At 44.0% G+C, this 144,179-nt stretch overlaps 3 protein-coding genes across 8 annotated transcripts; all 3 read left to right on the top strand.

Moving 5' to 3' along the window:
• Window positions 1-15,091: 15,091 nt before the first annotated feature.
• POLI (DNA polymerase iota) lies at window positions 15,092-31,424 on the top strand. Of its 2 annotated transcripts, XM_075841403.1 has the most exons (10): window positions 15,092-15,224; window positions 15,742-15,855; window positions 17,820-17,984; window positions 19,340-19,492; window positions 21,857-22,093; window positions 23,079-23,257; window positions 23,674-23,765; window positions 25,128-25,261; window positions 26,355-26,563; window positions 30,646-31,424. In XM_075841403.1, the coding sequence occupies exons 1-10, from the start codon at window positions 15,155-15,157 to the stop codon at window positions 31,318-31,320; spliced, it is 2,028 nt and encodes a 675-aa protein (XP_075697518.1). In that variant the 5' UTR covers window positions 15,092-15,154; the 3' UTR covers window positions 31,321-31,424. The 2 variants fall into 2 exon arrangements, with proteins under 2 accessions (XP_075697518.1, XP_075697522.1); XM_075841407.1 differs by lacking the exon at window positions 15,092-15,224 and having other exon boundaries at window positions 15,781-15,869.
• A 10,627-nt stretch (window positions 31,425-42,051) lies between these two features.
• STARD6 (StAR related lipid transfer domain containing 6) lies at window positions 42,052-58,836 on the top strand. Its single transcript, XM_075847592.1, is given in 8 exon segments — window positions 42,052-42,089; window positions 42,489-42,579; window positions 43,532-43,581; window positions 50,056-50,182; window positions 52,296-52,413; window positions 53,443-53,533; window positions 58,493-58,538; window positions 58,540-58,836. Coding segments are annotated over 8 exon segments (681 nt in total). The 3' UTR covers window positions 58,660-58,836.
• An 8,625-nt stretch (window positions 58,837-67,461) lies between these two features.
• On the top strand, window positions 67,462-103,965 carry C1H18orf54 (chromosome 1 C18orf54 homolog). 5 transcript variants are annotated; one of them, XM_075854983.1, is made up of 8 exons: window positions 67,464-67,668; window positions 70,641-70,896; window positions 72,086-72,796; window positions 72,902-73,040; window positions 73,661-73,772; window positions 85,593-85,724; window positions 88,506-88,579; window positions 93,988-94,214. In XM_075854983.1, the coding sequence occupies exons 2-8, from the start codon at window positions 70,665-70,667 to the stop codon at window positions 94,076-94,078; spliced, it is 1,491 nt and encodes a 496-aa protein (XP_075711098.1). In that variant the 5' UTR covers window positions 67,464-67,668; window positions 70,641-70,664; the 3' UTR covers window positions 94,079-94,214. The 5 variants fall into 5 exon arrangements, with proteins under 5 accessions (XP_075711102.1, XP_075711101.1, XP_075711100.1 ...); XM_075854984.1 differs by lacking the exon at window positions 67,464-67,668 and adding an exon at window positions 67,926-67,985; XM_075854987.1 differs by lacking the exons at window positions 88,506-88,579; window positions 93,988-94,214 and adding an exon at window positions 103,332-103,965 and having other exon boundaries at window positions 67,462-67,668.
• The last annotated feature ends 40,214 nt before the right edge of the window (window positions 103,966-144,179 follow it).

Below are 144,179 nucleotides of genomic sequence, written 5' to 3'. Positions count from 1 at the left end.
AGTCTGGTCTGGGGTCTATTTGTTTAGTAGGTCTGGTCTGGGTTTGTATTTGTTTAGAGGATCTGTATTTGTGTAGAGTCTGGTCTAGGGTCTGTATTTGTGTAGACGGACTGGCGGGGTCTGTATTTGTGTAGCGGGTCTGGTCTAGGGTCTGTATTTGTGTAGAGGGTCTCATCTAGGGTCTGTATTTGTGTAGAGGGTCTGGTCTGGGGTCTGTATTTGTTTAGTAGGTCTGGTCTGGGTTTGTATTTGTTAAGAGGGTCTGGTGGGGGTCTGTATTTGTGTAGAAGGTCTGTATTTGTATAGAGGGTTTGGTCTAGGGTCTGTATTTGTGTAGAGGGTCTAGTCTAGGGTCTGTATTTGTGTAGAGGGTCTGATCTTGGGTTTGTATTTGTGTAGAGGGTCTGGTCTGGGGTCTGTATTTGTGTAGAGGGTCTGGTCTGGGGTCTGTATTTGTGTAGAGGGTCTGGTCTAGGGTCTGTATTTGTGTAGAGAGTCTGGTCTGGGGTCTATTTGTTTAGTAGGTCTGGTCTGGGTTTGCATTTGTTTAGTGGATCTGTATTTGAGTAGAGGGTCTGGTCTAGGGTCTGTATTTAAGTAGACTGTCTGGCGGGGTCTGTATTTGTGTAGCGGGTCTGGTCTAGGGTCTGTATTTGTGTAGAGGGTCTTGTCTAGGGTCTGTATTTGTGTAGAGGGTCTGGTCTGGGGTCTGTATTTGTTTAGTAGGTCTGGTCTGGGTTTGTATTTGTGTAGAGGGTCTGGTGGGGTCTGTATTTGTGTAGAGAGTCTGGTCTAGGGTCTGTATTTGTGTAGAGGGACTCGTCTAGGGTCTGTATTTGTGTAGAGTGTCTGGTCTGGGGTCTGTATTTGTTTAGTAGGTCTGGGTTTGTATTTGTTAAGAGGGTCTGGTGGGGGTCTGTATTTGTGTAGCGGGTCTGGTCTAGGGTCTGTATTTGTTAGTGGCTCTATGGTCTGTATTTGTGTAGAGGGTCTGATCCGGGTTTGTATTTGTGTAGAGGGTCTGGTCTGGGGTCTGTATTTGTGTAGAGGCTCTGGTCTGGGGTCTGTATTTGTGTAGAGGGTCTGGTCTGGGGTCGGTATTTGTGTAGAGAGTCTGGTCTAGGGTCTGTATTTGTGTAGAGGGTCTGGTCTGGGGTCTGTATTTGTGTAGAGGGTCTGGTGGGGGTCTGTATTTGTATAGAGAGTCTGGTCTAGGGTCTCTATTTGTGTAGAGGGTCTGGCGGGGTCTGCATGTGTGGAGCGGGTCTGGTCTAGGGTATGTATTTGTTAGTGGCTCTACGGCCTGTATTTGTGCAGAGGGTCTGATCCGGGTTTGTATTTGTGTAGACGGTCTGGCGGGGTCTGTATTTGTGTAGCGGGTCTGGTCTGGGGTCTGTATTTGTGTAGAGAGTCTCGTCTAGGGTCTGTATTTGTGTAGAGGGTCTGGTCTGGGGTCTGTATTTATGTAGAGGGCCTGGTCTGGGGTCTGTATTTGTGTAGAGGGTCTGGTCTGGGGTCTGTATTTGGGTAGAGGGTCTGGTCTAGGGTGTAATGTCGGGGTAGGGAGGCAGACAGGTGAAGCTAAGGGAAATGGGGCAGTTGCACACGGCAACACCGTGAGCAACAAGAGTAGTGAATGAGCCGAGTCAAACAGGAGTGTACGAGGTACGAAACGCAGAGCAGGAGAGTAGTCAGTAAAGCCAGGGTCAATTTGAAGCAGAGGTCAATAGTACTAGCAAAAACAGCAGAGCCAGGAAACCAGAGAGAATCACAGGCAAAGGAAGAGCAGGAAATGAAGGTATAAATAGACCGAGGGCGGGAGCTAGCTCCCTCTGGCCAGACTGTGATAGGTTCTCCCACTCCTCAGCCTACCAGCTTGAGTGGTAGCAGATCGAGTCACTCTATCAGACCTAGGAGCAGATGCAGACTGATTAGCCACGGGCGTCGACACAGAAGCTGTGTCTGGCAGATCTTTTACAGTACCCCCCCTTTTATGAGGGGCCACTGGACCCTTCCTAGGTGGACCTGGCTTATTGGGGAACCGAAGATGGAACCTCCTGAGCAATACCCCATCGTGAACATCCCGGGCGGGTACCCAAGTCCTCTCCTCAGGCCCATATCCTCTCCAATGGACCAGGTACTGGAGGGAGCCTTGGACCATCCTGCTATCCACAATCTTGGCCACCTCTAATTCTACCCCTTCATGGGTGAGAACAGGGACCGGAGGTTTCCTCGAGGTAACCAAGGACGGGGAGCAGCGTTTCAGGAGGGAGGCATGAAACATGTCGTATATTTGAAAAGGCGGGGGTAACTCCAGCCGTAAGGAGACAGGGTTAAGGACCTCAATGACCTTGTACGGCCCTATATACTGGGGAGCAAATTTTTTGAACGGAACTTTAACACGCAAATTTTTTGAAGATAGCCACACCAGATCCCCGACCACAAACAAGGGGTTAGCAGAACGTCTTCTATCTGCCTGAGTTTTTTGTATGCTCTGGGACGCCTCTAGGTTCTTCTGAACCTGAACCTGGGCCCAGACTGTGCACAGTTCCCGATGAACTACATCTACCTCGGGATTGTTGGAACCACCAGGTAAAACGGAGGAGAACCGTGGATTAAACCCAAAATTACAGAAAAAGGGGGAGACCCCTGACGAGTTACTGAACCGGTTATTAAGGGAAAATTCGGCGAGGGGAAGGAAGGAGACCCAATCATATTGTCAGTCAGAGATAAAACACCTTAAATATTGTTCTAGAGACTGATTAGTCCTCTCAGTTTGGCCATTAGTTTCAGGATGGAAGGCCGAGGAGAAGGACAGATCAATCCCCAACTTTTTACAGAAAGCGCTCCAAAACAAAGAAACAAATTGTACCCCTCTGTCAGAAACAATATAAACAGGAACCCCATGGAGACGCAGGATGTGTTTGACAAACAAGGTAGCTAACGTCTTGGCATTGGGTAGTTTCTTGAGGGGCACAAAGTGGCACATTTTACTGAATCGGTCTACTATAACCCACACGACAGACTTGCCTTGAGATGGAGGCAGATCGGTAATAAAATCCATGGAGATATGGGTCCAAGGTCTCTGGGGAATGAGCAAAGAACATAGTAAGCCCGCTGGTCGGGACCTGGGAGTCTTGGACCTAGCACAAATTTCACAAGCGGCGACGTAGGCCTTAACGTCTTTAGGCAACCCAGGCCACCAATAGTTTCTAGCAATGAGGTGCTTAGATGCCTGGGTGGCCAGATAGTGCAGAGTCATGATTTTCCCTGAGTACCCTTAGTCGGAATTGCAGGGGAACAAACAGCTTGTGCTCAGGAAGGTTCCCAGGAGCTGAACCTTGATCAGCCGCAATTTCGGAGACTAAGTCAGAATCAACAGAGGATATGATTATACCTTGGGGCAAAATACAAGTAGGATCTTCCTCCGTAGGAGGGCTGGCCATGAAGCTACGCGACAGTGCATCAGCTTTAATATTTTTAGACCCAGCCCTATAGGTGAACACAAAGATAAATCTAGTAAAAAACAATGCCCATCGAGCTTGTCTCGGGTTTAGCCTCCGGGCAGATTATAGGAAAACCAGATTCTTGTGGTCAGTAAGGACAGTTACCTGGTGCCTAGCCCCCTCCAAGAAGTGGCCCCATTCTTCAAATGCCCATTTAATGGCTTAGAGTTCGCGGTTACCTACATCATAGTTACTCTCAGTGGGCGAGAACTTTCTGGAGAAGTAGGCACAGGGACGGAGATGGGTGAGGAACCTGGTACCCTGGGACAAAACAGCACCCACTCCCACCTCGGAGGCGTCAACCTCCACGATGAATGGCTCCATTTGGTTAGGTTGAATCAGCACTGGGGCAGAGATAAAGCACTTCTTAAGGATCTCAAAAGCCTGGACCGCCTCCGGAGGCCAGTGGAGATCAGCACCTTTGCAAGTAAAATCCGTAAGAGGCTTAGCGATGACTGAGACGTTAGCAATAAATCTCCTGTAAAAATTAGCATACCCCAGGAAGCACTGTAACGCCTTCAGGGAGGCGGGTTGGACCCATTTAGCCACAGCCTGTACCTTGGCAGGGTCCATGCGGAATTCATCAGGAATGAGGATTTTACCCAAAAATGGTACCTCCTGCACCCCAAACACACATTTTTTGGATTTAGCAAAGAGTTTGTTTTCCCGAAGGGCCTGGAGCACCTTCCTGACATGCTCAATGTGGGAGGACCAGTCCTTGGAAAACACAAGTATGTCATCAAGGTAATCTACAAGAAATACCCCCAGGTAGTCTCTTAAAATCTAATTTATGAAATTCTGGAAGACCGCGGGAGCATTACCCAACCCAAAGGGTATGACAAGGTATTCGAAATGACCTTCGGCCGTGTTAAACGCAGTCTTCCACTCATCCCTTTCTCTGATTCGGATAAGGTTATAAGCCCCCCGAAGATAAAACTTACAGAACCATTGGGCCCCCTGAACCTGATTGAAGAGATCAGAAATCAAAGGAAGAGGATACTGGTTCCTTACAGTGACCTTATTCAAGTTTCGGTAATCGATGCATGGCCTAAGACCACCATCATTCTTCCCTACGAAGAAGAAGCCAGCACCTACCGGAGAAGTAGAGGGGCGAATGTAACCCTTGGCCAGGCTTTCCTGGATATATTCTCTCATGGCCTCACGTTCGGGACAAGAGAGATTAAAAATCCTACCCTTAGGGAGCTTAGCTCCTTGTACCAAATCGATTGCGCAATCGTATTTTCTATGAGGAGGTAACACTTCGGAGGCCTTTTTAGAAAAAAACATCAGCGAAGTCCTGAATAAACTCAGGTACAGTGTTTACCTCCTCAGGGAGAGAAATAAAATTAACAGAAAAACAGGACGTCATACATTCATTACCCCATTTGGTAAGATACCCAGTATTCCAGTTAAACGTGGGATTATGTATCTGCAACCAGGGAAGGCCTAAAACCAAATTGGACGATAATCCCTGCATCACCAGTACAGAGCACTGCTCCAAATGAATGCAGCCAACAATTAGTTCAAAAACAGGGGTATGCTGCGTAAAACAACCATTAGTGGTTCCGGTTCCGGCGCTGGGATGTGAGGACGGAGCTGCATGAGCTCCTGAAGCCCTGATCCCCTAACCCATCTACGCCACACACCCGCAGGATATAAACACCCAGGCATTAGGAGGAGAGGTGGGGGACAAGAACCGGGAGGTTTATGGAGAGATATCTCCTCCGGAGCGGCAGCAGAGAGATCTCCTGTCCGGCCGAGCACAGCACACGAGGTGAGGGGCCATCCAAGATGGCGGCGCCGCTGCAGCCACCACTTTCACAGAGCCGGTCTCAGAGCCCAGAAAGTCAGAGGGAAATGCTATCGCCGTCGGTAATGACTGACTCACAGATTGATTATCGGAAGCTGGCAATTGAGGTAGCTACCCAACTGGCCCCCGACATCAGAGAATCCTTAATAGCCACAGTCACAACAACGCTCCAAAAACTCCAAAATGAGGTGACATCTCATGGCAATCGACTAGATGAATTGGAGCAGCGGGTTGGCCTCATGGAGGATGAATCAGCAGGGGCACATACCTGCATTAGAGACCTAATGCGAGATAACACAAAACTCAGAGACCGCTTAGAAGATCTTGAGAATCGGTCCAGAAGAAACAATTTAAGGATAGTGGGACTGCCTGAGCATATTAGACCGCAGCTCCTCCAGGGCATCTGCGAGACGGAGTTACCAGAAGCGCTAGGTCTGACCAGATCTTGCAGAGTGGAAAGGGCACACAGAGTGGGCCCCCCTGGTCCGAGCGCCAACGCCAAAGGAGAGCCGCAAAGCAGACCGCGCCAGGTGATCATGCGGTACTTGGATTACAATGACAAAGAGGAACTTTTGCGCACTTTCAGGAACCGCAATACCCCTTTGCATATAAGGGGGGCAAAAGTCATCCTGTTTGCAGATTATTCGGCAGAAGTCACAAGGCGGCGGAGAGCATTTGGAGGGGTTTGCACCTCCCTCTACAAACGCAAAATTAAATTTCAGCTACAGTATCCGGCCACTTTGAGGATCATGCAGACGGATGGCGCCACCAAGGTATTCCACAATCCTGAGGAGGCGGCATTATATGTAGACAAGATCCCTGGACTTCGGGGCCCTAGACAATCGGGAGAGGAGACGGCGAGTCAAGATACAGGAGGTGAAGGTCCCCGTACACCAGTTTCTTCATCGAGGGACTGTACATGGTCAGATATCGCCCGCAATTCCACTTCCTCACCCAAGCAACAACGGGCAGAATCGTCGAAGATGCCACATCGACAACGCTCAGAAAACCGGCTTGCAACCATCCCGGACTGATAAGTATCGCATAGAGGCTCCATGAGCGCATTTGATTGTGCCTTATATATTAATGTGGCAATTGGTTCTGGTGGGATATTATGCCGACAAAATTCCTGCTATAATAGGCATAAGCACTTGTACCCGTGTTGTATAGGAAGCACAACTTATTTTTTGATACTTTAAAAATTAAAATGTTAAGTTCCAATATATCACGAAAAGATGGCGGGAAGGGGAGGGGGGGAGGGGTCACAGACCAGAAAAAAGTGAAGTTATGTATGCCAATTTAAAGTTTGTCTCACAGGAAATGCTGGTGACATTCCTGGATGGGCATTTTGTTGTTAAAGGTTGTGCCAATTTTCTGGCACCGAATGTAAATGTTGTTATTGTAATGTTGGGAGCAATCTGGAGCAGACGCCGCCGGGCGGCTACCAAGGCAGTAAAGCACGCTTGCCTAGAATTAGATATTTATGACCAGTCAATTGTGAACCTTTTCGGAACGCCCACTTTATGCAGCTGACCTCGTGGAATGTAAAGGGGCTTAGGTCCCCTAACAAGAGAATGATGGTACTCCGTCACTTAAAAAAACTCCATACGGACATCGCTCTTCTTCAGGAGACACATTTGGAGGAGAGCGACTTCCACCGCATGAAAAAGTTGTGGGTGGGCCAAGTATACGGCTCTTCAGCTTGTGGCCGTAAAGCGGGGGTACTTATTTTAATAAATAGAAACCTGGTACACGAGGTAATTCATACTGATGCAGATAAGGAAGGGCGACTGCTCCATATTACTCTAAGCACACCATGTGGGGTATTAAGCATTTATAATGTGTATGGACCTAATAGTGATAATATTGAGTTTTTCAATGGTTTGGAAAGGGCCCTTATGTCAGATAATGTCCAGCACAAAATAGTGGGAGGTGACTTTAATTCAGTTTCTGATCACAAGGAGGATAGACGCACACACAGTTCACAAAGCACGGGATCCATTCCAACAGGGGCTCCCAGAAAACAGGACCGAGTGTTGGGACCTCTGATGGAAAGAATACACTTAATAGATCCCTGGAGAAGGGGTAACCCGGATGCCCGGGAATTTACACATTACTCCCACGCTCAACAGTCCTGGTCCAGGATTGACTACCTCTTAATATCCCCAACACTACAACCGAGGCTGAGAGCCGCTGAGATAGGGGACCTAGTGATCTCAGATCACGCCCCGGTACGAGTAGATTTTCAGGAAATATATCCCAGAGGATCAGACTTCATATGGAGATTCCCGGCTCATTTAGCAACTGATGACACCTTTGTGAGACAGCTAAGAGGGTGGTGGTTAGAATACACGTCGACGAATTCAGAACACAGAGATGACCCCTCACTGTACTGGGATACGGCCAAGGCAGTGCTGAGGGGAAGGATAATGGCGTATACTGCCAGCAAAAAACGGGAAATAACACAAAAATTTAATGCTTCTAGTGCTGCACTGAGGGCAACCTATACAGCATATTTGGCACACCCTACATTAGATGCCAGACAGGCCTGGATTCAGGCAAAACACTCTTTTGACGAGTGGGCAGCTCAGAAAGAAACAATATATACTCGAGACTTTGAAGCTACTTTACATAAGTTCGGAAGTAAGGCGGGTAAACTTTTGGCCAATATGGCTCGAGGAAAGCGCTCAGTGCAGCACATAGCGAAATTGAGGGATCATAATGGGCGAGAAACATGCGATCCAATTAGTATTAATTCCATCTTGGCTAAATTTTATGAGGAGCTGTACTCTGATACATCTTCCCTTCCGCTGACAGACACACTGTTAGACAAGGTCACTTTACCGGTCATCTCCGCGGAACAGTTGCAACTTCTAAATGCCAGGGTCACAAGGGGGGAGGTGGATGAGGCAATAAGAAACCTTAAAAATAGTAAGGCGCCTGGTCCAGATGGACTGACCGGCGAATTTTTTAAAGTAATGCGGGAACAGATTACGGAGACTTTGGTCTCCTTGTTTAACAATGCTCTGGGAGAGGAGGGGTTACCACCATCAGCAGACACATCTTATGTGAAATTATTGCTTAAACCTGGAAAGGACCCCCTACTACCAGGATCATACAGACCCATATCGCTCATAAACGTGGACGCTAAACTCCTTTCCAAAATCATAGCTGATAGGTTAGCGAATATAATGCCGTTCCTCATAGCCCCAGAACAAGTAGGTTTTATTAAAGGTAGGTCGGCGGTCACCAACATCAGGACGGTTCTGGCAGTGCTAGATAGAGTACAGCATAACCCATTTCCGGGGGAACATTCGGCTTTACTTTTACTTGACGCGGAGAAAGCTTTTGACAATGTCCGTTGGAATTGGTTGGATGCTGTCCTGGATAAGATGGAAATAACGGGGGCATTCAGGATATTATTACACCACATATACAAAGACCCTAAGGCTAGAATCTCCACACCAGGCTTTCTGTCTAAACCATTCCGTCTATGTAAAGGTACAAGACAGGGGTGCCCGCTATCGCCACTGCTGTTCAATCTGGCTTTGGAGCCGCTGGCACGTTATCTGGCGTCATCCAATTTATATACGGGCATAAGGGTGGGGGAGATGGAGGTCAAGGAAACGTTGTTTGCAGATGACATCTTGTTATTTCTCGCAGACCCCCTTAAAGATGTTCCGCGTATCTTCCAGGCATTGAACGACTTTGGGAGCTACTCAGGGTACAAAGTTAACACGTTAAAATGCCAGTTACTAGATTTGGGAACGCAGGACCCAACATATAGGCGGTCCCTAGCCTCCCTGGATGTTGAGATGGCTAAGTCAAACATTACTTATCTGGGTATTAAAGTGGGTCGGGCACCCAACTCGCTGTATGATCTAAATTATCCCCCCCTTATACAAGATATCCAAGCAGATCTTCTGAGATGGCACAGTCTACCTCTATCACTGATGGGAAGGAGCTGTTTGGTCAAAATGTCAGGATTTGCGAAATTACTCTACCCGCTCCAGACTATCCCACTTCTGGTCAAGCACTCAGATATCAATACACTCAACTCATCATTTACCAAATTCATATGGGGGGGGAAGAAACCAAGAATAGCGCTCACGAAACTCATGATGAGGAAGGCGGAAGGAGGGGTCAATTTCCCTAACATTCGGGGTTATAACCTGGCCTGCTTGAGTAGACATCTGCTAGATTGGAAACACAACACAGAGTTCCACTCCAATACTAGACTGGAGAGACAGCTAGCAAAACCTTGGGATCTCATGGCTCTGGTACACACAACGTTCACTTGTCTCCCAAAGATCGTCAAGAAATCATCTCTGTTACGAGATACCATCATTGCCTGGAAGGTATTGCGCAAACACTATAACCTCTCTTATCGCATTTCAAAACATATGCCCTTATGGCAGCACCCAGAGTTTGCAGCAGGAAGATCTAACAAACTAATGTCAGAATGGAGGGAGAAAGGGGTAGCGACTCTGGGGGATATGTTCCACGCGCAGGATAAGAGGTGGTTAACCTTGCAGGAGCTCCAGAATAAATATGTTTTTGTTCGGCATCAGCACTTACAGTACTTACAAATAGTTAATCACTGTAAAACTAAACTAGCGGATGTAGCGGATGAGGTCCCCCCCAACCTGTTTGATTCATGGTTCACGGACAATCACAGACACTCCATTTCCCAATTATATAGTACACTCAGACCAACACTAGTGAAGATGTCCCCGGGGCAGGCCTTTGGGAGATGGGAAAAACTGTTTAATTTACCAGGCATTGAAAAGCATATTGAAAAAGGGCTGGTGGATTTCAGGGCACACGTGCACAACGAAAACTGGAGGGAAACTCATCTGAAGATCATTCACCAAGCAATATATGCATTTACCCTGGCCCCCTCCGCCTCACAACCAGATAGGAAAACGTCATGCCCTAGATGTAATATCTCAAAGACAGACATGTATCATGGCCTTTGGGCGTGTGCACATATTCAGCCATTCTGGGGGGAGATAACATCCTTATTGCAGCAGGTGGGCAGGTTCCATGGGAATTTAGGGCCAATGGAGGTCTTATTCCATATACAACATGATGGAGAATTAGAAGAGACAGAAACGACACATTTAGCTCCCATGGCCCATGCCACACTGATAGTGGCAAAGAGGTGCATACTCCAAAACTGGCTGGTAGCTGAAGTACCGACTCAGAACATGGTGGTCCAGGGGTTGAGGAAACTGTTTTATCTAGACCGCATTGGTATATTACAGAATAAAGACACGCAGAGCAAAAAATTCTTTGAGAAATGGAAGCTTTTCCTCACAAAATATTTCACCAGTGAAGAACGAAGGGACATCATAGATCCGTTTACGGGAACGTCATGGTACTTGATTGAAGATCTTAAGGGCACTTTAGGGGCACTGAAAATATCACGGGAGTAAAGCATATATATCCACTGGGATTTCTTTATTCTTGCGGACTAGCTGCCTGAGTTGGTGAACTGCTTCACGAAGCTCCAATTGTTATGTATGCTCCAATTTCTTATTTGTTCTGTGTATTGTTTAGTTATGTAAGTTAGGCAGATATGCAAAGTTATGTAACAATGTTTACAGGAATACCCGACAGGTGGGGTTAAAGGAAGGGAAGGATAGAGGAGATAGAGGAGATGAAGGAGGGCTGATAGCCCATGGGGAATAACTTCCAAGATCAAACCTAGTTTGCTGGGAAGCATTCACTATCACATGTTCATTTATACATTTTTTGTAATGTTTATTATTATGGCAATGCATTACTGTATGATTTGTGTTTTTTTTTTGTGTGGTGAAAAAATTCAATAAAAATATGTTTAAAAAAAAAAAACAACCATTAGTGGAGTCGATACCCACTACCGGGACATTTTTAGGCAAATCAAACAATGGCATAGCTAGAGACATAGCAAATTCCACTGACATAATATTAGCAGAAGACCCTGAATCCACGAAGGCACTGCCGGTGGCAAACCTACCCTCAAAAGAGACCTGAAAGGGAAGAAAGATCTTATTAGGTTTCATATTTACGGGAAATACCTGTGCGCCCAAGCGACCTCCCCGATGATCACTTAGGCGCGGAAGTCTCTCCGGCTGTTTATTCTTACGCCTTGGACAGTTGTTCACTTGATGCTTGTCATCCCCACAGTAGAAGCAGAGACCATTCTTCCTGCGGAGCTCTCTACGTTGTTGGGGAGACACGGAGGCCCCGAGTTGCATTAGTTCATCCGAGACTCCTGTGGAAGAATGAAGCAACGGAACCTCGGGAGGCATCATGGGGGAACCAGAGGAGAAGGCACAAAAACGTTCAAGTCGTCGTTCCCTGAGACGCCGGTCAAGATGTACAGCTAAAACCATAACCTGCTCTAGAGTGTAAGAAGAGGGATAGCTAACTAATAGGTCTCTCAGGGCGTTCGACAGACCCAATCTAAACTGGCACCTCAAGGCAGGGTCATTCCACCGAGAAGCTACGCACCACTTCCTAAAGTCAGAACAGTACTCCTCAACGGGTCTCTTACCCTGAAGGTCACCAGCTGACTCTCGGCAAAGGCAGTCCTGTCAGTCTCGTCATAAATAAGTCCGAGAGCAGAAAAGAAACAATCAACGGAGGAAAGTTCAGGGGCGTCAGGAGCCAAGGAGAAGGCCCACTCTTGGGGCCCTTCCTGGAGCCGGGACATAATTATACCCACCCGCTGGCTCTCAGAACCTGAGGAATGAGGCTTTAAACGAAAGTAAAGCCTACAACTCTCCCGAAAGGAGAAAAAAAGTCTTCCGGTCCCCTAAGAACCGATCAGGCAACATGAGGTGGGGTTCAAGAAGTGAGGTGGAGGGCACTACCTGGTTACCATCACACTGGTTGCACCTCTGAGCTTGGGCTTGGACCTGTAGGGAGAGACCCTGCATTTGCTGAGCAAGGGTCTCAAGGGGATCCATAGTTGTGTAGGAACCAGGGTAGAAAAGGTATATGGGCCTGTGATTATGTAATGACGGGGTAAGGAGTTGGACAGGTGAGCCCTAATCTACCCGCCACTCAGTCCCTGCCTATTTGCACGACCCGTTCTATGCGACGGCGTACAACTGGGCGACGGTCCCTACGCTCAATACGTGCACGAGAGACAAACAGACAAGGGTACACAGAAGCTACGGGAAATGGGGCAGTTGCCCATGGCAACACCGCAAGCAACAAGAGTAGTGAACGAGCCGAGTCAGACCAGGAGTGTACGAGGTACCAAACGCAGAGCAGTAGAATAGTCAGTAAAGCCAGGGTCAATTTGAAGCAGAGGTCAGTAGTACTAGCAGGAACAGCAGAGCCAGGAAACCAGACAGAATCACAGGCAAGGAAGAGCAGGAAATGAGGGTATAAATAGACAGAGGGCGGGAGCTAGCTCCGTCTGGCCAGGCTGTGATAGGTTCTCCTACTCCTCAGCCTACCAGCCTGAGTGGTAGCAGATTGAGTCACTCTATCAGAACTAGGAGCAGATGCAGACTGATTAACCACGGGCGTCGACACAGAAGCTGTGTCTTGCAGATCATTTACATAGGGTCTGTATTTGTGTAGAGGGTCTGGTCTGGGGTCTGTATTTGTTTAGTAGGGCTGGTCTGGGGTTTGTATTTGTTTAGAGGGTCTGTTGGGGGTCTGTATTTGTGTAGAAAGTCTGGTCTAGGGTCTCTATTTGTGTAGAGGGTCTGGCGGGTCTGTATTTGTGTAGCGGGTCTGGTTTAGGATCTGTATTTGTTAGTGGCTCTATGGTCTGTATTTGTGCAGAGGGTCTGATCCGGGTTTGTATTTGTGTAGAGGGTCTGGGGTCTGTATTTGTGTAGAGGGTCTGGACTGGGGTCTGTACTTGTGTAGAGGGTCTGGTCTAGGGTCTGTATTTGTGTAGAGGGTCTGCTCTGGGGACCGTATTTGTTTAGTAGGTCTGGTCTAGGGTCTGTATTTGTGTAGAGGGTCTGGTCTGGAGTTTGTATTTGTTTAGTAGGTCTGGTCTGGGTTTGTATTAGTTAAGAGGGTCTGGTGGGGGTCTGTATTTGTGTAGAGGGTCTGGTCTGGGGTCTGTATTTGTGTACAGGGTCTGGTCTGGGGTCTGTATTTGTATAGAGGGTCTGGTCTAGGGTCTGTATTTGTGTAGAGGGTCTGGTCTGGGGGTCTGTACTTGTGTAGAGGGTCTGGTCTAGTGTCTGTATTTGTGTAGAGGGTCTGGTCTAGTGTCTGTATTTGTGTAGAGGGTCTGGTCTGGGGTTTGTATTTGTTTAGAGGGTCTTGTGGGGTCTGTATTTTAGGCTCTGGTTTTATCAGGTGCTACGAGTCTCACATGATACTTTGTGCTCAGATCTCCTAAGTGAAGTCACATGGCCTGTTTTATCAAAACCATCTAACATAGCAACTAATCAAAGTGCAGCTTTTATTTTTCCAGACAGTTTCTGAAATGAAAGCTGAGCTTTGATTGATTGTTATGGGCAACAGAGGCTGTTTTTCTGTCTATAAACGTGGCCGATTGTCTAGTCGAAGCCCCACACAAAATGCTGACATCAAGTAACTGATCAAGAAACTTCCAGTGTTATGGTCAGTTCACGTTTTTTTGTGTCGCTGATTTGGACGCTTCAGAATCAGCGCCAAAAATCGGCCTTCATTGATTTCAATGGGAGGCAGGTTTTTTTTTCCGGCCGTTCACTGGAAAAAAAGCAGCATGTTATCTCTGGCCGTGGTTTCTGCCTCTGACCTTCAATTGAAATCAATGGGAGGTAGAAAAACCCATAGCGCTAGTTTGTAAGCGTTTTTTGCCCACGATCCTTGCCGCGAAAAATGTGGAAAAAAGTGCAGGCAGTTCAAAATCTGCCTCAAAATTCCTGAAGCAGATTTTTTTCTGCCTGCAAAAAACCTCTGTGTGAACAGGGCCTTAAGATAAATATCTGTCCTAGAGGTCATGTCAAGGTCATCACTGTATAATGTACTGCTGTCCCTGAGACCACAGAACAACCCTATTATAGCTGTCACTTGTGTGATATCAGTACCTAATTCTACACAACCTACAGTAGATATATAATATCTACCACCCCGGACTACAAGGGCAAAGGTTATGGATTCTGACAACCGTGATAGGTATAAAGAGAAGGAAGCTTACCCAGATAGATTTATTTTTTAACGATAAATACACACACGCACACGCACACACACACACTTTTAAAGCAAACTAAAAAAAACTGACAAATGTATAGACAGATAGATATTAGATATAATGATAGATAGATAGATAGATAGATAGATAGATAGATAGATAGATAGATAGATAGATAGATAGATAGATAGATAGATAGATAGATAGATGAGATAGATAGATAGATAGATAGATAGATAGATAGATAGATAGATAGATAGATAGATAGATAGATAGATAGATAGATAGATAGATAGATAGATATGAGTTAGATAGATAGATATGAGATAGATAGATAGATAGATAGATAGATATTAGATAGATAGATAGATAGATAGATAGATAGATAGATAGATAGATAGATAGATATGAGTTAGATAGATAGATAGATAGATAGATATGAGATAGATAGATAGATAGATAGATAGATAGATAGATAGATAGATAGATAGATAGATAGATAGATAGATAGATAGATAGATAGATAGATAGATAGATAGATAGATAGATAGATGGATGCAGCGCCACCTGGCGGTTATATAGTAATAGTAACGCTTGTTGGTTAGAGCACGGTGCTGGAGGAGATGACGTGTGTAATGACGTCAGCACGTCCTGGTCCCGCAGTTCCCTGCACTGTCAGACCGGGAGTGGTATAACCGGATGGATTTCCCGCGGGAAGAAGAGGAGGACGAGGCGGAGTGGCTGAGCCGGGAGGAGGGCGCCGCTGCCTGTAATAGTTACAGTACATATGGGGTGGGGGGAAATCACTGGCTGGAGGTTCAATACTTTCCTTCTCGTAGTGGAAAAAAACTTACCATATGGGTAACTGAATAATGACTCCCCCCCCCCCCTGACACGTGACAGGGCGCCCACCCCTCCAACTCGTAATGGGGGGAGGGCAGTGACGCCCACCCTCCACCACCCCGGTATGTGACAGGCGGGGGTAATGACAACCCCCCTGACAAGTGACAGGGTGATAATGATGCTCACCCCCAACACGTAACAGAGGGGCGGGGGGGTAATGACACCCCCTTCCACTTCCCCCTTGACACAGGGCATAATGACACCCACCTTCCCTTCCCTGACAAGAGACGAGGATAATGATGCCCACCCCACCAACACGTAACAGGGGGGTAATGACACCTCTCCTCCCCCCCTGACTAGTGACAGGGGGATAATGACGCCCACCCTATAATGATGGGTGAATTATATGTATTTTATCAGTAAACTTGGGATTCTCTTTCCAGTTTCCCGCTGTTCGGCGTCGTCTTCCCGGCAGGTGATTGTACATCTGGACATGGACTGCTTCTACGCTCAGGTAGAAATGATCCGGAACCCAGAGCTGAAGGAGAAACCTCTCGGTAATTGTGTCCAGGTGATCATACAGTTGGGTAGTTGTGTGGCAACCTATAGCCCCCCTGCAGGTACCCATGCCTCCTCCTGTCATTGATGAGCTACATGGGCATGACTGGGGGCATCAACTTCTGCTGGACGTCTCCGGCACCACAAGAAAAAAACAAGAGGATTAGCTGAAAAAAATGACTGAGAATGATTGGTTGGTTGGGTGTGAGAGTACGCTGGAGACAACGGCGTGCACCTACCAACCTCTGACTTCTATGGGCAACTTTAGTCTTGGAGATTTTTTTTCCCTAAAAAAGGATTATACACGGATGCCATGCATGTCCGCCCAGCAGAAGTGATCTGTTACAGATGGCTCCGGTCTGGAAGCTCCGTGTGAGCATTCAGTTACGCATTTCTAACTGTCTAGCACTGTATGAGGGGGTAAACACTATGACTGGCGCTGTATGGAGAGGCACACTGTAGTTGGCGCTGTATGGAGAGGCACTTTGTAGTTGCCACTGTATGGAGAGGCACACTGGCTGGCACTATGGAGAGGCCTTTTGTAGTTGGCGCTGTATAGAGAGGCACACTGACTGGCACTGTATGGAGAAGCACTTTGTAGTTGGCACTGTATGGAGAGGCACACTGGCTGGCACTGTATGGAGAGGCCTTTTGTAGTTGGCGCTGTATGGAGAGGCCTTTTGTAGTTGGCACTGTATGGAGAGGCACTTTGTAGTTGGCACTGTATGGAGAGGCACTTTGTAGTTGGCACTGTATGGAGAGGCACACTGGCTGGCACTGTATGGAGAGCCACTTTGTAGTTGACACTGTATAGAGGCACACTGGCTGCACTGTATGGAGAAGACTTTGCAGTTGGCGCTGTATAGAGAGGCACACTAGTTGGCACTGTATGGAGAGGTACTTTGTAGTTGGAACTGTATAGAGAGGCACTTTGTAGTTGGCACTGTATGGAGAGGTACTTTGTAGTTGGCACTGTATAGAGAGGCACACTGTAGTTGGCGCTGTATAGAGAGGCACACTGTAGTTGGCGCTGTATAGAGAGGCACACTGGCTGGCACTGTATAGAGAGGCACTTTGTAGTTGGCACTGTATAGAGAGGCACTTTGTAGTTGGCGCTGTATAGAGAGGCACTTTGTAGTTGGCACTGTATAGAGAGGCACTTTGTAGTTGGCACTGTATAGAGAGGCACTTTGTAGTTGGCACTGTATAGAGAGGCACTTTGTAGTTGGCACTGTATAGAGAGGCACTTTGTAGTGTGCACTGTATAGAGAGGCACACTGTAGTTGGCGCTGTATAGAGAGGCACACTGTAGTTGGCGCTGTATAGAGAGGCACACTGGCTGGCACTGTATAGAGAGGCACTTTGTAGTTGGCACTGTATAGAGAGGCACACTAGTTGGCGCTGTATAGAGAGGCACTTTGTAGTTGGCACTGTATAGAGAGGCACTTTGTAGTTGGCACTGTATAGAGAGGCACTTTGTAGTTGGCACTGTATAGAGAGGCACTTTGTAGTGTGCACTGTATAGAGAGGCACTTTGTAGTTGGCGCTGTATAGAGAGGCACTTTGTAGTTGGCACTGTATAGAGAGGCACTTTGTAGTGTGCACTGTATAGAGAGGCACTTTGTAGTTGGCACTGTATAGAGATGCACTATGTAGTTGGCACTGTATAGAGAGGCACTTTGTAGTTGGCGCTGTATAGAGAGTCACACTGGCTGGCACTGTATGGAGAAGACTTTGTAGTTGGCGCTGTATAGAGAGGGACGTAGTATTCCAGCCACCCACTGAAATCGGAGGGAAAATGTAATACTTAGCGGAGGCAGCCGTTATTTGCAGAGACTCCCCACTTTGGCTAATATAGGGGGAGGGGCAGGGGGCCCCCTTTATTAAGCCTTTTAATATTGATGTACTGTAATATTTGTTATATTATTATTAATAAAGCCTCTGACATGTTGCTTGTTTTCAGGCGTCCAGCAGAAATCTTTTGTGATTACGTGTAATTATGTAGCCAGAGGACTGGGTGTCAACAAATGTATGTCCATCCGAGAAGCCAAGGAGAGGTGCCCGCAGCTCGTCCTGGTCAGCGGGGAGGATCTAACGCACTACAGGGAGATGTCCTACAAGATCACAGGTGGCTGCTGGGAAAGGGTGGATGTGTATCTAATGAAGTTATTACAGCGCTTTCCCAGACAGTTGGAGTAAAAGATCAATTGCTGCAAAGCTAGACGGATTTCACTTCAGGGGTCTGTAAAAGCTGTGCGGGTACCCCTGTTGGTGTTGTAATGGTAACCATATTGACTGTCACCAGGCTTTCCACAAACCAATATAACTGTTCAGGACCCCCTACTCTATTAGGGTTTATTTAGACGTACGTAAATATCGTCCATGCCGCGGCTGTCACATAGACGCATGTATTTCTATGGGGCTGTTCACATGTTGTTTTAATGGACCGTGTTAAGGGCCCGTGAAAAAATAGGACATGTCCGTTTTCACAGATCCCCCAATAGACTCAAGTCTACGAGTGATCCATGAAAACGGGTCCTGCACGGGTGCGACTCGGACATTTCAGTTTAAACTAGTTCATCTGAATAAAGCCTAAGTCATAGTGTGGCGAGTGTCTCCTGTTCTGCTCACCTGCTGATTTCATTGGACGATTTGCAATACCGCATTTCCTGATCTCCGAAGGTAACTACGCTGGCGCCGGCTGCTTCCCTCTGCCTGTTAATTGTGAGGAGGGGGGCTGCATTTAGTCCGATCAGGATGACCCTTTTAACCCTTTCACTGTCAGGAATTTTGGGATAATTTTCACACTTCTGATATACACAAATGAAACCTGAACTATAAAGTAAAAAATTAGGTTATACATTGATAAACATAAATTTCATAAAATTAGACACCTGGTACAATTTAAAAATGCCACCCAGTACTTTACACTCATGGGCGCCTTCGTGCAATTTTGCATCAAAGTTCAAGGTTTTGTAAAAAAAAAATGCATAAGAATTCATGTTGTTTGGTAAAAGTCTGATCTGAGCAGAGATGCAAACACCTAAAAATACATGTTCAGAGTTCATACATGTCACTTATGCCTATGTGTGTGTATATATATATATATATATATCTCTTCACATAATCCGTACGGAAGAGACCAATATTGGTGATCTAGATGCTGCTAAATATCAGTCGACAAATAATCTGATTAGGCGCAGGAGGTGATTACATGTACAACTGCTCATCTTCTCACCCCTTTATATATACTGTCTTATTGGGGAGAGATGACAGTAACAGGCTGTGCCCCCTTGCACACACAATCCGTTGCGGCAATGGTTTAAAGTCATGAGGTATTATGTTCATGGTGAAAGGGTTAAAAGTATGCTGGATATACACAAAAGGGTTAATCACGATTAAAAAAAAAATTATAATACAGGAAAATTCCTTTAGTCCAATAGTCCTTTGTTTTCTGTTGCTGGATCTTTTATTTTGTTACAGATCTGTTGGAAGAGTTCGGTGTGAAGGTGGAGCGGCTCGGCTTCGATGAGAACTTCATAGACATCACAGAGCTGGTGGATAAGAGGCTGCAAGAGCGAGACCCTCAGACTGATAAATCCATGGAGGTGTCCGGTCACGTGTACAATGGTCAAAGTAAGAATGTGATGAGGTCAGAGATCTGTGGGGGTCGTTTACTATAGTGGGGGTCACTCAGGCCTGGTGACACATGGATTTATTACAAGTGCTTTCTATATAATTCACAGCAGTCTCCACTGGCTGCAACTCTGTGTGTCCTGACTCTATGGAGTGACCATTAGCCTGGGAGGAGCTATGTCCTGTGCTCAGTATCGCCCCCTACTGTCTATTGTACTTTGTATGGGGGAAGGGGCCACTGCTCTGTGCACGTTATTGGCTTACAAGAGCTTTTCCCTATCCATAGCCTAGAGTCCCCTGCTCAGAACCCCCCTCTTTTAGTGAGAGCAGACAGCCACTACAAAGAGCAGGTTTATGAGCCCAAGCATTACAGGGGTACCCTAAGAATAGATAAAAAGGGTCTGCCACCCGACCTGCACTGTATATACGGCGGATGTCGGGACGGGGTTAAAGGGATTGTTTAAGAATAATAGGTCTGCTTTTTTTCCCCCAGAAACGGCGCCTACAGTGGGGTCTGTTATTGCTGCTCCTCCCTTTTCACTTACATAGGACTGAGCTGCAATACCAAACACCTCCCAAGAGTGGCGCTGTTTCTGGGAAAAAAGCAGACCTATTATTCTTAGATAATGCCTTTAACCCCTTCGCAACATCTTCCATATATATACGGTGGAGGTCAGGTGGGGGGGGGGAGGAGTATGGAGCCCGCTCCATAGAACAAGTGTGTCAGCTGCATGTTACAGCCGACACGTCAGTGTAACGTGCCGGATCTCCCTCGTTTAACCCCTTCGATGCTGTGGTCAATAGTGACCGCTATATCTAAGCCATAAGATAGACGGGAGGTGGCCCCCTCTGATGTTCCATCAGCCCCCCAGATCTGCCATCTTTGTACTCCAGCAGGGCTTAACAGGAGCTGGTCAGAAACACAATATATTGCAGTACATTAGTATTGCAGTATATCGTGCAAGTGATCCAATGATTGCTGGTTCAAGTCCCCTAGGGGCCTAATAAAAAAAAATCAAGTACAGTTACATAATTTACAAGTTTTTTTTTAATATATATCAAAATGAAAAAATATTAAAAGTAAAAAAAAAAAAACCTTTTCCCATTCTCCCCAAAAGCAATTATAAAAAAAAATAACATAACTGGTATCGCAACGTCCGTAAAAGTCAGAACAATTACAATATAACATTATTTAATCCGCACGGTGTACGCTGTAAAAAAAAAAAAGTAACTTAATGCCGGAAACGCTGTTTTTAGGTCAGCTCACCCCAGGCCCGGAGAATACACCACTAGGGGCACCATTTATTACTGACCGTAGTTTGTCGTGTTTTGTCCCCTACAAGCAATTACATTATACGGCCGGGTGCACACGTAGTGTAAAAACCATGGATTTACCGCTCCCGCAGCATCATACAGTAAATTACCAAAAAGAGAAGATGTGCAAAGACATGCCATGAAAAGGTATAAGTTTATTCACAAGAATAGTACATGTAAGAAAATGGATGATATAAAATGAGTCCCGACTACAGAACAAAGGAACAGCGTCAATAGGTGATGCAGAAAGTGTCCAGGAGAAAGAAATGGTGGTCGGTAACAACAAAAATAAACGGCACGTACAACCTGCATGGAAAGGGAGGGCAATACAGTATATGAGGCAAGAGGTAAAGTGCAAAGTGCTGCAAACAGGAACAAGCTAGTAAGACGCCCAGATAAAATGATACCGACCAATGATCATCTGCACCTCAGATGGCCTGCAACCCAGTGTGCGTGTCGGTGCAAGCCGTCACCCGGGGGAATGTTTAATCCGCAGCATGTCGATTGTATTTGCGTAATCACTGGTTTTCTGTTGTGCGTGTTCCCTGTTGAATTCAATAAGGAGGTAAAACAGCAACAAATAGCAGATGTCGCCAATTTTTTCGACTGAAAAGCTGCGATTCCGCTGCAAAAATTTCAACTCCGAAAAAAATGAACACGTCTTTTACTTACCCAGAATTCTGTGCTTCTTCATCCAGTCCAGCCTCCTGGGGTGACGTTTCGTCTCATGTGACCGCTGCAGCCAATCACAGGCTGCAGCGGTCACATGGGATGATATGTCATCCCAGTAGGCCAGTCTGCAGGACGTCAGAGGGTAAGGGTGTCCTTTTTTTTTTTTTTTTTGCTCTTGTTTTCTGCAGCGGACATTCCGGCCGAAAAATTGCACCACAATTTGGTGAGTTTTTTTGGCCGTAATTCCCTGCGGCCGCCAGGGTGGATACACTGTGTACTTTTACGGAGCGTATCTGCCCTGTGTGAACATTCTCATGGGGTAATACTAAGACGGGAGGCTGGAGAGGTTAATCACATGGCTTTTCTCTGTGTTCCAAGTTGTAGATCACAGTGACTGGACTCACAAGCGTTTCATGGTGGGGTCTCATGTCGCTACTGACATCCGGGCGTTGGTGCACAGCCGGCTGGGTATGACGGGCTGTGCTGGGATTGCATCTAATAAACTTCTCTCTAAACTCGTCTCGGGGACTTTCAAGCCAAATCAGCAAACCGTTCTTCTTCCTGAAAGCTGCAGCCATTTGATCAACAGTCTTAACCATGTGCATAAGATTCCAGGTAAGTCTGTGTTACCAGTCACTGCCACCAAGGGGCTTCAACACGGAGCCAAAATACAACCTAAGTATAAGTCTGCATTACTAGTCACTGCCACCAGGGGGCTTCACTGGGAAGCTAAAATATGACCTTGGTATAGTTATCTCACAAAGGGGGCCTTGAGGGGGGGAACCCCTCTGTGACATCCATATATCCTAATATAACCATAAAATTAAACGGTTTGCGCCTCACAATGCCAGTTCCAATCCTACTGTTTTCTGTAGTATTCGTTCCCGCGTGTCCCAGCTGTTTATCTCTCACAGCTGTATTTAGTGGGCAAGAACTGCAGTTTTAGAAAGTCCGAGCTACGTTTGTCACGACCAGCCTACGTATCCCAGCATACCCCCCCCCCCATTCCAAACACATCACGGTGGGCACTTTGTATTCGGCATATGAGCCGGATGTCGGGTTCGCCGCATGCACAGGACTTTCGATTCGGCATATAAGGCGGATGTGGTGAACTCCGAATGCGCTGGACAGTAGATTCGACATGTGCAATGCATAGTAAATAACGGCAGCGCGCTTCGAGCCTTGGACATGTTGGTCACAGGGCATGATCCCCCAGGGCTTCACGACGTATGGTGCTGGGATGCCCGCAGACACATAGAGGACTGTTTACAGCGAGCGCTGCAGTATGAGAAGTCGGGAACGCGGCAGAATTGAAATACAGGATCTGTTAGTAAATAAGTGAAATAACTATGTATAATAAAATATTTCAAAGTGGACAATCCCTTTAAGCTTTGGTCTATCATCATGGAAGTGTTGTGGCCCTCTGGTGCTGGTGTTTTTTTTTAGCTACTACACCCATCATTGGGCTGACATTAAAATCAGTCAGGGACTGCCTCTACAAATGATATATTATATGATTATGTTACACACGAGTTCTGTTATTTTGACCCTATTCTTACAGTTCAGGTGGTGCGTGTTGTTTATTTGTCGTTCCGTTCAGGCATCGGTTATAAAACAGCCCAGCGTCTCGAGGCTTTAGGACTAAGCAGTGTAAATGCCCTGCAGTCTTGTCCTGCCGCAGTCCTGGAAAAGGAGTTGGGAGCCCCAGTTGCTCATCGTATCCAGATGCTCAGCAGAGGAGAGGACAGTTCACCGGTAACACCCTCTGGACCTCCGCAGGTATAGGAATCTGAAGAAAAAACATTTTTTTTTTTAAAACATTTCCCAAAGACCATGTGTGCCCAGTTATCTAGTATCACTACTTACAGGGTAGATTGACCTTGGAACACCATTATAGAAAGTCTGTCAGTGCGAGAGCGACTCTGTGTAATAGAGGGGGGACCTAAGTGGGACCCCACTCATGATATAGGAGGGGGTTGTCGCCATGAGACATTTAACTACAAATACATTTCTTATCTTACATCTAACCCATCCAGAGCTGATTCTCTCTTAGCTCAGATCCCCAGCACCCCCTGATGCATCATTCTCTCTATCCGCTTGTTCTGCCGATCTGCATTACAGAAGGTGTATCTCCTATATTAGGCATTACCCTCGGTAGTGACTTGTATGGCATTTTCTTTCTTCTTGTTTTTCAGTCCCTTAGTGAAGAAGATTCATTTAAAAAATGTTCCACAGTATCAGATGTGAAAGCAAAACTGGAAGAGCTGCTGCGCCTCGTACTCCATAGGTAAGCCCGTGTGTCAGGGGGATACTCTGCATTATAATTCATGTTGGAGCCATCCATGTGTGCATGTTTATGGGTGGTATCTTCCTCTAAATGATATCCTCTGTGCACAGACGCATTATATAATCTTTAGCACTAAACTCACACCCCACAGCATCCCCTGCTGCTTGTCTTTACAGATAGCATTCTGCTGATCTGTAGTTTGTCGTGTTTTGTCCCCTACAAGCAATTACATTATACGGCCGGGTGCACACGTAGTGTAAAAACCATGGATTTTCCGCAACGTACTTTGTTGCGGAAAATCCGCAGCATCATACAGTAAATTACCAAAAAGAGAAGATGTGCAAAGACATGCCATGAAAAGGTATAAGTTTATTCACAAGAATAGTACATGTAAGAAAATGGATGATATAAAATGAGTCCCGACTACAGAACAAAGGAACAACGTCAATAGGTGATGCAGAAAGTGCCCAGGAGAACAAGAAATGGTGGTCGGTAACAACAAAAATAAACGGCACGTACAACCTGCATGGAAAGGGAGGGCAACGTCCAGGTGATAAAGGGCAATACAGTATATGAGGCAAGAGGTAAAGTGCAAAGTGCTGCAAACAGCAACAAGCTAGTAAGACGCCCAGATAAAATAATGATACCGACCAATGATCATCTGCACCTCAGATGGCCTCCAACCCAGTGTGCGTGTCGGTGCAAGCCGTCACCCGGAAGAGTGTTTAATCCGCAGCATGTCAATTGTATTTGCGTAATCGCTGGTTTTCTGTTGTGCGTGTTCCCCGTTGAATTCAATACGGAGGTAAAACAGCAACAAATAGCAGATGTCGCGATTTTTTTATTTTTTTTTTAGACTAAAAAGCTGCGATTTGGCTGCAAAAATCTCAGAAAAAAAATTACTAAGTCTTTTACTTACCCAGAATTCTGTGCTTCTTCTGCAAGTCCAGCCTCCTGGGGTGACGTTTCGTCTCATGTGACCGCTGCAGCCAATCACAGGCTGCAGCGGTCACATGGGATGAAATGTCATCCCAGTAGGCCGGTCTGCAGGACGTCAGAGGGTAAGGGTGTCCCCTTTTTTTTTTTTCTTTGCTTCTGTTTTCTGCAGCGGACATTCCGGCAGAAAAATTGCAGCACAATTCGGTGCGGTTTTTTGGCTGTAAGCTGTTTCACGAAATTACATTTGATGCCAAGAATAGAGCAGCATGCAGTGTTATTCTTGCTGTCATTAACGTGAGTTACTGGAGCGCAGCGGTTGCGGTTGGTGTCCCTCGTATGACAGATAAACAAGCCATGGCGCAGATGTGACTGGAGCCTTACTCGTAAGTGGTGACTTATGTGTTATTTTATTTTCCATTCCAGACTGTCGGCTGATGGAAGGAGCCCCCACACCCTGCGATTAACCATTCGCCAATTCTCGGCAACCAATAAATATTTCAACCGGGAAAGTCGACAGTGTCCTATTCCAACGAATGTGGCTCAAAACATGAGCAGTGGTAAGGGACAGACAACCATTAAAGGACAATGTCAGCAAGGCAGATGTGGCAGCCATGAATATAGGTTGGAGCTCTATACTATATATTTTTTTATTTGCTACCTGCTAGTCTGCCAACTTCTTGATCATATATCTAAATTATTAGGGTTTTTTTGCGATTTTTCACTACATTTTCAGTTAGTGGTGCAGGAAAAAGACTTTGGGCTAACTGGAGACAATAAATAAGCAGGCTCGCTTCTGTGTGTGGATAACCAGGACTCCCTGGCTCATTAACACATGGATTCCCAATTCTCGCTAATATATTAAGATCCAAATAGTTTGATTAATGTTCTAATACATGTATTTGATAAGTCATTTGCAAATTATAGGGAAAGCCAACCTCATACACTGCCCATTCACAGCAAGATGCAGTTATGGAGTCAAAGCACTTAATAGGGACCCTTAACAAAAGTAACAGATCTATCAACAGCAGCTTGTTGACCGCTTCCATAAAGGAACATAAACTCATGTTTTTATTGCTCCAAATTGACCAGTTAAGCAACTTTTAGATTAAAAATATGCTGTTGTTTTGCTTTCACAGCTCCTATGCTGATCGGTCTCCATGGTTACAGACTACAAACAAACCCTTCATGCAGTCTGATCCTGCAGTTCTGTGTCACTCTTTTCCATCTGCCCACTCTTCTACAAGAAGAGGTAGTGGCGTAACACATGACTGCAGGATCAGACTACACAGGGTTTGTATGTAGTCTGAACAGAAGAAATTAGATCCAGCGCTGGTTGTTTTAAAAGGAAACGATGTTCCAACTTTATTCGTACAAATGGTAAAATCCGATGGAAGTAAGCACGGTTGCATCAGCAATAAGCCTACGCGTTTCTGACAGATCACCTGTCCTTAGTCATGGCACGATGTGGTATGTAGTCTGTTACCATGGAGACACATAGGTCTGCATAGGAGCTGTAGACACAGAATGGTGGGAGATTTTTAATCAAGACTATTTTTGCTAAAATGCATAATTTTTTTAATCAAAAGCACACTCACACTGTTCATAATTTGTTATATAATTGACGGTTGAACAGATTTTTTTTTTCTTCAGCATCAGACAATTGCGCAGTTGTCTCCCCACTGATGGAGCTGCTAATGAAGCTTTTTGAGAAGATGATCGACGTCAAGTTGCCCTTCCACCTTACCCTCATGAATGTTTGCTTTTCCAACCTCAAGGCTTCTAAGTCTTTAACCCCATCACGATGTTCGATTGGATTTTACCTGACCCAGAAAAAGTCTTTGTTGGGAGATGACTGTAAGGTATGTTTGTAGCTAGGACACCATTACCTGGTAGAAGGCCGGCCGCCTTTTCTGCTGAGATTGTGTGGGAGTAATTTTTGTAAAAAAAAATAATAATCTAGAATTTTTTATTTCTCAGGAAAATATTGATTTGTAGCGCCATTAGACTGAACATATAGTCAGCGCTGAATTCTTGAGTGCAGCGACCACTTATATTCATGCTATGTGGAGCCCCAAAAAGGACTTGGATCCCGGCCACTGCAGCAGGGTGATGGTTGTAAGTTACAGCTGACACCCGCTGCTGATGGCACGGGTTGAGCTCCTGAAAAACGGTGACATCAATGTGCCATAAGGCCCACCCGCTAATGACCGAAATGGGTGGGTAGGGGTTAATATCGCTTCTACTGAGAAAATAAAATGCATTCATGTAAATAGACACTAGTGAAACGTTGTGCTGGATTTACACTATTGGAGCCTTGGATTTGACCTTCCTGCACAATAGCGATACGGCATTGGTTACTTTATAGCTCGACTGAGCATCCATATCTATTTCAATAGCAAGGGGGAGATAAGCTGCCGCCGGGCGACTCTGTCTCCACTTATCTCCAAGGAGAACAAAGGATTTGCTGAAATCCCACATGCCAGATCCTTTTTTTTTTTCCAACAATACACAAGGAAGTCCGTGTGTGACCAGCTTAAATTCTGGGGGCTTGCCTTTACAAGCAATGCTTTTAAAGGGTAACTAGCTTCTGATATGTCATAGTGACATGTTAGAAGTTTTGATTGGTGGGGGTCTGAGCACGGAGACCCTTAGCGCTCAGCCGCTTTGTTTCTGTTCAGCTTTTTCCGGAAAACCGATGTATCAGAGTATGGGCTCATAGACTTTCTATTGAGTCTGTACACCACAACATTGATTTAGGGAAAAAGACAAACAAACAAAGCGGCTGAGCGCTTCTGCTGCTTCGTTTTAGTGATTGGTGGGGTCTCAGTGCTCGGACCCCCACCAATCAAAACTTCTAACATGTCACTATGATATGTCAAAAGGTTGTCGAACGTTTAGTTACCCTTTAAAGGATTGTCTCATGAAGAAATAGACCAGCGGATTGTCAGCGGAAAATGCAGTCATGTAGTACTAAGTGCTGGCCGCTCAAATAAATGGTTTACCATGTATAATATGCATGGACTGGGCCTTCACGAGCTGCTCTTTGTGAGCATCTCTCTGCTCTGGCTCATAGAGTGGGGTCCGAGCAGGGGACCCTCCTTCTACACAATACAGCCATGTGCCCTAATATTGGATATTTTTTTATATTCTAGTGAAATTCCATTAATCCGCATAGCATTAAATATTCCGGCCCTTAAAAATCGAACCGATTAGGGTCTTTCAGTCCAATCCGCGCTGACGCACCCTATTGACAAAGGGAATGGTAACACCCAGTTGTCAATTTCAAATGAACAAAGGACAACGGAACGCAGAGTTCTAAGAAAAGATGTTATTTAATCTCCAATGTAAAGAGGCTCGGTCACCAGATTATCAAATCCCTGTCTCCAATTGCATGTGATCGGCGCTGCAATGTAGATAACAGCAAAGTTTTTTTTTTGTTTTTTTTTAAACGATCATTTTTGGCCAAGTTATGAGCAATTTTATATTTGTGCAAATGAGGCTTTCTAGTGGACAACTGGGAGTGTTTTCTCTTATTTCCAACTGGGCGTGTCTTGTGTTTGTGACATCTGGGCGTGTTTACTTGTTTTACTAGCTGGGCGTTGTAAATAGAAGTGTTTGTCAGCATCATATCAGCATCATCCACTTCTATTCACAACGCCCAGCCAGTAAAACAAGTAAACACGCCCAGATGTTACACACACAAGACACACCCAGTTGGAAATAAGAGAAAACACGCCCAGTTGGAAATAAGAGAAAACACGCCCAGTTGTCCAATGGAAAGGCTCATTTGCATAAATATAAAATAGCTCATAACTTGGCCAAAAATGATAGTTTTAAAAAAACCAAAAAAAACTTTGCTGTTATCTACATTGCAGCGCCGATCACATGCAATAGGAGATAAGGATTTGATAATCTGGTGACCGAGCCTCTTAAGTATTTACTAAAACACACGTCAGGAGAGCTGACAGCTCCTCTATACTACACCACACAGAAGAGCTGACAGATCCTCTATACTACACCACACAGAAGAGCTGACAGATCCTCTATACTACACCACACAGAAGAGCTGACAGATCCTCTATACTACACCACACAGAAGAGCTGACAGATCCTCTATACTACACCACACCACACAGGAGAGCTGACAGATCCTCTATAATACACCACACAGGAGAGCTCACAGATCCTCTATACTACACCACACAGGAGAGCTGGCAGATCCTCTATACTACACCACACAGGAGAGCTGACAGACCCTCTATACTACACCACACAGGAGAACTGACAGCTCCTCTATACTACACCACACAGGAGAGCTGACAGCTCCTCTATACTACGCCACACAGGAGAGCTGACAGCTCCTCTATACTACACCACACAGGAGAGCTGACAGCTCCTCTATACTACAGCACACAGGAGAGCTGACAGATCCTCTATACTACACCACACAGGAGAGCTGACAGATCCTCTATACTACACCACACAGGAGAGCTGACAGATCCTCTATACTACACCACACAGGAGAGCTGACAGATCCTCTATACTACACCACACAGGAGAGCTGACAGCTCCTCTATACTACACCACACAGGAGAGCTGACAGATCCTCTATACTACACCACACAGGAGAGCTGACAGATCCTCTATACTACACCACACAGGAGAGCTGACAGCTCCTCTATACTACACCACACAGGAGAGCTGACAGCTCCTCTATACTACACCACATAGGAGAACTGACAGATCCTCTTTAACCCCTTAAGGACCGACACATTTTTCTTTTTTTCTTTTAGTTTTTCTCTCCCTGCGTTCCAAGAGACATAACTTTTTATTTTTCCATCAATGGAGCGGTGTGAGGGCTTATTGTTTGTGGGAGGAGTTGTAGTTTCTAATGGCACCATTTAAAGTACAGTATAATGTACTGGGAAACTGAAAAAAATCATTTGCGAGCTGAAATTGGAATAAACTGCGATTCCTACGTAGTTTTTTTGTTTTTCGTTTTTACGGCTTTCACGTGCGGTAAAAGTGACAACTTAAGTTTATTCTGCGGCTCAATACGATTGTGGTGATACCAAATGTAAAACCTTTTTGTTAAAAAAAAAATAATAAATTGTAATAATTTTGTTTTACCACATGGTGAGAGCCATAACTTTTTTATGTTTCCGTGGATTGAGCAGTGTGAGGGCTTATTTTTTTGTAGGACAAGCTGTCGTTTGTATTGGTACAATTTTGTGGTACGTAACAGTTTTTGATCGCTTCATATAAAATTTTTCTGCTAGCTAAGGTGACCAAAACAGCGGTTTTGGTGGTTTAAATTTATTGTTTTTTTATTGCGTTCACAGTGCGAGTTAAATAATGGTATGTTGTAATAGTTCAGACTTTTACGGACGCAGTTTTCTTTTTTTTCATGTCTCCCTTTTCCCATTTTTCCTCTAAAGTAATGTAGTCTTTTGAACTTCTTTTTTTTTTTTTTTTTTTTTTTTACTACTAACTTTTTTAACTTTTTTTTTGGTTTTTTTACGGCATTTATTAGTCCCCCTTAGGCGACTTAAAGCAGCGATCGTTATATCGCTGGTACAATATACTGCAACACTAATGTCGGAGGGGGCCGCCCCCCTCTTTTCACCGCTTCAGATGCTACGGTCACGATTGACCGCAGCATTTGAGGGGTTAAATGGCCAGGAACAGTGCAATCGCTGTTCCTGACCAAAAGTCTGGGCTGTCAGCTGTAAATCACAGCTGACACCCGCAGGGTATGGAGGGCGCTCAACCCTTGAGTGCCCTCCATACTTCCTTATGACACTTATCACATACATGTACATGATAATGCGTCAAAGGGTTAACCGGAGGTTTTCTTAAAAAAATTGTTTGTTGAAAAAGTAAATCTGTTTTATTCTTATTTAGAAAAAATATGTCATTGAATATTTTTCTTTTGTGTAAGGTAACGGGTTTCAGTACAAAAAGTAATCCATCATTTTTCGAAAAGCGAAGTAACTCTCCCTGTCCCGTGGTAAATGATGAAGCTTCACTACCTGAGAACATCGACATGGATGTGTTCAGTCAACTACCTGAAGATATTAAGAAAGAGATTGTACAAAGTCCACATATGACCCGAAGGAACAAAAATATCCAGACGAACCGGGCATTAGCTGCCACTGGGGGAATACAACATTTCTTTACTAGAGGAAACACGGGGCAGCAGCTAATTTCTACAAGAGACGAGGGACATTCTCAGGACGCAGTGCAGTCACCACTAAAAAAGTTCTTGAAAAAAGTCTCTGAATATACCATCAGTGCCCCTGCCTCAATCATGGCTCCTTGTACGTCACACGCTGCTTGTCCCCAAGGTACAGAACCAGATGTTGGGCTAGCGATGGATTGTACAGAATCTGGGGACAGTGGAGCCATGTCCCTTCCTAAAAGCATCGACATGAATGTGTTTTCCCAGCTCCCAGTAGAGCTTCAAAAAGAACTTATGAGCGAATGGAAGAACCAAAAACTCACTCCCAAAATCCAGGTTAAGAAGTTGCAAGACAAAGTAAAGACCTCAAAAGGTCAAAGGCCAAGCACCGCGTCTCGCCCCAGCAACCTGCTGAAGTATTTTAAGCCGAGTTAGACTGTATAACCTGTAATGAAGATACTCTTGTTTAAGGTCGTGTTTATAATTGTAAATAATGTTTATATTATGAGAAGAAAGTTCATTATAAAGTTGTGAAATAAGCAGGCAGTCATGGTTAAATTTCTATAATCTTGGCAGCCTTAAGCCACCACTAGAGGGAGCTCACCACAGTGTTAAACTCTATGGCAGCTGTGATAAAAACTCGATTTAGCGAGCTCTCCCTAGTGGCAGCTGCAGGGAATTGCTATGACTGTGTGACAGGAAGCAGTTCAGGACTAGGCCCCTTCTCACCATGGACCCCATGGCACTCATGTGTGTTTCCTCTAAAAACGTATTAGAGGTTGACCCTCTATTGGCCAGGGCTTCTGCATAAAGCGTCTCCTATAGTCTACAGTACTACTCTTGTACTAAGCAGTGCCCCAAACATGGGCAGTTAAAAAGTATTAGGAAATGTGGAAGGTTCCTCTTTTTTCAGCATTTGTACACTTGTAAAAAACGCCTTGAATTTCGAGTGTTTTTAGTAGCGTACCCAGAGGATGCTGCGTTTTGAAAAAAACACCACTGACCCCAAAAAATGTCAGAAACCAAAAAGTGTTGCATGTTTTCTATATTTTACGATATACTTTACAAAAACATCTGGCCGCATCGTTTTTAAACTAAAAAAAACAGTGAAAAACATCAATGAAAACGCAGCAAAATGCTGTGCATGAGACCAGTCTAAAGGGGTTTTACAATTTTATGTAGGTAAAGCTTAATCAAGTATAATGAAAAATTCAACATCTTTCTAATGCCCCATTCACATCATGGTTTTTTTTTCCTGTGTTTACGCTTTGAAAAGCTTCTGATGTATACTTTAAAGTCAAGGTGGCTGTGACTGATGCCTATTATGGCATCCGTTTAAAGTGTAGATAACGAAAAGTTCATGACCTATACGTTTAACCGATGCCTGTGACGTATTCCATACAGTGCCATCTGTCACCTATAGGCTCCCATGAAACAAAACACTTATACCGCACGGTATACCTCATTTTTTACGGGATCACCTTGTATGAAACGGTAGTCTACTACGCTATTCATGCCTAAAAGAGGCGAACTTGGTCAGGCTGAAAAAGTCTGATGGACATGTTTAGCGTTGTTTGGGCTATACTGAAAAACACGTTAAAGATGGCTAAATGTTCAAAAAAATTCTGACATGTCATAGTGACATGTCAGAAGTTTAGGTTGGTGGGGGTCTGAGCACTGCGCCCCCCACAGATTGCTAAAACGAAACAGTAGAAGCGATCGGGCGAGTGCTGAGCAGTTTAGTCTTTGATTTACTTTTCTCGGTAACCGAGCATTTGGTGTACGGACTCAATAGAATGTCTATGCAACTGCTCGGCATTCCGGGAAAAGGCGATCAGAAACAAAGCGACTCAGCCCTCACCCTAGCGCTTCTGCCGCTTCGTTTTAGAGATCAGTGGGGGTCTCTGTGCTCGGACCCCAACCGATCAAAACTTCTGACCTGTCACTTTTTATCCTCTAAACGTAGGGGGAAAACGTAATGTGTATTGCGCCTTTATATGCTGTGCGTTTTACTTCCTCACCACTTTTGAGATCTCTGCTTGCTGCCAGTCAATGGGAACTTTCTTGTTTACATCCACTACATGCCTATTACTTTGGAACATTTTCTGGGCAAAACAAAGAAAAGTCCGATTAAGCAGTTCCCAACTTTCTGCACTTTTTCTGGTTTTCATGTATAGGCCATGCTTGTAATAGTGTCCTGTAGAGCTCGGCAGCTCTTCACCTGACCTATTGGTCATACTCCACCCTCTTGTATCCCAAGTTCTGTACAGAACATTCTTTACTTCCCCCTGGCGGGACATACAGACTCCTCCCTCCTTTGTCACTCATTTTGCAGCAGTCAGTCATAAAGCCGCAGCAGAGAAGTTACTGAATATACCGTTTTTTATTTTTTTTTATCCTGCTGCTCCTAGGCAGATCTGCAATCACCCATTAGAGGAGTAATAAGAGATATTATTCATATTACATTACAGCTTGTACAGGGTTAGAAACAGGCAGACAACGGCTGACCCTCCCACAGCCAGAGAAAAGCAGTTTCAGGTTCCAGCATGAACAGGACAAGAAAAAGCTGTATACATTAATCTATACCTTATTGGCCTGACTGAGTAGATTGATGAACAGAAGTCTAGTTTACTCTGTGTACCAAGTATTCTTCTTTAATTTATTTGCCACATGCTTGGAAGGGACTGTAAGGACGGACCTGCTTGCGTAAAAATCAATGCAGATGGACACCACCTTAGGCAGATTTCACATGGGCGTGTTCACGGACTGTATGTCGGCAGTATTTCCCGGACCGAGCAGGCTCCTAGCGTCAGAGTCATCTATGATGACAGGAGTCACTGCTGCCCTGCTGGAATACTGTCCCGTACTGTCATCTTGTTTTCAGTTCGGGGAGGCAGGAACTCTTAGCGCCATAGATAACAATGATGCTAGGAGCCCGGCTCCCTGCAGAGTGTTCGGTCTGGGAAATACAGGTCCTTCTCAATGAATTAGAATATCATCAAAAAGTTTATTTCAGTAATTCAATTCAAAAAGTGAAACTCCTATATTCTATAGATTCATTACACAGAGTGATCTATTTCCAGCTTTTTTTTCTTTTAATGTTGATGATTATGGTAACAGTTAATCAAAACCCAAAATTTTGTTTCTCAGAAAATTAGAATATTATATAAGCCCAATATCAAAAATGATTTTTAACCCCTAGGCGCTCCACGACACAACTGTACATCCGTGTGGCCGGTGTCTTAGTACAGTTACTGCGCAGTTCCCGATGCACACTGTCGGAACCGGGAGGCTAGCTGTCCCTGACAGCTGACACTCCACTGTATGCCGATCAGCGGCTTATTTCCGCTGATTTCGGCAATTAACCCCTTAATTGCAGTGATCGATTGCAATCGCCGCATTTTAGGGGTTTCCTGCACATCGGCAGACCTCACAATGAAATCGTGAGGTTTGCAGATGGCTAGCATGGCGACCGGAGGCCAAGTAATGGCCTCCATGTCTGCCATGTACGGAAGCCTATCAGGATCAACCTCTTGATAGACTTCCTGTCAGAGTGACAAGACATCACTGCCGTTCGCGATGCACACTGTCGTGACCATGTCTGTGACAGTGTGCATCGGGAACCGGGACGTCGGCTGTCCCTGACAGCTGACACTCCACTGTTGCCGATCAGCGGCTCATTGCCGCTGATTTGAGCAATTAACCCGTTAAATGCGGAACTCGATTGCGATCTCCGCATTTAGGGGTTTTGTAGCACATCAGCAGACCCCACAATTGCTTGTGATGGCACCCGGGGGCCAGACAACGGCCTCCGGGTCTGCCATGTATGGGAGCCTATGAGGACCAGCCTCTGGCTGTTCCTCGTAGACTGTCAGAGTGACTGACGTCACACTGACAGTTGGAATACCTTACACTACCTAGGTAGTGCAATGTATTCTAGCAGCGATCAGAGCTGCAGGTAAAAAAAAGAACGTGTAAAAAGTAAGAAAAAGTTAATAAAAATGTTTTACAAAACTGTAAAAAGAAAAGATTTTTTTTTCCCTATAATAAGTCTCTTATTATAGGGAAAAAATAAAAACGTTAAAAAAACTGTACACATATTTTGGTATCACCGCGTTCGTAACGACCCAAACTATAATGTTATTTTTACCGCACGGTGAACACCGCAAAAAAAAAAACTAAACTGCCAGAATCACTATTTTTTTGGTCACCACCCCTCCCAAAATATAGAATAAAAAGTGATCAAAAAGTCGCATGTACCCGAAAATAGTACCAATAAAAACTACAATCTGTCCTGTAAAAAAACAAGCCCTTACACCGCTTTTGACTGAAAAATAAAAAAGTTACGGCTCTCAGAATATAGTGACACAGAAAATAAATTATTTTATAAAGAAGTGATTTTATTGTGCAAACGCTGCAAAACATAAAAAAAAACTATATACATACTATATATATATATATATATATATATATATATATTAGTATCACCGTAATCGAATGGACCCGCAGAATAAAGTAAAACTGTTATTTATAGCGCATTATGAACGCTGTAAGAAATAAAGAATTTAAACGCCAAAATCACGGTTTTTTGGTCACCAAAGCTCTAAATAAAATGTAATAAAAAGTGATCAAAAAGTTGTATGTACCAAAAAATGGTACCAATAAAAACTACAGCTCGTCCTGCCAAAAATAAGCCCTCACACCGCCCAATTGACCAAAAATTAAAAAAGTTATGGCTCTCAGAATGTGTTGTTACAAAAAAATGTTTTTTTTAAACAAATAGTTTTTTCTTTGTAAAAGTAGTAAAATATAAAAAAATATATATACATTTGGTACCACCGTAATCGTACTGACCCGCAGAATAAAGTTAAGTTGTCGTTTTTACCGCACGGTGTCAATAGAAACGACAACTCCTCGCGCAAAAAAATAAGCCCTCACACCACTCTATTCTACTCAAAGTTATGGCGTTTGGAATGCGTGGAGTGAAAAACTAAAATGGAAAAGCAAAAAAGGATCAGTCCTGCAAAAGTTCATTAATTTCTATTAAAAAAATAAAATGTGGGGTATTGTCATACTCGGGAGAGATTGCGTTACAAATTTAGGGTGACCTTTTTCTCCTTTATCCCTTGTGAAAATGATTTAGTGGACAAAAATGTTTATATTTATTTTCACGGCCTAATTCTGTTAAATTCTGCAAAAAACCTGTGTGGTATAAATGCTTACTATACCCCTAGAAAAATTCATTGAGGGGTGTAGTTTCCCAAATGGGGTCACTTTTGGGGTGTTTCTACTGTTTTGTTCCCTCCAGGGCATTGCAATCACGACATGGCACTAAAAACAAATACAGCAAAATCTGCGCTCCAAAATCCAAATGGCGCTCCCTCCCTTCTGAGCCCTGCTGTGTGTCCGTAATCGGGAGAAGATGCTTTACAAATGTTGGGGTGCATTTTCTTCTTTATTCCTTGTAAATATTACAAATTTCTATGTTATTTTCCGAAAAAAAGTAGATTTTCATTTTCACAAACTTAGGCCCCATGCACAAGAACGTAAAACCGCCCGTAATCCCATAGACTTCTATCGGCCACGGGTACCTCCCGTATGCTTACGGGAAGGTGCCCGTGCCATTGAAAAATATAGAACATGTCCTATTTCAGGCAGTAATTACGGCACGGGCAGCCCATAGAAGTGTATGGGGCTCCCGTAATTACGGGTGACTACGTGTGTGCACCCATAATTACGGGAGCGTTGCTAGGCGACGTCAGGGGATAGTTACTGTCCAGGGTGCTGAAAGAGTTAAACGATCGGCAGTAACTCTTTCAGCACCCTGGACAGTGACTACCGATCACAATATAGATCAACGTGTAGAAAAAATAGTTCATACTTACCCAGAACTCCCTGCTTCTTCCTCCAGTCCGGCCTCCCGGAATGACGTTTCAGCCCATGTGACCGCTGCAGCCAATCACAAGCTGCAGCGGTCACATGGACTGCCGCGTCATCCAGGGAGGTCGGGCTGGATGACGAAAGAGGGATGCGTCACCAAGACAACGGCCGGGTAAGTATGAATTTCTTTTACTTTTACTACGGAAAGGGCTGCCCCTTCCCTCTATCCTGCACTGAGAGAAGGGCTACCGATTAGTGCAGTGCAATTTTGTAGCGAAAACGTGCCCGTAAATACGGGTGGAATACTGGTAATACCGGACCCGTATTTACGGGCACGGGGCCGTAAATACTGGTGCAATACGTGTGACCAAGGACCCGTATTTATGCCAGTATGTACGGGAGGAAAAAAATACGCTCGTGTGCATGGGGCCTCACTCCAATAAATATAGCAAAATACCGGTGTGGTCAACGTGCTAACTATACCCCTAGATAAATTCCTTGAGGGGTCTAATTTCCAAAATGGGGTCACTTTTGGGGAGTTTCCACTGTTTTGGTACAACAAAACCTCTTCAAACCCGACATGGTGCCTAAAATATAATTAAAAATAAGCAGGCCCCAAAATCCTGTAGGTGCTCCTTTGCTTCTGAGGCCTGTGTTTCGGTCCATTAGGACACTAGGGCCATATGTGGGATATTCCTAAAAACTGCAGACTCTGGGCAATAAATATTGAGTTGCATTTCTCTGGTAAAACTTTGTGTGTTACAGATTTTTTTTTATTACAAATGAATTTTGGCGAAAAAAAAAAGAAATTTGTAAATTTACCCTCTACTTTGCTTTATTTCCTGTGAAACGCCTAAAGGGTTAAGAAACTTTCTGAATGCTATTTTGAATACTTTGAGGGGTGCAGTTTTTAAAATTTGGTGATTTATTGGGGGATTCTAATATATAAGGCCCTCAAAACCACTTCAGAACTAAACTGGTCCCTGTAAAAATAGCCTTTTGAAATTTTCTTGAAAATGTGAGAAATTGCTGCTAAAGTTCTAAGCCTTGTAACGTCCTAGAAAAATAAAAGGATGTTCAAAAAACGATGCAAATATAGAGTAGACATATGGGAAATGGTAACTAGTGACTATTTTGTGTGGTATAACTATCTGTTTTACAAGCAGATACATAAAAATTTCGAAAAATGCTAATTTTTGCAGATTTTCTCAAAATTTTGGTGTTTTTCACGAATCAATATTGAATTTATCGACCAAATTTTTCCACTGTCATAAAGTACAATATGTCACGAGAAAACAATCTCAGAATCGCTTGGATAGGTAAAAGCATTCCCAAGTTATTACCACATAAACTGACACATGTCCGATTTGAAAAAAATCGTCTGTGCCACAAGGCCAAAACAGGCTGCGTCCTGAAGGGGTTAATACCGAAATGTCGTCCTACTGAAAAGTATGTACAGTATCTGCCCACAATACTTGGTCGGGGCTCTGACTCTGCATGAATTAATGCATCAATGCGGCGTGGCATGGAGGTGATCAGCCTGTGGCACTGCTGAGGTGTTATCAATGCGGCGTGGCATGGAGGCGATCAGCATGTGGCACTGCTGAGGTGTAATCAATTCGGCGTGGCGGCGATCAGCCGGTGGCACAGCTGAGGGTTTATCAATGCGGCGTGGCATGGAGGCGATCAGCCTGTGGCACTGCTGAGGTGTTATCAATGCGGCGTGGCATGGAGGCGATCAGCCTGTGGCACTGCTGAGGTGTTATGGAAGCCCAGGTTGCTTTGATAGCGGCCTTCAGCTCATCTGCATTGTTGGGTCTGGTGTCTCATCATCCTCTTGACAATATCCTATAGATTCTCTGTGGGGTTTAGGTCGGGCAAGTTTGCTGGCCAATCAGGCGCAGTGATACTGTGGTTATTACACCAGGTATTGGTAGTTTTGGCAGTCTGGGCAGGTGAGAAGTCCTGCTGGAAAATGAAATCAGCATAAAGCTTGTCAGCAGAGGGAAGCCTGAAGTGCTCGAAAATGTCCTGCTAGACGCTGCGCTGACTCTGGACTTTATAAAACACAGTGGACCAACACTGTTTCTCGGTGGTCCAAAGTCCTGTTTTCAGATGAAAGTAAATTTTGCATTTCATTTGGAAATCTCGGTCCCAGAGTCTGGAGGAAGAGTGGAGAGGCATCAATCCAAGTTGCTTGCGGTCCAGTGTGAAGTTTCCACAGTTAGTGATGGTTTGGGGGCCATGTCATCTGCTGGTGTTGGTCCACTGTGTTATATCAAGTCCAGAGTCAGCGCCGCGTCTACCAGGAAATTTTCGTGCACTTCATGCTTCCCTCTGCTGACAAGCTTTATGGAGATGCTGGTTTCATTTTCCAGCAGGACTTGGCACCTGCCCACACTGCCAAAACTACCAATACCTGGTGTAATAACCACAGTGTCACTGCGCTTGATTGGCCATCCAACTCGTCTGACCTAAACCCCATAGAGAATCTATAGGGTATTGTCAAGAGGAAGATGAGACACCAGACCCAACAATGCAGACGAGCTGAAGGCCGCTATCAAAGCAACCTGGGCTTCCATAACACCTCAGCAGTGCCACAGGCTGATCGCCCCCATGCCACGCCACATTGATAACTCCTCAGCAGTGCCACAAGCTGATCGCCTCCATGCCACGCCGCATTGATAACACCTCAGCAGTGCCACAGGCTGATCGCCTCCATGCCACGCCGCATTGATAACACCTCAGCAGTGCCACAGGCTGATCGCCTCCATGCCACGCCGCATTGATAACACCTCAGCAGTGCCACAGGCTGATCACCTCCATGCCACGCCGCATTGATAACACCTCAGCAGTGCCACAGGCTGATCGCCCCCATGCCACATTGATAACACCTCAGCAGTGCCACAGGCTGATCGCCTCCATGCCACGCTGCATTGATGCAGTAATTCATGCAGAAGGAGCCCTGACCAAGTATTGGGGGCACATACTGTACATACTTGAAATTCGGCTTATTTAATATTCTAATTTTCTGAGAGACTAAATTTTAGGTTTTCATTAACTGTAAGCAATAATCATCAACATTAAAAGAAAAAATGCTGGAAATAGATCCCTCTGTGTGTAATGAATATATATAATATGAGTTTCACTTTATGAATTGAATTACTGAAATACATTTTACTTATTGATGATATTCTAATTCATTGAGAAGGACTAGTACTGGTTTTATGTGGATATAATCGCTGGTTTTTATGCTATATCCAATATGATATATCTCTGCAGAGGTTATATCCAGTTCAGCAAAAACACTAATATAAGTTATGCCGGTTTCCAGCTTCATATGTACAAGTCACATGACACGGGGGGGGGGGGCCAGATGTGGCTTCTCTCCAGCACTTCCTGGCACGTTTGTGAATGTGTGTGATTATATCACCAGCAGCCAAGAACCTAGTTCAGAGTACAGAAGAGGAGGAGGTAAGGTGTCTGCTGCCACGGCTTCTCCTGCAGCTTTCTGGCACTGGGGTAAGATTTGGACAATGCCAAGGATTTCCAGCATGGCAACATTGTAACTATTGTGTGTAACCGTGTAGATTTATTGACCTCCTATATTACTGCTGAACATTGTAGATTTGTTACTATAAGGATACAATATAGATGTAAGAAGAAAGGACTCCCTCCAAACACAAGTTCCTACAGTGGTTGTCCAAGATTGAAATATTTCCCTCTAAATCTTAAAGGTGTTATCCAGGATTAGAAACAAAGGTTCACTTTTTTTTTTTTCCCCTAGAAACAGCGCCACTTATAGCCATTAACTGTGTCTTGCAGTGCTGGTATTGCAGTGTTCACTTAAATGGGGCTGACTTGCAATACCAGACACAGTCTATTGACAGGAGTGGCGCTGTTTGTGGGCTAAAACGCAGACCCTAATCCTGGACAATCCAGGATTAAATAACATTAGAATAAATTTGTAAACATTTTCCTTCGTTTTCGTACCACCGCAGCTCGCCATCAGTCCTGTGTTTTCACTAGGCCACAGTGACTGCGTTCATATAGATGTGACGTTTCATGGTAGCAATTGCACAATGCGGCCATGTGAAGTTTAATCACTATGCACATAATAAACAGATCTGGCAGCTAGTAATAACACTTACAGATGATCGGGGCAGATCTAGCAGATAATAAAAACACAGGTGACTAAAGCAGATCTATCATATAATAACACAGGTAATTGGGGCAGATCTAGCGTATAATAATACTTACAGGTAACTGGAGCAGATCTAGCAGCTAATAATAGCACTTACAGGTGACCGCGGAAGATCTAGCAGATAATACAGGTGACCGGGTCATATCTAGCAGATAATACTAGCACTTACAGGTGACGGACAGGCCTACCAGATAATAATCGCACTTACAGGTGAAGGGACAGGTCTAGCACATAATAATAGCACTTACAGGTGACCGGGGCAGCTCTAGCAGATAATAATTACAGGTGACTGGGGCAGATCTATCAGATAATAGCACTTACAGGTGACCGGGCAGATCTAACAGATAATAACACTTACAGGTGACCAGGGCAGATCTAGCAGATAATAATAGAACTTACAGGTGACCGGGGAAGATCTAGCAGATAATAGCACTTACAGGTGACCAGGGCAGATCCAGCAGATAATAATAGAACTTACAGGTGACCGGAGCAGATCTGGCAGATAATAAAACAGGTGACCGGGGCAGATCTATCAGAAAATAATAATTACAGGTGACCGGGGCAGATCTATCAGAAAATAATTACAGGTGACCGGGGCAGACCTAGCAGATAATAATAATTACAAGTGACCAGGGCAGATCTAGCAGATAATAATAACACAGGTGAATGGGCAGATCCAGCAAATAATAAAAGATCTCTGAAGACATTCGTACACAGACACGCATGCACACACAAATTTATGTTATTTTTAGTTTTTTCCCCGGTTTCCACTGGCACAGCAGATCTGGGCTATGCCAGGGTTCATCAACTGCTGATCCTGAGATGATCTACCCTCCCTTCATGGGTTCCTTGGTAGTCGCTGAAGCTACCTGTATTTATTAGAACACATTTCATTAGATCCTTGATCCCACCACCACAATCCAGCATATATAAAATAATAATCAAAAACTTACCAAAAAATCCATCCTGCGCTCCCATTTACCTTTGCTACCGGGTGGTGAAAACTTGTGCAGGACTCCCCTCGCCAGAGGAATTGCATTATTAGCAAATACAGGGGGGGGGGGGTAATCGTCCCAAGGGTCATGGGATGGGAAACAAACACCAGGCCCTTCTGGGCTGGGTAACAAAACCGGGCTCCATAATTAAGGTCCAATTTTGATTGATGTATATCACTGTTCACCATACATTAGGCAGATCATATGGCCTTACCTGTGATCAATACCTATGTTTCTATATTTTTTTTGCAGTGCAGTGACAATATTTTGCCTGCAGGGGGTGGTGCTGAGCAGTAGAGGACCAAGGAGTGGCACAGGTACTAACTTTCATTACAGTTTTATCTGATTATTCAGTTGAGATATCACAAAACTGTATTATTGCACAGATAATACTTATATATTATTGCAAAATACCTAAAATAATAAGAAACCATTACTTAATGTTGAGGAGCATTAGTCAAAGTGGTCAAAATTATATTTTGGGCAGGGGTAAGGAAGAGTTCTAATTATGTGATTAACTTAAGGATTGACTATAAGAAGATAGCCGATGAAGTCTCCCAAAAGATTCTATCATACAGTCAGGATACATCTGAATGGAAAGTGGCGAAACCTACGGTAAATATCTATAACTTACAGGTTGTGGATACAAAACCTTCTCTGCTCCTTCTTTCACCTTCTCTCGTTTTCCATCTTTTCCCTATCTTTGTCGTCCCTTCCTTTATCATTCTTTCTTGACTTCCATTTTAATCTTGTCTGCCCTTTCCCTACTCCTTCTGGTTCTTTCTTAATTCCATCTTTTTGTCATTTTCCCTAACACTTTGTGCTTCTTCACCTTCCCTGTCATTTTCCTTTCCTGGTTTATTTTTCATTTCCTATCCTTTTTTTCTTCCTTTCCTTTTTCTTCATTTTGTCATCCCTTGTCCTTTCCCTTTCCTGCTTTTACTTTTTCCATCCCTTTGTTCTTTTCCCTTTTTCCATCACTGTGTAATTTTCAAATCCTCCTTTTTTCCTTTTTGTGATTCATTCTCTTCATTTTCTTTTCTTCATCTTCTCTATGCCCTTCTTTTGTCATTTGCCTTTCCTTCTCTTCCCTGTCCCATCCTTTTTTCTTTGAATTTCCTTCTCTTCCCTTTTCTATCCCTTTGTAATTTCCCATTCCCTTTACCCACCATTTTGTCCTTTCCCATTGTGCATCTTCCCTTTCTTCATCCTTTTGGCCTTTTCTTCTCTTCCGTTTCTTTATCCTGTTGTCCTTTCTTTCTCTTCTGTATCCTTATCCTCTTCCCTTTCCCATCCTTTTCTTCTTCCCATTTAATACTCGCTTTCCCATCCTTTTGTCCTTTCCTTTTAATCCTCTTCCCTTTCCCATCCTTTTGTCCTTCCCTTTTAATCCTCTTCCCTTCCCTTTGTCCTGCCCCTTCTAATCGCCTCCCTTTTCCATCCATTTGACCTTTCCATTTCCTTCTCTTTCCTACCCTTCATGTGTTTTTCCTTCTCTTACCTTCCATCCCACTTCACTTTTCTTTCCTCATTTCTTGATAACATATAAACCTTATGTCCATTTCAGAAAAATGTTACTGTCTCGTGGAAACCATCTAAAGAGTATTCAGGAAATATGTAAGTAGGATAGTAAAATCGCTTAAAGGAGAGCTGCAGAGAAACTGTATACTGTTCTTCTACATAATGCATTCAGTCCTTCCTTTTCTATCACTATCCCAATTAAACCTTCAGCACAAATTCTTTTGTCGTCAACTTCCTTAGTTCTGTTTCTGGGAAAGCTGGGTGATAACCAGAATGGTGGCAATTCCATCAGCCACACAGCTTTCCTACTGTCCTAAATTATAGATCTACCTAGCTATGCAGTGATAATTCCTCCATTTCCATATTTAAGAATTGCATAATCTAAAAGGGTTTTCAGCAGGGGGAAGGAAAATCTAAAAATGTAAAAAGCACCGATGCAGTACCACTGGATACCACCAGGTGGTGTAGAAACAGCTATGTCTAAAAGCTTTGCAGGGAGAGGCTGGAGCGTTTGTCTATACACAGCGGAGACGTACCTAAACTTTCCTTCACCCAGAAAAAAATAAATAAACTCCAAGCCCTAGCCCTGTACCGAAATACCATGGCCAAGGCAGAAAGGCTTCTTGGCACCTCCTCTGGCCCCCAACAATTGCCCGGCCTGCCCCCTAGCTACGATCGATATTGACTGATATAAAATAGAGGATATATGTCATGATGGGTGTGTGGACCCACTGGGCCGTACCGCCGTAGCAAGATAGCAGCTGGCCAAACAGGATACCAAGGCAAAGTCTATAGTTCGAATAAGGGTACCTGTGGCAATACAGACATTAGCGATGGCAGGCTCGGATGGGACCTTGGCAGCAGGCAGACACCAAGCACGGTGAAATACAGCAGGTGTAGTATACGACACAACACGACTCCAACTCTCTACGGCACAGGAAAAAGGTAGCACAGGGTGCAGGAACGGGAACACTGGGAACTGGGAAACACTAAGGGACCATTTGCAAAGACTAACACAGGAAAACAACAACGCTCAGGCAATGACGGAAGGGGCAGGACCCTTCTTCTAGTCCAGGGTGATCTGGGAGCAATCAGTCAAATCTAAAACATGTATGTGCTCTGGCCCTTTAAGGCAGGGAATGAGCTTGCGCACCCTAGTGGTCACTGCAGGACAGGATGGCCGCATCTGCTGGCATCTCTGGGGAGGAACACATCTGCAGGATGATAGGAGTATGCGTTGCAGTATCCCCCTTCTTACGCCCCCTATTCTTGGGGCCGGAATGAGAGAGGAACATCTTAATGAAGGAATGAGCCTTGACATTCTCCTCTGGCTCCCAGGACCTCTCTTCTGGGACAAACCCCTTCCAATCCACCAAGTAAAAGGCTTTTCCTCTTGAAGTCCAAGATCTCCTTGACCTCGAATACATCGGCAAAACTGCTGGGGGCAACTGCAGGGCTAAGAGTCGGACCAAAGGCTTCAGAAGAGACGCGAAAGCAGTTGGGGATTCTGAGGGTAGCGGGCAGCCGAAGCTTATAAGAGACCGGGTTGATCCGCTGGAGGATCTCAAAGGGTCCGAGGAACCTGGGAGCGAATTTGCACGATGGCATCCTCCGCCGGATATTTCTTGAGGAGAGCCAGACCTTGATACCCAGAAGAAACTGAAGATGCTCTCTTCTCCTTGTGTCTGCCTTTCACTTCATGCGGTCGACCGCCAGCAGAATAGAGGATCGGGTTTGCTGCCAGATCTGTAGGAAGTCCCTGAATGTAGAGTCATCAGCGACATAACGGACACCGGGAGAGGGATTCGTGGGTGTTGGCCGTAAACAATGAAGAATGGTGTGGTTCTTGTGAACTCGCTAGTATGGTTCTTATAAGAGAACTCGGCCCAAGGAAGAAGCTGCACCCAGTCATCATGCTGCCTGGAGATGAAGTGTCGTAGGTAGTTCTCCATGATCTGATTGATACTCTCGACTTGACCATTGGACTGGGGATGGTAGGCTGAGGAAAAGTCCAACTTTATATCGAGGAGTTTACAGAGGGCTCTCCAGAACTTTGAGGTGAACTGTCCCCTGAAATTAAGGACGAGCTTGCCATCCGAGATCTGCCATCTACCCTGGATGACCTCATTCTTCTAGCCGCCGGTATTGACATGAGGATCCGTGAACGGTCGCAAGAGGTTCGTCGGGAGGGAGGACTCCCTAGGCTGGCTCCTACATTTCAGCAACCCCTGCTGCCCTCATCAGCTGTTCTACTAGAGGAGTCTATGAAGAGGGACCATCTCAAGTTGTCTATCCAGGAGAGACAACGCAGACGCACTTCGGGACTCTGTATTGCGGCCTCGGAAGCAATCTTGTGCGTCTGTGCCCCCAAAAGCCCCAGAGCCTAGGGTTGGTTGGAAAGACAACTCTGGGTAAAGGCCTTTCTTCCAAATTGTCCATCCCCGTGACCATAGTGTCCGGTGAAAAGACGCACCGGTTCTCTGCCTATCTGGACTCTGGATCCGCAGCTAACTTCATTCAGAGAGACCTGGTAGATCTTCTCCAGTTGCTCACAACCCCCATGGAGAGGCCGTTGATCGTTGCCTCAGTGAATGGACTGCCTCTGCCCGAGCCAATTGTATCTGTGACCAAACCACAGAGGCTCCAAGTGGCATCCCTTCATTCAGAACTAGCCTCGTTCTGTCAACCTTGGCCTTCCTTGGCTTCGACTACATGCCCCAGTTATGGACTGAAATTCTGGAGAGGTTCTCCAGTGGGGTCCCAAGTGCCCCAACCGCTGCCTGGGGCAGATTCATCCGGCCGCCTCCCCAGCCTCAGTCATTGGCAGGATTGCCTTCTCACTATTCACAGTTTGCGGATGTCTCTATCCTTGCCAGAGACTCAGTCAATGTCCGCCTATATTAACGAGAATTTGGAGAGGGTTTTCGTATGAAAATCCTCCTCCCCGGCTGGGGCCGGGTTCTTCTTCGTCAAAAAGAAGAACGGATCTCTTCGACCCTGCATCGACTACTGGGGCCTCAACCAGTTCACGGTCAAAAATAGATATCCGTTGCCACTTGATTTCAGAACTTTTGGACCGCATACGAGGAGCCAAGATTGCGTGGGGCTGATCAGTAGGTGATCGTAGGTGATCAGACACGACATGCAGGCGGAAGATGTGTTGGATGAAGAGGTTGGCCAGTCGAGAAGCAGAAGGTAGGCCGGTCAGCGGAACGAAATGAGCCATCTTCGAGAATCGGTCCACCACCACCCAGACCGTAATGCATCCAGCAGAGGGAGGCAGGTCCATGACAAAGTCCATTGCTATATGCTGCCAGGGAACATTGGGCACAGGCAGCGGCTGGAACAGGCCAGCAGGTTTGGAGTGAGCAACCTTGTTAGCCGCGCACACCGTGCAGGACGAGACAAAGTACCGTGATGTCTTTGGGCAGCGTGGGCCACCCGAAATGACAGGCAATCAGGTCTCGGGTCTTACAGGCACCCGCGTGGCCTGCCAGTTAGGAACTGTGTCCCAAGCAAAGAATTCTTCCTATATCTGCGAGGCGTACAAAAGTCCTCCCGTCAAGTACTGATCAGCCCCACGCAGGTCTAGCTAAGAAAAAATCTTGGCTCCTCATATGCGGTCAAAAAGTTCTGAAATCAACTGGCAATGGATATCTATTTTTGACCGTGATCTGGTTGAGGCCCCGGTAGTCGATGCAGGGTCAAAGAGATCCGTCCTACTTTTTGACGAAGAAGAACCCGGCCCCAGCCGGGGAGGAGGATTTTCATACGAAAACCCTCTCCAAATTCTCCTTAATATAGGCGGACATAGACTGAGTCTCTGGCAAGGATAGAGGGTATACCCTTCCACGGGGAAGGGATGCATCGGGAACCAGTTCAATAGGGCACTTATACGTCCGATGTGGGGGCAGCATCTCCGCCTCCCTCTTTCTGAAGACATCCGCAAACTGTGAATAGTGAGAAGGCAATCCTGACAATGACTGAGGCTGGGCCGGATGGATCTGCCCCAGGCAGCGGTTGAGGCACTTGGGACCCCACTGGAGAACCTCTCCAGAATTCCAGAACTGGAGCATGTAGTCAAAGCCAAGGAAGGCCCAGCAGCACTAGGTTGACTTGACAGGACAAGAAAAGAGGCTAGCTCTGAATGAAGGGCTGCCACTTAGAGCCTCAGCGGTTTGGTCACAGCCACAATTGGGTCGGGCAGAGGCAGTCCATTCACCGAGGTAATGATCAATGGCCTCTCTAGGAGGGATGTGGGCAACTGGAGAAGATCCACCAGGTCTCCCTGAATGAAGTTAGCTGCGGATCCAGAGTCCAGATAGGCAGAGACCCAGTGCGTCTATCACGGTTCTCACCTGGTTCGTTTGTGGATCCTCTGTGTCGTCCGGGAGATGGTTCTAGTAACCCAGGGCAACGCTTGGCACAGCAGGTTTAGGGGCAGTCGGATGTATAGGCCAGAAGTCAGGACAGGCAGTAGACGTCGTTATGGGTATCGATATCAATAGGTCAAGGCAGGCGGCAGGCAAGGAAAGTCAAGTTCAGGCAGAGGTCAAAAACGGGAAATCCAGACAAAGGCAGAAGGCAAGAAAACAGGGAAACAGGGAACCAGGGTACAGGGAAACGGTACAGGGAAACTCACGGGGAACTTGGTTGAACAAGCAAGGATTGAGAGGAAGGAGGATCCTTAAATAGGAAGTCTAGGAATTTTGGCACACGCTGGCCCTTTAAGAAGGAAAGAGTCAGCGCGCCCTCTAGTGGCTGCAGCCGCACATTGTGGATGACGGCCGTGGTGGGAGGTGAGAGATGCAGTTACCTGACGACGCCCAGAGCCTGCAGAGCATCCGGATCGGATAAGTGGAGCTCGGGACGAGCATAAGGAAATGGAGGGTGCAGGAACCAGAGCAGAGACCGTGGAAGAGGCGGGGAACGGCGCGGCAGCCGTTACAGTGTCTTTTCACCGGACACTATGGTCACGGGGATGGACAAGTTAGAAGAAAGTCCTTCCTCACCCAAAGTGTCTCTCCAACCAATCCTAGGCTCTGGGGCTTTTGAGGGCACAGAGGCACAAGATGGCCTCCGAGGCCGCAATACAGACAGAGTCCCGAGGTGCGTCTGCGTTGTCTCTCCTGGATAGACAACTTGAGATTGTCCCTCTTCATAGACTCCTGTGGTAGAACAGCTGATGAGGGCAGCAGGGGTTGCTGAAATGTAGGAGCTGGCCTAGGGATTTCTCCCTCCGACTAACCTCTTGGGACCGCTCACGGATCTTTATGTCAATGCGGGCGGCCAGAAGAATCAGGTCATCCAGGGTAGCTGGCAGATCTCGGGTGGCAAGCTTGTCCTTAATTTCAGGGGACAGTCCATACCAGAATGTAGCCAAGGCCTCGTCGTTCCAGGTTAGTTCGGCAGCCAGGGTGCAGAACTGAATGGCGTAATCGACCACGGAGGTGTATTCCTGGCGAAGGGTCAGCAGGGATGCTGAAGCCGATGAAACTCCCGGGTTCCTCAAATATAGTAAGGAAAGTCTGTACGAGCTGCTGTAACTCACGGGTCTCTGACGTTCCCACATAGGGTTCGCCCACGCCAGGGCTTTGCCAGTGAGGAGGGAGATTATAAAGGCGATCTTTGCGTCATCAGAAGAGAAGTCCTTTGCATAGAATGTGAAGTGAATCTGGCATTGGTTCAGAAACCCCCTGCAGGTCCTCGCATCTCTATCATAGCAACGAGGTAGTGGCAGAGAAAATCGGGAGTTAGCACTGCCAGGAGGTGTAGTAGGAGGAACAGCAGAGGTAACAGGAACAGGTGCCGGGAAGGCTGCAGCTTGCGTATCCAGCCGATGTGCAATGATGTTCACCGCCTGGAGGAGTTGGTCTTGTCGTGAGCGGAGGTCTAGCATATCTGACCGCATGGCTTGTGACGTCGTCATGGTCTTGGATTGACCAGCGGGGTCCATGGCCTGAGCATACTGTCACAATGGGTGTGTGGACCCATTGAGACGTACTGCCATAGCAGGATAGCAGCTGGCCAAACAGGATACCAAGGCAAAGTCAATAGTTTGAAAATTGGGACCTGTGGCAATACAGACAAAAGCAATGGCAGGCTCGGATGGGACCTTGGCAGCAGGCAGACACCAGGCGCGGTGAAATACAGCAGGCGTAGTATACGACACAACACGACTCCAACTCTCTATGGCACAGGAACAAGGTAGCACAGGATACAGGTAGCAGGAACAGTGGGAACTGGAAAACACTAAGAGACCATTTGCAAAGGGAAAACACAACAACGCTCAGGCATGGGTGAAGGGGCAGTGCCCTTCTTATTCTTACAGTCCAGCGTGATCTGGGAGAAATCAGTCAAATCTAAAACATTTGTGTGCTCTAGCCCTTTAAGGCCAGGAATGAGCTTGATCGCACACCCCAATGTGGTCACTGCAGGACAGGACGGCCGCATCTTCTGGCATCTCTGTGGAGGAAGACATCTGCAGGATGATAGGACGTTACAATATATAGGTTTCTTGGTCCCTTTATATGTAATGTTTTTGTGTTTTTGTTTTTCGTGCAATTGCAGATATCGCGGAGAGGGAATAATTGAGGAAATCCCGGAAAAAGTTATTCCTTTTATGTATCTTGCCAAATACAGATCAAAGTGGGACAAAGCCCTAAAATCGTATTCCATTCTAGAAGATATTGATGAGGTAATTCCCTGATGTATTTAGTATATTCGTGTAAACCTGAGAACCCCACCACATACCAAAAATTGTCCAAGTTATGTTTTTCCTAATTTAACCCCACAATTTAAGGACACAGCATATTTTACATTTTTTGGCACTCCGTATTTCGAAACACCATAACCTTTTTATTTCTTCACTGATTTTGGTGTGAGGTCTTGTTTTTGCGTTTCAATGTATATTTTTTTATTATAATTTTCAGTATGTATAAAATAGTGTCTAATTTAAATAGATTTTTTTTTTAGCAGAATGTCCAAAAATTTAATTTTGATGTTTTTTTTATGCTGTTTTCTGAAAACTCAAAATTAATTGAATAAAGTTTTTTTTAAATTATTGCTTTTTTTCCTTTTCTTTATGTGTACCGTTTTTTGTTTCTTTTATAGGTTTATTTTATTCAATTTAATTTTTTTGATGTTCCACTAGGGGACTTTTAGAGTTTTTTTTATAATACATTGGAATACTTACAGTATAACAATAATAATAATAATATACACAGGCAGATGTTATGACAGACTTCAGGTATGGCATAACAGAAATTGTCTCAGAACAGCCCTAGGGGGCCCTTATTAGTCTCAGGGGTTTTGCTAAAAACATCAGCATCGTTGATTGCTATTCTGGGACGGACATTTGGGGAAAGGGATCCCCCTCAATTGTTATTGATGTATAATATATATAGATATATATACACTATATGCAGAAAAGTATTGGGACACCTCTTAATCATTGAATCCAGGTGTTCTATCCAGTCCCATTCCCACAGGTGTATAACATCCAGCACTCGCCATGCAGTCGACTTTATAAACATGTGATAGAATGGGTCGTTGTAAAGGGATCACTGAATTCCAGCGTGGTCCTGTAATAGGACGCCACCGTTGTAACAAGTAAGTTCATGACGTTTCTTCCGTCCTAGATATTCCACCATCAACTGTGAGTGATATTATTGTAAAGTGGAAGTTTTTAGGAACCGCAGAAACTCAGCCACGAAGTGGAGACCACGTAAAGTTACAGAAGGGGGTCACCAAGTGCTGAGGCACATAGTGTATAAAGTCACCAACGCTCTGCTGACCCAATAACTGCAGAGTTCAAACCACCTCTGGCATTAACATCCACACAACCACTGTGCCCGGGAGCTTCATGGCATGGGTGCAGAGCAGCTGCATGCCAGCCTTACATCACCAAGCACAATGCCAAGCATCGGGTGGAGTGGTGTAAAGCCACTGCCACTGGACTCTGGAGCAGTGGAAACGTGTTCTGTGGAGTGATGAATCGCGCTTCTCTATCTGCCAGTCTGATGGATGAGTCTCGGTTTGGTGAATGCCAGGAGAACGTTACCAGCCTGGCTGCATTGTGCCAGCTGTAAAGCTTGGTGGAGGGATAACGCTATGGGGGTGTTTTTCATGGGTCGGCCCCTTAGTTCCAGTGAAGGGAAACCATAATGCTTCAGCATACCAAGACATTTTGGACAATTGTATCTTCCAACTTTGTGGGAACAGTTTGGGGTTCGGACCTTTTCTATTATCCATGACTGTGCCCCAGTGCACAAGGTCCATAAAGACTTGGTTGGGGGAGTTTGGTGTGGAAGAACTTGACTGGCCGCACAGAGTCCTGACCTCAACCCCATCCAACACATTTGAGATGAACTAGAACAGAGATTGTGAGATAGGCCCCCTTCCCCAACATCAGTATCTGACTTCACAAATGCTCTTCTGGATGAATGGGCAAAAATTCCCACAGATACTCCAAAATCCTGGTAGAAAGTCTTGCCAGAAGGGTGGAAGAGGTTTTATCTGCAAAGGGGGGGGACCAACTCCATATTAATACCTATGGCTTTAGAATGGGATGTCATAAAAGCTCCTATAGATGTAATGTATCGGTCTCCCAATACTTTTGTCCATATAGTGTATTAAGAAACTAATCAGCACAGAATTTTAGATTTACTTAGTTATATATGTTAACTCCACCCCTTCATAAAATGTTTTGCACGCCATCACAGAAAGCAGCATTTTATTTTTATAATTTGCCAGGTGGCTACTGTTCTTTTTCATGTAGAGTACTACTAATAAAGAGTTTTCTTCTGAAGGACACGGTCATCTGTCACTCTATCGCACACGGTTATGGTATGGGGATTATCTCATCAAGAGAATTTGTGGATTTAGTTCACGTCAGGCGATATGATGGCGGAATAGTCACCACTAATTGTAAGTATCAGGAAAAAATTTTGATCCTTCTTTTGCGTCAGTCTGGGATTCCTTGGACCCACCAGAGAAGATGATTCTGAGGTCCAAATCTGCGACTTTCTAATATACTTTGGGGCAGATTTACTAAGGCCCCATGCACACAATCGTATTTTCCATCCTTAATTACGGACCCATTCATTTCTATGGGCTACGGCCACCTTTCCGTATTTTTATGGATGGGTGTCCATGCTGTAGAAATGATAAAACATGTCCTTTTTTTTGTCTGCAATTACAGCATGGACTCCCCATAGAAGTCTATGGGCGCTTCCGTAATTACGGATGGCTATGGACGTGCATCCGTAGCAGTCCATAATTACGAGAGCATTGCTCTGCAACGCCAGGGGATTACCCTAGATTCCTCAGTTTGATCCGTAAATACGAATGCATTATGGACCGTATTTACGGACACCCTTCCGTATATGCGGATGATTTACGGATGACTACAGATCCGTATTTATGGATGGATTAAAAATACGGTCGTGTGCATGGGGCCTAAGAGTGGTGTTTCATATGCCAGTCTTAGCTTTCTGCTCCGCTGGAGTAAGATGCAACAAATATATTAAGAGGTGCACGCCTATAATAAATCAGTTGCATCTTTCCGCTGGCAACAGTGTTACAGTATCGGAGACTGGAAAGAGAGACGAGGAGGGGGATGCAGCTGCAGTTTCTTTGAGTGTGTCTTCCTCATGCTGTTTTACGGACAGTGGAGGCAGAGCAGCACAAGGAAGACATTTGATTGGCTAAGAGTAGAATTTACAGCACTAACTTCATAGGAGGAATAGCCTGGCGAGAGACAGAGGGCGGCGGTTAGGCAAACTCCATGAGCTAATACATATCAATGACTGGTGGCTTGTTAGAGAGCCGTAGGGGGCGCTCTATGCTTAGCTCATATACCTGCATGTTTTTGCGGAGGGTCCTCTGTTGTCTGTTTCCCTGCACTTTGTCTTCTGTTTTGTCATTAAAATGTATGCATCTCTTCACCGTTTGCAGCTATCAGTGTGGAGTATGACAAATGCCCCGTAACCAGCTCTCGTCTCCGTGGCTACAATAATCCATGTGGATACGTGTGTTCACCACCTGAGTATGTTCACTGGCAAAATAAATTATTCCTTCTATAGATCTGTAAATAGTATGATAAAGTGGGCATGATTGGCACTTGCATTATCTTCCTCTGCCCTGAAAAAAATAATATAATTAAATTATTAATAATATTAAAGTGTAATTCCACTGTTTAGAACACTTAAAGTGAAGCTCCTCTTTAAGGCCCCATGCACACGGCCGCAATTTTGATCCGCAATTACGGACCATAATTGCAGATCAAAGTATGGACTCATTCATTTCTTTTGCCCAGTATATTTACAGGAAGGTGTCCGGGCCATAGAAATAACCCGCAAAAAATAGGGCATATCCTATTTTTGGATTTTACGGACCGTGCTCCCATACTTTATAATGGGAGCACGGCCCACAAATGCGGGTGACTGTCCACAGCTGGCCATGTGCAGGGGGCCAAAGGTTAGTTTATAGGCGTAACATGAGGCCCATGGGCCCAAGTGCAGAATCTGTAACATGGCTCCCACCTACCATGTGCCATTTGGGCACCAGGGCCTGGGTGTGACTGCTATCACGGCAACTCATATAGCGATTCCCCCAGTTATTTACAAAAGAGAATGTAATAGGTTCAATTCCTGACTATAATGTTATTGTTGAAATTGCCCCATTTCCTAGCAACATCGCTAAGAAGCGGATGGGGGCATGTGCTCCAGGAACTAAGTGTCAGTGTAAAGACATCCAGGCTCCTGCTCTGTCTGGTAAACCCCTTAGATGGCAAGGTCATTAGCGACCGCTGAATCCAAGTGGTTTTAGAGTGAGGGGGGCTACGTTTGTCACACCGTAGGCTCCCCGCGACATAATTGCGGGAAGCCGAAGGGTTTCCATGGCAGCTGGGGGCCTAACAAAAGCCCACAGGTTTGACATCAGTGTATGCCTGTTGGGCCGTGCCACTAACATGCATAATACACTACAATACAGAAGTATTGCAGTTTATTAAAAAAAAACTATCCAAAAATTGCATGGTGAAGTCCCATAGTGTGACTAAAAATAATTGTTTAAAAAAAGATCTATAACATTTATAGTAAAACAAAATAAAGCTCCAAGTAAAAAAGGTAAAAAAAAAATGTTTCCCCTTATCACGAAGAAAAAAACGCAAAAAAGAAGGGCTGTTATTGCTGTCCCCCCCCCCAAAAAAAAAGTTATATGTCAATCAATAAGTTCTGTGTACCCTAAAATAGTGGTATTAAAAAATACAACTCGTCCTGCAAAAAAAAAACAAAGCCCTCATACGGCTATGTCGACTGAAAAATAAAGGCGACGATGATAAGATTGCTTGGTCCTTAAAGAGGCTCTGTCACCAGATTTTGCAACCCCTATCTGCTATTGCAGTAGATCGGCGCTGCAATGTAGATTACAGTAACGTTTTTATTTTTAAAAAACGAGCATTTTTGGCCAAGTTATGACCATTTTTGTAGTTATGCAAATGAGGCTTGCAAAAGTCCAAGTGGGCGTGTTTACAGTAAAAGTCCAAGTGGGCGTGTATTATGTGCGTACATCGGGGCGTTTTTACTACTTTTACTAGCTGGGCGTTCTGATGAGAAGTATCATCCACTTCTCTTCAGAACGCCCAGCTTCTGGCAGTGCAGACACAGTCGTGTTCTCGAGAGATCACGCTGTGTCGTCACTCACAGGTCCTGCATCGTGTCGGACGAGCGAGGACACATCGGCACCAGAGGCTACAGTTTATTCTGCAGCAGCATCAGCGTTTGCAGGTAAGTAGCTACATCGACTTACCTGCTAACGCCGATGCTGCTGCAGAATCAACTGAAGCCTCTGGTGCCGATGTGGCCGACACGATGCAGGACCTGTGAGTGACGTCACAGATCTGCACTGCCAGAAGCTGGGCGTTCTGAAGAGAAGTGGATGATACTTCTCATCAGAAAGCCCAGCTAGTAAAAGTAGTAAACACGCCCCGATGTACGCACATAATACACGCCCACTTGGACTTTAACTTTTAAACACACCCACTTGGACTTTTGCAAGCCTCATTTGCATAACTACAAAAATGTTCATAACTTGGCCAAAAATGCTCGTTTTTTTAAAAATAAAAACGTTACTGTAATCTACATTGCAGCGCCGATCTGCTGCAATAGCAGATAGGGGTTGCAAAATCTGGTGACAGAGCCTCTTTAAAGGGGTTTTCCCACGAGAAACATTTATGACACATCCACAGGATATGTCATACATGTCAGATAGATGCGGGTCCCGCCTCTGGGACTCGCACCTATCTCCAGAACGGGGCCCCCTAAATCCCGTTCAGCCGCTGTGTGTCGCGGCTGAATGAGGTGAATTCCAACCTGAGCTACGCTGTTTCCATAACTATCATTAAAGAGGCTCTGTCACCAGATTTTGCAACCCCTATCTGCTATTGCAGCAGATCGGCGCTGCAATGTAGATTACAGTAACGTTTTTATTTTTTTTAAAACGAGCATTTTTGGCCAAGTTATGACCATTTTTGTATTTATGCAAATGAGGCTTGCAAAAGTCCAAGTGGGCGTGTTTAAAGTAAAAGTACATCTGGGCGTGTATTATGTGCGTACATCGGGGCGTTTTTACTACTTTTACTAGCTGGGCGTTCTGACGAGAAGTATCATCCACTTCTCTTCAGAACGCCCAGCTTCTGGCAGTGCAGACACACAGCGTGTTCTCGAGAGATCACGCTGTGACGTTACTCACAGGTCCTGCATCGTGTCGGCCACATCGGCACCAGAGGCTACAGTTGATTCTGCAGCAGCATCAGCGTTTGCAGGTAAGTAGCTACATCGACTTACCTGCAAACGCCGATGCTGCTGCAGAATCAACTGTAGCCTCTGGTGCCGATGTGTCCTCGCTCGTACGACACGATGCAGGACCTGTGAGTGACGTCACAGCGTGATCTCTCGAGAACACGCTGTGTCTGCACTGCCAGAAGCTGGGCGTTCTGAAGAGAAGTGGATGATACTTCTCGTCAGAACGCACAGCTAGTAAAAGAAGTAAAAACGCCCCGATGTACGCACATAATACACGCCCACTTGGACTTTTACTGTAAACACGCCCAGTTGGACTTTTGCAAGCCTCATTTGCATAAATACAAAAATGCTCATAACTTGGCCAAAAATGCTCGTTTTTAAAAAATAAAAACGTTACTGTAATCTACATTGCAGCGCCTATCTGCTGCAATAGCAGATAGGGGTTGCAAAATCTGGTGACAGAGCCTCTTTAAGTTCTACGAGACTTACGAAAACAGCGTAGCTCCGCGAGTTGCGCGGTTTACGCAACTCACGACCATATAAAAATTTTCATGGTCGGAATTTACCTCATTCAGCCTCAACACGCAGCGGCTGAACATGGTTTAGGGGGCCCCGTACTGGAGATAGGTGCGGGTCCCAGAGGCGGGACCCGCATCTATCGAACATTTATGACATATCCTGTGGATGTGTCATAAATGTCTCTCGTGGGAAAACCCCTTTAAGGCCAAAAACAAAGCTGCTTACTAAAGGATTAAAGTACACCTACCATTACAATTGTGTTTTCCTAAGAAACTCCGTAAGGCCTTAAAGGGGTTGTCCACTTTCTGAAAACTGATGACCTATCCACCGTATAGGTCATTAGTATATGATCGATGCGTGTCCGACATCCGGACCCCGCACCGATCCGCAACTTCGGCTGTCTCCGTGCACAGGATATTAGGAGCTGGAAGCAGATGGCTCCGACCAATGCATAGCGGCTGTTCGACAGAACTGCTGCTCTGTTCTTATTCACTCTTCCGGGAACATCGTCCGGCGTCCGGAGGCAGCCAGAGTGGTGAATCGGTGCGGGGTCCGGGTGTCGGACACGAACAGATCATATACTGATGACCTACCTATCTAGTGGATAGGTCATCAGTTGTCAGAAAGTAGAAAACCCCTTTAAGGCCCTATTACACGGGCCAATGATCGGGTAAGCGAGCGCTCATATATACGTTCATTCCCGATTATTGCCCTGTGTAAACAGAGCAATGATCAGCCGATAAATGAGTAAACGCTGGTTCATCTGCTGATCTGTTCTTTTATTCAGAATTCAAAATTATCGTTGTCGGCAGCACATCTCCCCGTGTAAACAGGGAAATGCGCTGCCGACATTATGAAAATGTATGGGGGCGTGCAATTGTAGTAACGAGCGCTCATTCCTATACGTATCCAATCATTGCTCTGTGTGATAGGAGCAAACGAGCGCCGATCAACAAGCTGCCTCGTTGATCGGTGCTCGTTTACACAACTCACGTTGGGTCGTGTAATAGCACCTTTACCCTCAGCACCGAAGATTATATTTTATGCTTTCCCCTCCCAAATACTTGCAAGAATCTCAGCTGCCTGCTGCCACAAAAAGGGATCAATATATATTGAACTCCTTTTTAGTGCAATAGTCTCCTTTTATAGCTGTGTACAGATCGCCCCCTAGTGGTAGCAACAGGGAAATAAAATTGTCGAAGGGGTATTCCAGCATTTAGAATTTCTCACCTATCCAGTGCGGATCTGACTGCTGGGAACCCTAGGGATCGCTGACCAATCTCCCCGGTACCCCTTAGCTGTAAGATGGCGGCATTGGAGAAGTTTGAATGGAGCAAAGGCTGAGCACGTGCAGTACCGCTCCATTCAAACTCCTAGCCGTCTTGCGGCTGTGGGGGCTGGGTCCCCCTTCTGGTCTTGACAGGGGTCCCAGTGGATGAACCCCCACCGATCTAGCATTTTTCACCTATCCGGTGGATAGGTGAACAATGCTAAAGGATAGAATACCACTTTAAATACTCTATATTAAAAAAATATATATAATAAATCGAGCACAGGAGCTTTGTCAAGTATATTAGACTATTTCCTAGTTTGCCTTTCTTCTTCTTCAACTTTCTAATGTTTAGATTTATGATGAATGTGGAGGTATTTGAGAGTTTATTGACTAAACTTATATCATTTAGGAACCCAGCACATTCCAGACTGGTGGCGTATATTCAGCCGGATCTGGGGGGGTTTACTGCCGCGTGCCATTGTGGAATCAGCTTTACCCGGTAACATCGTCGGCCTCATCAATGATGTTCGAGAAGGAATTAAAAACTTTTACACTGATGACAAAGTCAAAGGATAAAAAGTTTCCCCTATATATTTGTTTAATACAGATTAATATGATTAACACCATTCGCCTCAGGCCGACTATACACAACTCCATGCCAATCAACATGGAAGATTGTTCAGATGATTAGTTCAAGCAGCATGATATTATTATAAGAGTCCTTTAAGAAAAACATTTAAAAAAAACCATTTCATGAGCATTAATAATGTGAAAACTGTTTATGAATATCTTATTTCTATGCTGAGATATTATTGCTTAAAGTTACAAGTCGAAAGCCTGAGGCTGCACTACTGAGAGACTCTGATGACATGTCTTCTTCTGATCCCTGCCTGATGCACTGTTGTTATGGAGACCGTGTGTGAATCCAAATAAACAAATACATCGATGTACCCACACAAGATCTCTATGACAACCTGACGGATATCAGAAAAGGAAATAGTTGTCTTCAAAATCTCTCAGTAGTGCAGCCTCAGGCTTTGGGCCTGTAACTTCAGTAGATCGTATCTCAGCATAGGAGTAAGATATTCAGAAATGGTTTTCACATTTCTAATGTACATGAGGACTTTTTTTTTTATTTTTTAGCCTTTTTTTTTTTTTAAATTCTTCGTTTTTTACCTGCATTGAAACTCTTTGCCAAATGCAAACAGTTTATTGAAATCAATGTCTTGCAGAAAAAGGGGTTACTAAGAAAGACCACTTTTAAATTAGAGCATTTAATCTACCCTAATAACATTAAGCCGGTGTGCGCCAATCAGCTGGGTGGGACATCCTGCTATGCAAGCAGTGGGTACCACCCTCCCCCAACTACGGGGTCTATCATGTCTCATAAATGTTGATTTTTAAAGAATTCTGTCTTGATTCATAGTGTGATGCTGGGTTGGGCATTTTACAAGTGAATAAATGGGTCAAGAAAACCATGGTTAGCACGGCCCATGACTACAACAGACCAGGATCATCGAGAATGCGATGAGGAAATGATCCCTATAGGAACACAGAAAAGACACGTATAGGGAACTGCACCTCTCAATAAAAAAATCTTTATTACAACATAAAATAGTAGAAAATAAGACAAAGCAAAACAAAGTTAGAACTACCTAAAAATGCACAAACGTGTGAAAGACTCCAAATCCTAGCCCCAGATTGGGCTGAAAAGACAAAAACCCCACATGGAAAGATGAATTCACATACCTCTTGTATTCATTCCTCTGTCTGACCAATAACTATAGAATACAAAGGAGGAAATTAATATATTCAGTCCCACGTAACTTATTTACCCGATGTTTAACTCCCCATCGTTTTCATACAGATATAAAAAAAGAGAATAATAATAACAATCATGTGTATAAGAAGTATACATACATAATATCGGTCTAGGAGAGCTACCTTGTTCCACTACATTGGATAAACTCTAAAGCGTGGGGGCACAGATGTTTTTGGCCACGTTGTCCGATTATACCACTCCCATGGGCAACAATAAAACTTAAAGGGGAATTCCCATAGAAGGCATTTTTGGCAAATCAACATTCTATGTAGAAGTTCCAGAGAAGTCGGGGGGCTGCACATGCATGTGGCTATCTCCATTGTAGTTACGCTACTTGATAGAGAACTCATACTGCCCCGCTGTTCCTCCTATAAGAGCTTGTTCATATCTGCTTCGGAGCACCCGTCGCAAATGACATCATTTTTTCCAGACAAAATATTGCAGCATGTAGCGCTATTTTGTCCGGCAAAATAATGGACACCGTGACGGAAACTCGACGGAACCCATTAAAGTCAAAGAGTTTTGCCAGGTGCCATTGGTGTTCGTCATGCGATGGAGCGGGCAATTCCATTTTTTCATTGTTCTGCTCCTATGACGGAGCAGAACAACGGAAAACTATAAAGATGTGAACACAGCCCAACAGTGCCAGACACAGCAGCTCCAATAATGGTGCGGTCAGTAGGTTGCGGCTGTCAAAAGACATGTGTTTGTCTCTAAACTATCAGGACACAGACAAGCATGTCAGTCTTGAGGGCCAGGGGTCTTACAGAATAGACTCGCGGGCCTTAGGGCCTATTCACATCAGCGTTGGCTTTCCGTTCCGGGGTTCCGGAAACCACATCTTCCGTTTCCATCACCATGATATCAATGGTGACGGAAACATTTGCTAATGGTTTCCGTTCGTCACCATTCCGGAAGGTTTCCGTTTTAACGACGGAATCAATAACGCAGTCGACTGCACTATTGATTCCGTCAGAAAAACTGAAACCTGCCGGAATGGTGACGAACCCAAACCATTAGCAATGTTTCCGTCACCATTGATATCATGGTGATGGAAACGGAAGATGTGGTTTCAGTTTGACTTTCCGTTGCGGGGTTCACCCGACGGAAACCTCAGACGGAACCCTGGAACGGAAAGCCAACGCTGATGTGAACAGGCCTTTAGGTTGTGCACCCCTGTTCTAAAGGTTGTAGGTAAGAGCCAGGGGCGTAACTAGGAAAGACTGGGCCCCATAGCAAACATTTGACTGGGCCCCCCCCCCTCCCCTGGGTGTCACACAACTCCCCCCCCTTGTAGATAGTGCCTTTTTTACAGCCCCCCCCCTGTAGATATCTACAAAGGGGGCTGTATGGCGTTATCTACAGGGGGGCTGTATGGGGTTATCTACAGGGGGGGCTGTATGGCGTTATCTACAGGGGGGGGCTGTATGGCGTTATCTACAGGGGGGGCTGTATGGCGTTATCTACAGGGGGGGCTGTATGGCTTTATCTACAGGGGGGGCTGTATGGCGTTATCTACAGGGGGGGCCGTATGGCGTTATCTACAGGGGGGGGGGCCGTATGGCGTTATCTACAGGGGGGGCTGTATGGTGCTAATGCCATACAGCCCCCCCTGTAGGTAACGCCATACAGCCCCCCTCTGTAGGTAACGCCATACGGCCCCCCCTTGTAGATAGTGCCTTTTTTACAGCCCCCCCCCCTGTAGATATCTACAAAGGGGGCTGTATGGCGTTATCTACAGGGGGGCTGTATGGGGTTATCTACAGGGAGGGCTGTATGGCGTTATCTACAGGGGGGGGGGCTGTATGGCGTTATCTACAGGGGGGGCTGTATGGCTTTATCTACAGGGGGGGCTGTATGGCGTTATCTACAGGGGGGGCCGTATGGCGTTATCTACAGGGGGGGGCCGTATGGCGTTATCTACAGGGGGGGCTGTATGGTGCTAATGCCATACAGCCCCCCTGTAGGTAACGCCATACAGCCCCCCTCTGTAGGTAACGCCATACGGCCCCCCCTGTAGGGAACGCCATACAGCCCCCCCCCTGTAGGGAACACCATACAGCGTCCCCCCTCCCAAAAAAATCCGACCTACAGTGTGTCTTACAAAAGACGTGTATCCCCTATCCACAGGATAGGGGATACATGTGTGATCGCTGGCATTGATAGGGAGAACGGGGGACCGAAAGTCCCCCGAAGTTCTCCATGACTAACCTCTGACTTCCGGCGTCTGCGCAGCTCAATAGAAATGAAAGGAGCGCTGGTCATTCATGCGCACAAGCGCGGCCAGCGCTTCATTCATTTCTACGGAGCTGCCGACACAGACCCCGGAAGTCCGAGGTTTGTGACAGAGAACTTCAGGGGACTTTCAGTCCCCCGTTCTCCCTATCAATGCTAGCGATCACACATGTATCCCCTATACTGTGGATAGGGGATACATGTCTTTTGTTTAATGGCAGAGCGGGGAGATACCTCCCTGCTCTGCCGTAGTGTTCAGTGGCGTCCCACTGTAGCAGCCATAGCGGCTGCTAGCGGTGCCTCCGGCCATGGTGGGGGCCCGTGCCGGCGGGCAACACGAGCCCCCTCATGCCGCGGGCCCCGTAGCAGCTGCTACGGCGGTAGTTACGCCACTGGTAAGAGCTTCAATATGCAAGTCATGTCATATTTAACCATTTATGTGTAAGAACTGGATGTGTGGACATAATATTAAAAGGACAACAAATGTAAAGAAAGACTTATGTTACATAAAATAAGGACTATTGTGAATAACGTATGTATAATATAGTACGGAAATATTAATAATAATGAAGACCGTTGCCTCTGGCGTATTGGGAGGAATTTAGACATCTTATGTGGTGCCCGTTTTTCTCAAGTTTTGACAAAATGATCCCTGCAAATCATCGAAGCAAATAGAAAAACATCACTGCTCATCTGGGGATCTCTAAAGCATGGGTGGGACACGTTATGGGTGTTCATGGATTCTTTAATGTTTGGTGTCAGGTGGCTGCCACAAAAGTCCACGGATGAAAAGCCACAATTAATGCTACACAACCACATCTTCCAACACAGCCCAGACTTGGCTATCAGTGATGTTCACCAATTCAGGGGGCAAAGGTTCATCACTTATAAAGACATTGAGGAGCTGTGGTCATGACTGGTGCCCTTAAAGTAGGGGCATCTACCTAATGTTCTGGATGAATTAAACCTGCAGGAGCTATGATGAGAGTTCACTGAACAGCTCCCTGGACCGGAGTTCATGAGGTGCTATATGTAGCAGAGTCCTGTCTGTCAGTGGCTGCTCTTAGTGCCTGCTAAGTTTAACCCTTTAGGGGTATCACCCTTTAAAGTACCTCTCTCTCTAAACAAGCGCATGAACAAGTGAAGTCCACGTGTTAAATATTACTAGTGGTGCAGTTCTCAGGGGAAGGGATGGATAACTTACCTATGCCTGGCACTGCTCCAGTCCCCCTGGTGCTCTCTGCATGGAATGTCATCCAAGAGGAATCAGGACAGCACAAGGAGCCCTAGAAGGACCGGGGCAGCACAGAGAATACTAGAAGGATTGAGAAAGCACGAGAAGGACCGGGACAGCACGGAGAGCACGAGAAGGACCGGGACAGCACGGAGAGCACGAGAAGGACCGGGACAGCACGGAGAGCACGAGAAGGACCGGGACAGCACGGAGAGCACGAGAAGGACCTGGACAGCACGGAGAGCACGAGAAGGAATGGGACAGCATGGAGAGCACGAGAAGGAATGGGACAGCACGGAGAGCACGAGAAGGACCTGGACAGCACAGAGAGCACGAGAAGGACCGGGACAGCACGGAGAGCACGAGAAGGACCGGGACAGCACGAGAAGGACCGGGACAGCACGGAGAGCACGAGAAGGACCGGGACAGCACGGAGAGCACGAGAAGGACCAGGACAGCACGGAGAGCACGAGAAGGACCGGGACAGCACAGAGAGCACGAGAAGGAATGGGACAGCACGGAGAGCACGAGAAGGACCGGGACAGCACGGAGAGCACGAGAAGGACCGGGACAGCACGGAGAGCACGAGAAGGACCGGGACAGCACGGAGAGCACGAGAAGGACCGGGACAGCACGGAGAGCACGAGAAGGACCTGGACAGCACGGAGAGCACGAGAAGGAATGGGACAGCATGGAGAGCACGAGAAGGAATGGGACAGCACGGAGAGCACGAGAAGGACCTGGACAGCACAGAGAGCACGAGAAGGACCGGGACAGCACGGAGAGCACGAGAAGGACCGGGACAGCACGAGAAGGACCGGGACAGCACGGAGAGCACGAGAAGGACCGGGACAGCACGGAGAGCACGAGAAGGACCAGGACAGCACGGAGAGCACGAGAAGGACCGGGACAGCACAGAGAGCACGAGAAGGAATGGGACAGCACGGAGAGCACGAGAAGGACCGGGACAGCACGGAGAGCACGAGAAGGAATGGGACAGCACGGAGAGCACGAGAAGGACCTGGACAGCACAGAGAGCACGAGAAGGACCGGGACAGCACGGAGAGCACGAGAAGGACCCGGACAGCACGAGAAGGACCGGGACAGCACGGAGAGCACGAGAAGGACCGGGACAGCACGGAGAGCACGAGAAGGACCAGGACAGCACGGAGAGCACGAGAAGGACCGGGACAGCACGGAGAGCACGAGAAGGACCGGGACAGCATGGAGAGCACTAGAAGGACTGGGACAGCACGAGAAGGACCGGGACAGCACAGAGAGCACTAGAAGGATCAGTTGTGGACCGGGAGACCACTAGAAGAACTGGGATAGTATGTAGATCTCTAGAAGGACCGGGACAGCATTGAGAGCACTATAAGGACCGGGACAGCACTAGAAGGACCGGGACAGCACTAGAAGGACCGGGACAGCACTAGAAGGACCGGGACAGCACTAGAAGGACCGGGACAGCACGGAGAACACTAGAAGGATTAAGAAAGCACTAGAAGGATCGGCACCGCATGGAGAGCACTAGAAGGACTGGGAGAGGACGACAGCACTAGAAGGACCGGGACATAACGGAGAGCACTAGAAGGACTGGGACAGCATGGAGAGCACGAGAAGGACCTGTCACATAGGGTTCGTGGACCCACTGGGCCGTACCACCTTGGCAGCTGGCCAACAGGGTGCAGGTCAGTCTATAGTTTATATAGGGTACCTGTGGCAGCTCGGACAGTAGCAAGGCAGGCTTGGCAGGAACTAGGCAGCAGGTAGACGTCAGGCGTGGAGAAGCAGGACAGGCATGGTACACAGCTCAACACGGCACTAGTTCAGGATACAGGAAACACTGGGAGCAGGAAACACTAGGGGACCATTTGCAAGACAGACTAGAAATACAACAAAGCTCAGGCGTGGGAGGATGGGGCTGGGACCTTCTTACAGCCCAGGGTGCTCTGGACCAATTAGCTCAATCACCAACATGCTTGCGGTCTGGCTTCTCAAGTCTTGACTGAGCTCGTGAGCGCACCCTGGTGGTCACTGTGGAGCAGGACGGCTGTATGTGAAGACATCTCTTGAGAGAAGGGCGTCGACTGGATGGAAGGAGTTTGTGGTCAGCGACCACAGACGTTCCAGGACCACGACAATTCTCTGTTTTTATGGAGAGAATTATTTTAATTCAGATTGGGGATCTCCTGTACTCCTAGAAGTGCAGGCAATTCTCCAGCAAATGCTTCTGCAGGCTGCCACTAGGGGGAGCTAGCTGCATATTTCTTTATATTGCTTCTATTGCCATCATAGGAGATTGTATTAAACCATTCCCTCTGCAGCCATTTTTCAGATTTTAATTTTCGCTTTTTTCCTCGCCACGTTCCAAAAGCAATCATGTTTTTATTTTTCCGTCTATATATACGGCTTGCTTTTTGCGGAACTAGTTGTAGTTTTAACGACACCATTTATTGTACCATATACTGGAAAATATTTCCTTGTGGGCTGGAATGAGAAAAAACAGCAGTTCCTCCATTGTTTTTGGGGTTTCGCTTTTACGTCGTTCACCGTGTGGTAAAACTACATGTTAGTTTTATTCTGCTGGTCAATATGATTACGCCGATACCAAATCTATATTGTTTTTTCCATATTTTACAAGGAAAAAACTAATTGTTAAAGGATAAGTAAACGTTCAACAAACTTCTGACATGTCATGAGTGTTGATCGGTGGGGGTCTGAGCACGGAGACCCCTACCGATCACTAAAACAAAGCTGCAGAAGCGCTCGTGTGAGTGCGGACCCGCTTAGCTTCCGATCTGCTTTTTTCGGAAAGCCGATGTAGCGGTGTACAGGCACATAGACTTTCTATTGAGTCCGTACACCAACTGCTCGACTTTCCAACAAAAGCCAAACATAAAACAAACAGCTCAGCGCTCACATGAGCACCTCTGCCTCTTCGTTTTAGAGATCGGTAGGGGTCAGACCCTCAGCGATCAAAATTTCTGACAGGTCACTATGACATGAAAGAAGCTTGTTGAACGTTTAGTTACCCTTTAATGGAGATATATTGCCTGTTATGGGAGTGTGACCTACACTTGTGGATGGAGTTCTTTTTTAATGTATTTCTAAATTCCTGCCATGTATACTGTAGTGTGCCAAATCTGGAGTATCCCAGAAGATGTAGGCAAGTATGCCGCATTGCATGATGGGGAATGTAGTATTGTGTGCATCTGGATAGGACAAATACACTTTCAGCAGGATCGTCCGGAACATGAAGGTGTATGGGCGCCGCCTGACTGTCCGCCAACGTCTGCTGTCGGAGGTTTGGTCTTGTTGGATTTCAAGACGGCTGATTTTCTGCTCCCCCAGAAATAAACATGTCTGCTTGTCCAACCCGAACGTGCAGTAGAGAGGAGCCACTTCACTGTCAGACGGACTTATTGTAGGATACGTGTCAGTCACCCCACAGATCTACTGACCCAAACTTAGATCACCAGACAGTATCACACATGACAGCTTTAGATACATTGTCTACGCACAATATCACACGACAGCTTTAGATACATTGTCTACGCAGACAGTATCACACATGACAGCTTTAGATACATCATCTCAGCAGACTGTATCACACATGGCAGGTTTAGATACATCGCTCAGTAGACAGTATCACACATAGTAGGCTTAGATACATTGGCTCAGCAGACAGTATCACACATAGTAGGCTTAGATACATTGGCTCAGCAGACAGTATCACACATAGTAGGCTTAGATACATTGGCTCAGCAGACACTATCACATGATAGGTTTAGCTACATGGCTCAGCAGACAGTATCACAGATGACAGATTTAGATATATCACCTCAATAGACAGTATCACACATGATAGGATTGAATTCAGCAGACAGTATCACAGATGACAGGATTAGATACATCACCTAAGCAGACGGTATCACACATGATAGAATTAGATACATGGCTCAACTTCACAGTGTATATCCCTGTATATTATGCTATGTTGGATGGACTATATTATATGAAAACACATTGGTCAACTGACATCGCATCAGCAGATCTGTGCACAATTTCCCCGCTAGGAACTTGATTTTCTTATATCCCTCCGCCAGTCACGCTGGGACTACTCTGTGGAAGAGTACCGCGTTTCCAGGTTGCGCTGTGACTACGAGGCGGCGGGGGGATATAGAGGCTCTTCTAGTGTGGTTTAGAGGCGGCGGATGAACTGTCCGGTGCTGCGCTGCGATAGAAGATGAATAACGTGGAGACGCCACACTAAATGCCGTTTATTATTCAGGTAACGGGGCCCCGAGTCTAACTGACAGGAAACTGAATAAACTTTAAAAGCGTTACAGCCAGCTCTCTGATACGCTGGCTTCACTCAGCTAGCGTATCTGATTGGCTAACGGCCTGTCTGTTATTACTGCTTAACTCTAATTGGATGCCAGTTCGTGTACGTCCTGATTGGCTAAATGTTTGTAAGTACGTTTTAATTGGCTGTTGGCGCTATTTTAGCGTCCTGTGATTGGTCAGCAGCTCACAGCTGAGATTCTCGCATTGTTTCAGCGGTTAGCCATCGCTTATAGAGAGTTCACATTCTCAGGGTGTTTATTAGTAAGTGACTAATTGTATAATTCCCAATTCTCGCACTACGTTTTCTATTCAATATATGAAAGTGTCTATGGGAACTGCACAGGTGGAATGTGTCCCCTTTAAGGGCACCTCCACTCAGGACAACCCCTATTTATATATCCTTATAAGGTATATGGACACTTTGCGGAGGGGTTCTTAGCGTTTCAGACCGCGGCCAGATCCCTGGGCCGCTACAAAGAACGGTTCGTCCCCCCCCAAGACGTGGCACAACTATATATCACACTGTCGCCCATTGACCTGAGTGGGCACCGCGTAATCCTTGCAGTACCAGGCACCTGGACAGCCCTGTGTTAGTGGGGTCTTTGGGGTTGAAATTTCATATCCTGGTGGGATCTTTTCGGATAGTTTTATAAACTTTTCTATCACTGTCTGATAATCCAGAATATCTGATAGTCCATTGGCTCCAGATTAACGGAACTTCACTGCATATGGTATTCGTTATTTGGAATACTAAATGTTGTGCGTTTTTTTTCTGCGAATTTCTCTTAGACCTTATTGCTCATACATCGGGCTTGTTAGAGCCCCCCACATTGTACAACGCCATAATACGACGCCCAGGACGGGTCGGTGCTGCACCTCTGGGTGTCCTTTTTTTTTTTTTTTTTATATACAGAATAAAATTGTCTCCCATTGGTAGCCGAATTACAGAGGTTTTCTCGAGCAATGCATATAGGGGAAAACACCTGTAATGCTGCTTGGCAGAACCATATCTTGGTACACAGAGTAGGGCATGAGGCTTAAAGAGGCTCTGTCACCACACTATAAGTGCCCTATATCCTACATAAGGAGATGGGCGTATAATGTAGGTGACAGTTGTGCTTTTTATTTAGAAAAACGATCTATTTTTACCACTTTATTAGCGATTTTAGATTTATGCTAATGAGTTTCGTAATGGACAACTGGGCGTGTTTTACTTTAGACCAAGTGGGCGTTGTACAGAGGAGTGTATGACGCTGACCAATCAGCCTCCTGCACTCCTTTCCATTCATTTACTCAGTGCATAGGGCTCCTGCTAGATCCTTATGTGCTGTCTTATACTGACACATTAACGTTACTGAAGTGTCTTGACAGTGAATAGACATTCCTTCCAGCCAGGATGCGATGTCTATTCACAATCCTGATACTTCGGTAATGTTTCTGTGGTACTTACAGCAGAGCAAGCGTAATCTCCCTATAACCTGTCATTTACAGCAAGATCTCGTGAGATTACGCTTGCTCTGCTGTAAGTACCACAGAAACATTACCGAAGTATCAGGATTGTGAATAGACATCGCATCCTGGCTGGAAGGAATGTCTATTCACTGTCTAAACACTTCAGTATTGTTAATGTGTCAGTATAAGGGTATGTGCACACACACTAATTACGTCCGTAATTGACGGACGTATTTCGGCCGCAAGTAGTGGACCGAACACAGTGCAGGGAGCCGGGCTCCTAGCATCATAGTTATGTACGATGCTAGGAGTCCCTGCCTCTCCATGGAACTACTGTCCCGTACTGAAAACATGATTACAGTACGGGACAGTTGTCCTGCAGAGAGGCAGGGACTCCTAGCATCGTACATAACTATGATGCTAGCAGCCCGGCTCCTTGCACTGTGTTCGGTCCGGTACTTGCGGCCGAAATACGTCCGTCAATTACGGACGTAATTAGTGTGTGTGCACATACCCTAAGACAGCACATAAGGATCTACCAGGATCCCTATGCGCTGAGGAAATGAATGGAGAGAAGTGTTTGATGCTGATTGGTCAGCGTCATACACTTCTCTCCACAACGCCCACTTGGTCAATAGTAAAAACACGGCCGGTTGTCCATTAAGAAACTAATTAGCATAAAGCTAATAACGTGGTAAAAATCTTTTTTTTTTTAAATAAAAAGCACTGCTGTCCCCTACATTATAGCGCCGATCTCCTTATGTAGGAGATGGGGCACTTATAATGTGGTGACAGAGCCTCTTTAAAGTCTATCTCCGCTTTACCCATGGAGAGACACTCTTGCATGCTGGGCCGTACAGGTGCCGCATGACTCTCGGACAGTATTGTGCACGGGTCCTATTAAAGGGTTATCCCCACCTAAGACAAGTGGTCGCCCGTCCAGCCTGGTAAGGCACCTGCTGCATTTTAACCAAGAATCAATGAAGAAGAGGCTGCGCTCTCTCCATTGGTTCCTATAGGAGATCTGGAAACCGCTCAGCCTGCTTGCGTGGCCACCTTTCCATTGATTTTACACCTGAATGCGGCCGCCATCTCACCAGGTGGAACAGGGCTTGGGTGACCCTCATTCTGGTGATAGGCGCGAGTCCCAGACCTGGGACCCCCATCTATTAGACGTTTATGGCGTAAATGTCTTAGATCGAATAACCCTTTGTTTCGGATCGGACCCGTGCACAATACTCACCAGGCGTCTAATGGTTGCCACGGCAACTGTACCGCCCAGCGTGCAGGAGCTTCTCTCCAGGCTCGGTGGCAGATCACAAGTGGCGGTACACTTCAATACTGATAATCCTAAATAAGTGGGGGAGGGGGTTAAGTCAGGAAGGGCATTGACTGCCCCCAAAGATGTTGGCCCTGGGCCTTTTACTTCACATCAGTTTTCTCACATATAACGTTATTTAACAGCCATGCTGACGTGTTCCTAGAGAAATGGCCAGATCCAGCTCTCCGGATTCCTCGGTCTCCATCTCGTCACTCCTGGCGAGCTGCAGCCTGGGTCGCAGTAGTCGTACCGAAGCTGCCCGACCTGCGGCCTCTATACAGTACAAGGACAGGCTGTATAACTCTGCGTCTAAAGCCCTGGAGGATTACATTGTGGACTATGAAGCGGACAGCAGCGGAAAGATCACCATCCGCCCGTCCACTACTCCTGCCAGAAGAGGTACGTGATATAATGAGGATGTCTCCAGTACATAGTATACACCGTATCCCGGTAGAGGTCGTTTATTAAATCTGAAGCTGTAGGGCATTGGATTGACTATCACCCAGTTTAAAATATCCCATCCATTGTCAGATGCCATTGTAACCAGTTAATCAATGTTATTGCCTTCGCCTGTCCGTGGTTTTAACCCATTGGCGACATGTCATGTATATGTATGTGACAGCCGACGAGCGAAAGTATGGAGCGCGCAACACCTCACTGGAACAGGTGGAATGGGAGAACTCCAAATCCGCCCGTTTAATCACTTAGATTCCGTAGCGAACATGACAGCTAAGCCTAGTGAAGGCACCCAGGTCTGCCATCTTTGTGCTCCTATAAAGCCCCCTGATAGGAGCCGGTACAAAAAACACAATGTACTGTAAAATATTAGTATTGCAATATATTGTACAAGCGATCTCACGATCGCTGGTTCAAGTCCTCAAGGGGGACTAATAAAAAATAAAACAGATTTAAATACATTATTTATTTTTTTTAATGTACAAAGAAAAGGAAATAATTCCCTTTCTTGTTTTTCCCCTAAAAGTAATGTAAGAAAATAAAAAAACATAATTATTATTCCCGCGTCCGTAAAAGTTTGGAATATTCTTTAATAACGTTATTTTACCGTACGGTGAACAATGTAAAAAAAAAAATGAATAACGGCAGAAATGTTGTTTTTTTTTTTTGGTCACATTTTCTCCCCCAAAAATTGAATAAAATGTGATCAAAAAGTCCCCCCAAAACGGTACCAAAAGACATCAGCCCCTCCCGAATATGGCAACAATTTTTTTTCATTTTTTTTTTTTTTTTTTTTGTAAAAGTGGTAAAAAAACCGATATAGATTTGGAATCTCACTTTTTTTTGCCTATTTCACCCCACAAATAATTTTTCCCAGTATATTACATGGTACATTAAATGGTGACGTAAAAAACTACAACTCGTCCCGCAAATAACAAGCCCTCCTACGAATATATCGACTTCAAAAAATAAAAAAAGTGATGGCTTTTGGAAGGCGGGAAGGAAAAAGGAAAAAGGATACAAATGTCATGGCCGAACTTGAGCACGACTCAAGGACTGGTATTTGGTAGTGATTATCTGGTGGAAATGTTCCATAATATGACAGCAGTGTTTGTTTTTCCCCCATTTGTAGCATATCCCTTAGTTCGGCACAGACAGCCCCTGACCAGCAGCAGATCCGTCGCTCGTGATCCCGACCTGCTTAGCTTGACCACAGATGATCTCCTGAGCTTCCCATCGGACGGCTCACTCCCCTTCTCTCAAGCTTCTGAGCGGAAACGTAGGAAAAACCTGAAAAAACAATACGGATTGTCTCCCAATGTCACGGCTCTGACCTCTCCTTTAACCCCTTCATCACTCAGAGGGACTATCACTGCTCTGGATATCCGAAACCACAGACTCCGCTCCCAGGATCTTCAGAAGCGGAAAGAAAAACATCAACTTGATCGTTTATTGCGAGAAATAGACCGAGAAAACGATTCCGGACTTTACAATAATCTGAATTCTCTGCTCTATAAGAGTTACCCACGCTGGTTGACCAGTCAGAAGTCTGACCTGGGGGTGTCTGGGATCACCAGTATTCCAGATGTCAATTATCCAGTCTGGTTAAGGGACCACAGACTCCTGGATGATCTAGATAGCCACACTACAAGGACTAGTCATAGAGATGGTCCAATCACAAAAATACCCAATTACCTGTCCGGCTCCTCGTCACTGGGCTCTTCGGACCATTCACAAGTAGGTTACAAAATGGTTAATTCCGGCAGCAACTTCATGGACAGTAGAAAGCATTCTGCCCAGTCTGATTTGGATATCATGGAGCATTTACATACGCCTGCGAAAAGTAAGTATCACCCCACTGCTCTTCCTGGCAGCAGATATTTCCTCCTTCCTATCCTGTTTTGTTAGGCAAAATTTATCGTAACTTGTTTTATTCCTTAATTTCTAGGTCATCCTGGGCAGAAGTCGGAGCAAACAAGGGGCGGCAGTAAGAAAGACTTGTCACAGCTTCCACATAATAACCAAAGCCTCCAAACTGAAGACGTCCTGGAGGCCGAGCGCTCGTGGGAAAATGTCCCATATTCGTAGTAAGATACTTTAACTGTCTTGCCACTTATCCAATATTGGATAAGAGGCTGATTGCAAAGAGGCTGTGTATGATGGGGTAGAGGGAGACCGGCCGCTGCCAGACACTTCTAAGAGTCCTATTGGACGGGAAGATACTCTCTCATGAACGGGTGATGGTTTAGCGAGTCGTTTGCGTTCAAAAGATTACACGTAACAATTTCTAAAGATCTTCGCTGTTCAGTCGTTTCTGCGATCGTTGCTCGTTCACCCAGACCTCATCCCTGAACTGGTAACGACTGGAAGCTTTCTGAATAGACAAGAGGATGTGGCGGTGACGAACGATAATCTATCACTAGGTAGATGTGACCGATCCACCGAAACGTAACAATTTGTCGTTTGATCGCTGCACGCTATTACACGTAGCGATTATCTCCTGCATTCGAATGATAACACAAAAATTTGTACGATAATCGCTCCGTCTAATAGGGCCTTTACTCAAACATATGTTGAATTCTGATATGCCTAATTGTCATCCCCCCCCCCCCCCCCCACCGATGACCCTGGGGATGCCCTGATACATAGGACATGGGCCGCTACAGCAATGATTCATAGGAATATCCTAATTTTTTTTTTTTTTCAGCAAGTCTCCTGTTCATGTCCTGTGTGAAGATGAGGAAGATCGAGGTGTCAAGGCTTTTAAATCAAACCTTGTGGAAGATTTCCTTAAAGATTCTGCCCAGCTGGAGAATACAGTAAGCTTCGTGTTGTGGAAAGTCTTCTTAACCCCTTCCCGACATTTGCCGTACATGTACGTCATGGAAAGCATTGACTTCCCGCATCTTGCCGTACATGTACGTCAAATGCAGAAGGGGTTACCGTATCAAAAATAAAAGTTTTAAAGTAAAGATGGCTGCTGTTCATAACAGCAGGACATCTGTACACGATGCCCAGGGGGGTGTCGCCTCCCCCCCGCATCGGCGATCGCCGCCATTGGCCGTTCAATTCAGACCGGCCAATTGCGGCTGTTTGCGGCTTTTGCCAATCACTGTGCCACAGGGCACAGTGATATGGTGGTGATTGGTGCTGTCTAGGACAGCACCAATGACTACCATGTTCCATGTAAAAAATGGCGGTGATGCCAGCCCCCAGATCGCTATGGTTGGTCGGTCAGCACCGACCGACCAATCGCAGCCATGGCGGGTGTTTGAAACACCCTACACCAGCCCTGCCCACCTCATTCCGGTTAGGAACGGTGAGCAGAGCTGGTGTGACCGTCTGTGAAGCCAACTTACCGAATCTGAGGCCTTCTGTGCTGCGATCCTGCTGTGACGTCTTCATCCGACTGCTTCCTGCAGAAGAGTGAACCGTCATCATCATCAACTGTGCTGCTGCTGATTTTTTTTTTTTTTTAGCAGCAGCACTTGTTTTTTTTCCTAAACTTCTTATCCCTGTACCCTCCCCCCCCCATCCCACCCTCCCCATCTTTCCCTTTTTACGTCCTGCGGCCGCCGAGTGCGGATCAGTGACCGCCATCACTGACCGCCAATTTTTGGCACAGGACTTCCTTTTTTTTTGTATTTTGCACCTCCCTGTGTGCGCCCTGCGGCCACTGAGTGCTGATCAGTGACCGCCATCACTGATCAGCATCCGTGGTAATTTTTTTTATTTTTTGGCCTTTTTTATTACTGCACCTTTTTTTTGCGTGCGCCCTGCGGCTACTGAGTGCTGAGTCTAATAATCAGCCTCAGTGGTAATTTGTTTACGCAGGTTTTTTTTTGGCCTTTTTTTCTTCATTTTATAAAACTGTAAAAAAAAAAGACTAGCATTAGAGTAGCGGACGTTTACTGACGTCCGTTTTGTAAAAAAAGATATATAGCAGAAGTTCTAGCTATATATTTTTTTATACAGTTTGAATAAATTGACTTCTTATAGTTAGCGTCCATTTAGTGACGGACATTTAGTTCGTTCACTAAATTTTTGATAGCGTAGCGACAGTTAGTATAAATTTATAGCGTTATAGTCAGCGTCCGTTTAGTGACGGACATTCAGTTTTTTTTAACTGAAGTTCGTTCACTAAATTTTTGATAGCGTAGCGACAGTTAGTATAAATTTATAGCGTTATAGTCAGTGTCCGTTTAGTGACGAACATTCAGGTTTTTTTAACTGAAGTTCGTTCACTAAATTTTTGATAGCGTAGCGACAGTTAGTATAAATTTATAGCGTTATAGTCAGCGTCCGTTTAGTGACGAACATTCAGTTTTTTTAACTGAAGTTTGTTCACTAAATTTTTGATAGCGTAGCGACAGTTTTAGTATAAATTTACATCTTATAGTCAGCGTCCATTTAGTGACGGACATTCAGTTTTTTTTTAACTGAAGTTCGTTCACTAAATTTTTGATAGCGTAGCGACAGTTAGTATAAATTTATAGCGTTATAGTCAGCGTCCGTTTAGTGACGAACATTCAGTTTTTTTTAACTGAAGTTTGTTCACTAAATTTTTGATAGCGTAGCGACAGTTTTAGTATAAATTTACATCTTATAGTCAGCGTCCATTTAGTGACATACATTCAGTTTTTTTTAACTGAAATTTGTTCACTAAATTTCTGATAGCGTAGCGACACAGTTGTAGCTCAGTTTTTTTTACAGTTCTATATTGAACGTTCAATAAATTTCTTTCTCCTAAATTTTTCTTATTCTTCTCTTCTTTTTCTTTTTTTTTTCCTATAAATTTCATATTACACGTGTAAAAGCACAACATACAAAACCACCTCTATAAAGAGTATTACACGTGTTGAAGCACTACATACCCCCCTAATAAAAATGGCCCAATCATCTCAAAGGCTCTACTCCGCTGAGGAGGCATACGCCATCCTGGCCTCTGACACTGAATCGGCCAGCGAGGGAGAAGAGGAAATTGCCCCATTCATCTTGACCTCATCATCCTCATCCAGTGATGAGGAACCCCCGCAAAGACGCCCCAGGACATCAGCTGAGGCAACCCCCCAAATGAGCGATACCCTGTGGAACCCACCCCCTGATAATTATGAGCCTCACATTCCAGATTTCACAGGGAGCTCTGGAATTCTATTTGAGACTGTAGGCCTCGCAGAAATTCACTATTTCAATCTGTTTTTCACTGAGGATTTTGTTAATGTAATGGCGGCCCAAACAAATTTATATGCCCAACAATTTTTAGCCCAAAACCCCACGTCATCATTTGCTAGGTGGACCCCCATAGAGGCAGCGGAGATGATGAAATTTTGGGGCCTTGTCCTACATATGGGCCTAGTAAAAAAACCAGAGATTAGGCAATACTGGAGTGCGGACATTTTATACAGCACCCCATTATACCACATGGCAATGACCCGGGCACGATTTGAAATTATTCTGAAATTTTTGCATTATAATGATAATGCACAGTGCCCGCCCCGTGATGACCCCACATACGACCGCCTATTCAAAATCAGGCCAATGATTGATTATTTCTGCACCAAATTTCAGGAAGTGTACACCCCCGAAAAGAACATAGCAATAGACGAGTCCCTTGTACATTTTAAGGGGAGACTAAAATTCCGCCAATACCTGCCAAGCAAGAGGGCGAGGTATGGAATTAAAATGTACAAGCTGTGCGAGAGCAGCTCAGGGTACACCTACAGGTTTCGGGTTTATGAAGGGAAGGACACCAGGATAGAACCTCCAGAATGCCCCCCTGTCCTGGGAGTTAGTGGAAAAATAGTGTGGGACTTGATGCACCCACTGCTGGACCAGGGTTATCACCTTTACGTGGATAACTTCTATACCAGCATCCCACTATTTAAATGCCTCTCCACCAGAAGTACTGTAGCATGCGGCACCGTGCGCAAAAATCAGAGAGGCCTCTCTAAAAATCTGATTGGGCAACCCCTAAGAAAAGGAGAAAGCAGGGCACTACACAGCGATAACTTGTTGCTGGTCAAGTATAAGGACAAGAGGGACGTCCTTATGTTGACCACAATACACGGTAGTGGCATCACCCCTGTCCCTGTCCGAGGTAGCACCACAATGACCCCCAAGCCAGACTGCATCCTCGGCTACAATAAGTACATGGGAGGTGTTGATCTCTCTGATCAAGTACTGAAGCCGTACAGTGCCATGCGTAAAACAAAGACGTGGTACAAAAAGCTGGCCGTGCACGTGGTACAGATGGCATTGTATAACGCTTACGTGCTATACCGATGTGCAGGCCGGACAGGGACATTCCTTCAGTTTCAAGAAGCGGTTATCAAGGCCCTTGTATTTGGGGACCAGGAAGGGGAGAGCCCCAGTACTTCTAGAAGCGATGGTCCACGTATTGTACCAGGGCAACACTTTCCTGGCGAAATCCCCCCCACTGGTAAAAAGGGAAGGAGCCAAAAAAGGTGTAAAGTGTGTTACAACAGAGGGAGAAGACGAGACACAACTTATCATTGTGAAACCTGTCCCGACAAACCTGGCCTGTGCATAAAAGAGTGCTTCAAAGTTTATCACACATCCATGGATTTTAATTGAAACATTTTTTTAAATGCTCACTATACCCCTAGATAATTTACTCAAGGGGTGTAGTTTCCAAAATGGGGTCACTTGTGGGGGGTTTCCACTGTTTTGACCCCTCAGGGGCTTTGCAAATGCGACATGGCCACCGCAAACCATTCCAGTTACATTTGAACTCCAAATGGTGTTCTTTCCCTTCTGAGCCCTGCCGTGTGTCCAAACAGCCGTTTATGACCACATGTGGGGTACTGTTTTACTCAGGATAAACTGCTCTACAAATGTTGTGGTGCTTTTTCTCCTTTAGTCCTTGTGGGAATGAAAAAAAATGAGCTAAACCTACGTTTTATTGGGAAAAATGTAGATTTTCATTTTCACATCCTACTTCCAATAATTTCTGCAAAAAATTTGTGGGGTCAAAATGCTCACTATACCCCTAGATAATTTCCTCAAGGGGTGTAGTTTCCAAAATGGGGTCACTTGTGGGGGGTTTCCACTGTTTTGTGCCCTCAGGGGCTTTGCAAATGCGACATGGCATCCGCAAACCATTCCTGCTAAATTTGAGCTCCAAAAGCCAAATGGGGTTCCTTCCCTTCTAAGCCCTGCCGTGTGTCCAAACAGCAGTCTATGATCAAATGTGGGGTACTGTTTTACTCGGGACAAACTGCTCTACAAATGTTGTGGTGCTTTTTCTCTTTTAGTCCTTGTGGAAATGAAAAAAAATGAGCTAAACCTACGTTTTATTGGGAAAAATGTAGATTTTCATTTTCACATCCTACTTCCAATAATTTCTGCAAAAAATTTGTGGGGTCAAAATGCTCACTATACCCCTAGATAATTTCCTCAAGGGGTGTAGTTTCCAAAATGGGGTCACTTGTGGGGGGTTTCCACTGTTTTGTGCCCTCAGGGGCTTTGCAAATGCGACATGGCATCCGCAAACCATTCCTGCTAAATTTGAGCTCCAAAAGCCAAATGGGGTTCCTTCCCTTCTAAGCCCTGCCGTGTGTCCAAACAGCAGTCTATGATCAAATGTGGGGTACTGTTTTACTCGGGACAAACTGCTCTACAAATGTTGTGGTGCTTTTTCTCTTTTAGTCCTTGTGGAAATGAAAAAAAATGAGCTAAACCTACGTTTTATTGGGAAAAATGTAGATTTTCATTTTCACATCCTACTTCCAATAATTTCTGCAAAAAATTTGTGGGGTCAAAATGCTCACTATACCCCTAGATAATTTCCTCAAGGGGTGTAGTTTCCAAAATGGGGTCACTTGTGGGGGGTTTCCACTGTTTTGTGCCCTCAGGGGCTTTGCAAATGCGACATGGCATCCGCAAACCATTCCTGCTAAATTTGAGCTCCAAAAGCCAAATGGGGTTCCTTCCCTTCTAAGCCCTGCCGTGTGTCCAAACAGCAGTCTATGATCAAATGTGGGGTACTGTTTTACTCGGGACAAACTGCTCTACAAATGTTGTGGTGCTTTTTCTCTTTTAGTCCTTGTGGAAATGAAAAAAAATGAGCTAAACCTACGTTTTATTGGGAAAAATGTAGATTTTCATTTTCACATCCTACTTCCAATAATTTCTGCAAAAAATTTGTGGGGTCAAAATGCTCACTATACCCCTAGATAATTTCCTCAAGGGGTGTAGTTTCCAAAATGGGGTCACTTGTTGGGGGTTTCCACTGTTTTGTGCCCTCAGGGGCTTTGCAAATGCGACATGGCATCCGCAAACCATTCCTGCTAAATTTGAGCTCCAAAAGCCAAATGGGGTTCCTTCACTTCTAAGCCCTGCCGTGTGTCCAAACAGCAGTCTATGATCAAATGTGGGGTACTGTTTTACTCGGGACAAACTGCTCTACAAATGTTGTGGTGCTTTTTCTCTTTTAGACCTTGTGAAAATGAAAAAAAATTAGCTAAACCTACGTTTTATTGGGAAAAATGTAGATTTTCATTTTTCACATCCTACTTCCAATAATTTCTGCAACAAATCTGTGGGGTCAAAATGCTCACTATACCCCTAGATAATTTCCTCAAGGGGTGTAGTTTCCAAAATGGGGTCACTTGTGGGGGGTTTCCACTGTTTTGTGCCCTCAGGGGCTTTGCAAATGTGACATGGCCTCCGCAAACCATTCCTGCTAAATTTGAGCTCCAAAAGCCAAATGGGGTTCCTTCCCTTCTAAGCCCTGCCATGTGTCCAAACAGCAGTCTATGATCAAATGTGGGGTACTGTTTTACTCGGGACAAACTGCTCTACAAATGTTGTGGTGCTTTTTCTCTTTTAGTCCTTGTGGAAATGAAAAAAAAATGAGCTAAACCTACGTTTTATTGTGAAAAATGTAGATTTTCATTTTCACATCCTACTTCCAATAATTTCTGCAAAAAACCTGTGGGGTCAAAATGCTCACTATACCCCTAGATAATTTCCTCAAGGGGTGTAGTTTCCAAAATGGGGTCACTTGTGGGCGGTTTCCACTGTTTTGGCACCGCAAGAGTCCTTCAAACCGGATATGGTGCCTAAAATATATTGTAATAAAAACAAGGCCCCAAAATCCTCAAGGTGCTCCTTTGCTTCGGAGGCCTGTGTTTCAGTCCATAAGCACGCTAGGGCGACATGTGGGATATTTCTAAAAACTGCAGAATCTGGGCAATAAATATTGAGTTGCATTTTTCTGGTGAAACTTTCTGTGTTACACAAAAAATGGATTCAAAATGAATTTCTGCAAAAAAAAACGAAATTTATAAATTTCCCCTCTATATTGCTTTCATTCCTGTGAAACGTCTAAAGGGTTAAAACACTTTCTGAATGCTGTTTTGAATACTTTGAGGGGTGCAGTTTTTAAAATGGGGTGACTTTTTGGGGGTTTCTAATATATAAGGCCCTCAAAGCCACTTCAGAACTGAACTGGCCCCTGTAAAAATAGCCTTTTGAAATTTTCTTGAAAATGTGAGAAATTGCTGCTAAAGTTCTAAGCCTTGTAACGTCCTAGAAAAATAAAAGGATGTTCAAAAAACGATGCCAAACTAAAGTAGACACATGGGGGATGTTAATTAGCAACAATTTTGTGTGTTATAACTGCCTGTCTTACAAGCAGATACATTTAAATTGATAAAAATGCTATTTTTTGCAATTTTTCACTATATTTTGGTGTTTTTCACAATTAAATACTGAATGTATCGGGCAAATTTTGCCAGTAACATAAAGTCCAATGTGTCACGAGAAAACAATCTCAGAATCGCTTGGATAGGTACAAGCATTCCGACGTTATTACCACATAAAGTGAAACATGTCAGATTTGAAAAATGAGGCTTGGTCAGGAAGGTCAAAAGTGGCTAAAGAGGGAAGGGGTTAAACCATTTCCACCTGTATTTGTGTTCAGCCGTGATGTCTGCTCCTTCCTTCTCTGTTCGGCTGGAGTCACACGGCCGTGTTTGGTCTGTAAGATACGTTCAGGGAGCTGGACTCCTGGCCTCATAGTTACGTATGACGCTGAGAATCACTGCCTCCCTACGGGACTACTGTCCAGTATTGAAAACCTGATTACAGTACGGGACAGTATTCCCGCGGGGAGACACGGACTCCTAGCATCGTGCATAACTATGATGCTTGGTACTCTGGTTTCGTGAATTGTGTTCGATCCGGGACATGCGGCCGTGTGAATCCAGCCTTACATGGGGAAATGGCAGATATTACAGCTTTCATTGGGGTTGTCGCCAATCTTTGCCAGACTCCTGCTTGTCATCTCTACCTAGTTATGCCATTATGCGTTGTCCACAACCTACTTTCCAAATATAGCCCCACTTTCAATCAGCTAATGTCACCGCCCTTTTCCTGACAATCATTTGCCCGAACTTCCCACATTCTGAAAGGTTTTCACCCTGGAAAATCTTCGTGTAGTGGGAAATACATTGCTGCCACATAGAAAAAAAAATAATTCTTGGATGATTGTAAAGTCGATCCTAATGACAAAAGGAATGGAGGTTTATTAAAAAATTCTTAATCGGTTAGAACAATCCTTTTTAGTTTCATAGATTAACCTTAAAGGGGTTTTCCAGTCGCTAAAAATTGATTGCCTATCCCCAGGATAGGCCATGAATAGCTGATGGGTCGGGGTCCGATTCCTGGGACCCCTGCTGAGCAGCTGTTTTGAACAGGGCCGCAGTGCTCGTACGAGCGCTGCTCCCCCTTAATTTCTACTTGCTCTCTGTGAATCTGCGGCACGCATTTAGCGGCGATTCACCGGTATTGCAGCCTTTTCTCCCATTGAAGTGAATGGGAAAAGGCTACAATGAATCGCTGCTACATCCGTGTCGATGGTTCACAGTGAGCAAGTAGAAATGAAGGGGTTGCAGCACTTGTACGAGCGGTGCGGCCCCTTTTAAAACAGCTGATCGGCGGGGTTCCCGGGAATCGGACCCCGACCCATCAGCTTTTGATGGGCAATCCTAGGCCATCAAATTTTAGCGACTGGATAACCCCTCCCCGCTGCAGCGACTTTTGACCTTCCTGACAGAGCCTCATTTTTCAAATCTGACATGTTCCACTTTATGTGGTAATAATTTTCGGAATGCTTTTAGCTATCCAAGCGATTCTGAAATAGTTTTCTCTTGACACATTGGACTTTATGTTACTGACAAAATTTGCTCGATATGTTCAATATTTAATTGTGAGAAACATCAAAATTTGCATTTTTCTCAATTTAAATGTATCTGCTTGTAAGACAGGCAGTTATACCACACAAAATAGTTGCTAATTAACATCCCCCATATGTCTACTTTAGATTGGCATCGTTTTTGAACATCCTTTTATTTTTCTAGGACGTTACAAGGCTTCGAACTTTAGCAGCAATTTCTCACATTTTCAAAAAAAATTCAAAAGGCTATTTTTTTCAGGGACCAGTTCAGTTGTGAAGGGCCTTATATATTAGAAACCCCCAATAAGTCACCCCATTTTAAAAACGGCACCCCCTAAAAGTATTCAAAACAGCAATTAGAACGTTTCTTAACCCTTTAGGCGTTTCACAAGAATTAAAGCAAAGTAGAGGTGACATTTTAAAAAATTTCTTTTTTTTATTTTTTTTTTTTTACAACACAAAAGGTTTTACCAGAGAAACGCAACTCCAATATTTATTTCCAGATTTTGCAGTTTTAGGAAATATCCCACGTGTGACCCTAGTGTACTACTGGACTGAAACACAGGCTCCGAAGCAAAAGAGCACCTAGAGGATTGTGGGGCCTCCTTTTTATTAGGATATTTTCTAGGCACCATGTCAGGTTTGAAGAGCTCTTGCGGTGCCAAAAGAGTGGAAATCCCCCAAAACTGACCCCATTTGAGAAACTACACCCCTCAAGGAATTTGTGAAAGTCTACATTTTTTTTGAAGAAAATTTAGGTTTAGCTTATTTTTATTTATTTTTTTTGGACTAAAGGAGAAAAAGCACCACAACTTTTGTAAAGCAACTTCTCCCGAGTAAAACAATATCCCATATGTGGTCATAAACTGCTGTTTGGACAAACTGTAGGGCTCAGAAGGGAAGGAGCGCCATTTGGATTTTGGAATGGTTTCTGGGCGCCATATCACATTTGCTGAGCCCCTGTAGTACTAGTTTAGTGGAGACACCCCAAAAGCGACTCCATTTGGGAAACTACACCCCTTGAGGAATCACCTAGGGGTATAGTGAGGATTTTGACCCCCAAAGGTTTTTTGCTGAATTAGAATTAAGCCATGAAAAATGTTAGTTTTTTTTTTCTCCCCCCAATAAGATGTAGTATTAGATCAAAAAGCCGTAAAGTAACTTCTCACGAGTATAGGAATACCCCTTATGTGGTTATAAACGGCTGTTTACATATATGGGAGGCTTCAGAAGGGAAGGAGTGGTATTTGACTTTTGGAGCGTAGATTTTTCTGGAATGGTTTGTGGACGCCATGTCGCATTCGCAAAACACTTGATATACCAAAACAAAAGTGACCCGATTTTTAGAATCTACATCCCTAAAGGCATTTATCAAGGGGTGTAGTGAGAATTTAGACCCCACAGGTGTTTTTCAGAAATTAATACGCCGTGGATGATGCAAAGTGAAAATTGCAATTTTTCCACGGCTCTGCATATTCACCGCACAATATGTTGTGCCACTGGAGAATCTTACCCCATAAATTAAGCGGGTTGTCCTGGCTATAGCAATGCCTTATATGTAGATGTAAACTGCAGTTTGGGCACACTGTAGGGCTAAGAAGGGAAGGACCGCCATTTGGAGCGTGGATTTTGCTTGGTAGTAGTTTTGTTTGAGTATTGCTGGTTTTTCAGTTGATAGTGGGGGGGGGGGGCATATGTAAACTGCAGAGTACATCAGGGCATAATAAAAGGCTATAATAATGGGGTAATTAATAAAACTATCCATAGATGTGTGGTACTCTATAAAACAATCCGTTATGCACAGGCCAGTGTCGCACTGATAAACGGTTTTCTTTCTTATCCCCTTTTGTAACACACTGCTCCTTTTGGGGACTTTTTCTCCTTTGTAGTTTGAGAAATTTTGCTGGGAAAGTTTTTCGCTGGTATAATATGGGCGCCCTCGCTTGCAGCAGATGTTCTATGTCCCTTCTTAGTTCCCAAATACTACGGCCCTGAAACTGAAGGGAATGTACCCATCCAGCCTGCACATCGGGATGTTTTTTCATCACCGCATTACTAGAGGCATAACTTTTTTTTATTTTTTTGGTTGATTGAGCAGGCTCTATTTATTGCGAGACAACTGTAGATTTTATTAGTACCATTTTGGGACGCATATGACTTTTTTTGATCCCTTTTTTTTTTATTTCAAATTACCAAAAACAATCAATTCTGAAATAGTTTTATTTGGGGTTTATTCGGCATTCACTGTGCACCTTAAATCACATGTTAACTTTATTCTGCAGGTCAATAGGATTACGGAAATACCAAATTTATATAGTTTTTTTTATGTATTACAGCTTTTGCACGATAAAATCACTTTTTTAAATCATTTGTTTTCTGTGTCGCCATATTCTAAGACCCATAACTTTTTTATTTTTGTGTTGACAAAGATGTGTCAGGGATTATTTTTTGCAGGACGGGTTGTCATTTTTATTGGTACTATTTTGGAGTAAATGTTACTTTTTTTATCACTTTTTTTTTTCCCGTTTCTTTGGGAGGAGATGTGACCTAAAAACAGGGATTCTGGCGTTGGTTTTTATATTTTGTATTTTTTTTGCAGCGTTCACCATGCGGGATAAAGGACATAATAGCTTTTATAGTTTGGGTAGCTACGGATGTGGCAATCGCAATTATGTATAGTTTTTTATTTTTTTAAGTTTTCCAATAATAAAAGATTTATTATGGGGAAAAAAATGCAGTTTGGCATTTTTTTTTTTTTTTTTTACTTGAAACTTGTGTTTTTATTTCTTTACAACATTTTTATTAACTTTTTCTTTTACTTGTCGCACTAGGGGACTTGAAGGCCTGATGCCCCAATCGCTACTCTAATACACTGCACTACATACAAAGTGCAGTGTATTAGAGTTATCCGTTATTCACTGACAGCAAGCCTATGAGGACCCGCCGGAGGCGAGTCCTCATCGGCTTCCGTACAAGGCAGACATGGAGGCCATTATTTGGCCTCCGGTTGCCATAGCAACCCAGCAATTGGGTTGTCGGTCGGGTAAAAACGCCTGAGATGCGGCGCACTCTTTTGAGCGCAGCATCTGAGGAGTTAATCTGCCGGATCGGAGAATAGCTTCGATCCTAGCCGTTACAGGGTGGTTCCAGCTGTATAATACAGCTGTCACCCCGCAGTGATTGTGGGGGCTCCGCTTCTGAGCCCGCACCATCACCGCGATGTAACTGTACTGTGGTTTGTGGGAACACTTTCTCGACAGCGCCGTATATATACGGCGGATGTCCGGAACAGGTTAAAGGGTTTCTCCACGTTGGACAATCTCTACTTGTTAGAAGATCACTTAAGCAGTATACAAAATATGGGCAACTGCTCCACCTTTTCCTTTGCACTAGTTTTGATAAATCTCCTCACGATGTGTATTTTGCTTTTAATTTTAAGGCTAATACTTTTTCCGGAGGGAATCACCATGGTCCTGTAGAGGCCCTAAAGCACATACTGTTCAATCTGCAAGCTTTCCAGCAAAACATCAACCAGGAAACCGGCTCCAAACAACTGACGGAGTTCCAGAAAGTAAGTCTACGTTTTATTTGCACAAAGATATTGAGAGTCCCTGTCCAGAAATAGATAATTTTGGGCCTTTTTTCCCCTAATAACCTACGGGAATGGGGGGACTTTAGTATAAAGGGCCTTTTACACCGGCCGACAATAGGCCGGTTCAGCGAGCGCCGATCAACGAGACATCGTTGATCGGCGCTCGTTTGCTCCTGTCATACGGAGCCTTGGATGGGGACGAGCGGTCGTTACTCCGATCGCTCGTCCCCATCCATTTTTATCATGTCAGCAGCGCGTCTCCCTGTTTACACAGGGACATGTGCTGCCAACAACGATATTCTTTTAGTGGTTTAAAACGATACGATCAGCAGATGATTAAGCGTTTGCTCGTTCATCTGCTGATTGTTCTCCTGTTTACACAGGGCAATTATCGGCAATGAGCGCGTTCATAGAACACTCGTTGACGATAAACGCTCTTCTGCCAGATAATGGTCCAGTGTAAAGGGCCTTAAAGAGGCTCTGTCACCAGTTTATAACGGCCCTATCTTCTACCTGATCTAATAGGTGCTTTAACGTAGATAAGTAATTATTTTTTTTTTTTTAAATGTTTTATTTTTGACAGTTATCAGCATTTTAAGTGTTATGCAAATTTGGCTGGAGGCGATGCCCGGTCATTCTCCCGTCGCTTATGTGAAGGAACTATGGGAGTAAGTGACAGCACAGCGTGATCTCGCGAGATCACGCTGCGCTGTGGATTAAGCTGGACATGAATGAAGAGAAGTGTATGACGCTGATTGGTCAGCGTCATATACTTCTCTTTACTACGCCCACTTGGTCAAGAGTTTAAAAACGCCCACTTGGGCATTAAGAACAAATTTGCATAAAAATTACTTAAAATGCTCATAACTTTGTTAAAAAAAACAAAACATTACTTATATACATACAAGCGCCTATTAGATTAGGTAGAAGATAGGGCAGTTATAAACTGGTAACAGAGCCTCTTTGACCCCTTCGCGCTCCACAACGTACTATTTTGTCAGGGTAAGTGTATCGTGCGTGCTCAGTGACCTAATAGTAAGTCGCGGGAGGAACGGCCATTTCGGCCGTCCTCCCAACACATACAGGAGCTTTGACAACTGCTGTCTCGTACAGCAGTTGCCGCAACTCCTTGAGCGGGGACCGATCGCGATGTCCCCGCTGATTAACCCCTTAGAAGCCGCATTCAATAGAGATCGCGGCTTCATAGATGTTAAACCACCATCGACGGCCAGCTGCATGATAGCGGGCGGCGATGGTTGTTATGGCAACCTAAAAATGGTACTGATCGAAACTGCAGTTCGCTACGCAAAAAGCAAGTCCTCACACGACTTTCTTAATGGGGGGGGGGGGAACGTTATGGCTCCTAGAATATTTCAACTCAAAAAGTTAATTAATTTTTATAAAAAGTATTTTATTGCGCAAACGCCATAAGACCTAAAAAACAAAACTATACACATATTGTATTGGCGTAATCGTATCGCCCCGCAGAATAAAGTTAGTGTCATTTCTAGTGAACGCTGTAAAAAAAAATTGGAATAATAAACCCTAGTAGAATTACAGTTTTTTTTTTAGTCACCACGCCTCTTAAAAATAGAATAAAAACGGATCAAAAAGTCGCATTCACCCCATGAAAACTACAATTCATTCCTCCAGGGGTCTAGTTTCCAAAATGGGGTTACTTTTAAGGGGTTTCCCCTGTACTGGTACCTCAGAAGCTCTGCAAATGCGACATGCTGCCCAAAAACCAATCCAGTAAAATCTACATGCCAAATAGCACTCCTGACTTTCTGAGCTCTGACGTTTGTCCAACCAGCAGTTTATGACCACATATGGGGTATTGCCGTAATCGGGAGAAATTGCTTTACAAATGTTGGGGTGATTTTTCTCCTTTATTCCTTGTCAAAATTTTAAATTCGTACCATTTATCGGAAAAATTTGATTTTCAATTGCACAGCCTAATTCCACAAAATGCAGCAAAAAACCTGTGGGGTCTAAATCCCCACTATACCCCTCGATAAGTTCCTTGTAGTTTGCCAAATGGGGTCACTTTTGGGGGGTTTCCCCTGTTTTGGCACCACAAGACCTCTTCAAACCGGACATGGTGCCTAATAAAAAGGAGGCCTCAAAATCCACTAGGTGCTCCTTTTGCTTCGGAGGCCGGTGCTTCAGTCCATTAGCGCACTAGGGCCACATGTGGGATATTTCTAAAAACTGCAGAATCTGGGCAATAAATATTGAGTTGCATTAACCCTCTGACTTACAAGCAGATGCATTTAAATTTTAAAAAACAAATCTTATTTTTTTCAAATTTGTTTCTAAATATTGCTATTTTTCACAAACCCTGAATATATTGACCAAATTTTACCACTGACATAAAGCCCAATGTCTCACAAGAAAACAATCTCAGAATCGCTTGGATGGGTTTAAGCATTCCGACGTTATTACCACATAAAGTGAAATATGTCAGATTTGAAAAATGAGCTCTGAGCCTTAAGGCCCAAACTAGGCTGCGTCCTTAAGGGGTTAACAAGCTGCTGTACAAACTGGGCACCCCTATGAGGTCCTCATTGAATTGTTTTTTTTGTTCTTCTCAATTGGAATGAGGAAATAGACCTGACGTTCCCCGGCATAATAGACTCCAGCAGGGTTTTATGGCTCCAAGTTATAAAATTCGGCACAAGGATGTAAATTGATTAAACTGCAGTCAGATAATTTCTGGACTCCCATTGTTAAACATAATTTGTTTTATTATCTCACAAGATTTCAACAGAAGCAAAGTCTGAAATCGAGAGGGTGGACCAAGAGATTTTTCCAGTGAACAAGTCACTACAAAAGTAAGTTCTGGTCGCTTTGAGATTCTTCCACCCCGTTATAGCAATAAAATAAGTTGCAATTAAACCCCTGAGGAAAAAAAAACCTGTTAAAATTCTATCTTTCTTTCTTTCTTTTTACTAGGGTGACTTAAACTCGTGGGTTTCCTCCAGACTAGGAAATAAGATTGAGGGACTCTAACACATATGTTTGTATTTTTAAAGGGTTTCCACACCTATCAGCGAGTTATGGCATATCCTAGCGATATAAAATAATTTGCTAAGAAATGGGGATCCGTCCTTTGGGACCCCCACTGATCGCTAGAAGAAAGGGGATACAGTACTAGTAAAGCAAAGCAGCCCCTTCTTGTGTAGCGTCATTGCTAATGCGGCGCTGTGCAGATTGGGCATCTCTGGGAGCTCCGATAATCAAACCCTTTCTGATCAAGTTTTGGCGTATCTTGACACGCAGGATCCACCTGTTATCGATCACATCGAAGTTATGAACTTAGATGTGATCAGTATCAGCTCGAGCCTGCGTGTCAGACACGCCGGACCCGCTGACACTGAACCCGTCAGTGTCGCTGACCTGACGGATACAGGATTCAGTGCTAGATACAGCTGCTCTGTATACCGAATACAAAGCAGCTGTATCTCAAAAAGTAAAAATTCTTTTTAATAAATAGTATTGAGTTAATTTGCACCAAATATGCTGATTTTTAGAAAAAAATAACTATTTCAAAGGTGTACATAGCCTTTAACCCCTTCCCTCTTTAGCCACTTTTGACCTTCCTGACCGAGCCTCATTTTTCAAATCTGACGTGTCACTTTATGTGGTAATAACTCCGGAATGCTTTCACCTATCCAAGCGATTCTGAGATTGTTTTCTCGTGACACATTGCACTTTAAGTTACTAGCAAAATTTGCTCGATATGTTCAGTATTTAATTGTGAAAAACACCAAAATTTAGCGAAAAATGTGCATTTTTCTCAATTTAAATGTATCTGCTTGTAAGACAGGCAGTTATACCACACAAAATTGTTGCTATTTGTTTATTTTTCTAGGACGTTACAAGGCTTAGAACTTCAGCAGCAATTTCTCACATTTTCAAGAAAATTTCAAAATCCATTTTTACAGGGGACAGTTCAGTTGTGAAGTGGCTTTGAGGGCCTTATATATTAGAAACCCCCAAAAAGTCACCCCATTTTAAAAACCTCACCCCTGAAAGTATTCAAAACAGCATTTAGAAAATGTCTTAACCCTTTACACATTTCACAGGAATTAAAGCAAAGTAGAGGTGAAATTTACAAATTTCATATTTTTTTGCCGAAATAAATTTTGAATACAATTTTTTTTATAACACAGAAGGTTTTACCAGAGAAATGCAACTCAATATTTGTTGCCCAGTTTCTACAGTTTTAGGAAATATCCCACATGTGGCCGTAGCGTGCTACTGGACTGAAGCACCGGCCTCAGAAACAAAGGAGCACCTAGTGGATTTTGGGGCCTTATTTTTGTTAGAATAAATTTTAGGCACCATGTCAGGTTTGAAGGGCTCTTGCGGTGCCAAAACAGTCAAAATCCCCCAAAAGTGACCCCATCTGGGAAACTACACACCTCAAGGAAATTATCTAGGGGTATAGTGAGCATTTTGACCGCACAGGTTTTTTACAGAAATTATTGGAAGTAGGCCGTGAAAATTAAAATCTACATATTTTCAAAGAAAATGTAGGTTTAGCGATTTTTATTTTTTATTTTTTCTAATTTCCACAAGGACTAAAGGAAAAAAAGCACCGTAAAATTTGTAAAGCTATTTCTCCTGAGTAAAACAATACCCCACATGTGGTAATAAACGGTTGTTTGGAGACACGGCGTGGCTTAGACGGGAAAGAGCGCCATTTGGCTTTTGGAGATCACGTTGAGCAGGAATGGTTTGCGGAGGCCATGTCACATTTACAAAGCCCCTGAGGGGAAAAAACAATGAAAACGGCCAAAAAGTGACATCATTTAGGAAACTACACCTCTTGAGGAATTCATCTAGGGGTGTAGTGAGCATTTTGACCCCACAGATGTTTCATAGAATTTATTAGAATTGGGCAGTGAAAATAAAAACAATCCTTTTTCTTCAATAAGACGTAGCTTTAGCGTAAATATTTTCATTTTCGCAACAAATAAAGGAAAAAAAAGAAACCAACATTTGTAAAGCAATTTCTCCCGAGTACGGCAATACCCCATATGTGGTCATAAACTGCTGTTTGGGCACACGGCAGGGCTCAGAAGGGAAGGACCGCCATTTGGAGTGCAGATGTTGCTGGATTGGTTTCTGGGTGCCTGTGGGCCCAAAACAGTGGAAACCCCCCAGAAGTGACCCAATTTTGGAAACTACACCCCTCAATGCATTTACCTAGGGGTGTAGTAAGCATTTTAACCCTGCAGGTGTTTTGTAGAAATTAGTGTGAACTCGATGTTGCAGAGTGAAAATGGGATTTTTTTTCCATAGATATGCCAATATGTGGTGCCCAGCTTGTGCCACCATAACAAGACAGCTCTCTAATTATTATGCTGGGTTTCCCGGTTTTAGAATCACCCTACATGGGGCACTAATCTTTTGCCTGTACATTCGACCAGGCTCAGGAGTGAAAGAGTACCATGTCAAATTGAGGCCTAATTTGGCGATTTACAAAGTATTGGTTCACAACTGCAGAGGCTCAGATGTGAAATAATAAAAAGAAACCCCTGAGAAGTGACCCCATTTGGAAACTACACCCCTCAAGGCATTTGTTAAGGGGTGTAGTGAGCATTTCACCCCACAGGTCTTTTCCATAAATGATTGAACTGCAGATGGTGCAAATTAAAAATGTATATTTTTCCCTAGATATGCCATTTCAGTGGCAAATATGTCGTGCCCAGCTTATGCCACTGGAGACACACACCCCAAAAATTGCTAAAAGGGTTCTCCTGGGTATGACGATGCCATATATGTGGAAGGAAACTGCTGTTTGGGGACGCTGTAGGGTTCAGATGGGAGGAAACGCCATTTGGCTTTTGGAGAGCGGATTTTGCTTGGTAGTAGATTTGTTTGAGTATTGCTGGTGTTTCCGTTTATAATGTGGGGGTACATGTTAGCTGGGCAGAGTATATAAGGGGCATAGTCATGTGGTATAATAATGGGGTAAAAAAAAACAATAAAATAATCCATAGATGTGTGTTACGCTGTGAAGCAATCCTTCTGCACAGGCCAGTGTCGCACTGATAAATGGTGTCATTTCTTATCCCCCTTTTGGTCCGCACTCCGCACCTTTGCAGTTTGGGGAATTTTGCTGGGAAGTGTTGTCCTGGTATAATACGGGCACCCTCGCTTCCAGCAGATATGTTTGGGCCCTCCCTTTCCTCGTTCCCTAATTTTAGGTCCTTGATAAATCGCCTCTTCAAACAGAAGAAATGTTCCCCTCAGGCACAACTGCATATTTTTTATTTCCTGACTTATTGGAGCCATAACTCATTTTATTTTTCATAGACTTAGCGGTATGAGGGCTGTTTTTTTCGGGACAAGCTGTAGTTATTGGTACCATTTTGGGGTACATGCGACTTTTTGATCACCTTTTATCCTATTTTTGGGGAGGCCAGGAAAAACAAAAAAAACCGCAATTCTGGCATAGTTCTATTTAGTTTTTTTTATACAGCGTTCACCAAGCGTTATAAATTACATGTTAACTTTATTCTGCGGGTTAGTACGATTCCGGCGATACCTATTTTGTAGGACTTTTTTATGTTTTACAACTTTTTGCACAATAAAACTACTTTTGTAAAAATAATGTATTTTTTCTGTCGCCAAGTTGTGAGAACCATAACTTTTTATTTTTTTTGTCGACGGAGGTGTATGAGGGCTTGTTTTTTGCGAGACAGCCTATAGTTTTTATAGCTACCATTTTTGGAATACGTGCGACTTTTTGATCACTTTTTATTCTTATATTTATAGGGCAAAGTGACCAAAAAACAGAAACTCTGGTATAGTGTTTTACTTTCTTTTTTTTTTTACGCTGTTCACCGCGTGCAATAAATAATATAATATTTTGATACCTCAGGTCGTTACGGTCGCGGCGATACCAAATACGTATGGTTTATTTATTTATTTTCAATAATAAAGGACTTGATAAGAGTAAGGGTATGTGCACACACACTAATTACGTCCGTAATTGACGGACGTATTTCGGCCGCAAGTCCCGGACCGAACACAGTGCAGGGAGCTGGGCTCCTAGCATCATAGTTATGTACGATGCTAGGAGTCCCTGCCTCGCTGCAGGACAACTGTCCCGTACTGTAATCATGTTTTCAGTACGGGACAGCAGTTCCACGGAGAGGCAGGAACTCCTAGCATCGTACATAAATATGATGCTAGGAGCCCGGCTCCCTGCACTGTGTTCGGTCCGGTATTTGCGGCCGAAATACGTCCGTCAATTACAGACGTAATTAGTGTGTGTGCACATACCCTAAAAGGGGGATTGTGTTTTATTTTATTACTTGAAACTTTTATTGTTTTCACTTTTTTTATACTTTTTTTTTTTACACTTTTTCTCAAGTCCCACTAGAGGACTTGAAGGTCCAACTGTCAGATTTATTTTTCTATAATACATTGCACTACCTATGTAGTGCAATGTATTAGATCTGTCAGTCATTCACTGACAGCAAGCCGATTAGGCTTTGCCTCCCGGCGGAGCCTAATCGGCTTCCGTAATGGCAGAGCAGGAGACCATTGTGTCTCCTGTTGCCATAGCAGCAGTCGCCAGTCCCGATTGCCTATCAGGGCTGGCAATCTGCTAGTAACCGCTACGATGCAGCAATCGCTTTCGATTGCTGCATCGAAGGGGTTAATGGCAGGGATCGGAGCTAGCTCCGATTCCTGCCGTTACAGGTGGATGTGAGCTGTAACATACAGCTGACTTCCACCGCTGATGACGCCGGATCAGCTCCTGACCCGGCGCCATCTTGCCGGCGGCTACGGAAGCCGATCAGGCTCCACCGCCGGGCGGATCTTGACCGGCTTCAGTGCTAGGCAGACCGGGAGGTCAGTATTAGGCCTCCGGTTGCCATTGCAGCCACCGGAACCCCGGCAATTTCATTACTGGGGTTCCGATGAGCTGCAAACACCTTAAATGCAGCGATCGCGTTTGAGCGCTGCACTTAAGGGGTTAATGGCGGGGATCGAAGCTAATTTCGGTCCCCGCTGTTACAGCCGGATGTCAGCTGTAAGATACAGCTGAGATCCGGTGATGATGGCACCGGCTCAGCTTCTGAGCCGGTCCCAAACATTCGGCGTATGGGTACGTCAAAATGCGGGAAGTCAATGCTTTCCATGACGTACCCATACGGCAAATGTCGGGAAGGGGTTAAATTCTGTAGTAAAATCTGTTGTTTCTTTACTTCCCCTCCAGGGCTCTGCAACATTTGTCCCGACTCAAGGAGCTTGTGGGAGACTGTAACGTACAGAAAAAGGAAGATGATCAGCTGGACCTCCAGACGTAGCAGTGGACTACATGAATAAATATTATTTTAATGTTCTATTTCTATATATGTATTTTTATACTGATTTCTATACGTTCTTCAGTGTTCATGCGGAAATATGTATTGTTTTATATGCAAATAAAAACACATTACATCACATTATTTTTTTGGGGTTTTAGTACCATTTATCTGGGTCCCGTTTAAAAAAAAAAAAAAAAAAAATGCCACAATTCGGTGCATTTTGGCATCCGTTTGATCCCCATAAAAATTTGGAATTTAATCAAAGGATGCTTCATTTTTACATCTTGTGACAGACTGGAAAAAAGACTAGTGTAAACCTTAACCCCTTTAGGTCTACAGTCTGTATACTTAGGTCCACAATTTGATGGTTGATTTCTTTTAATAGCACGCTGCTATTCCCCGGCTTTGTATACTTGGATTAAAGAGAAACTCCAGCAACCGCCTGGTAGATAGAAGTTAAGAAGCCGGACCAGGCTGTCATTGTCCCAAGCCATAGTGCGCCGATCTATACAAAATGGAAAAATGTTATTGATTATACCAACTACAGTCGAGTAAGTGGAAGGTACCAAGGGAATTTTTATTTTTTTTCCCCCATACAGATGTATTTTCTTATCTTTCCTCTTATCTCAACATATCCTGAGATGACCAGCTTTGAAAAAACCAAGACAGGATTTCTTAATACTCTGTCACGAGATGTCTATGTGTGGCCGCCCAGGGTTGTGATCTGTATTGCAGTCTTAAGAATTTTGCTAGCATGTTGCAATACTGTATTGAATTTGTAAGGGAAAAAGAAAGGCAGAAGGTTGAGGTGAAAAACTTGAATGGGAGTGTATTAACCCCTTAAGGACGCAGCCTAGTTTTGGCCTTAAGGCTCAGAGCCCATTTTTCAAATCTGACATATTTCACTTTATGTAGTAATAACGTCGGAATGCTTAAACCTATCCAAGCGATTCTGAGATTCTTTTAACGTGACACATTGTGCTTCATGTTCGTGGTAAAATTTGGTCGATATATTCAGTGTTTATTGGTGAAAAATTGCAAAATTTAGAGAACATTTTGAAAAAATAGCATTTTTCAGAATTTAAATTCATCTGCTTGTAAAACAGACGGTTATACCACCCAAAATAGTTACTAGTTCACATTTCCCATATGTCTACTTTAGATTGGCATCGTTTTTTGACGTTTCTTTTATTTTTCTTGGACGTTACAAGGCTTAGAACATAAACAGCAATTTCTCATATTTTTAAGAAAATTTCAAAAGCCTTTTTTTTAAGGTACCTGTTCAGTTCTGAAGTGGCTTTGAGGGGCCTATGTATTAGAAACCCTGATAAAACACCCCATTTTAAAAACTAGACCCCTCAAAGTATTCAAAACAGCATTTAGAAAGTTTTTTAACCCTTCAGGCATTTCACAAGAATTAAAGCAAAGTGGAGGTGAAATTTGCAAATTTCATTTTTCTTGCTGAATTTCAATTTTTTTTTTCTGTAACACAGAAGGTTTTACCAGAGAAATACTACTAAATATGTATTGTCCAGATTCTGCAGTTTTTAGAAATGTCCCACATGTGACCCTAGTGCGCTCGTGGACTAAAACACAAGCCCTAGAAGCAAAGAAGCACCTAGTGCATTTTGAGTCCTCTTTTTTATTAGAATATATTTTAGGCAGCATGCCAGGTTTGAAAAGATGTTGAAGTGCCAAAACAGTAGGAATCCCCCAATAGTAACCCCATTTTGGAAACTGCACCCCTCAAGGAATTCATTTATGGTTGTTGTTACCATTTTGACGGCACAGTTTTTTCACAGCACCTATTTGAATTGGGCTGTGAAATTAAAAAAGTCATTTTTTCCAATAAGATGTAATTTGTGATCAAAATGTCTTATTTTCACAGGGAACAAAATACCCCATTTTGTTGCCCAATTTGTCCTTAGTGCGGCAATACCCCATTTGTGGTGATAAACTGCCGTTTGGGCCCATGGGAGGGCTCAGAAGGAAAGGAGCGCTATGTGTTTGTTGGAGTCCAGATTTTGCTGGATTGGTTTTCGGGTGCCATGTCGCATTTGCAGAGCCCCAGAGGTATCAAAGCAATGGAAATCCGCCAGAAGTGATCCCATTTTGGAAACGACACCCCTCAAGGAATTCATTTATGGGTAATGTGACCATTTAGACACCATAGTTTCTTCACAGAACTTATTTGAATTGGACTGGGAATTAAAACAAAATTCATTTTTCCAGTAATATGTAGTTTTGGCTGAAAATGTCTTATTTTCACAAGAAATAAAATACCCCGTTCTGTTGCGCAATTTGTTCTGAGTGCCGCGATACCCCATTTGTGGTGATAAACTGCCATTTGGGCCCATGGGAGGGCTCCGAACGAAAGGCTCACCATTTGGCCTACTGGGGATCTTCTGGTGCAAAGTCATGTATGCAGAAGCCCCTGAGGTACCAGTACAGTTGAAACCCCCAAGAAGTGACCCCGTTTTAAAAACTAAACCCTTAAGGCATTCATCTAGAGGTGTAGTGAGCATTTTGACCGGAGACACACACCCCATAAACTGTAATGTTGGTTCTCACGGGTACGGCAATACCCTACATGTGGCTGTTATCAGCTGCCTGGGCACACAGCAGGGCTCAGAAGGGAAAGATGAGGGGGGATAAGCTGTGCGGACTGCATCAGGGTAAGTAAAATTGGGGTAAATTATAAACCAAGGGATGTATGATACATTTTAAAACACTCTCATACAGAGCTCTGGTTTTTCGGGACACGCGTCACATTGATATATTGTGTCCTCCCTTATCGCCCTCTTATATCAGACTTTGGACCTCTTTTGACTTTTTCCCTTCTTGCCAGTTTGGGGAACTTCTCCTGGAAAGTGTTGCCCTGGTACGATGTGTGTAGCCTCGCTTCCAGAAGTACTGGGTGCCCCCCCCCCCCTTCCTGGTCCCTAAAGATTAGGTTCTTGATAACCACCTCTTGAAATTTCAGGAAAGTTCCCGTCCGGCCTGCACATCGACGTAGCACGTACACATTGTACAATGCCATCTGTATGATGTGCACGGCCGGCTTCTTATACCACACCGCATGGCGCTGTAGGGCTTCAGGACTTGATCTGACAAGTCCACCCCTCCCATGTACCTATTGTAGTCCAGGATGCAGTCTGGTTTGGGGGTCTCTGTACTGCTACCTCGTACAGGTACATGGGTACTGGTGTGACATCTCTCTAGTCCTTGTACTTGACACACAATATGTTGCTGCTAGAATGTGCCCTGCTCTCACCCCTTCTTGTTTGCCCAAGCAGAGTCTTAGGGAGGCCTCTCAGATTTCTTCTAGCAGTGCCGCATGCCGCAGGACTTCTGGAAGCGAGGCAGTTAAAGAGTGGGACGCTGGTATAAATATTATCCAGGTAGAGGTGGTAACCCTGGTCTAGCAGTGCGTGCACCAAATCCCCCACAATTTTTGCATTAACTCACAGTAAGGGGGGGGGGGTGTATTCTGGGGGTTGAATACTGGTGTCCTTTCCTTCATATATCCTAAATTTGTAGGTATACCCTGATGCACTCTCGCACAGCTTATACATCTTCAAGCCATACCTTGCCTTCTTACCCGACAGGTACTCGTGGAATTGAACCCTCCCTTTAAAATCTACCAAGGACTCATCAATAGAAATACACTTCTCGGGGTGTATGATTGGGAAAACCGGGCACTGAAACGGTCTAATAGGGGTCTCCGTTTATACAAACGGTCAAAACTGGGGTCGTCTCGGGGTGGGCACGGCTCATTATCAGTATAATGTAAGGAGCGAAGTATTGGCTAATATATTTATTTTTTTAGGTTCCAGTTCAGTTCTGAAGTTGCTTTGAGGGACCTATATATTAGAAACCCCTATGAAACACCCCATTTTAGAAACTAGACCCCTCAAAGTATTCACAACAGCATATAGAAAGTTTATGAACCCTTTAGGTGTTTCACAGGAATTTAGAGCAAAGTAGAGGTGAAATTTACATTTATTTTTTTTTGTCAGAAAATCCTCTTTATACCATTTTTTTTTTATAACACAAAAGGATTTATCAGAGAAACGCAACTTAATACGTATTGCCCAGATTCTGCAGTTTAGAGAAATATCCCACATGTGGCCCTAGTGCGGTAATGGACTGAAGCACCGGCCTCCGAAGCAAAGGAGCACCTAGTGGATTTTGAGCCCTCCTTTTTATTAGGCACCATGTCCGGTTTGAAGAGGTCTTGTGGTGCCAAAACAGTGGAAAACCCCCAAAAGTGACCCCATTTTGGAAATCAGACCCCTTGAGGAATTAATTGCAGTTTTCATGGGGTGCATGTGACTTTTTATTCTATTTTTAAGTGGCGTGGTGACTAAAAAACAGCAATTCTACTATTGTTTTTTTATTCAATTTTTTTACCGCGTTCACCGTGCGTTATAAATGACATTCACTTTATTCTGCGGGGCGATACGATTACGGCAATACCAGATGTTTATAGTTTTTTTTATGTCTTATGGCGTTTGCACAATAAAATACTTTTTGTAAAAAATCATTTACTTTTTGTGTTACCTTATTCTAAGAGCCATAACTTTTTTTTATTTTTCCATCAATAAAGCCGTGCGAGGACTTATTTCTTGCGTAACGAACTGTAGTTTCGTTGAGTACCATTTTTAGGTACATGCGACTTTTTGATCTCTTTTTATTCCATTTTTTGGGAGGTGAAGTGACCAAACAATTGTGATTCTGGTACGGTTTATTATTATTTTCTTTTACGGCGTTCACCGTGCGGGATAAATAACAAAATAATTTTGTAGTTCAGGCCGTTACGGACGCGGCGATACCAATTATGTATAGTTTATTTGTTTGTTTATATATTTTTTATTAATAATAAAGGACTGATAAGGGAAAAGGGGGGATTTTTACTTTTTATTACTTTCAAAACTTTTATTTTCTTATTTTTACACACCTTTTTTTTTTTACTTTATTACTTTGTCCCACTAGGGGACTTGAGGGCAGGAGGCTCTAATCGCTATTCTAATACACTGCACTACATGCGTAGTGCAGTGTATTAGAGCTGTCAGCTACTCACTGACAGCAAGCATAGTGGGTCCTTACTTCGTCAGGACCCACTAGGCTTCCGTCGATGGCATAGCCGGACACCATTGTTTGGTATCCGGTTGCCATAGTCACCATCGCCAGCCGCTATCGCGTAGCAGGCTGACGATTGTAGCTTAACCCCTAAAAAGCCGTGATCACTATTGAACACGGCTTTAAAGGGGTTAATCAGCGGGGACACAGTGATCGGTCCCCGCTGTAGGAGCTGCAGCAGCAGCTGCTGCTGTACGAGACAGCAGCTGTCAGCTCCTGCATGTGTCGGGAGGATGGCCGAAATGGCCGTTACTCCCGCGACGTAATATTCCGTCGCTGAGCGCGAAGGGGTTAATAAAGGAATTGTCTTATAGACAGCTCCTTTCATGTGGTAGCCATTGTCGGTCGTTCGAGACAACCGGCAAATACTGCAGGGGAATCCTGGTATTACATGGGGGTCCTTCAAATGAATAGCCATCCATGTAATACTGTATATGGATAGCCCAGGTCCAGCAGAGCGAAAGCAGCTGCTGGTTAGTAGCTCTCTGCTCTTGTTCAACAAGGGGGGTCCCAAGTGGGGGAAGCCCTTTCTATCACATCCATATGCCCTAATAAGCACCTTCGCTTATTTCTGAGTAAGGGCTCGTTCACACAAGTGTGTTCCTTGTCCGTGTGCTGTGCGTTGAAATCACTCACAGCACACGGACCCATGCAATTCAATGGGGCTATTCAGACATGCATTGTTTTTCACGCAGCGTGTGTCCGTTGCGTGAAACTCACTGCATGTCCTATATTGCTGCTACCACGATCTGTGGGTGTGTAAACCTACTGGGTCGCACCGCCGTGGCGGGATGGCAGCTGGCCAAACTACAGTGTACTGTGCAGTGTGGTGTGTGTGTGTGTGTGTGTGTGTGTGTATATATATATACACTACCGTTCAAAAGTTTGGGGTCACTTAGAAATTTCCTTATTTTTGCAAGAAAAGCACAGTTTTTTCCAATGAAGATAACATTAAATTAATCAGAAATACACTCTATACATTGTTAATGTGCTAAATTACTATTCTAGCTGCAAACTTCAGGTTTTTAATGCAATATCTACATAGGTGTATAGAGGCCCATTTCCAGCAACCATCACTCCAGTGTTCTAATGGTACATTGTGTTTGCTAACTGTGTTAGAAGGCTAATGGATGATTAGAAAACACTTGAAAACCCTTGTGCAATTATGTTAGCACTGCTGTAAACCGTTTTGCTGTTTAGAGGAGCTATAAAACTGACCTACCTTTGAGCTAGTTGAGAATCTGGAGCATTATATTTGTGGGTTCGATTAAACTCTCAAAATGCCTAGAAAAAGAGAGCTTTCATGTGAAACTCGACAGTCTATTCTTGTTCTTAGAAATTAAGGCTATTCCATGCGAGAAATTGCCAAGAAACTGAAGATTTCCTACAACGGTGTGTACTACTCCCTTCAGAGGACAGCACAAACAGGCTCTAACCAGAGTAGAAAGAGAAGTGGGAGGCCCTGCTGCACAACTGAGCAACAAGACAAGTACATTAGAGTCTCTAGTTTGAGAAATAGACGCCTCACAGGTCCTCAACTGGCAGCTTCATTAAATAGTACCCGCAAAACGCCAGTGTCAACGTCTATAGTGAAGAGGCGACTCCGGGATGCTGGACTTCAGGGCAGAGTGGCAAAGAAAAAGCCATATCTGAGACTGGCTAATAAAAGGAAAAGATTAATATGGGCAAAAGCACACAGACATTGGACAGAGGAGGATTGGAAAAAAGTGTTATGGACAGACGAATCGAAGTTTGAGGTGTTTGGATCACACAGAAGAACATTTGTGAGACGCAGAACAACTGAAAAGATGCTGGAAGAGTGCCTGACGCCATCTGTCAAGCATGGTGGAGGTAATGTGATGGTCTGGGGTTGCTTTGGTGCTGGTAAAGTGGTAGATTTGTACAAGGTAAAAGGGATTTTGAATAAGGAAGGCTATCACTCCATTTTGCAATGCCATGCCATACCCTGTGGACAGCGCTTGATTGGAGCCAATTTCATCCTACAACAGGACAATGACCCAAAGCACACCTCCAAATTATGCAAGAACTATTTAGGGAAGAAGCAGGCAGCTGGTATTCTATCGGTAATGGAGTGGCCAGCGCAGTCACCAGATCTCAACCCCATAGAGCTGTTGTGGGAGCAGCTTGACCGTATGGTACGCAAGAAGTGCCCATCAAACCAATCCAACTTGAGGGAGGGGCTTCTGGAAGCATGGGGTGAAATTTCTCCCGATTACCTCAGCAAATTAACAGCTAGAATGCCAAAGGTCTGCAATGCTGTAATTGCTGAAAATGGAGCATTCTTTGACGAAAGCAAAGTTTGAAGGAGAAAATTATTATTTCAAATAAAAATCATTATTTCTAACCTTGTCAATGTCTTGACTATATTTTCTAGTAATTTTGCAACTCATTTGATAAATATAAGTGTGTTTTCATGGAAAATACAAAATTGTCTGGGTGAGCCCAAACTTTTGAACGGTAGTGTATATATATATATATATATATATATATATATAATAGTCCAAGCACAAGGGTACCTGTGATAGTCCAGACAGTAGCAAAGGCAGGCGCAGACGGGATCTTTGGCAGCAAGTGATGCAAGACGTGGCGTAGGACACCAGACGTGGTGTAAAACAGCACAATGCGACTTCACACTAAAGATGGCACAAGTACAGCACAGGATACAGGTAGCAGGGCACGGGAACAGGATAACACTAAGGGACCATTTGCAAGACTAACAGAGGAATACAAACAACGGTCAGGCAAGGAGTAAAAGGGCAGAGGCCTTCTCATAGTCCAGGGTAACCATGGGCTAATCACGGATAATTTACATGTGCGTGTACTGGCCCTTTAAGGCCTGGCGCGAGCATGCGCACGCACCCTATGGGACACGGGAGCTGAAGTGAGCGCTGGCATCTCGTGGGGAAGAGATGGGGACCAGTAATCACAGGTCCATGGCTGCGGCTGTCGAGTGGTGAGTAATCCCGACGGTCGTGGATGTAACAACCTGTTTGCGTATCACGTTTGACCATTGAAGTCTATGGGTGCGTGAAAACAACGCAGCGCACGCTTGCAACATCCGTGTGCTGTGCGTTATTCACGCACAGCTGCTAAGGATATTGGGGGGAAAAACGAACTGCAAAGCAGCGTGGACGAACTAGTGTAGGAAGTTTGTACCATCCTGTGCGCAGCAAACAACTATGTCTAGGCAAATAGATGATGAGAAATGGATAACTTTGGTACGGGAGAGGTCAGAGTTATGGGACACGGGTGGATGCGTACCATGCCTGCCTGAGGAAAGATACAGCATAAGAAGCCATTGCTAAAATTATTTTCCAGCATCAGTGGTCCAGTGCACTGCTGAAAAAACAAAGTTTGGTAAGGCTTCGTTCACATCTGCGTCAGGGCTATGGTCCGTCGGAACGGAGCACTGACTGACACAAACTGAAACCAGTGGTTTCCGTTTCCATCACCATTGATTTTAATAGTGACGGATCCGGTGCCAATGGTTTCCGTTTGTTTCATTTGTGCAGGGAATCAATAGCGTAGTCGACTAAGCTATTGATTCTGTGAAAACGACGGAACCCCTGCACAACTGAAACAAACGGAAACCATTGGCACCGGATCCGTCAATGGTGATGTAAACGAAAACCTCTGGTTAGGTGGCCTCCATCTTTAAATATTGTATATAGCTACCCTCTATTTTTTAATATTGTATATAGCTGCCCTTCCTGTCATGTGCCGCAGTTTTTGCATCTTTTAGCGTTACAAATTATTTTATCCATTACCGCTACGTGGCCCTGATAGAGACGGTGTCACCATAAATGCCCTGTTTAAATATTAGTGTCTTGTGTCCCTGTTGAGCAAGCCACAAATATTTCTGTCATTTACGCCATGTGGCCCTGAGGGACCAATACTGACGAGAGCTGACCGAAAAAGGCAAAAGTGGTTCTGCTCTATCGAAAAAGAGGCCCTATCTATTTACAGAGCAGTTTTGATTTCTGCGGCCAATTTTTGAGCTTTGTCCGTAAGTATCCGTAAATAACAAAAAACTTTGGTTGTTAATACATGTAATATATATTAATATTTTTTTAATTTCTTCCAAACTTAGCTCAGAGGACAACCTAGAGGAGAATGAGGAGGAAGAGGGGAGGTGAGCTGTGGAGGACACCACACTTATTACCCCGGACCAGGAAACGTAAAGCGATTGTGGATTTTTATTTAGGTCTTCTGCATTATGGGAGAAGCACTGTAAATACCAACTACACATTAGGCTTATCTCATCAGATAAGAGGGGACAATGTTGTGAAAGGAGTTTATCCGGGTTGAGAAAAAGGACACAAGATATAATGTAATATCCGCATTGTTCCCATCAGGATCATTGTCCTGATCACTAATAAACCAAGATTTATTTTGGTCAGAAGAAGGTATTGACAAGATAGGTGATAACCGGATTGAAGTTATCAGCCATTGTGTAAGAAATCCATATATTTACATGTTATATTTGTGAAATATTTATGTCACTGCTGTAGAGTTGATCCGTAGAAGTCCCTACAGTTCTATTAATTTCTGTTCATTAAGCCCCTTTTACATGGGACAATTATCTGGCAAACGAGCGTTCATATGAACGCTCATTCCCAGTCATTGCCCTGTGAAGACAGGGCAACGATTAGCCGATGAACAAGCAAACGTTGATCCGTCGGCTGATCATAATATTTGATGTAGTTTACGCTACAAAGCTCAATATTCCCAGCTACCCTTCATACATATACAGTGAAGGAAATAAGTATTTGATCCCTTGCTGATTTTGTAAGTTTGCCCACTGTCAAAGACATGAACAGTCTAGAATTTTTAGGCTAGGTTAATTTTACCAGTGAGAGATAGATTATATTAAAAAAAAAACAGAAAATCACATTGTCAAAATTATATATATTTATTTGCATTGTGCACAGAGAAATAAGTATTTGATCCCCTACCAACCATTAAGAGTTCAGCCTCCTCCAGACCAGTTACACGCTCCAAATCAACTTGGTGCCTGCATTAAAGACATCTGTCTTAAATGGTCACCTGTATAAAAGACTCCTGTCCACAGACTCAATTAATCAGTCTGACTCTAACCTCTACGACATGGGCAAGACCAAAGAGCTTTCTAAGGATGTCAGGGACAAGATCATAGACCTGCACAAGGCTGGAATGGGCTACAAAACCATAAGTAAGACGCTGGGTATGAAGGAGACAACTGTTGGTGCAATAGTAAGAAAATGGAAGACATACAAAATGACTGTCAATCGACATCGATCTGGGGCTCCATGCAAAATCTCACCTCGTGGGGTATCCTTGATCCTGAGGAAGGTGAGAGCTCAGCCGAAAACTACACGGGGGGAACTTGTTAATGATCTCAAGGCAGCTGGGACCACAGTCACCAAGAAAACCATTGGTAACACATTACGCCGTAATGGATTAAAATCCTGCAGTGCCTGCAAGGTCCCCCTGCTCAAGAAGGCACATGTACAGGCCCGTCTGAAGTTTGCAAATGAACATCTGGATGATTCTGAGAGTGATTGGGAGAAGGTGCTGTGGTCAGATGAGACAAAAATTGAGCTCTTTGGCATTAACTCAACTCGCCGTTTTTGGAGGAAGAGAAATGCTGCCTATGACCCAAAGAACACTGTCCCCACTGTCAAGCATGGAGGTCGAAACATTATGTTTTGGGGGTGTTTCTCTGCTAAGGACTCAGGACTACTTCACCGCATCAATGGGAGAATGGATGGAGCCATGTACCGTCAAATCCTGAGTGACAACCTCCTTCCCTCCACCAGGACATTAAAAATGGCTCGTGGCTGGGTCTTCCATTACGACAATGACCCGAAACATACAGCCAAGGCAACAAAGGAGTGGCTCAAAAAGAAGCACATTAAGGTCAAGGAGTGGCCTAGCCAGTCTCCAGACCTTAATCCCATCTAAAATTTATGGAGGGAGCTGAAGATCCGAGTTGCCAAGCGACAGCCTCGAAATCTTAATGATTTACAGATGATCTGCAAAGAGGAGTGGGCCAAAATTCCATCTAACATGTGTGCAAACCTCATCATCAACTACAAAAACATCTGACTGCTGTGCTTGCCAACAAGGGTTTTGCCACCAAGTATTAAGTCTTGTTTGCCAAAGGGATCAAATACTTATTTCTCTGTGCACAACGCAAATAAATACATATAATTTTGACAATGTGATTTTCTGCTTTTCTTTTTTAATATAATCTATCTCTCACTGGTAAAATTAACCTATCCTAAAAATTCTAGACTGTTCATGTCTTTGACAGTGGGCAAACTTACAAAATCAGAAAGGGATCAAATACTTATTTCCTTCACTGTAGTTGCATGATAAAATTCTGTCTGCCTCCGGTGTTAGAAAAGTTTTCTTTTAAATTTATTCTTACTTCATGTAATAGGTATTAAATGTGCATGCAGGGTTCTCAGAAAATACTTTAGTTGACAAAGAGTTAAATTACAGTCTCTCTTTAAGTGTGTAAGGTGGTTGGACTTCTTAATAAAGATTGCAATCTCCAGAGGAAGTCCAACTGACCTAATCTCATTTTGAAGTGTAACATTTCATGTGACAGGAAAGCCACAAACGGTTTTTCAGTTGGTCTGTACTGCAATACGCATTGATATGTGTATATAAACCTGTGCTTATGTAATGAAGGCAGACAACTGCTGATTTTGACTTGTCTCCTCATCGATGAGAATAAAACTCTTATTGGGATGAAAACTTGAATCATTATTGCTAAGTATGGAAAATTCTTCAAACATCTTGGTCCTTCGAAGCCGGAAACCAATATTTCCAGACCCTCGTCCACCCGAGGACTGTACACCGTGCACGGGGTGAGTCATCAAAATACTCACTTAATTCAAAGACCTCCGGTTAAATTACCGTTAAAAAGAGGCCAGTCAGACGGAGGGACGAGGTGGAATGACGTTTTTTTTAAAAGAACACAGTAAGGAGAATTGAGGATTCGAGTTTTCATCTGAATAACGGTAATATAATTTTGTATATATGTGTTTTTATTATTTTTCATATTTAGATGTTATAAGGTTATGCGATAAAAAAAAAATAAAAAAAAAAAGAAGACATAAAAAACCTAAGTTGGAACTTAGGTACTAAGACTGGGTCTTAGTTATATTAAGCACAGGTCTTAATATAAAAACCTGGGAATAACGGTTCTCGAGGTTAGTAGTCCATAGCCTATGTGAGAAGGCTACAGGTAATAAATAACTCCGTGCAGCACGTAAAAGATAAAGTACTTCGAGATTTGGAGGATCTCCTATAGATTATTAGGAGTATTTGTTATAGAGTATTAGTATTATTAGTTAGAAAGTATTAGGATTATTTGTTTTATAAAGTTTAAGATTGTGACTAAAAGTATTGAATAATTGAGATAAACTAAATCCAAAGTTAAAGAAAGATAAAGACTTTCAATCTGTGGTGTAAAGACACGTCCGGGACATCTGCTGCTGGTCTGACCAGCCTCTTATTGTCTCTGGACGCCCCTGACACCAGAAGTTTTAAGGTAATCAAGTATTTCTTTAGTGCAGTTGAAAGAAATGGTTGTTATAGATGAAACATATATGAGACTCCTTGACTGTGAAGATTGAATGTATGAGGGTTAAATAAATAAAACCCTGTGTGTGTATAAGGGAGTCCAATTAGGAATGGTCCTTTGTAAAATTGTTACAAGGACAAATTAGTAGGAAAATTACTGTAAAACACCCAGGAACATGAAGTATATGACTGATCAGCATAATTGTAATGATGGGGTAGGGAGACAGACAGGTGAGCCCTAATCTACCCGCCACTCAGTCCCTGCCTACTTGCAACGACCCACCCTAGGCGACGGGGTACAACTGGGCGACGGTCCCTACACTCAATAGGTGCACGACAGACAAACAGAAAGGGGTACACAGAAGTCGGGGAAATGGGGGAATTGCCCACGGGAACACCGTGAGCAACAAGCAAGGTGAACGAGCCGAGTCAAACCAGGAAATGAGCGAGGTACAAAACGCAGAGCAGAAGAGTGGTCAGTAAAGCCAAGGTCAATAACAAGCAGAGGGTCAGTAGTTCAAGAAGCTGCAGCAGGGCCAGGAAACCAGCAGAGAAGAATCACACGCAAAGGAGGAACAGGAAAGGCAGGTATAAATAGACAGAGGACGGGAGCTAGCTCCGTCTGGCCAGGCTGTGATAGGCTCTCCCACTCCTAAGCCTGCCATCCTGAGTGGTGGAAGATGGAGTCAGTCTCACAGACATAGAAGCAGGTGCAGACTGATTACCTATGGGCGTTGACACAGAAGCTGTGTCTGGCAGATCCTTTACAATAATACTTGTAAATATTGTTGTGTTTTGTGTGTGTACTGTGAAACTTTGGTGAAAATACCTTGTGGTCAAGATATACGAGGTATACAGAAATATAGAATATGATAGTAGGTTGTGTTATTCATATCAAATTTGGCTGTTTGTTAATCGTTAATTATGTGTCTTGTCCAAATGTGGCAAAAGTGATAGTTGAGACAGTCTTTCACATTTTCTCGTCGTGTTCACCTTGGGTGAGCGACATTACTGTCTTGGGATTGTGTTTTGGTAAGCAGTTTTAGGTGTCTAGAGTGCAGCGAGTACTACAGTCCAGGGAGAATAACGTTTTGGTAAGCGGCCTTATTTATAAGGTGCAGCGAACATTGTTATTCAATATTCCCAACTGACCATAAAAATTCTACAAGACTCTTTGAATGACATTAAATTAGAGTCAGATCATATAACCAAGAACAAATAGAATAAAGGGATAAATTAATATTAGTAAGTCAAATTGTCACGTAGCAAAAAAAGTGGATTAACATCTATTGTCCTGAAGGCTTCTCATTAAGTTTGGTTGTTCTTTTATTATTATTTACTTTATTTGTGATGACTAAGATATTTAAAAATATTAGAAAAGGAAAAAGGCACACCAAATTGTTTTAAATCTCTTGTCCTGAGTGTCTGTTTAGATTAATTTTTGCTATTTCTACTGAAGGTTGGAGAATAGTCAAAATAATTGATAAAGGATACAAAGGTAATCAAATATTTTCATATTAAAAAAAGTGTTTAAATTAAATATACGTAAAACTACTATTCTAGAAAAAGAGAAAAAAAAACTATTGGCATATTATTAACGGACCTAGAAGGAGGCAAACTGTATATATCGCTAAAAGACGCCATTTAGGTGTCCATTAAATAGAGAGACATATACTAAAATTGATAAATTAGATTTCCTTTCAAAAGGACACAGCTTGTAACATGTGTAACGTATCAGGAACAGCTTCAACATGTTGTTGTTTGTGTTAAAAAGTATTAATGTAATGGTGGGGGTAAGGAAACAGACAAGTGAGCCCTAATCTACCCGCCACTCAGTCCCTGCCTACTTGCAACGACTGGCCCTAGGCGATGGGGTACAACTGGGCGACGGTCCCTACACTCAATAAGTGCAAGACAGACAAGCAGACAAGGGGAACACAGAAGCAGGGAAAAGGGGCAGCTGCCCACGGCAACACCGTGAGCAACAAGAGTGGTGAACGAGCCGAGTCAAACCAGGAGTGTACGAGGTACCAAACGCAGAGCAGGAGAGTAGTGAACAAGCCAAGTCAAACCAGGAGTGTACGAGGTACCAAACGCAGAGCAGGAGAGTAGTCAGTAAGCCAGGGTCAATATGAAGCAGGGTCAAATAGTTCCAGAAGCTGCAGCAGGGCCAGGAAACCAAACGAGAAGAATCACAAGCAAGGAGGAACAGGAAAGGCAGGTATAAATAGACAGAGGATGGGAGCTAGCTCCGTCTGGCCAGGCTGTGATAGGCTCTCCCACTCCTAAGCCTGCCACCCTGAGTGGTGGAAGATGGAGTCAGTCTCACAGACATAGAAGCAGGTGCAGACTGATTACCTATGGGCGTAGATACAGAAGCTGTGCCTGGCAGATCCTTAACAATTAAATTATACCTTTAGAAGGGGATGTTAAATATATGCACAAATTAGATGTGGTGAATGTAAAATGATGATGATGATGATGATAAGGGTATGGCAAATTTGGATTTAAAAGGACTTTGGGGGTAATTGAATGTTATAATTTAGTGAATCAGAAAAGAGAAGTGTGGTTTTGATTGTGTAAGACGACGGTTGGAAGAATTTCAGAAAAGGGAAATGGTAGAAAGTTCTGACAGAATGTTAAAATGATCGGAAAAGCAGAACTATAGAAGAATGTGTCAATATATGTTGATACTGAATTAATTGAATTTCAAATTATTATTATATGTAAAATTAGTGTGTAAAAAGTCCTAGAACATTGAACTAAAGTACAAGATTGTGTAAATAGACTGACTTTTTAAAGTAATTAATTAAAGTTAGCTGTATAAAATCAGGTTTTAAAGTTAGAAATACAGTTTCCTTAATGTACGAACTTGCAAATGACAATGACTTGTTTGATATGGAACATGAGTCTGATTGTCACAGTTTAATGCAACTTGAAGCCCAAGGGTTACCAGGTGTCACTGATGAACCTTTGACTAACTATGATGTTCAGTATTTTGTAGACGGATCCAGATACTGGAATGAGCAGACAGGACATTTCACCACCGGGTTTGCAGTAGTGCAGGAAGGTAAGACAGTACTGCAAAAGTCACTACCCTCCAGCAGCTCTGCCCAAGATGCAGAACTCATGGCACTCGCAGAAGCATGTAAAATTGGCACAGGTAAAAGGGTGAACATCTATACGGACTCATGGTACACCTTTGGAGTCGCACGCGATTATGAGACAATATGGTGAGCAAGAGGCTTTCTGACTGCAGCAGGCAAACCAATACAACACTGGTTTGCACCTGGATTTCAGATCGCAGCTGCTCGACATGTAGAGTGTTGCCTGACATGCGTCAGACACAACCCCGGTAAAATGATAAAAACACCCAGTTAGAACATGCCTTGCCCTGATTACTCCTTCCAGCGACTGCAGGTGGACTACATAAAGCTACCCGAGGTAGGTGTATATGAATATGTCCTTGTATGTACTGACGTGTTTTCAAATTGGCCTGAGGCATGGCCAGTAACCAAAAACATAGCTAAAAACACTGCTAGGGAAATTCTCAGTGGAGTAATATGTCGATATGGGGTCCAGAAGTAATTGAGAGTGACAGAGGAACCCACTAAACAGGAGAAGTATTAGGGCATATACTAGCCTCGGCATCACACAGGCATTCCATACACAATATTACCCAAGAAGGCAAATATCTGTATGAAGGAAGAAAGTCAGCAATACTCCAAGCACCGAAACCTCTGACAAAAAGACAAATGATGTACTTTTTGGGTATGACTAACTTCTACAGAAGTTGGATAGTCAATTAGGCTACTATTACGGGACCATTGATGTCTTTGATTTATGAAGAGGCATTTTATTTTCAGATAAAACAGGTTCTTGTAGGCTCTCCAGTGCTTGGACTAACTGATTATTAAAAAAAAAAAAAAAAACAACAAAGGATTTTTTTTTAATTCAAACTGTAGCTATAAGATCTTCACATTAGTGTTATTTATGATAGAAAGATGTACCACTTTAAATTTTTCGACCTTGATGCCTACTGCTGAGGATGGTGAACCACATGATTGCCTATCCCCCATAGCAGAAAGAGTGTTACCAAGATCAGATCTTAAAGATATTCCACTACCAAATAGTGATCTCATTCTGTTTATAGATGGATCCTTTAAGAACAAATACATCCTACCCAGCAACTTATTCAGATGTGCAGCTATATTGAGCCATGGGACAAGCCATGTCTCAACAGGGGGGATGGTAGAAATCATATATAAAGTGTTCACGGCATACTGCTTTACTAACTACTCTATAAAATTTTTAGTTTAACTTGTTTAACATGCGCCAAACATAATCTACAGGTGAATGTAAGACCAAAGAGAGGACAGTTCCCAAATCCACAATATCCATTCTAACACATTTGTATGGATTTCATTGAAGTTGTTTTTGCTTCCTAAGATATTTAGAATATGTATAAGGGTGTTAATTTGAATCTCAGAGTAGGCAAGAAAAAATTTGGTTTGAGACACTTGTCAGATAAACGTATGGTATCTGTGAATATTTCTGTGAGTAGATGTTATAGGTAATAAGCTCAGATTAAGGTACAAATCCTGCTGAAAAGAGTAACAAGTATGACGTAAAATGTACCCAGTAACTACATATTTCTATGTGCCCTGTCCAGAGGGACAGAGAAGTTTTTCTTATATAAAGGTGTTTGTTTGATTTGATATACAGGACTTGTCAATGAACTGATGACACCCAAACCTGAGGGGTGATAGCATGAGATTGGTGATTATTTTATTAGTGGAGACCCTATTGTCTGAGGTTTATAATTATAATGTATGTAACATGTCACGGTATTGTGAATAACAACTTGAGGTATGAGGTGAAGGTCACTGGTTGTTGTCACTCATAAGTAAGAAGTACAAGGCAGTAATGAGAGCCCGGAGGTTATGTGACCTGGGTGTCTTTAGGTTTGAGAAAGATACTGCCCATGACCTGTTATATCTGCAGGGGTAAAAGTCGAATTAGGACAGTAAGTGACAGTGTGACAATTATGACCAATATGTACCGTGGAGGAGAAGTTTGGATTATTTTCCAATATTAGTAGGTTTAGCAGTAAAGAATGCTCATAATATAGAGAAAGTGGCCGACAGATTGGACACTGTTACAGATTATGTGTTTGATGTTTTGAATGCTGCCCAAGGTTGCCATTGTATAGACCTTTTTGGCCTTATGCAGGATAGAGCAAGCTAAGAAAATAAAGTCCGTAAGGGGGATAAGCCCTATTTTAAGTACCTGGCTTGGGTACAAAATGTCCTCAAATAAACAAAAGGTGGGGAAAATGAAGGTGATTAAAACAATGTTTAGATGAATTTATTTTGTGCAGCAGCCATCTTGTCTGGAGACCCCATCTTTTCTGGAGACCCCGTCTTGTTCTTATGTAGTGACAAAACAGATAAAAACAAGGACATTTATGCAAAAACACCGAAAAAGGCCATACTTACAAATGGACACAGCCAGGTCAGAAACGCTGATGAAGGCGAGTGAGCAGGTGCTTTAAATAATAATAGCCACTCCCACTAGTCTTGAGGGGAGTGGTATGTGGTGCATGGGATGTGTAGTAAGAAATAATAAATGAATAGTGTATGTGCAAGTGTAATAATGTAAGTGAAATATAGGGGGCAGTAATGAGTAAAGTGCCTAAAAAATAAATGAATAATGGGATGCAAGTGTGTGAAACATGGAGGGATAGTGTGTAAGTCATGAGGCGCAACGTGACTAGCCAGGTAGAAGCCTATTTGTGACGCCTTGATAATTCATAGAGCGGGCTACCCTGCTTGCTAGGCCAAACAACAACACACCATGCTCTCCCAGCATCAAAGACCTGGCTGTGTCCAAAAGAAGCGAATATAAGTAATAATGAAAAATACCTGGGGTATTAGTGATCATTTTGGCCAAAAGGACGCAAGCTCGCAATCCACGACAAGGATCCCCAGACTTGCGAGTCCCTAACTGGAGCGAAAAGCTCCTGATGTACAGACAAAACAGATAAAAACAAGGACATTTATGCAAAAACACCGAAAAAGGCCATACTTACAAATGGACACAGCCAGGTCAGAAACGCTGATGAAGGCGAGTGAGCAGGTGCTTTAAATAATAATAGCCACTCCCACTAGTCTTGAGGGGAGTGGTATGTGGTGCATGGGATGTGTAGTAAGAAATAATAAATGAATAGTGTATGTGCAAGTGTAATAATGTAAGTGAAATATAGGGGGCAGTAATGAGTAAATTGCCTAAAAAATAAATGAATAATGGGATGCAAGTGTGTGAAACATGGAGGGATAGTGTGTAAGTCATGAGGCGCAACGTGACTAGCCAGGTAGAAGCCTATTTGTGACGCCTTGATAATTCATAGAGCGGGCTACCCTGCTTGCTAGGCCAAACAACAACACACCATGCTCTCCCAGCATCAAAGACCTGGCTGTGTCCAAAAGAAGCGAATATAAGTAATAATGAAAAATACCTGGGGTATTAGTGATCATTTTGGCCAAAAGGACGCAAGCTCGCAATCCACGACAAGGATCCCCAGACTTGCGAGTCCCTAACTGGAGTGAAAAGCTCCTGATGTACAGACAAAACAGATAAAAACAAGGACATTTATGCAAAAACACCGAAAAAGGCCATACTTACAAATGGACACAGCCAGGTCAGAAACGCTGATGAAGGCGAGTGAGCAGGTGCTTTAAATAATAATAGCCACTCCCACTAGTCTTGAGGGGAGTGGTATGTGGTGCATGGGATGTGTAGTAAGAAATAATAAATGAATAGTGTATGTGCAAGTGTAATAATGTAAGTGAAATATAGGGGGCAGTAATGAGTAAAGTGCCTAAAAAATAAATGAATAATGGGATGCAAGTGTGTGAAACATGGAGGGATAGTGTGTAAGTCATGAGGCGCAACGTGACTAGCCAGGTAGAAGCCTATTTGTGACGCCTTGATAATTCATAGAGCGGGCTACCCTGCTTGCTAGGCCAAACAACAACACACCATGCTCTCCCAGCATCAAAGACCTGGCTGTGTCCAAAAGAAGCGAATATAAGTAATAATGAAAAATACCTGGGGTATTAGTGATCATTTTGGCCAAAAGGACGCAAGCTCGCAATCCACGACAAGGATCCCCAGACTTGCGAGTCCCTAACTGGAGTGAAAAGCTCCTGATGTACAGACAAAACAGATAAAAACAAGGACATTTATGCAAAAACACCGAAAAAGGCCATACTTACAAATGGACACAGCCAGGTCAGAAACGCTGATGAAGGCGAGTGAGCAGGTGCTTTAAATAATAATAGCCACTCCCACTAGTCTTGAGGGGAGTGGTATGTGGTGCATGGGATGTGTAGTAAGAAATAATAAATGAATAGTGTATGTGCAAGTGTAATAATGTAAGTGAAATATAGGGGGCAGTAATGAGTAAAGTGCCTAAAAAATAAATGAATAATGGGATGCAAGTGTGTGAAACATGGAGGGATAGTGTGTAAGTCATGAGGCGCAACGTGACTAGCCAGGTAGAAGCCTATTTGTGACGCCTTGATAATTCATAGAGCGGGCTACCCTGCTTGCTAGGCCAAACAACAACACACCATGCTCTCCCAGCATCAAAGACCTGGCTGTGTCCAAAAGAAGCGAATATAAGTAATAATGAAAAATACCTGGGGTATTAGTGATCATTTTGGCCAAAAGGACGCAAGCTCGCAATCCACGACAAGGATCCCCAGACTTGCGAGTCCCTAACTGGAGTGAAAAGCTCCTGATGTACAGACAAAACAGATAAAAACAAGGACATTTATGCAAAAACACCGAAAAAGGCCATACTTACAAATGGACACAGCCAGGTCAGAAACGCTGATGAAGGCGAGTGAGCAGGTGCTTTAAATAATAATAGCCACTCCCACTAGTCTTGAGGGGAGTGGTGTGTGGTGCATGGGATGTGTAGTAAGAAATAATAAATGAATAGTGTATGTGCAAGTGTAATAATGTAGTGAATAACAAAGACATTGTTCCCTTAAGACAAGTATATTAATGCTGATTTCGCATGTTATTAAAATTAGTTATTTTTGACATTAGTTCTTATGCGAAACCCAATGGGAAGAACTATTGTTTAGTGATTATTGATGTATTCACCAAATGGGTTGACTATTTGTAATACCACAGTTACATCCATTCTCTAGGATGGATGAAGAGTTTGATTTTACACTTGCTGAATATATGGCAAAAATGCTAACCAACAGGGAAGTTTCTATCTCTAATTGTATTCCAGGTGTACCTGAACCTGAGAAGCCAGGAAATTGGATATTATTTTCATTGAAAAAGATCCTATCAGGTTCTGCTTACCAAACCTAAAGCCGTAAAGATAGCCAAACGTACCTCTTGGATACACTTATCACACTGTAAGGTAGTTAGGAAATTGCCACTATCCTCCTAGGCTATAGAAGACTGATTACAAAGGGTGGTCATTTGTTAGAAGTGACTGGTCTCAAACTTCAGCGAAGAAAACATCCAGAGCCTGGGAGGAGACAGGGCCAAATGTTATATGTTATTCTAGGTATCCTATGGGGGTCCAAGGTGTGTCAACCAAAGGTATGGGATCCCTGGGAAACAGGGTCAGGGTAGGATTCCCTAAAGACTTAGCTTGGAGAGTTAAATATTTTCATTTCACTGAAGGTGAGATTGCAACGTATGAATTAAACCAAAAAAGAGATCTTGATATCATACAATTATTTTATCAAAATAGTTTAATTTTTATTTTATTACTTTACAATATACATCAATACAAAAATAACCCCCCTCCCAAGTATATACTATAGACATATAAAAATTAATTTAAAAGAAAACCAGATGACCTCAATTATGATGTCATAAGTCATGAATAATAATGACTCCTCATGAAATGTAGATACACCTCAAGTGAAGTGAATGGCATTTATATTATCGTAAAGCACGATCAACATAGCAATATAAATCACAGCACAGTAAGTTTATTTGCCATATAGCTCACACAACATAACCATGCTGGTAATCATTCTAAAAGCAGTATGAGAAAATTAGTGCTGCAAATGGTATGATAAATGCAAAGAAATGACCATTATCAGTAATGTCATAACTCATGAATAATAATGACTCTTCATGAAATATAAATGCTATATAGCTCTATACCTCAGGTGAAGTGAATAACACCTATATTTTCATAAAGCACGATCAACATGGCAATTTAAATCACAGTGCAGTAAGTTTATGTGCTATATAGCTCCAAACAGCATGACCATGCTGGTAATCATGCTAAAAGCAGTGCGAGAAATGGCACGATAATTACAAAGAAATGACCATTATCAGTAGTTTAACATACCTGAGGAGGACATGGTAAATATATAATATAGGGCACCTGGACACCGAGCACCTCGACGCGCGTTTCGCAACCTTCGTCAGGAGGTGTAGTAGCTACTCTGACAGCTTTGTTTTAAATCCCCAGTCAGGGAACCCCTGTAACCAATAGCGCGCCGCGCATCACTCACACCCACCGACGTCATCCCGTCAGCGTCATGATGAGCACCTCAGAACGCAATGCATAATAGAGATGCCCGTCATAATCCAGACTGCTTCTGGTCCGAGGACGGTAAGTGCAGGAGAGCGCCGCGCGCATACCGCAGACCTGATTCATGTATAAAGAATTCATTAATAAAGATGGGGGGGATTATGAATAAGATATTTAAATTTTTGGTTTATTAGTATTATATTAATACCGACCCATACAATGCCATTTTAGTATACATCAGCAATTATCCGATGCATATAAATATGTTACCAGAAACATGTATATATATATACATATTTCTCAATGAGATGTGATACAAACTGTATTTTAGCAGTGTGCAAACAGTTGGCAGCGCTATACATGCATACCCCAAACATCCCATGCCTTTAGGCTAAACAATATAAATAAAAATAAAAATAATAATAAATAAATATAAAAATAATAAAAATAATAATAACATATACATACGTATTTAGGTAACTAAAACTCATATACCTCATAATAAATAAAAATTGCAACGTATGAAATAGATTTCTGCGCTGTGTTATAGATCAATGTAAGGATAGAAACACAGCTCACAAACTAGCATATTCAGAGAAGTACATTTGTACTATCTATGTAAATATCCTAATTAAAAGGATAAGGGACTATATGCTATAGGTTTCAGGTACTGACGCTATAGGGAATTTTTTTTTATTGAAGTTAAGAAAAAGGAGCCCCGAAGATAGACCTACCCTCTAAAGTTTATCTGGCCAACTTCACTTATGAAGATAAATTGACATTAGAAACAGGTTACAGTGATAAACATGAATGGTTAGCCTGGATGAGACACACTGCAATCCAAAATAATAGAACTAACTGTATCACTTGTGCAAAAGCCAGGTCACATCTGGGTACTATACATTTCAGGCTATCAGATAAGGAGAACCCACAAGGTCTACAATGCATGTTCTCTTTATATAATGCATCATATAATCCAGGTGATAAATTATGTAAGACATTCTTTTTATTGTACCCACCTGTGGGGAGAGATTAAATCCCTCCCTTAGTAGTGGCTTACCCAGGCAACTACACCTGCTCTCTGAGGAATGGGCAAAGTAAGAAAGTAGGGAACCTCACTGAAGAATTTTGTGACCGATAATGGTAATTACTCCTCTAATTGGTTTACCAACCAGACAAGGGCAAGGACTGATCTCTGGTGGCTATGTGGAGAAAGGAAGGCCAAGTGGCAGGGAGGCTGTACTCTGGTTCAGCTTCTGATGCCATTCCACTTGTTTTCAGCCCTTGAGTTTCAGAGAATGAGAAAACACCCTGGAGACTATATGAATCGCTATAAGCGGTCTATCCCTGGAGGTTCCTTTGACCATAGAATATACATAGAAAATAGGAGTACCCCAAGGGGAGCCAAATGAGTTTAAGGCCCAAAATCAGATTGCATCAGGCTGCGAGTCTGTACTTTTCTGGTGGTCTACAATAAATAAGAATGTCGATTGGATTAATTATATTTATTACAATCAACAGAGATTTGTTAATTTTACCAGAGATGCAATAAAGGGCATTGCAGATCAGATGGGACCTATATCTTTAATGACAAGGCAAAATAGATTGGCCCTGGATATGTTACTAGCAGAGAAAGGGGGTGTCTGCAAAATGTTTGTATCTTCTGTTGTACTTTTATTCCCAATAATACAGCTCCTGATGGCAGTATTACCAAGGCATTAGAAGGACTCAATTCCCTGTCCGAAGAGCTTGCAGAAAAACTCCAGAATAAATGACATCTTCACCTCATGGATTGAGGGGTAGTTTGGAAAATGGACTGGCCTGGTAACCTCTGTACTCATGACCATTGCCGTTGTTGCCAGTATATTGACTGTTTGTGGATGCGATACTCTGCATAAGAAGATTGATCCAGAGGTTAATTGAGACCTCAGTGACAAAGACAATGTACCAAGAGATTACAAAACATGTCTTGATAAATTTATAAGAGGAGGGAATGTTAGAAAAGTTTTATTTTAAATGTATTCTTACTTCATGTAATAGATATTAAATGTGCATGCAGGGTTCTCAGAAAATACTTTAGTTGACAAAGAGTTAAATTACAGTCTCTCTTTAAGTGTGTAAGGTGGTTGGACTTCTTAGGCTGGGTTCACACGTGGCGGAATTTCACTTAAATTCCGCTGCGGACACTCCGCAGCGTTAATCCGCAGCGGAGCCGTTTCTGCATTGACTTCCACTTCTATTTAGAAGTGTTCGTTTAGACGATGCGTAACATTCCGCTGCGGAGCATAGGCTGCGGAGCGGAATTTGGTGTCCGCAGCATGCTCTGTCTGTTGCGGAGCAGTGGCGGACTCATGGCGGAATTTCTCCATTGACTTCAATGGAGATTCTAAGTTCCGCAATGAAGTCCGCAGCTGTCATGCACATGTTATGTGTGCTGCGGATGCGTCTTGCTTTTTTGCCATGACATTTCTTCATTCTGGCTGGACCTATGTATTTCTAGGTCTACAGCCAGACTGAGGAAGTCAATGGGGCTCCCGTAATGACGGGAGCGTTGCTAGGAGACGTCTGTAAATAGTCACTGTCCAGGGTGCTGAAAGAGTTAAGCGATCGGCAGTAACTGTTTCTGCACCCTGGACAGTGACTACCGATCCCAATATACAGCAACCTGTAAAAAAATATAAGTTCATACTTACCGAGAACTCCCTGCTTCTGTCTCCAGTCCGGCCTCCCAGGATGACGTTTCAGTCTAAGTGACGGCTGCAGCCAATCACAGGCCAAGCACAGGCTGCAGCGGTCACATGGACTGGCGCGTCATCCAGGGAGGTCGGGCTGGATGCCGAAAGAGGGACGCGTCACCAAGACAACGGCTGGTAAGTATGAAATTCGTTTACTTTCACTAGGGAAAGTGCTGTCCCTTCTCTCTATCCTGCACTGATAGGGAGAAGGGAAGCACTTTTCCCGCAGTCCGCAGCAGCTAGTCCGCATCAATTTACTGCACATTTTGTGCAGATCCGCAGCAGAATCTGCAACGCAGATTCTGTGCGGCATTGATGCGGACAGTTGCGGAGGAAATCCGCCACGTGTGGTCATGCCCTTAATAAATATTGCAATCTCCAGAGGAAGTCCAACTGACCTAATCTCATTTTGAAGTGTAACATTTCATGTGACAGGAAAGCCACAAACGGTTTTTCAGTTGGTCTGTACTGCAATACGCATTGATATGTGTATATAAACCTGTGCTTATGTAATGAAGGCAGACAACTGCTGATTTTGACTTGTCTCCTCATCGATGAGAATAAAACTCTTATTGGGATGAAAACTTGAATCATTATTGCTAAGTATGGAAAATACTTCAAACACCGGCCACCACTAGGGGGAGCTTATTAAGCGCAATATTACACTCCTCAACATTGAAATTGCAACACCAAGAAGGGCAAGCCATAAGGTTATTCAAATCGAGTAAGTAGCAGGTGTCGCTAAGATCTGCAAATGATCACACATTTTCAAGCACCTATCTCCAATCTGTGGCATGTGGAAGGGGGATACAAGCCAGATTGAAATAAATGTTTTTTTAGTCACATGAAACCTCAAAAATCAGATCAAGTGGTGTGGGATGATTGTGCGATGCCTCCTGTTCATCAATGTGTCGGTTATCACCACTTGTCGTAAGCTGAGAGGGACAGAATCCTTGAACTGAGAGACCTTGGTGTATCACTCCGGCAGATTGCTATGCGCCTAGGCTGAGGTGTCAGCACTGTTCAACGTTGCATGTCCCGGAGGTTGGGAAAACAACAATGAACAGGAATGACAGCAAGACGTGCGCGGAGGCAAACCTCTGCATGGACGGATCACCTGAATGGAAGAATGGTGCATAGTGGTCCAACCTTTACTGCAAGTGAAATTGGGCATCTCATCCCAAGCCTAGGGCGGCAACCAGTGTCAACACAAACCATCAGAAGGTATTTTTACAAGATTGGGCTATGAGCCAAACGTCTGGCTTCAAGTGTTCCATTGACCACACGCCACCGTTCCCAAGGGCTATCATGGTGCAGAGCAAGACGGCAATGGAAGCTGGAATGGAGATCTATCCTTTTCAGCGATTAGTCCCGCTTTTGTCTCGGACGCAATGATAGCCGGAGATTGGTCTGGGGACCACGTGGGCAACACCATGAAGAGGTCTTCACAAGGGAACATCACACCGGTCCTACTCACGGTATTATGGTGTGGGGTGCCATAATGTAAGGTAGGCGGACCCCTCTAGTCTTCATTTGGTGCACTAACAGCTCGGCTTTACATAGATTTTTTTAAATTCAAAATGCTCTATTCAAAATCAGTTGTCATCAAACAAACTTATTACTGTGACGCAGAGCAGGACAAGAAGCAGTAAATAATAAATAATAACAATTACCAAACATAGCATGACAGTATGACACATAGTACAGGCTAACCTAGACTTCACCTCACACCACATGCTACACTAACATTCTTCCATTCACTAAAATCAATCAGCAAAGCATTACAGACAAGTGATAAAGGTGGGGGAGTGGGAAGGAGGGGGGAGGGAGGGGAAATCACAGGCCCGAAGCTTTATTGAGAGACAACCAGTTGCGGATTAAGTGTACCATGGGCCCTGGGCTGTTGACACAACTTCGGCCCCCTCCTTCCCCCTCACACGCAATTCAACCCCCCCAACCCGCTGACATTGTACCCGTCAGTGACACTGACCTGACGGATACACGTTTTAGCACTAGATACAGCTGCTCTGTATTTAGTATATAAAGCAGCTGTATCTCAAAAAGTAAAAATCTTTTTTAATAAAAAGTATTTAGAAAGTTGCACCAAACACACTGATAGACTGTTTTATTAACCCCTTCCCACAGCTTGACGTAACTGCACGTCGATGTGTGCAGCAACTTCGTGCACCTCGATGTGCAGTTACGTCAGTGCTTTGACATTTAACCGCAGCGTGGCGCTACACCGCAGCGGCAGTTAACTGTGCAGGGTTTCTGCCCTGCATTCCCCGTTGCCGATCAGCGGCCCATCGCCGCTGATTTTGGCCCTTAATTGCGGCGTTCGATTTTGATCGCCACATTTAAGTTGTTTAGCGCAGATCGGCAGCCCCCACGTGAAATAACGGGCACTGGCGATGGTACCCATGGCAACCGGACGCCAGACAATGGCTTCCGGGCTGCCATGTACAGAAGCCTATGAGGACCAGCCGGAGGGTGGTCGTCATAGGCTTCCTGTCAGTGTGACGGTCACGTCACAATGACAGTTGGAATGCATTACACTACGTAGGTAGTGTAATGTATTCCAGCAGCGATCAGAGCTGCAAGTCTAAATGTCCCCTAGTGGGACAAGTAAAAAAAGTTAAAAAAAGGATAAAAATGTTTTAAAAAAAGTGTAAAAATAAAAGTTATAAGTGACATAAACAAGAACTGCTTTTTTTCCTATAATAAGTCTTATATTATAGGAAAAAAATGAACACGTAAAAAGTACACATATTTGGTATCACCGCATTCGTAACGACCCCAACTATAAAACTATAATATTATTTATCCGCACGGTGAACACCGCAAATAAAATAAGCGAAAAACAATGCCAGAATCACCATTTTTTGGTCACCACCCCTCCCAAAATACAAAATAAAAAGTAATCAAAAAGTCACATGTACGCCAAAATAGTACAGATGCAAACTACAACCTGTCCCGCAAAAAACAAGCCCTTACACCGCTTTTTTGACTGAAAAATAAAAAACTTATGGCTCTCAGAATATGGTGACACAGAAAAGAAATTATTTTATAAATAAGTTATTTTATTGCGCAAACTCTGCAAAACATAAAAAAAACGATATACATATGGTATCGCCGTAATCGTACCGACCCGCAGAATAAAATATAATGGTCATTTATAGCCCAGGGGGAAAGCCGTAAAAAATAAATAAAAATCATTGTCAGAATTGATGGTTCTTGGTCACCTTGCTTGCCGAAAAATGGAATAAAAAGTGATTAAAAAAAATCGCATGTACCCCAAAATGGTACCAATGAAAATTACAGATTGTCCCGCAACAAATAAGCCCTCACTCCTTCCACCATCAAAGCCATCCCAGTTGGTCAGTTCCTTAGGATGAAGCGGATCTGCTCCTCAAGCACTTTGTATGAACAGCAATCAAAAGATCTTACAAATAGATTCAAGGAAAGAGGTTACAGCAATAGGAATATAAAATCAGGATATAGGAGAGCAAAGGCTACTCCCCGTAGTGATCTACTAAAATCTAAGCAAAGACGTTTGAGTGATTCGAACATACGGTTTATTTCTACCTTTAATGGACAATGGGACGCGATGAGAACTATCCTAGCAAAGCACTGGCCCATTTTAAGATCTGAACCACAATTGGCACAAAATTTACCAGAGAGACCTCTGATGACAGCTAGGAGAGCAAGAAATCTCAAAGATTTTTTGGTGAAGAGCCACTATATACCGCGACAAATCTGTCCATTTAGCTCACGAGGACCCAGAAAGGGATGTTTCCCTTGTGGAGACTGTGAATCTTGTGCCAATATCTGTCGCGCAACTAATTTCTCTACAGTTGACGGGACAAGGCTATTTGAGATCAGGGAGTATATCTCATGTAGTACTACTCATGTAATATACTATGCCACATGTGGGTGCCCGAAAGTCTATATAGGACTTACGTCCAGGGAGTTGAGAGTTCGCACTAGAGAGCATGTGCGGGACATCATGGGGGCTAGTGAGATCGAGGATTTAACACAACTTAAGACCTTGCCGAGACACTTCAAAATACATCATGCTTGTAATCCCAAAACATTATTAGTACGGGGGATTGAGAAAATACATTGTGGCATCAGGGGTGGAAGGGCATGACCACACGTGGCGGATTTCCTCCGCAACTGTCCGCATCAATGCCGCACAGAATCTGCGTTGCAGATTCTGCTGCGGATCTGCACAAAATGTGCAGTAAATTGATGCGGACTGGCTGCTGCGGACTGCGGGAAAAGTGCTTCCCTTCTCCCTATCAGTGCAGGATAGAGAGAAGGGACAGCACTTTCCCTAGTGAAAGTAAACGAATTTCATACTTACCGGCCGTTGTCTTGGTGACGCGTCCCTCTTTCGGCATCCAGCCCGATCTCCCTGGATGACGCGGCAGTCCATGTGACCGCTGCAGCCTGTTATTGGCCTGTGATTGGCTGCAGCCGTCACTTAGACTGAAACGTCATCCTGGGAAGCCGGACTGGAGACAGAAGCAGGGAGTTCTCGGTAAGTATGAACTTATATTTTTTTTACAGGTTGCTGTATATTGGGATCGGTAGTCACTGTCCCGGGTGCAGAAACAGTTACTGCCGATCGCTTAACTCTTTCAGCACCCTGGACAGTGACTATTTACAGACGTCTCCTAGCAACGCTCCCGTCATTACGGGAGCCCCATTGACTTCCTCAGTCTGGCTGTAGACCTAGAAATACATAGGTCCAGCCAGAATGAAGAAATGTCAAGTTAAAAAAGCAAGACGGATCCGCAGCACACATAACATGTGCATGACAGCTGCGGACTTCATTGCGGAAATTAGAATCTCCATTGAAGTCAATGGAGAAATTCCGCCATGAGTCCGCCACTGCTCCGCAACAGACAGAGCATGCTGCGGACACCAAATTCCGCTCCGCAGCCTATGCTCCGCAGCGGAATGTTACGCATCGTCTAAACGAACACTTCTAAATAGAAGTGGAAGTCAATGCAGAAACGGCTCCGCTGCGGATTAACGCTGCGGAGTGTCCGCAGCGGAATTTAAGTGAAATTCCGCCACGTGTGAACCCAGCCGAAATGTGAAGAGGGTTTTGGCACAAAAAGAGTGTAAGTGGATCGTCCTACTGGGATCAATGAGACCCGACGGACTCAATGAAAAATTAAGTTTTGTTCCCTTTTTATAATCCCTACCGTTCAGTATATTTTACTAATTATGTGTTATATTGTAATGTTATATATTTTTAGGTATCGCTTTATTCTGCCTTCACATCCGACTACCGCAATTTGGTGTAAGCAGCATCTAGACCATTTGAATACTCCTGAGAGGGATGGAATATGTTAGTGAAGATCTGCCGACTCTAATTATGAAAGTGCTGTTATGTGATCATTGATTGCAATATATTCCCTCACCTTTATGAAGCACCATTCTGGTCCTCTCTGCACATGTGTTCCATAATATGTCATCTGTCTTTTTAGTCATTTTGTTACAAATTATACTTTTATTATTTATAATGTCATCATACTTTATACAATAGTATATAAGGTCCTTTTCATTATACATTTCTTCTTTTTTTAATATTTATTATTATCACTGGGTTATTTTAACCCCATAAACTACCCATGTTTTGTGTATAGACAATTGTGCACAGAACAGCACATTAAGGTAATATAACTTTTTATTATGTATTATGTTAACCCATTTTCACAATTTCTCACGAACAAATTTTCTATGTCATACATTTTTTGTTTTTGATAGTAGATTTTAATTGGGTTCTCAGATACCCCATAACTGTTTTTATTAATAGCACTGATCTTTTGTTATCTGCCATGGTGTAATATTTATATACAATATCCATGTCAGTGTAATATCCTATTTATTATTTTACTAAAATTTGTTTGTCACTCTGTTTTATATTGTTCACTTGTAATCACTTTTTTATTATTTATTATTTATTATTTATTTATTTTTTATTATTTATTATCTACTTTTCATTCACCATTCATTATCATCCTGTATGTCTTATTTATCACTTCCCTAGCATTTTCTCATATTTATGTCATTGGTTGACATTTCACCTCCTCTTAAACATTTGGGACTTCACTATAGTCGTATACACATTATTGTATTTTACATAAGTAATATATGACACTTACTTTAACATTGACAATCATCCCCTAGATGTTGTGCGCATGCCTGCTGCTGCTGCCGGCGGTGATGCACGGCCCCCTTCGGCCTCTCTTCACGCACTGCGCATGACCGGAATTCCCGTTACGCGTCGGGATTCCGGATGTGTGCTACAGCGTGTGAGGCCGGAAGTGGGGCATGCCTCGCTTCCTGTCGCGCCAGCGGACATGCGCCGAGACTCATCTCGGTGATTGAGGACACTTGGATACACATGCAAACATCATATAAAGATCGGAATAGTTCAGATGTGAATATGTACCCCCTGAGGAAGCATCTAACGGCAAAACGCGCGTTGGGGTCCCTGCGGTGGAGCCAACACGGATCTGCAAACTCTTTTCTTACATACCATGGGTAAGACTACATGCCTGACAGCTTATGATTGATACTGATCGTTTCCTTTGCCTCCCCCCCCCCCCACCTTCATTAGATATTCACTTATAGGGGTCATTGGAGGCCATTAGGGTGTTTCAGTTTTGAACCTAGTGTGGCTGAGATATTTTACACAATCGTGATAGGTAGTCTTGGTGGTTTGTAGTAGATCCATTATTTCTGTTTAGTCAGTACTTTCCCTGTTGTGCTCTTAAATACCGCAGTGGTTTTACTAGAGTCCTAAAACCTATTTGGTTTTTTAAATGTTTGTTAATGTATGTTATATTTGTATAATAAATCATTATATTCTCATATATATTCTGACTATGAGCTCTAATTTTTCGGTATGGTTCTAATTGTTATGGAGCAGTCTATATGCTAATTATGGGGGGAAGTTGGTGTCTCACACTTCACCCAGCCCACAATTACAACACGCTTGGATCCTATTTATTTACAAATAAGCCCTCACGCAGCTCCGGTGGTGAAAAAATAAAAAAAGTTCCGGCTCCCAGATTATGGCGATGCAAAATGTGCAGTGTTCCAAAATCAGATAGGATCGGGTGCCATTTATAAGTGCGACACTGGCCACATATCTGCAGATTATTATTTATTCACCCCATTATTATACCCCCTTATTATGCCCCTGATGTACTCTGCCCAGCCTACATATGCCCCCACATTATAAACTGAAATACCAGCAAAACGCCAGAGCTACTACCAAGCAAAATCTGCGCTCCAAAAGCCAAATGCCGCTCCCTCCCTTCTGAGCCCTACAGCGCGCCCAAACAGCAGTTTACGTCCACAGATATGGCATCGCCATACCCGGGAGAACCCGGTTAATATTTTATGAGGTATTTGTGGCACAAACTGGGCACAACATATAGTGCACTAAAAATGGCACATCAGTGGAAAATTGTAATTTTCACTCTGCACAATCCGCTGCGCATTAAACCCTTCGCGCACCATGACTTAATAGCATGTCGTGGTGTGGGGGGGGTGATATATGGAGCGTCTCACGCGCTGAGCCCGCGCCATACACTGCGCGTGTCAGCTGTGTATTACAGGTGATACCCGGGACAAACGGACAGAAACAGCGATCGCGCCGTTACAGGAGCCTGTATAAAATCACAATATACTGCAATACATTAGTATTGCAGTGTATTCTACCAGTGATCTAACAATTGCTGGTTCAAGTCCCCTATGGGGACTAATAAAATGTGTAAAAACAACAGTAAATACTTATTATTAGTGGAAAAAATTAAATAAATATTTAAAGTCCAAAAATAAACCCTTTTAAAAAATTTTCTCTAAAATAATGTAATTTTTTTTAAAAAATACACAAAATTGGTATCGCTGCGTCCGTAAAAGTCCAAACTATTACAATATACCATGATTGAACTCGCACGGTGAACGCCGTGAAAAATAAAGAATTTTAAACGGCAAAATCACTGTTTTTTGGTCACCTAGGCTCTAACAAAAAATGTAATAAAAAGTGCTCAAAAAGTCGTATGTACCAAAAAATGGTACCAATAAAAACTACAGCTCGTCCCGCAAAAAATAAGCCCTCACACCACTCTATTGACGGAAAAATAAAAAAGTTGTGGCTCTCGGAAAGCGGGGAGGAAAAACTAAAAAGCAAAAGCGAAACATGGATCAGTTCGGAAAGGGTTAATTACTTTCTAATGGAAAAGCATTTATGACCACATGTGGGGTATGGCCGTACTCGGGAGAAATTGCTTTACAAATGTTGGGCGGCTTTTCCCTCCTTTATCCTTTGTGAAATTGAAAAAATTCAACTTTTTAGTGGAAATAATGTTGATATTAATTTTCACGGCCTAATTCTAATAAATTCTGCAAAAGACGCGTGGGGTCTAAATGCTCACTATACCCCTAGATAGATTCCTTAAGTGGTGTAGTTTCCCAAATGGGGTTACTTTTGGGGGGGTTTCCACTGTTTTCATCCCTCCAGTGCATTGCAAACGCGACACGGCACTGAAAACTATTCCATCAAAATCAGAAATCCAAAATCCAAATGGTGCTCCTTCTCTTCTGAGCCCTGCTGTGGGTCCAAACAGCAGTTTATTACCACATATGGGGTATTGCTATAATCGGAAGAAATTGCTTTACATATGTTGGGGTGTTTTTTCTACTTTATTCCTTGTAAAAATTTAACATTTCTACATTTTTTCACAAAAAAAGTAGATTTTCATCTTCACATACTAATTCAAATAAATTTAGCAAAAAAACTGTGGCTTCAGAATGATAACTATACCCCTAGATAAATTCCTTGAGGGGTGTAGTTTCCAAAATGGGGTAACTTTTAGGGGGTCTTTACTGTTTTGGTACCACAAGACCTATTCAAACCTGACATGGTGCCTAAAATATATTCTAAAAAAGGAGGCACCAAAATCCACTAGGTGCTCCTTTGCTTCTGAGGCCTGTCTTTCAGTCCATTACCGCATTAGGACCATCTGGGCAATAAATATTGAGTTGCATTTCTTGGGTAAAACCTTCTGTGTTACAGAAAAAATTTATTACAAATGAATTTTCGCAAAAAAAAAGGAAATTTGTAAATTTCACCTCTACTTTTCTTTAATTCCTGTGAAACGCCTAAAGGGTTAAAACACTTTCTGAATGCTGTTTTGAATACTTTGAGGGGTGCAGTTTTTAAAATGGGGTGATTTATGGGGTCTTTCTAATATATAAGGCCCTCAAAGCCACTTCAGAACTGAACTGGTCCCTGAAAAAATAGGCATTTTAAATTTTCTTGAAAATATGAGAAATTTCTGCTAAAATTCTAAGCCTTGTAACGTCCTAGAAAAATAAAAGAATGTTCAAAAAACAATGCAAACATAAAGTAGACACATGGGAAATGGTAACTAGTAAGTATTTTTTGTGGTATTGCTATCTGTTTTACAAGAGCAAACAATCTCAGAATCGCTTGAATAGGTAAAAGCATTCCGGAGTTATTACCACATAAAGTGACACATGTCAGATTTGAAAAATCGGCTTCGTCCTTAAGGCCAAAACAGGCTCAGTCCTGAAGGGGTTAAAGAAATAATAATAATAATAATAATAAAAAATTATAACACCTAAAGTGTAACTAAACTTTTAACATGTCAATGAATGTCAATGATATGTCAGAACTTTTAATCGGTGGGGGGTTCGAGCACTGGGACCCCCACCGATCGCTAAAGTGAATCGGCAGAAGCGCATGATTGAATGCTGCGCCGCTTCGCTACTGATCGGCATTCCTCATAGTCATGTACGTCCGTACACTGCTTTCCGAGAAAAGCAGACCAGAAACGAAGCAGCACAGTGGTCACCTGAGCGCTTCTGCCACTTTGTTTTAGCGATCCATGGGGGTCTCAGTGCTCAGACCCCCACTGATCAAAACTTCTGACATTTCACTGACATGTCAAAAGTTTTTTAGAAGTTTAGTTGCACTTTTAGGCTATGTTCACACAGAGTTTTTTGACAAGTTTTTTGATGCGGAAACCGCGCCAAAAAGACTTGTCAAAAACGGCTCGAAAATTCTTCCCATTGATTTCAATGGGAGGAGGAGGCGTCTTTTTCCCGCCAGCGGTAAAACTGCCTCGCGGGAAAAAGAAGCGACATGCCCTATCTTCGGGCGTTTACGCCTTTGACCTCCCATTGACTTCAATGGGAGGCAGAGAAAGCATATTTCGCTGCGTTTTATGCCTGCGGCGCTCAATGGCTGCGGGCGAAAAACGCAGTGAAAATCGGCGGACAGGGAGAGGAAAATCTGCCTTAAACTTCCAAACGGAATTTTGAGGCAGAAATTCCGCCTGCAAAAAACTCTGTGTGAACCCAGCCTAAGGCTATGTTCACACGGAGTATTTTGGGGGAGGAATATCTGCCTCAAAATTCCATTTGGAACTTTGAGGCAGATATTCCTCTCCCTGCACGCCGATTTTCACGGCAATTATCGCGCCGTTTTTCGCCCGCGGCCATTGAGCGCCGCGGGCATAAAACAGCGAGAAATACGCTTTCTCCTGCCTCCCATTGAAGTCAATGGGAGGTCAGAGGCGGAAGCGCCCGAAGATAGGGCATGTCGCTTCTTTTTCCCGCGAGGCAGTTTTACTGCTCGCGGGAAAAAGACGCCGACGCCTCCCATTGAAATCAATGGGAAGCGTTCGCGGGCAGTTTTTGCCGAGTTTTGCGACGCGGTTTCCGCGTCAAAAAACTCTGCAAAATACCCCGTGTGAACATAGCCTAAAGGGGTTTTCCCGTGAGGAAAATGTATGACTTATCCTGTGGATCCTGTCAGATAGGTGCAGTTCCCAGAGGTGGGTCTCGCATCTATCCCTAGAACCGGGCCCCCTAAACCCTGTTCTACCTCTTTCTGCTATCGCTGCCTCTCGGCCACTGCTTGACCATGGACTTTCCGTAACTCATAGTAGTGAATGGCAGTTACGGAAGCATCGTAGCATGCGAGCTACGCTGTTTCCGTAACTACCATTCAGTTCTATGGGACTTACGGAAACAGTGTACCAGAACCAAGCTAAGCACATAAATACAACACCAGAACCAAGCTCAGTACATATATACAGTACTAGAACAAAGCTCACTACATATATACAGCTCCAGACCCGAGCTCAATACATACAGACAGTACCAGAACCAAGCTCAGTACATATATACAGCACCAGCACAAATACAGCTCAATTTAGTGCAACCCCTTCCGTATAGGTTTGTATGGATAAAACTACAGCTCCCAGCATGGCCCGAACCATGGTAAAGATATGCTGGGATTTGCTGTTTCCCCAAAAATAAATCATACCTCCCATCATCTCGCTGCAGATCATACAGTGACTACAGTACTGATTAGAGGCAGAATAAACATTTACATTAAGTGACTTACCGGTGACTTCTTTTCAGATTCTAGTTCTTCTTTATCTCTTGTCTTCTCCATCCGGTCCAGACCTCTTTGACTTCTCCTGGCCACGACCCATTTCTGCAGTTTTCCGCTCAGATGTCTTGGGCTTCTCACTTTTCAAACATATCTGCATATATAAACAAAGATAAAGTTATTATGGTGCCGCACAATACGTCCCTATATATAATAGTACCATACACTGCACCTCTAATTCTAATAACTTCGTCCCTGATTATAATAGCACCATACACTGTGTCCCCCACACACACATAGTGCTTCCTGTAGATAGTGCCCCCGTTGAGCCCCCTGTAGATAGTGCCCCATAGAGCCCCCTGTAGATAGTTCTCCCATAGATAGTGCCCCCATAGTGCCCCCTGTAGATAGTGCCCCACATATAGCCCCCCTGTTGATAGCGCTCTACATATAGCCCCCTGAAGATAGCGCTCTACATATAGTTCCCCCTGTATATAGTGCTCTACATATAGTCCCCATGTAGATTGTGTCCCACATAAAGCCTCCCCTGTAGATTGTGCCCCACATATAGCCCCCTGTAGATTGTGTCCCACATAAAGCCTGCCCTGTAGATTGTGCCCCACATATAGCCCCCCCTCCTGTATATAATGCCGCCCACACTTTTAGTTGAAAACAACAAAATTGACATACTCACCGTGAACCCGTTCCCACGCCGTCCTGTGTCAATGCAGGCCTGCTCTCTTCTGAGCAGGTCTGCTGGGGCTGAGCGACGCCATCCCGCCATTGAAAGGCGCAGATTGGCAGGGCAGAATGACATGCCCCGTCAATCAGCGCCCTTCAACAATGGATGCGGTGCGATGACGTCATCACGCCGCTACCATCGTTGATTGGCAGGGCAGAATGACTTCCCTGCCAATAAGCGCCTTTCAACAAGTTGAAAGGCGCTGATTGGCGGGATAACTCATTCTGCCCTGCCAATCAGCATCATTGTAAGGCGCTGAATGGTCGGGCACGGAACGTACCTGGCCATTCAGCGCTTATGCATGTAATTGTACCTGCGTTCTATAGACGCAGGTACAACTAGTGCCGGAGGGGGTGGCGGCAGCTGGTTTCAGTTGCCCCGCCGCCCCCCTCAGAAAGGCAGCAGGGCGGACGGTGCGGCCCCATTCCCTCTCAGCCCGCCCCTCCTCCCCATTAGTGGGGATATGTATACTGGATGAAAAATATACTGGATGATATGTACACTGGATAATACGTACACTGGGTGATTTGTATACTGGATGATATGTATACTGGATATATGTACACTGGGTGATATGTATACTGGCTGATATGTACACTGGATGGTACGTATACTGGATGATATGTATACTCAATGTGTATAATGTATGACATGTATACTGGATGATATGTACACTGGCTGATGTATACACTGGGTGATGTTTATGCTGGCTGATACGTACACTGGCTGATATATATACTGTATGATATGTATAATGTATGATAAGTATTCTGGATGATAAGTATACTGGATGATATGTACACTGGGTGATATGTATGCTGGATGATATGTATAATGTATGATATGTATACTGGATGATAAGTATACTGGGTGATATGTACACTGGCTGATATGTACACAGGATGATAAGTATACTGGCTGATATGTACACTGGGTGATATGTATACTGGCTGATATGTACACTGGATGGTATGTATACTGAATAATATGTATACTCGATATGTATAATGTATGACATGTATACTGGATGATATGTACACTGGATGATTTATACACTAGGTGATGTGTATGCTGGCTGATATGTACACTGGATGATAAGTAAACTGGATGATATGTACACTGGGTGATATGTATACTGGATGATATGTAGACTGGATGATATGTACACTGGCTGATATGTATACTGGCTGATATGTATACTGGCTGATATGTACACTGGATGATACATACACGGGTGATATGTACACTGGATGATATGTTTACTAGATGATATGTACACTGGGTGATATGTATACTGGATGATATGTATAATGTGTGATATGTATACTGGATGATAAGTAAAAAGGATGATATGTACACTGGGTAATATATACACTGGATGATAAGTATACTGGATGATATGTACACTGGATGATATGTATAATGTATGATAAGTATACTAGATGATAAGTATACTGGATGATTGTAATGTCCGTGGCTGCGGGCTGTCGGCTCCAACCTCCCACTGACAGCCGCAGCCACGAGTCGGCAAGTGCTGGCCCCAGCCTCCTCCTCAGGAGACGCCAGTGCTTGCGTCCACTCACCTCTGCCGGATTCCGTAGGGTGCGTGCGCACATGCTCGTGCCCGCTCTTAAAGGGGCAGCGCGCGCACCGGACCTCATGGACGAACTTTGACCCGTGAGTACCCTGGACTATAAGTGGGGTCCAGCCCCCTAGTTCTATGCCTGAGCGTTATTGTGTTCCCTAGAGTTTGTCTATGTGATGGCCTCCTAGTGTGTTTCCTGTTCCAGTCCCTGTCCCTATACTTGTTTCCAGTTCCTGTTCCTAGCAATCCATACCTTCCTGGTCTAGCACGGAGCTGTGCCTAAGTTGTGCTGCGCTACATCCACGTCTGAGCTGCTTCACCTCGCCTGACGTCCGCCTGCTACCTAAGTCCCTGCTGAGCCTGCCCTGCTGCTGTCTGAGCTGCCACAGGTACCTATAGAACAATAGACAATCACCTGCTCCCTGTTGGCCAGCTGCCTTACCGCCAAGGCGGTACGGCCCAGTGGGTCCACAAACCCTTCGTGACAGTATGCCCAGGCCATGGACCCCGCTGGTTGATCCAAGACTATGACGACGTCACAGGAGATGCGAGCGGATATGCTGGACCTCCGGTTTCGACAGGACCAACTCCTCCAGGCGTTGCACATTCTCGCACGTTGGCAGGAGGCACAAGCTGTCGTTCCTCCTACTACACCTCCTGGCAATGTTGATCCTCAGACTACTCCTGTTGGCAGTATTGACCCACGTGTTTCTTTGCCACTTCCTGACCGCTATGATGGAGAAGCAAGTACCTGTCATGGTTTTCTTAATCAATGCCAGATCTATTTCAGCCTGTACGCTAGGACTTCTTCGTCTGATGGTGCCAGGGTCGCTTTCATCATCTCTCTCCTCACCGGCAAGGCTCTTGCATGGGCGAACCCTATCTGGGAGAGACAAGGATCAGTGACCCGTGACTTCCCTGCCTTCCTCCGGACTTTTCGCATGGTGTTTGAGGAGCCTAGACGGGTCTCATCTGCAGCGGCCTCTTTGATTAACCTACGCCAAGGAGACATCTCCGTGAGTGAGTACACCATCCACTTCCGCACCCTGGTGGGAGAGCTCTTATGGAACAATGAGGCTCTGGTGGCTGCATTCTGGCATGGACTATCTTCCAGAATTAAAGACGAACTTGCCGCCCAGGATCTGCCGTCTACCCTGGATGACCTCATCCTTCTGTCTGCCTGGATTGATATACGGATCCGTGAATGCCTTCAAGAGGTTCAACAGGAGGGTTCCCTTCCTGGTCTGGCCCCTACTTTGCAGCAACCCCTGCTGTCCTCAGATGTCGATCCTCATAAGAATTCGGTAATAACGGACCAGTGTAAGTTATCTACTCAAGAGAGACAACGCAGACGCACATCCGGACTCTGTCTTTATTGCGGTCTCGATGGTCATCTTGTGCGCCTGTGCCCCCAAAAATCCCAAAACCTAGGGTTGCTTGGAGTGACGACTTTGGGTAAAGATGGACTTCTGTCTAAATTTTCCATACCTGTGACCATAGTGCCCGGTGAGAAAACGCATCAGGTCTCTGCGTATCTGGACTCTGGATCCGCTGCTGGATTCTGCAATTGCCCACCACCCCTCTGGAGAACCCGTTGACAGTTGCTTCAGTAAATGAAAACCAATAAATACCCATGGAGGGATTTTAGTTCAAATAGTGCAAAAAATGTAAACATCTAACTATAATACAATGTTACAGACTGTATAGATGGCACTATGCAAGCATCCTTAGTAATGACCAAGTTAACCTTGGTGCGTTGATCAAAAGATGCTATAAGACACTATAGTGGAAGAATGATCAACTTAGGCACACAACAGTATATAAATGTGAAAATATATACATTTTATTACATAAAAACATGAACAAGTTTAAAAGATGGAAAAAAAGATGAGTCACACAATGATATAGGCGTCAACCTGTGATAGACCAAGAATAAATAATTTGCATTTGTTATGAGCAGATTACAGACACGATGTACAGAGAAATATAGTAGAAACAGTCAAGCAGGGTATCAGACAATGTTAATGACTGCTAAGTATGAGATGGCAATTAGTAAATGTAATAAATACAAAGTCTAATAGTTATGCCAAATACGTCACAGTACAGAAACTGATAATGAAGTGCTGCAAACAGGCTCAGTAGAGTCAGAAATACCAGGATAAGGTTACTGACCGGTGAAAGATAGGTTTACATACCAATGGACATGGTTGCACACAGAGGAGACGCACGCACCCGACGCGCGTTTCGGCAAATGCCTTCATCTGGGGGTGGCATCATCCTGGCAAGACCCACTCCTATATACTGTCTGCCCCATGTGTTGTGAATTTCGGAAGCTAAGTGAAACAGCCACGGAAGGAGGAAATCGGCGTCAAATGAGGGGCACAAAGATGGAGTCCGCCCCACTTCCGGTGACCGCATCATCGAAGAGGATGTGGGACGGCGATGACTGACAGCGCCTCCCACATACCGCCCCGATCATAGACAGTGGACGGAAGGTGCGTGGACCACTCCGCCCCCTCATCAGCGCACCCGCCCACCGCGGAGTTACGGCAATAGAGTGCAGGGAAGAATAATGTATGTACTATGGCTACAGCATAATAATACACATATGCCTGTTGTACAAAAAAGAACTAAGTAAACATTGATATCTTGTTCTTACGGCATATAAGTAAACAATCGTTAGTGATGGTGTGATGTTGAGTAAGGATATGAAAACAAAAGTGTATGACATGACCATGAAGACGAATATAAAACGATATATATATTAAATTGGACATACATAGTGAAAGAAGCAACAGATGTGGCAAAGATATGAAATAAAAGTGGGAAAGAAAAAATTATATTAAAGAAGACGGTCCGAAACAAATTAATATAAAAAATCATGAAATAAATTAAGGGACCGATGTAGTGAATGTGTCAAACATGATGAATAAATAAAAAGAAGGTAAGTGCAAACAGTTGATACAGGGAGACAGAAGGGGGAAGGAGGGGAAAAGGGGAGAAAGGGAAGGGGGAGAGGGGAAAAAAAAGGGCGGAAGGGGAGAAAGAAATAGGGGCACATGAGGATCAGTGAAGTGCCAATAAATATGAACGAAGAATTAGTGTAAAAGAACAGAAGCATAATAAAAAATACAACATAAATTAATAAATGAAAATAGATGGTGGAGTATGAAACGATGTGTTGACAAATAGTAAGTACTCATACAAAATGAGTGAAATAAACACAATAATAAATATCAAAAATATGTTATGAAGCAGCCGAAATGTATAATCATAGGGCAAATCCGTATATATGCCAATGATATTCAAATTCTTCTTTACTTCTTCCTATGAGGTCCATTTGATAGCTTCCTTAGAGATTGTAAAGAAAAAGTTTTAAGCTCTGTATGGGGGAAAAATAGACAAGGAGAAGGTAATCAGTAAAATAACAAGACATAGAACGATTAAAAACCAGGACCCGCTAAGGAGTCAATGGTTACAGAAACGGAGCGAAACTCAAGGATTCGTTCAAGCCATGTGGAAACATTGTCCCAAGAGTCCATATCCAGCGAGTCTCACATTGTGCCAATTTTTGCTTGATGGCACCTCCTCTCATACCAGATATAATGTGGTCAATTCCCCTCACCTTTAGTTTAGATGGATCACAAGAATGGTGCAGCTTAAAATTTCAGGCACTGGTTTAAGATTTTCCAAGTCATCCACCCCTGTTGCTCGCTTGATGTCGGCCATGTGCTCTCTTACTCGAACCTTGAGTTCTCTAGATGTGAGACCAACATAGATTTTAGGGCAAGGACATACTGCACAGTATACTACAGCATTTGTAGTGCAGGTTATTGGATGGATGATATTAAAAGTTTTGGCACCTGAAGCATTTGTGAATGTTGTTGCCTTTTCTATGTTGGGGCATGCGATGCAATGTCCACAGGGGTTGCAGCCCCATTTCGGGCCCTTGGTCCCAAAGGGGTATTTCGTTTTTATTGGGTCATAGTGGCTCCTTACCAAGTGGTCCCTCAAATTTTTGGACCGTCTCGCTGTAATACTCGGATATTTTGTAATGAATCTCTCCAATGTAGGGTCTGTCAATAAGATTGGCCAGTAACGTTTAAAAATCTCCCTCATTTGTGACCATCTTGAGTGATAGCTAGTTATGAATCTTACCTGAGTTTTTGTATCTATCCATTTCTTGGGGAACAGAAGGTCATCTCTAGGAGTATGTTTTGCCCTCTGGTAGGCCTTTTTTTATGGACCTCATGCTGTATCCTCGATTAAGAAAGCGATTTTTTAAGTCCTCTGCCTGTTCTTCAAATAGTTTGTCTGATGAGCATATTCTCTTGAGCCGCAAGAATTGTCCGATAGGAACTGCCTGAATGGTCTGTGAAGGATGGGAAGAAGAGGAATGTAACAGTGAATTCACGGAGGTCTCCTTGCGGAAAACATCGCTGTGGAGAAAGCCGTGTGCATCCGTGAAAAGTTTGATGTCAAGAAATTCTATTTGTTTGGGGTGTGATTTGTAAGTAAATTTCAAATTTAAATTATTTGTGTTCAAGTTGATCATAAATGCATCTAAGTCAGAAGGTGTACCCTTTCAGATGACCAGGATGTCATCAATGTAGCGGGCCCAGAAAAGGACTCGGGCTATTGAGTCATCCCGGTCATCTGAGAGATCCCTCTCCCACAGCCCCAGGAACAGGTTGGCGTACGACGGTGCACACGTTGCCCCCATTGCTGTACCCTGGAGCTGTAGGTAGAAGGAACCATTAAAAATGTGTTAGGGCATACTCCGACATTTTGATAATGAAGGAGCACAAAGGTTTTTCCAAATCAGACATGGAAAGAAAATATTCTGCAGCCTTCATTATCAAAATGTTGGAGTATGCCCTAACACATAACTTTTTCATTTTTAATGGTTTCTTCTACCTACAGCTATTTGTCAATACATTGTTTCATACTCCACAATCTATTTTCATTTATTAATTTATGTTGTATTTTTTATTATGCTTCTGTTCTTTTACACTAATTCTTCGGTCATATTTATTGGCACTTCACTGATCCTCACGTGCCCCTATTTCTTTCTCCCCTTCCTCCCTTTTTTTTCCCCTCTCCCCCTTCCCTTTCTCCCTTTTTCCCCTCCTTTCCCCTTCTGTCTCCCTGTATCAACTGTTTGCACTTACCTTCTTTTTATTTATTCATCATGTTTGACACATTCACTACATCGGTCCCTTAATTTATTTCATGATTTTTTATATTCATTTGTTTCGGACCATCTTCTTTAATATCATTTTTTCTTTCCCACTTTTATTTCATATCTTTGCCACATCTGTTGCTTCTTTCACTATGTATGTCCAATTTAATATATATATCGATTTATATTCGTATTCATGGTCATGTCATACACTTTTGTTTTCATATCCTTACTCAACATCACACCATCACTAACGATTGTTTACTTATATGCCGTAAGAACAAGATATCAGTGTTTACTTAGTTCTTTTTTGTACAACAGGCATATGTGTATTATTATGCCGTAGCCATAGTACATACATTATTCTTCCCTGCACTCTATTGCCGTAACTCAGCGGTGGGCGGGTGCGCTGATGAGGGGGGGGGGAGTGGTCCACGCACCTTCCGTCCGCTGTCTATGATCGGGGCGGTATGTGGGAGGTGCTGTCAGTCATCGCCGTCCCACATACTCTCCGATGACGCGGTCACCGGAAGTGGGGCGGACTCCATCTTTGTACCCCTCATTTGACGCCGATTTCCTCCTTCCGTGGCTTTTCCACTTAGCTTCCGAAATTCACAACACATGGGGCAGACAGTATATAGGAGTGGGTCTTGCCAGGATGATGCCACCCCCAGATGAAGGCATTTGCCGAAACGCGCGTCGGGTGCGTGCGTCTCCTCTGTGTGCAACCATGTCCATTGGTATGTAAACCTATCTTTCACCGGTCAGTAACCTTATCCTGGTATTTCTGACTCTACTGAGCCTGTTTGCAGCACTTCATTATCAGTTTCTGTACTGTGACGAATTTGGCATAACTATTAGACTTTGTCTTTATTACATTTACTAATTGCCATCTCATACTTAGCAGTCGTTAACATTGTCTGATACCCTGCTTGACTGTTTCTACTATATTTCTCTGTACATCATGTCTGTAATCTGCTCATAACAAATGCAAATTATTTATTCTTGGTCTAGCACAGGTTGACACCTATATCATTGTGTGACTCATCTTTTTATCCATCTTTTAAACTTGCTCATGTTTTTATGTAATAAAATTTATATATTTTCACATTTCTATATTGTTGTGTGCCTAAGTTGATCATTCTTCCACTATAGTGTCTTCTTGCTTCAGTAAATGGACTACCTTTGCCAGACACAGTTATAGCCGTGACCAAGCCGCTGAGGCTCTAAGTGGGAGCCTTTCACTCCGAACTTCTGTCGTTTGTATGACTTGCCCAAAGCTGTTAACCCTGTGTTGCTGGGCCTGCCTTGTCTCCGACTGCATGCCCCAGTTCTGGACTGAAATTCTGGGGAGGTTCTCCAGTGGGGCCCGGAGTGTCAAGGTTGATGCCTGGTGCGGATTCGTTCGGCTCAGCGTTCGCTGCCTCGGTCATTGGCAGGATTGCCGGGTCATTATGCTGCCTTTTCGGACGTCTTCAGCAAGAGGGAGGCAGAGACATTGCCCCAACATCGGACATATGACTGCCCTATTGAACTGATTCCTGGTGCATCCCTTACCCGTGGTAGGGTATATCCTCTCTACTTGCCAGACACTCTTTCCATGTCCGCCTATGTGAAAGAGAACTTAGAAAGGGGCTTCATACGAAAATCTTCCTCCCCGGCAGGAGCCGGGTTCTTCTTCGTTAAAAATAAAGATGGCTCTCTTCGTCCTTGCATTGACTACCATGGTCTCAACCAGATCACGGTGAAGAATAAATATCCATTGCCGCTGGTCTCCAAACTGTTTGATCGTATACGTGGTGCAAATTTTTTTTTCTAAACTAGACCTGCGTGGGGCTTACAACCTAGTCCGGATTCGTCAGGGTGATGAATGGAAGACTGCATTTAACACCCGTGATGGACATTATGAGTATCTAGTAATGCCCTTCGGCCTGTGTAAAGCCTCCGCGGTCTTGCAGGAGTTTGTGAATGGCATTTTCCGTAACCTCCTCTATGTTTGTGTTGTAGTCTACTTTGATGACATTTTGATTTTCTCCTCAGATCCTGTGACTCATCAGAGGCATGTCCTTCAAGTTTTGCTGCGGTTAAGGGAGAATCGTCTGTACGCTAAGTTGGAGAAGTGCGTATTTGACAAGGATGCTCTACCCTTCCTGGGCTACATCGTCTCAAATCGAGGTCTCGAGACGGATCCTGAGAAGGTAAAGTCTGTCCTGGAGTGGCCACGCCCTCAAGGCTTGAGGGCCATACAGCACTTTTTGGGATTTGCTAATTTTTACAGGCAGTTTATTCCGAACTTCTCCTCACTGACTTCTCCCATCTCTAACCTTACTAAGAAGGGTATGAACACCAAGGTGTGGACCCCCGAGGCAGTCTGCATTCTAAAGCCTGAAGAGTGCCTTTACGTCAGCCTCTATCCTCCATCATCCGGATGTCTCTCTGCAGTTCTCGTTAGAGGTGGATGCATCCTCTGTCGGTGCTGGTGCACTCCTGTTCCAGAGAGGTCCCAAGGGCAAGTCAAGGGTATGTGGATACTTTTCCAAGCTCTTCTCTTCCGCAGAACGCAACTACTCGATTGGGGATCGGGAGTTACTGGCCATCAAATTGGCTCTGGAGGAGTGGAGACATCTATTAGAGGGCACAGCTCATCCGATCTTGATTTTTACGGACCACAAGAATCTGACCTACCTCCAGACGGCCCAACGGCTGAACCCTCCTCAGGCCAGGTGGTCACTGTTCTTTGCAAGGTTCCAGTTTGAGCTTCATTATCGCACGGCCGACAAGAATGTGAGGGCCGATGCCTTTTCCAGGTCTTTTGAGACAGACGACACCATTGAGAGTCCACAGAACATTATCAATCCCTCTTGCATTGTCTTGGTCAATCCCCTGCAAGTTGGGGACATTCCTCCATGGAGGACTTTTGTGCGCCGGGCGGATCGTGGAAGAATCCTCTGCTGGGGTCACTCCTCTAGACTGGCAGGTCAAGCGGGGTTACGTAAGACCTGGGATTTGATTGCTTGTCATTTCTGGTGGCCCACTCTGCCCAAGGATATTGTGGACTTCGTTTCTTCCTGTGCTGTATGTGCAGCCAACAAGGCCACCCACTCCAGACCTGCTGGTCTGCTCCAGCTATTGCCTGTGCCCAATGCTTCCTGGCAGCATATAGCGATGGACTTTATCACGGACCTGCCTCTCTCTGCTGGATGCAGTGCTGTCTGGGTGGTGGTAGACCAATTTTCGAAGATGGCCCACTTCGTTTCTCTGACCGGCCAAGTTATTTATCCAACACATCTTCCACCTGCACGGCTTGCCGTAGCATATTGTGTCTGAGCGGGGGGTTCAGTTCACCTCGAGGTTCTGGAAAGCCCTCTGCGGTCTTCTTGGCGTGAAGTTGGACTTTTTTTCTGCCTACCATCCTCAGTCTAATGGTCAGGTCGAGAGGATCAACCAGATTTTGGAGGACTACCTACGCCACTTCATCTCCAAGCAGCATGATGACTGGGTGCAGCTGCTACTGTTGGCGGAGTTCTCCTACAATAATCACACCAGTGAGTCTACTAGGATTACACCGTTCTGCATTGTCTACGGCCATCACCCATGAATTCCTTTCCCGGTGCCTGATACTTCCGAGGTACCTGCAGCTGACTCCAAGTTTAGAGACTTTTTGAAGATCTGGCAGCAGACTCGATCCTCCATCCTAATGGCAGTGGACCGCATGAAACGGAAGGCTGACACAAGGAGAAGGGAGCCTCATCGGTTTCTTCCTGGCACTAAGGTCTGGCTGTCGTCCAGGAATATCTGATTGAGGGTGCCGTCATGTAAATTTTCCCCCTGGTTTCTCGGACCATTCGAGGTTCTGCAGCAGATCAATCCTGTCGCCTACAAGCTTCGGCTGCCTCCTACCCTCAGGATTCCCAACTCCTTCCATGTCTCCCTCCTGATACCTGTGATCCTGAACCGCTATTCCAAGACTTCCAGCCCTGCGGTTGCCTCCAGCGGCCCCTCGGACATCTTTGAGTTCAAGGAGATCTTGGACACCAAAGAGTGAGAGATCAAAGACTTTTTATTTGGTGGATTGGAGGGGGTTTGGTCCTGAAGAGAGGTCCTGGGAGCCAGAGGAGAACCTCAATGCCCCTACTCTTCTGAAGAAGTTTCTCTCTCGCTCTGGTCCCAAGAAGAGCTGGCGTTAGAGGGGGGATACTGTAATGTCCGTGGCTGCGGGCTGTCGGCTCCAACCTCCCCCTGACAGCCGCAGCCACGAGTCGGCAATCGCTGGCCCCAGCCTCCTCCTCAGGAGACGCCAGCGCTCGCATCCACTCACCTCTGCCGGATCCCGTAGGGTGCGTGCACACGCTCGTGCCCGCTCTTAAAGTGGCAGCGCGCGCACCGGACCTCATGGACGAACTTTGACCCGTGAGTACCCTGGACTATAAGAGGGGTCCAGCCCCCTAGTTCTAAGCCTGAGCATTGTTGTGTTCCCTATAGTTTGTCTATGTGATGGCCTCCTAGTGTGTTTCCTGTTCCAGTCTCTGCTCCTGTCCCTGTACCTAAACTTGTTTCCAGTTCCTGTTCCTAGCAATCCATAGCTTCCTGGTCTAGCACGGAGCTGTGCCTAAGTCGTGCTGCGCTACATCCACGTCTGACCTGCTTCACCTCGCCTGACGTCCGCCTGCTACCTAAGTCCCAGCCGAGCCTGCCCTGCTGCTGTCTGAGCTGTCACAGGTACCTATAGAACTATAGACAATCGCCTGCTCCCTGTTGGCCAGCTGCCTTACCGCCAAGGCGGTACGGCCCAGTGGGTCCACAGACCCTTCGTGACAATGATATGTACACTTGGTGATATGTACACTGGATGATATATACACTGGATGATATGTACACTGGGTGATATGTACACTGGGTGATAAGTCTACTGGATGATATGTATACTGGATGATATGTACACTGGGTGATTTTTATACTGGATGATATGTATACTGGGTGATATATATACTGGTTGATATGTACACTGGATGATAAGTATACTGGCTGATATGTACACTGGATGATTTATATACTGAATGATATATATACACTGGATGATATGTATACTGGCTGATATGTATACTGGATGATGTGTATACTGGATGATATGTACACTGGGTGATTTGTACATTGGGTGATTTGTATAATGGATGTTATGTATGCTGGATGATATGTACACTGGGTGATATGTATACTGGCTGATATGTACACTGCATGATAAGTATACTGGATGATATGTCTACTGGATGATGTGTAAACTGGATGATATGTACACTGGCTGATAAGTATACTGTATGATATGTATACTGGATGACATGTATAATGTATATTATGTATACTGGATGATATGTACACTGAATGATGTGTACACTGGCTGATATGTACACTGGCTGATATGTACACTGGCTGATAAGTATACAGGATGATATGTACACTTGCTGATATGTACACTTGCTGATATGTACACTGGCTGATATGTACACTGGCTGATATGTACACAGGATGATAAGTATACTGGCTGATATGTACACTGAATGATAAGTATACTGGATGATATGTACATTGGGTGATATGTATACTGGATGATATGTACACTGGATGATAAGTATACTGGCTGATATGTACACTGGATAATAAGTATACTGGATGATATGTATATTAGATGATATGTATAATGTATGATATGTCCACTGGATGATAAGTATATTGGATGATATGTACACTGGATGATATGTACACTGGATGATATGTATACTGGCTGATATGTATACTGGATGATGTGTAAACTGGATGATATGTACACTGGCTGATAAGTATACTGTATGATATGTATACTGGATGACATGTATAATGTATGATATGTATACTGGATGATAAGTATATTGGATGATATGTATATTAGATTATATGTATAATGTATGATATGTACATTGGATGATAAGTATATTGGATGATATGTACACTGGATGATATGTACACTGGATGATATGTATACTGGCTGATATGTATACTGGATGATGTGTAAACTGGATGATATGTACACTGGCTGATAAGTAAACTGTA

This window comes from Rhinoderma darwinii, chromosome 1 (assembly GCF_050947455.1).
Source record: "Rhinoderma darwinii isolate aRhiDar2 chromosome 1, aRhiDar2.hap1, whole genome shotgun sequence".
In the NCBI taxonomy this organism is placed as follows: Eukaryota; Metazoa; Chordata; class Amphibia; order Anura; family Rhinodermatidae; genus Rhinoderma; species Rhinoderma darwinii.
This window is presented reverse-complemented; position numbering and strand designations above follow the sequence as displayed.

Coding starts and splice junctions, on each gene's coding strand:
- C1H18orf54 (XM_075854983.1), top strand. CDS start 70,665: ATGGCCAGATCCAGCTCTCCGGATTCCTCGGTCTCCATCTCGTCACTC. Junction 70,897..72,085: donor CACTACTCCTGCCAGAAGAG/GTACGTGATATA, acceptor CCCCATTTGTAG/CATATCCCTTAGTTCGGCAC. Junction 73,041..73,660: donor GAAAATGTCCCATATTCGTA/GTAAGATACTTT, acceptor TTTTTTTTTCAG/CAAGTCTCCTGTTCATGTCC.
- POLI (XM_075841403.1), top strand. CDS start 15,155: ATGGATTTCCCGCGGGAAGAAGAGGAGGACGAGGCGGAGTGGCTGAGC. Junction 19,493..21,856: donor TCACGTGTACAATGGTCAAA/GTAAGAATGTGA, acceptor CTGTGTTCCAAG/TTGTAGATCACAGTGACTGG. Junction 25,262..26,354: donor GGCTCAAAACATGAGCAGTG/GTAAGGGACAGA, acceptor TTTTTTCTTCAG/CATCAGACAATTGCGCAGTT.